General features: G+C 35.1%; 11 protein-coding genes and 2 long non-coding RNA genes across 14 annotated transcripts; 10 read left to right on the top strand and 3 right to left on the bottom strand.

Moving 5' to 3' along the window:
* Positions 1-9,637: 9,637 nt before the first annotated feature.
* Positions 9,638-12,346, top strand: LOC145614566 (patellin-3-like). The gene is made up of 4 exons (XM_081669623.1): positions 9,638-11,003; positions 11,219-11,343; positions 11,453-11,594; positions 11,783-12,346. Exons 1-4 carry the CDS (start codon positions 9,732-9,734, stop codon positions 12,032-12,034), a joined length of 1,791 nt encoding a protein of 596 aa, XP_081525749.1. The 5' UTR covers positions 9,638-9,731; the 3' UTR covers positions 12,035-12,346.
* A 4,803-nt stretch (positions 12,347-17,149) lies between these two features.
* On the top strand, positions 17,150-18,789 carry LOC145613039 (patellin-3-like). The gene is made up of 4 exons (XM_081668105.1): positions 17,150-17,821; positions 17,930-18,054; positions 18,141-18,291; positions 18,466-18,789. The coding sequence occupies exons 1-4, from the start codon at positions 17,150-17,152 to the stop codon at positions 18,787-18,789; spliced, it is 1,272 nt and encodes a 423-aa protein (XP_081524231.1).
* An 806-nt stretch (positions 18,790-19,595) lies between these two features.
* LOC145614567 (patellin-3-like) lies at positions 19,596-22,312 on the bottom strand. The gene is made up of 4 exons (XM_081669624.1): positions 21,165-22,312; positions 20,527-20,651; positions 20,285-20,435; positions 19,596-20,191 (listed from the first exon to the last, which is right to left on the bottom strand). Exons 1-4 carry the CDS (start codon positions 22,179-22,181, stop codon positions 19,934-19,936), a joined length of 1,551 nt encoding a protein of 516 aa, XP_081525750.1. The 5' UTR covers positions 22,182-22,312; the 3' UTR covers positions 19,596-19,933.
* Positions 22,313-24,121: 1,809 nt separating this feature from the next.
* LOC145614944 (MICOS complex subunit MIC10-like) lies at positions 24,122-27,502 on the top strand. The gene is made up of 3 exons (XM_081670021.1): positions 24,122-24,399; positions 25,114-25,256; positions 27,252-27,502. Exons 1-3 carry the CDS (start codon positions 24,279-24,281, stop codon positions 27,264-27,266), a joined length of 279 nt encoding a protein of 92 aa, XP_081526147.1. The 5' UTR covers positions 24,122-24,278; the 3' UTR covers positions 27,267-27,502.
* A 16-nt stretch (positions 27,503-27,518) lies between these two features.
* On the bottom strand, positions 27,519-29,630 carry LOC145614943 (uncharacterized). The gene is made up of 3 exons (XM_081670020.1): positions 29,463-29,630; positions 28,530-28,834; positions 27,519-28,211 (listed from the first exon to the last, which is right to left on the bottom strand). The coding sequence occupies exons 1-3, from the start codon at positions 29,598-29,600 to the stop codon at positions 27,689-27,691; spliced, it is 966 nt and encodes a 321-aa protein (XP_081526146.1). The 5' UTR covers positions 29,601-29,630; the 3' UTR covers positions 27,519-27,688.
* Positions 29,631-30,448: 818 nt separating this feature from the next.
* On the top strand, positions 30,449-36,086 carry LOC145613443 (uncharacterized). 2 transcript variants are annotated; one of them, XM_081668545.1, is made up of 5 exons: positions 30,449-30,702; positions 31,986-32,185; positions 35,429-35,530; positions 35,616-35,667; positions 35,760-36,086. In XM_081668545.1, the coding sequence occupies exons 1-5, from the start codon at positions 30,606-30,608 to the stop codon at positions 35,876-35,878; spliced, it is 570 nt and encodes a 189-aa protein (XP_081524671.1). In that variant the 5' UTR covers positions 30,449-30,605; the 3' UTR covers positions 35,879-36,086. The 2 variants fall into 2 exon arrangements, 1 of the variants encoding a protein (XP_081524671.1); XR_014106950.1 differs by lacking the exons at positions 30,449-30,702; positions 31,986-32,185; positions 35,616-35,667; positions 35,760-36,086 and adding an exon at positions 33,038-35,076 and having other exon boundaries at positions 35,429-35,487.
* Positions 36,087-36,383: 297 nt separating this feature from the next.
* LOC145613442 (uncharacterized) lies at positions 36,384-44,370 on the bottom strand. The gene is made up of 11 exons (XM_081668544.1): positions 43,626-44,370; positions 42,355-42,479; positions 41,281-41,725; positions 40,869-40,984; positions 39,674-40,433; positions 39,113-39,577; positions 38,790-38,978; positions 37,975-38,202; positions 37,563-37,890; positions 37,143-37,326; positions 36,384-37,060 (listed from the first exon to the last, which is right to left on the bottom strand). Exons 1-11 carry the CDS (start codon positions 43,836-43,838, stop codon positions 36,577-36,579), a joined length of 3,537 nt encoding a protein of 1,178 aa, XP_081524670.1. The 5' UTR covers positions 43,839-44,370; the 3' UTR covers positions 36,384-36,576.
* Positions 44,371-49,721: 5,351 nt separating this feature from the next.
* LOC145613153 (uncharacterized) lies at positions 49,722-51,993 on the top strand. The gene is made up of 3 exons (XR_014106877.1): positions 49,722-49,920; positions 50,301-50,374; positions 51,617-51,993. It is a non-coding gene; the product is annotated as an uncharacterized LOC145613153 (long non-coding RNA).
* Positions 51,994-54,444: 2,451 nt separating this feature from the next.
* On the top strand, positions 54,445-58,525 carry LOC145613417 (3beta,22alpha-dihydroxysteroid 3-dehydrogenase-like). The gene is made up of 8 exons (XM_081668516.1): positions 54,445-55,122; positions 55,341-55,490; positions 55,736-55,987; positions 56,720-56,806; positions 57,014-57,092; positions 57,363-57,469; positions 57,885-58,012; positions 58,103-58,525. The coding sequence occupies exons 1-8, from the start codon at positions 54,601-54,603 to the stop codon at positions 58,200-58,202; spliced, it is 1,425 nt and encodes a 474-aa protein (XP_081524642.1). The 5' UTR covers positions 54,445-54,600; the 3' UTR covers positions 58,203-58,525.
* Positions 58,526-58,995: 470 nt separating this feature from the next.
* Positions 58,996-67,911, top strand: LOC145614534 (DNA mismatch repair protein MLH1-like). Its single transcript, XM_081669593.1, has 16 exons — positions 58,996-59,439; positions 59,524-59,696; positions 59,811-59,883; positions 60,334-60,468; positions 60,560-60,770; positions 61,004-61,152; positions 61,583-61,681; positions 63,230-63,299; positions 63,723-63,858; positions 65,138-65,235; positions 65,382-65,490; positions 65,907-66,072; positions 66,409-66,570; positions 66,748-66,919; positions 67,035-67,198; positions 67,591-67,911. Exons 1-16 carry the CDS (start codon positions 59,170-59,172, stop codon positions 67,633-67,635), a joined length of 2,232 nt encoding a protein of 743 aa, XP_081525719.1. The 5' UTR covers positions 58,996-59,169; the 3' UTR covers positions 67,636-67,911.
* Positions 67,912-71,098: 3,187 nt separating this feature from the next.
* LOC145614862 (transcription factor MYB58-like) lies at positions 71,099-74,962 on the top strand. The gene is made up of 3 exons (XM_081669926.1): positions 71,099-71,333; positions 73,847-73,976; positions 74,078-74,962. Exons 1-3 carry the CDS (start codon positions 71,195-71,197, stop codon positions 74,739-74,741), a joined length of 933 nt encoding a protein of 310 aa, XP_081526052.1. The 5' UTR covers positions 71,099-71,194; the 3' UTR covers positions 74,742-74,962.
* Positions 74,963-77,257: 2,295 nt separating this feature from the next.
* Positions 77,258-79,249, top strand: LOC145613147 (uncharacterized). The gene is made up of 2 exons (XR_014106876.1): positions 77,258-77,543; positions 79,076-79,249. It is a non-coding gene; the product is annotated as an uncharacterized LOC145613147 (long non-coding RNA).
* Positions 79,250-85,957: 6,708 nt separating this feature from the next.
* LOC145614246 (protein NRT1/ PTR FAMILY 1.2-like) lies at positions 85,958-92,894 on the top strand. The gene is made up of 4 exons (XM_081669267.1): positions 85,958-86,226; positions 86,363-86,580; positions 91,178-91,731; positions 91,905-92,894. The coding sequence occupies exons 1-4, from the start codon at positions 86,112-86,114 to the stop codon at positions 92,788-92,790; spliced, it is 1,773 nt and encodes a 590-aa protein (XP_081525393.1). The 5' UTR covers positions 85,958-86,111; the 3' UTR covers positions 92,791-92,894.
* The last annotated feature ends 35,422 nt before the right edge of the window (positions 92,895-128,316 follow it).

The raw sequence follows: 128,316 nt of genomic DNA, 5'->3' as shown, positions 1-128,316 counted from the left end.
CTTAATTGGCACTTGCCAGCAACCTTTGATCTGTAAATTACAAGGAGCAACTCCAACACCTGGATAGCCCCTGGCCTATATATACAGACCAGGTCTACATTTATATAATTATATAATTTAATTAAATATTAGACCATCTAATTATTCAATATTGGAGTATTATATACGGAGTGTTTATGTTGGTAATTGAACTTGAATGATGTATCAAATTAAGTAGGAAAATAAGAGAAAAAAGAATACATGTCGGCACACATAAATTCCCCTAATTCATGCAACTTTGTACAAGATTTAGGAGCTACAAATTGAAGAAAATATTATTTAATGGAAAAATATATATAATTGAAGAAATGAACTAGTATATAGGTTTTTTTTTTTTTGGACATCCTTCAATTCAATTATACTAAGCTAGCATATACTTTGATACAAAGAAACCACAATTATTTCCATTGACAGCCAAAGTTGATTAGCATTTTTTCATTATTTGTCAACTATAATAAAAATTAAAACATACGGAGTATTAAAAAAGGGACATTAATTTATTTGCACAAATAAAGAATGAGAGATATAATTGAATTTACAGCCAATTTAATATTTGAATTGGATTGTGTTACGTCATAAGATTAGGTACCATATAATAATTATAGATGTAATAGGCTAGGGAGGAATCAATTAATTCATCATATATCATAGGGTGATGAAGGTATATAATATATTTTATTTAGGCACTCAAATTTTCTTATCTTTTATAGTTTTCTAAGGAGATGAGATTTGTCTTATGATTTTAGCTTAATTAGGTAGAGAATTAGAATAATTATGAATTTTCAAAGGTTTGTAATTTCTAAAAATGAATAATTTATAGAAGTTTGTTCTAATTATATTTCTTCAAAAGTTCAACTTTGTTGAAACCATGATATACTTGGTATAAAATAAATAAGAAATTGGAATAAGGCAAGACAAGAGATATCGTTCTATTTCTATGGAATTAGTGGACCAAGAGAGGGATACAGTAACATGTTAGCATGTCCAATTAAGTCTTAATGCTCCTCATTATGTCTCTTACAGCAGCCTACATTACATCATATTAAGAAGAAGAGTAGTACGCAGTGTATATTTTGACACCAAAAGGTTTTGTGTGAGACCGGACTCACGTGAGACCGGGCTCAATAACAAAAATCCAATAAAAAGGTGCGGGCTAACTAAATCCGATCGCGAGGCTCGCAACACCAAAAACATGATAGTGGACTCACGTGAGTCCGTCTCACCCAAAACTTTACCTTTTGACACATATCTAGGCGAGGGTTATATTATTTCCTTCGCCTAATTAAGTTGAGATAAACTTACAATAACTTGTTGCATAATATTAAGCAGTGTTCTAGCTCTCTTAAAGAGGGGGGAGGGAGGGATCCGGATCTATGTATAAATCAATTAAGTTATCTGTGGTTTTTAATAAATTGTTGTACTTATTTTATGTACAAATAACAAAATTTAATTTTCTAGCTATAATTGTGCGTAAGTTGAAGTAAGGATAGATAATGTACATTATTGTACAAAGTGTACCGTCTCTCTTAATTTTGATTTAACTCCAAGCCATGATCCATGTGTAGTAGAGTACTAGAGTAAAATAATGAGGGGTCCCTTTCATTATAGGTTCATCCTTCGTAGATTTTTCGCAATTAAGGACGTACATTGCGTGTGGATATATTTATCTTAGCTTACTAATTAGCTATTCAAGAAATCGTGCATAATGTTATAATCTAACGTAATTTAACCTATTATTAACTACAACTACTACTTCGTATATTTGTAGTAAGTATGGTTAAACTATCACAAAAGTAGTGAGAAAGTTGCTTGCTTTTTAACCACTAAACTAGTGATATCATAGTGACAGTCATAGTTATCTTAAACACTTCTGCTGTTTTTTATGTTGACGCACTTTTATCTCTGCACTATTTATAAATAACACTTTGATTACCTTTTATGATTTATAGCTACAATAAAATATAGTATTGTGAGGATTTACTTGAATTGTCTCAATGTAAATTGTGTATTGGGAAACATGATAAAAAAAAATGTGTCAACTAAAAAACCGATGGTAGTATCTTTTAAGCATAACTATTATTATAAATATAACTGTATCAACTTCTAGTTTTCAAACATTCAATGTGATGTACGTGTGATTTTTGACAATTGTGAGTGCTACCAAATATTTTGTATTGCGAATTCTGTAATTGAAAGTGACCATTACATTATTTTAAGATTTAGCAAGAATGAAAGGGAATGATTTGATGTATGTGTGGAAATAATTACACATTTCGATATTAAAAATGTTATCTATTTACCAAAAAAAAAAAAGAGAAGATAGGTGATACTTTTACAAATCGTGCATCTCTTAAAAAAAAATTAAAAAGTTGACATAATGTTCCATTAACATCAGTAATAACTCAGAGCTAATAAACTTTAGTGATTAGTACGTGTCTAAAATAATTATTTGGAATTTCTAAAGAGATTCTAATAACTTAAATGTAAATTATTTTAGAGCAACAAAATTCTCTATCAAATTGTTTCTTTTTGTTTGTTTGTTTTGCTATATTGCCTACTGCCCTACTGGTGAGTTGGGGTCTGGTTGATTGGAAACCTCCAAAGAAAGGGACCAACTTCGGGTCAAGTACACTACCATATCACATATTGTCACCCCTTCTACAAAATTCAACATTGTTATTAAAAGGTTACGTAGGTCATGGAATAAGACATTGATTTTAATCTGATCCTTAAATTTTACCGAGGACAAGTAGTTAACAACACTCGCCGATGGATAATAATAAATATAATTTCAATGCTAATTCTTAAGTACGTACTTAGATGTATTCATATATTAAAACATATTGCGGGCTCTTAATAGTTAATTATTTGTTAAGACACTAAGCTAACATGTCACGTTTACTGTGTAACAAATATGTATAATTTACATGTTGTTTAAGCTAGCGTCGCTATAACATCCGTGTTACTCTAGGAGTCATTTTATTTAGATTTCGAAGGGTATTTCTTGTTCCAATACATCAAGAATGCAAGATATATAGTTGACATGTTCTGCCTGCCTCTTCTAGTATGAAAATATGACATTCCATAATGATCAAATGAGCATCTCATGCATAGACATATCCATATGACAAAAGCTAAGATAAAAGCGGGAGCCTCATCTTTGTATAAAGACTATTAATAGATATTATACTTTAAAATTGACATATTGTACAAGCTAAAAAGTCGTTTATATGAGGTATTTGTAACTGCCGCACGTATGTCACAACCATAAGGCCATGCACCGAACATCTTACACTGTTATACTTCAGTCAATATGTGACAATGCATACGCAAAAAAAAAAAAAAAAAAAAAAAAAAAAAAAAAATTGCATAAATTTAAGGAAAATTTGTCGAAAATAAGCCAACCTTTGCTCGGTTAGCTCAAAATAAGTCAACCTTTTAATTAACTAAAAATAAGCCGACCTTTATAGAGTATCTTCTCAAAATGAGTCATGACCTGTTAAATTTTTGGGTAACCGGTTGTTTCAGTAAATTTTGCCACATGTCATTACTTGGTTGGTCCTTTTTAAAAAAATTAACTAATATTTATTTATGGTTAATTGTTATTAAAAAAATAGCTTTTTATTTCAATTAACAAATATATCAAAACATAAAAAATTTCAACCAGGTTTAAAAAAAAAAGAAAAAAATTTCAACCCTTAGCCACTGCCACGCTACCAGCCCCCTCCCCACCATCCCCTGCCACCCACCGCCGGTCGGAGACCATCCCCTCCCCCGGCACCGGCGAATCCACCCTATCCCTTTATCCCACTCACGACATCAACAATCCCTCCCTTTCCCGCTTCCCCACATCTCCACCCCGATACCCACCCCTCTCTCTAGTCATCGCTATGTAGTTAGCCGGGTTCAATTATATCATGCTCAGCTCATCTCGCAAATCTCGTCTGAGTTTTGAGGCTGAAACCCTAGATCTAAGAATTGGAAGTTGAATAGATGATTTGAGGAAAGGAGAAATTGGGGGTTTAGTCTCGAAAGAGTTTGCGAATTTGCATTTTTGCAAGTAGAATGGTGGGATACTAACCGTCAAAGCTGCTACAATTTTTTTTTTTTTTTTTTTTTTTTTTTTGAGGGAACAAAGCTGCTACAATTAATGAACTAGGAATCAAATTCCCGGCGAATTCGCGGCAAACTACGAGCGAAAGAGGATAGAGAGGTTGATATCGGGGTGGGGATGTGGGAAAGCGGGAAAAGGGAAAGGGAGGGGTTAGGGTCGCCGGGGGAGGGGGAGGGGGAGTGGATTATCTCCGACCGGCCGTCGGTGTCAGGGGAGCTGGTGGGGAGGGGGGCTAGCAGGGGGTGGCTAAGATTTTTTTTTTAAGTCTTGAATTTGTTTATAAATGTAATTAGATTTAATATTTATAAATTATTTTTAAGTTTTAATTAAAAAAATTACTTATTTAGTAGGTTGTAGGTCATTAAACCTATTAAAAGAAAACACCCTTTAAAAGATGACTTATTTTGAGTTAATCTAAAAGTTGACTTATTTTGAGCTAACCAAGTAAAGGTTGGCTTATTCTTGACAAATTTTCCTAAATTTAATATCATTTGAGGGTTAGCTAGGAAAGAGCATAAATTCAATCAGCAGCTATCCATTTTTGGTCCAAAGCAAAGAAACAAGTAGGGAATATTGAATGTGTAGTAGTTAGTCTACACATTAAATTTCCTTTCACTTTCTTTTGTTAGAAATTCTAGGGTTACAAGGAAAATAAAGATATTTTATGAAGCATTGAGAGGCCAGGGAAAGAATTGAAGTCTCAAGTCTGCCCACTTTAATTAATTGCGGGTGTCTCTAACAAGTACTGTTTACTTAGATGTTACTTATGTACAAGTAGCTCACTAGTCACTACATATAACGGTTTCATTATATTGTATTGAAGATGTACAAGCTAGCACTTATGAAGAGTAAATTAAACTTTGCTTTTATTTATGTACATAACTAGAAAATGAAAGCTATCTATATTGAATCTACCTTGTTATTGACTCCATGCATGCAATGGGAAAACGAGAAAGTACAGGTTGATGATCTCCCGACATCAATAAATTGTGTCAATTTCACTCTTCGATTGAATATAATGTCTAAATATTCATGGATATTATGAATAGTGATTTTTTTCAGTGAACATCTCAAACATAATTAGTCAATCATATTTTGTGAGGAAGCATCACCATGGAATGCAATGGACCTCAACTTGCATTGACATTTAATACACTGAAAGTGCTAAATACGGAGAATTGGTTAATAATTCAATCATGGAAAAAAAGAAAATGATCATTTTTTTTTTCAATGAAAGCAAGATTTCGAAATATCTCATTGTTGAAAGTGTCATTGCACCACCTCAATCAATAGGTAATTCAATTTTGCATTTGTGCAAGTATGTACACAAATTACGTACCATAGATTATACTAAATTTTCTTAAACTTAAGGTCAAGTTTTGATAAGGATTCAATTTTAATTTTTGAGAGTATAAATTCAAAGGATAACGTAATTTAACATGTAACTACATTTTTGAAACTAAAATTAGTATAATGGTTTAGGAGTTAGGACTCATAATAGAATTTGAATACAACTTATATGACACCAAACCTTTTTGTTTAATTTATTTCTTTCTTTCGAGTTTCAATTCAACGTATATATGAATTGAAAAAAATACAAAAATAAATTTTAAAATAAAAAAATGGAATTTTTAACAATAAAGAAGAAAAAGACATCCAAGAAAAAACCAGGCCTCAGCTTTGCACACACCTTTAGTCTTTTACCACCTTTGGTCGCATGAACGATTAAAGCATTCTGACACCTCGTTGCAAATCTTTTGTACAGGTCAAATTTAATATTCTCGTATTGTATAAACTTTATTATATACACTCCGTATTTCACAAAAATAAATAAATTTGTAGTACTAAAATTACTCTTAAATAAATCCTAATCTTAATTAAAATGACAGCCTGGTGTGGAAAATTTGAAGACGGAGGTATCAAAAATTGACACGTATCCACCGCCTGAGGTAGTATCTTGGAGGTCGTGGTCAGCACGAAGTGGTCCTTATCTTTTTCTGTGTGACAGGCATGTTACTCTGTACATCAGATTTTGTCACTAGGAATAAAATCGTTTTTCTCTCTTTCTTTTTTATTTTAAACAAGAAGGAGAATAAAATCTACCGATGTGGAGTAATTACCTGCAAGGCAAAATGGCTAATTTAAGAATTATTATAGGGACTTAGGAGTACTAAACATATAATCTATTTGTTTCCTATTACAAGACAATAATGTTTTCTACCATCTCAAGCTTTAACCGCAAGTCGCAACTTATTAGTGAAAGGCGATGGTACACTCTTATACGTACTCTCAAATGAAAAACGGTACAATTTAAATTAAAGTATGTGTGACATTACGGATCTGTTCATATTTACTGAACTGATTGGAGCTGAACTGAATTGAATTGAACTGAACTGAAATAAATATTTTATGAGATAAGGAAATTGAGAGCTGAACTGAAACTGAACTGAACTAAACTAATTAGAGCTAACTGAACTAAACTGAATTGATTGGAGCTGAACTGAACTGAAGTGAACTGAACTGAAATTAAGCTGAAGTGAACGGGCTCTACTTCGTAATTATGAGAGATATAAGAGATGTGGGCATCGCATCTCTAGTGTTTCATCTAGCAGGCTAGCCACACTAAAAAATGCTTTGTATGTACTATAACAAATAAAAAGATACTCCCTGCGTATTAATGATATATTGATATCGAATTTGATTATTGTCATGCATAGAGTACAAACCAATAGGAGGACGACTCCTCCCTTTAATTAGTTTGTTTGGTAAATGGATTTCAAACGTGAGTCGAATACCGCATGCTACAACACATTTGTGAGTCATGATGATAGAAGGATGAAGCAAAATCAACGAGAATACTATTGAATAGAATCCTCATTAGATGCGTGATTAAAAAGTCAAATAATCTAATTATAATATCTGTTGAAGAAACGAATAGAATGTACTGTACCATGATCAATAATCTTATCGGTCATTCATTGGTACTTGGTAGTATAGTTAATTTATTTAATTGTTAGTATAATATATTTAACTAAAAAAGGTAAATGTTTAAATGTGTCATTACCTCATTGATTCTAGACATATTATATAATTAGAGGATAACAACAAGAATTAACAAAAGTTAGGGAAGCATTGAGTAAAGAGTAGGTTCAAGAATCAAGTTTTGATTAAACATAAAGTAAATGTTATAGGTCATTTGGTGTACGTAAATACGTAAATATATTTTATACAAGTATATAAATATATAATTATAGACTTTAGATTAAAATTATACGAAGTATAATAAAATTCTTGTATAAACTAGTCATCAATTGTGGCTTGAGTGATGATTATCTTTGGAATAAGTAGTTTAACTGGATAAATCTCGAAATTTTAATTTTCAATATTTTAGATAATGCTAGTTTAATTAGTCATATTTCTTGTAATTGTTACTGATAAGACTTTCTTCACATGCTACTAGTAAATTGAGTATAGTATCAGGTTAATAAAAGATGTCAAAACTATTGTAAAGATTTTTTTATTTTTTATTTTTTTAATAGGAAAAACACGACATACTCAATTAATTATGTGGTGTATCATCAAGCAGATAGCATATATATTAATTATACCCCTTATAATTTTTTTAACAATGTGTGTAAAAGAAGAGGGAAACATAGATTTGTAAAAGGTACGATTAAATGATTAATGAAGTCAGCTATCGACCAATATTAGTTGTATACGTAAGGCACTTCTAAGGTTTTAAATTTTTTTTTTAATAATAATTATTGTATTTTTGACTAATAGTGATTGGTTATTTAATTTTGTCATGCCAAGGGTATTAGTTCAACAAAGATTTTAATTTAGGTTCCCACAAGAACTAATGCTAATTAAAGATTTACTAATTAAACAGCTATGATCGAACCACAATAAGATTATATCATGCTAAAAGTATCCAAGTTTAGCTAGGGCCAACGATATTTTTCATTTCCACATCATTTAGTGTAATGTATTTATCATGTCACATTCATATGATAAGCCCAAATTAGCTATTTAACAAATGTTTTTACAAAGTATAAATATTTCTAAACAGATTCCAGTTTTGGAACAAAACATCCAAAATATTGATTTGACACAACACTATAGAAAAAAGTCAAACAAACACATTGTAGGTTTGACCCAATTTAAAGTATCAAGGTCCAACCATTCAAGGATAGGATAGGGCTTGTTAGATAACTAGAATTGTATGTACTATAAAAATTGTTCCAAGTATAAAGAAAAAAGACATTGCATATCATACAATGGTCTTTCTTCATGGTCTCAAACTTATCATAGATTTCAAAGTATGAAATGTATAGAGGATTTATCTTAACAACTTGTTCATCACTATCTTCATCGAGGATTCGAGGTTGCATGCAATGTGTGAGTGTGAATAGACTAATAACATTGTATAGGAGATTAGGAGTAGTATATTATGTGATTAAATATTAGCGTGAAAATTGTGTACAAAATAGTTGTAAAATAGTAAATAAATCAACAAAAAAAAAAAAAAGGGGGTTTAAATAACATGACATATAGTAATTATATTAACAATTGTAAGAGTTATTTTGAATTTAAATAATATAAGTATACAACCAAGGTGATAAATGTATATTGTGTTTTTGGTCTTAAGATATCTTTTTTTTTTTTTTTTTTTTTTTTTCCCCCCGCATCTTATGGATTAGTTCTTGGCTCATTTTAATCAATACTCCTATATTCATGACAATGAAAATTTATCTGTGTTAATATTAAATGAGCAAAATTAATCTTAGATACACGTTGCACCCGGATGTATATAAAAATTTCCACTACAACTTAATTTTGTAATATTTAATTTGTTACCATAACAATGTTTATGCAATTCCATTTCCAACATCTTACAAAAAATTAAGGGGCCAATGGGACTATGGGAGTACAATTCAAAGTATTACATTAGTCATTTAACAGCTACAATGTATACCGGTTCGCTCTTTATTTAAAACCCAGCAAAATAAACGCGGAAGATTGATATTTTACCTGACAGCTAAATTTCAAGAGAATTATATGTTATTCAAGGCAACAACTAAATGAAGAAGGTAAGAAAAATGGTTAAGATACAAAATTCATTGTATGAGCAACAATTTTATATACAAATACAAACACATTTAATTTGCTTTCTTTTAAACCGTGTAAAAAATTGAAAGACACCTAATAGCATTGATTTCTTTCCTCTCAAAAAATCAGTTATTTTCCAAATTAAATTCACTAATTGCCAAATTAGATTAGTCTTAAATAAATTAGTAACATAAAAAAAAATGTTTAAGGTAAGTAAGAATAGTGTAAATAGGCTGGAAGAGAAAAAGTGGGTCCAAGTTGTTAGCTGGCAATCCGTTTCTGACAGTCTGTTTTTCTTCTCCTCCAACGGTCACAACCCTTTTCGGACTTCCTCTTTACTATTAAACCCCTTTTCTCCCTTTCTCTTCTTCTTCATTTTCTCTCTTCATCTTCTCTTTCTCTCTCTAAATTTTAACATCTTTTTCTTTTTCTCTCTCTAAAAAACAACAAGAAAATATCAGAATTATCAATGGCGGCTGAAACCAAGAAGCCGGAGGAAGTGGTGGTGCCGGAAGCCGAGAAGCCGGTTGAGAAGGAAACCCCACCACCTCCACCACCTGCTGCGGTTGCTGTAGCCGAAGCTGAAGCCGAGAAGCCGGTTGTTGAATCGGCTGAGCCCGAGAAGGCGGTTGATGATTCGACAACCGAGGCTGAGCCTGAGAAGATCGCTAAACAGGACTCTTTTAAGGAAGAGACTAATGTTGCCAGCGAGCTTCCTGAGGCTCAGAGGAAGGCTCTCGAGGATTTGAAGAAGCTTATTCAGGAATCCCTCGAGAAGCACGAGTTCTCTTCCCCTCCACCCCCGCCACCCGCTAAGGTGGTTGAGGAGAAGAAGGAGGAGGAGCAAACTACTGCCGCCGCTTCTACGGAAGAGAAGCCCGCGGAAGAGGTTGCTCCTGCTCCCGCTGTTGAAGAGGCCTCTTCTAAAACCGAAGAGGCCCCAGCAACAGCAGCAGCACCTACAACAGAGGAGCCTGCTAAAAAGGAGGAAACCCCCAAAACAGAGGAACCTAAAAAAACAGAGGAACCCAAGAAAACAGAGGAGGTTCCAGTCTCTGTTCCTGCACCCGAGGCGGCGAAGAAAGAGGAGGAAGAGAAAACAACTGAAGACATCAAGGAAACAATTGTGGTTGAAGTAGCAACAACATCAGCACCCGAACCAACCGCGGTACCGGTGGAGGAGGCACCCAAGGAGGAAGCCGAAACCGCGGCACCCGAACCACCAAAGGAGCCAGAAGAGGTCTCAATTTGGGGAATTCCTCTGCTAGCCGATGAAAGAACTGATGTAATTCTCCTGAAATTTCTCCGAGCAAGGGATTTCAGAGTAAAAGATGCATTCACCATGATCAGAAACACTGTTCGTTGGAGGAAGGAATTTGAGGTTGATACTCTGTTGGATGAAGACCTTGGAAATGATTATGAGAAAGTTGTGTTTACTCATGGAGTTGATAAACATAATCGTCCTGTTTGTTACAATGTGTTTGGTGAGTTTCAGAACAAGGAACTTTACCAGAATACTTTCTCTGATGCTGAAAAGAGGAAGAAGTTCTTGAGATGGTTGATTCAATTCCTTGAAAAAACCATCAGAACTCTTGATTTTAGTCCTCAAGGAATTAATTCTTTTGTTCTTGTTAATGATTTAAAGAATTCTCCTGGGTATGGTAAGAGAGATCTTTACAAGGTTATTGACAAATTTCTTGAGATTCTTCAGGATAACTACCCAGAATTTGCTGCTAAACAGGTATAATTTTTTATTCTTTTCTGCATTTATTTTGATTTTCATGTGATTTTTTTTATCTGGGTTTGAGTAAAGGTGGAAACTTTATCTTAAATTTAATGTCTTTTCATTGATTTTTGACACGGGTATTGCTCAAAATGGAATTTCCTAAATTAATAGTCATAATTCATTGATTGTGTTATTCTGATTTTATTTATTTGATTATTTTGATTTTATAGTTGTGCATCAATGTTTCATGGTGGTATTTGGCATACAACTGGATTTACTTGACTGTGTTTACACCAAGGAGCAAGAGCAAGTTTGTGTTTGCTAGTCCATCAAAAACTCCTGAAACCCTTTTCAAGTCAGTAAACTTGTCTCCTTTGTTAATGTTTTTTTCTCTCTCCTCAAATTATTAAACTATTTATTGATGAATATGTTGTTTGTATGTTCTGCAAAAATTTAAAAAACAGGTACATAGCTCCTGAGCAGGTGCCTGTTCAATTTGGTGGGCACAGTAAGTTTGGTGAACATGAATTTTCACCTGCTGATTCTGTTACTGAGGTTACCATCAAGCCTGGCACTAAACACCCAATTGAGTTTGCATTTACTGAGGTATATTTGCACCCCTCCCTTACTTTTTGTCCGTTTCATAATGTTCTTAACATTTACTGTTACCATACCGTGACATATATAAACGTTCTTAATATTTATTGTTAGCATACCATGACATATATTAGAGCGATTGATTTTGTTAGATTCGTTTCAAATTGAACTAACGTGTGTAATGTGTGACGGTGTAGGAAACCGAGTTGGTATGGGAGCTAAGAGTAATTGGATGGGATGTGACCTATGGCGCGGAATTCTTGCCAGCAAAGGAAGGAGGATACACACTAAATATTACAAAGCCAAAGAAAGTAACAGCAGCAGATGAGCCAGTAATTTGTGACACATTCAAGGTGACTGAGCCAGGAAAGGTGGTCATAACCATTGACAACCAAAGTTCAAAGAAGAAGAAGCTCCTTTACAGGTCTAAAGTCAAGGGTTCTCAGTGATTTTAATCAGAAATATTTCCATTATTCATTCAAAAAATCATAGTGACTTTTAATAAGTTCTTTATTTTAAATTTTTGGGGGTTAAATTTACTTTTTATATAAGGAGTTTTGGGATTTATTATTTATTTATTTGTTTCTTTTTTTTTTCTTGGATTTTTAATTTTAATTTTCATGGTGTGTGTCCTTGGTCCTTGTGTTTCTCATGTTTGGAGGACATATACAGAGGAAGAAAGGGGTGCAAAAACTGTGTATTGATACTCTTTTTTGTCTGTATATTCTATTTCTATGTAAATTTTAAATTATTATGGTTGATGAGTTGTGCTAAAATTCCAAATTTTATGATTTTTTTGGTTTTTATTTTGTATTTTTTGCAAATTGTTTGTTGTTGTTTCATATTTTAGGACTTTTTGTAATCTTTTGCTCCTTTAACTGATCAAACCTTTGGCATGTGGCCAACCTATATGTGGGGGCTGCATGTCTGAATGATTGGATCATGTGTTTGGTGAATATTTATTACTACTCCCACTATTTTAGGGCTATTTTGACAATTATTCTTTTGGGATTTTTAAACCAAAACATGTTTTGGGCAATTATGTTTATGAATCTAATCTAACTTTGAATCCTTGAAACTTTTGGTATATGATATATTGACTAGCTAGCTTTAGGGGTTCAAAATATTGGGGAGGGAAACACTAGTTTTGATCTTTAAGGTAGGGTACAACATATGAACATAGTAATATACTACAACTATAAGTATATAAGGAAAAAAATTAGCATGACCAAGTTTTGAAATATTAAGACTATATTGTAACTCGTACGTACGTAATAAAAAATAATTAAAAGAAATAATCATTTAACAAAGAAATTTGAATATAACTAAAATTTCAAAAGATACATGACAACTCTCTATTAGGATGCAAAAAATTTGATCCAAAGGGAAGAAGATATTTTGTAAATCTTGCAAAAATGAAGGGCATTACATCTTCAATTCAAATATCACCTTTTCATCAATCTAGAAATGAATCAAATACCTATAAATTTACAAAGGAAATGATAACAAGGTGTAAATGTCAAAATGAAAGTGAAAAGAATAAACTTTAGCAACTTCAACATATGAACATGAACATTATGATTATAGGTGTTGTGTAGATAACATGATATGAGGGACCAAAAGGGTCCTAATGCAATAACTAAAGTCCAAATTTTCCACTCAAAAAACAAAAAAAAAAAAATCCAAATTCTAAAGGATAATTATCATTTAGTAGCAGTATGCTCTCTAGAATTTTCTTATGAATTAATTATAAGTAGGTTTGATTTAGAAGCTTTAGAATTGATGGTTTTGATCAACTACTTTTTTGAAAGATGAGACTAATTGGTACTAATAATTTGTTGACATATTATAAGTTATCATGTAGGGACAAATTATTTCATGTAATTTTCACTGATGTTTCAATCTGATGGGGATGGCAGCTCGTGCAAGCTTATCTTCTTAATCTTATATACTTGTATTGTTAAAATTTAATATTTTTTCAAACTTTCTTCTAACCTCACTTAGGTAAGATTTATGTATTTAGTGACATACATCGGAAAATTTTCAATACTCAAGCTATAGATTACATAAGGATAGATACGTGTTATTGTTGAACTATAAATCATATAATTGATTCTATCAAAGTCATTATAATCACAGCTTTTTAACAATTTTTAAAAATAGATTATACTCGTATATATTTCGAGGAATGGTCGAAATATAAAAGCTTGTGGATTGACACAGAGCACAACCTAAGTTAGATTGAAATTAAGACATCTTGATCTTGGTGGTTGTGCTTGGCCAAGGCATAACATGTGGGCACAAGACGTAAGACATGTTCTTTTCAGCTTATATTCAGTTCAGTTCAGTTAAGCTTCAATAAATTCAGCTTAGTTTAACTCCAATATGTTCAATTTAGTTTAGCTCCAATATGTTCAATTCAATTCAGTTCTTATCTTAATTTCCTTCTCTCATAAAATATCCAGTTCAGTTTAGGCGTTTAGCTCAACTCGATCAGTTCGGTTCAGTTCAGCTCTAATATGTTCAGTTTAATTCAGCTCAGCAGTCAATCAGAACAGGGCTGTAGTCAAGTATGTCGGGTTAGCATGGCAATTACCATGGATAAATCCACTAAGATCAATTCGTTTGATTTACCAAAATATCTTTAAAAGCAAATATTTTCAGAAAATGAAATGTTGTTTGTACACAAACCATAATCGGATAAAGAGCACTAATTTAAGTAGGTTGCTTTTAATTATCTTGATTCATACTAAATGTGGATTTGTCAAAGGTAATACATAGTCAGTCCATCTGTCAAGCATACTTGAAAACAAAAGATAAATCAAAGTATCAAACACTTTTATTTTCCTTATCAGATCAAAATCATACACTTGTGCTTTATATTTGGGTCCTATCTCCAATTTATGCTTAGCTTTTGAATATACAAAGTATTTAATTAGTTTAGGTTTAGCCTAATTTGAGTGATTAATTGCTTTTATGACATGAAATACGCTACTGATGTATGCCTCATCCTAGAGGACGACTATTAGGGAATCCGAATAATATAGTGTCTCATCATGTCCTAAATCTTATTGATTGGCTAATCCCTATATTAATCTATTCGTGTTTTGTCGTTACCCTTAATCAAATGATACTCCCCACACTTTGATGATTTTTAATATGTAGAGGGGTGTCCCACGTTTCACAGCATGTATATTCCCCTCGTCTTTTTTGTTTGCATCATTTGAAGTTTTATGATAACTATTTATCTAATACTTGTATACGAAGTATAACTTTGACAATAGTGAATAAATTTAACTACTTGATCTTTAAAATGCTTATTATTACAAATATTTATATATTTGAAATATATATATGTATAAAATAATAAATTTAATTAATGGAACCAGATATAATTTTGATGATGAATAAACTACGGAGTATTTAAATAGTTGGAATGATTTGACAATAAATTGAATCCTATTTAATGATCAAGTAGTTTGCAACTTCCCCTAAAAACAATAAAGAAAGAAAAATACAGAGAGAAATTGTGCAACAACACGAATTAATTGAGTTAATCTTGCTTTTGACAGCTTAAATTCAGACCAAAAACATGAGTAAGGCTGATGGAGTTATGATTATAAAGCCACACTTGTTATAATTTTCTGTTACAACAACAGACATCCAATCCACTTTTTCACAATTATTTTACACATGCTCACTTTTTTTGCATAAAATTTGTTAATGTACTTTCAAATTCATGCATTTGTATTCTAATCATAACCCCGTGCTAATTAACCACCTTCAAATTAATGGATTAGTATCTCATAATTATATTTTGGGTGCCTTCAAGAATGTCTTTTAAAAGTAATAACATATCTCTAATTTCAATTTTAGCTCAATATTGTGTCAAAAATATTATGAGTAATAAATGTGAAGTGATAAAATATCGTAAATAAAGTGATAAAAATAATATACGTCGTATTTGAAATTAATATACGTAGTAGATATATACTTCGTATATAATTTATAAATAATAACTCAAAAAATACACTAGAAAAAAAGCTTAAAAGTACATACATAACCCAACATACTCTCGTAAAATAATGTGGAGTACATAGTAGTAGCTTAGTACTAAAATTTAAGACATTCCAAATTTCCAATTAAACAGCAAAATACATGCAAAAAGGACAAAGTCCAACACAATGAGACACACTAGTGACACTACAATAGCAAACTTGTAGCAAAAACATAAATTCTTTCAATCTTAATCCAATTTTAAAGAAACTTTGTCTACGAGTTGAAGATTCTTCCAAATTTGTCTTAAACTCTATAAGTTCATGTCAAAAAATAAAAGGTTCTTCCAAACATTGTACCCAAAAACTTGATAGTTTATTTGGTTACACTCTGAATATAGCTAAAGATCCATATGTTGTGAATTAGTATAAATTAGGACCATTTTGGGGCCGTTTGGAGTATACTCCACAAATTAGGCCAGATATTTTATAGTCGAAGGTACAATTTGAGTATCATTTTCAAGCTGTGTGACACATGCATAACTGCACAACCATAACAAGTTGATGAAGAATCCAAAGATTTATGTCTTGGACGTAACTAAAGATTTATGTTATTCTTTGTGCATGATTTATGGTCAGTCCAATTGCCCATGTTCATGTAATAGCGGCGCTCAACTACTTTTCGAATAAAGGCGCAACGTTTTTATTTCAGTGTATTTTTGCTTAATAATATGGTCCAATCTCAAACTGAGGTAAAATGTTTTTATACAGAGCCTGTTCACATTTGCTGAACTGAACTAAATTGAACCGAACTGATTGGAGCTGAGCTGAACTGAACTGAACTAAGCTGAACTGAACTAAATGAATATTTTACGAAAGAAGGAAATTAGGAGCTGAACTGACTGAACTGAACTGAATAGATCAGTGAATTACTCCGTATTATTTTAAACACAATTGGTCCACTAGCTAATATATACAGAAAGAGATCACGAAGATAACTGCCTTTCTTCACTTGTTTAGAATATAATTATACTAAATTGAAGTGTATTGTAATATCAGTACTTGTATAACTTGTGATGCGTGTGAATGTTCTTTTAGAGATGAGGGTTGAGTTGAAACCTTATTTATTGACATCAAGGTGTTGAAAACTTGAAATTAAGGAATATTTATACTAGTAAGCTAATTAAGATGTGGATTAGACTCATAAAAAATGGGTACTTCAGTCATTTCGCATATTAATTGGGCCCAACTATGAACTAGATTGATTCTAAACACAAAGCAATAAACATGTTATTCAGACTAATTCAGCCTCCACTTTTCTTGGGAGAAGACCAGTATGTAAGTCTTAAAAAAAAAAAAAAAAAAATTAAGATTATGGGAGGCCTGCTTTAGCTTTATACCAAGTCTTTACTGTGTGCACAAATCAACAAGATTTGGAGTTGTGGATCCCACCAGCTAGCATTGGTAGTAAGTTTGACAAAAAAAATTTGAAACATCTACAATTTTCCCTAAAATGTGGAGTAGAATCCATGCACAAGTGCACATAGCATGATTTAAGCTGAAGAATCTATGGAGGATGTTTGTGAGAAATCGGGCGAAACATCCTCCTTCTCCAGGGAAGAGTTTGGGGTGGCAAGTAAACTTACAGAATACCAAAAGAAAGCTTTACATGATCTGAAAAGCCTCATCCAAAATGGCCCCGGAAATGATCAGGTTTCCTCCTTTGAAGGGTATCATGCTACAGTTTGGGGAGTCCCTCTTCTTGGTGATAATAAAAGTGATACTATGATCTTAAAGTTCTTGAAAGCAAGGAATTTTGAGGTTTTTGATGCATATGCTATGATCACAAACACGCTTCTCTGGCGCAATGAAGTAGGTATTGAATTACTCTTAAGAAACGACGTTGGAACTCATGATGACAAGAGTGTAATGTTCACTCATGGTTATGACAAAGAAGGGTGCCCTGTATGGTACTTGGTTTTGGAGGATGTCTTGGTCAATAATCGTAGCCAGATTACATCGTACGATGACCAAGAAGGGCGGAAATTTTTTCGTTGGCTAATCTTGTTCACAGAGAGGAATATCAGGAAGATTGTTTGTAGCACAAGAGGTGAAACTTCAATTTTGTTAGTTATTGATCTTAAAAGCTTAACAAGGTACGGCAACAGAGACCTGTACAAGGTCATTTACAAGTATCTCCAAATGCTGAGCGATTATTATCCAGAATTTGTGGTAAAACAGGTATCTAACAAACTCGATTTGCTATATGAGTTCATGATTTTGCTGCATCATTGACAATTGACAAATTCTTTCTGGTTCTGGGTTTGAATTTTTTGTGTTGTCTTACAGTTGTGGATCAATGTTGCTTGGTGGTATCGAAATTATTGCCGGGTTTATTCAATGGTGTTTGATGTATGGAGCACAAACCAAGTAGTATTTTCAGGTCAAACAAAATCCATGGAGACCCTTTTCACGTCAGTAACACCTCTTGTTCCTAAGCTAGTTACCTTTTTGTTCAGTTTTTATCCTTGCTCTATCTTATGATCCCTGTATTTAACAGATACATATCTCCTGCACAAGTGCCAGTGAAATACGGCGGTCTAAGCAGAGACAGCGAGCAAGATTTTCACCAATCTAGCACTGATGACGTTAGTCCTGATGTTACCATCAATCCTTCTGGCACACAGAGACTAGAGTTCCATTTCACCAAGGTAAATGCCTGTTGTATCTAGAAGTGACAAAGGAGTCGTTTGAATCTGGTCATATCCGAACCTATTTTATACTGTACCTGCTAGGTTTAATTTCTTAGACCTTCTATAAGAAACTGTTTCCTACAAGAATTCCATATTCTGATTGTTTACATTATTTGCTGCTGCAACCTGCAGCCCTGTAATGTACTCTGGGATCTTAGGATGATATGTTGGGACGCTGTATATGAAGCAAAGTTTGAACCTGACTCCAAGGGAAGTTACATGACAGCTATATCAAGGCCAAGGAAGCTTACAATGAATGATGAACCAGTAATTTCTGAAGGTTTCAGTGTGGATGAGCCTGGAAAACTGGTACTTACCATTCGTAATACAAGTTCAAAGAAAAAGAAGCTGCTTACTAGGGTTCGAGTTGTGTCATCTGACCTGAATACAGAGCCAGAGGCTTCTCTACGCGGTTGGTTAGTTCAGTCAGATGATGAAAGTAGTATGATTTGTTGATTGGGAAAAATTTTTGTTCTGGAATTTTTCAAACATAACTTTACAACAATTGTCATAAAATACCTAAATTTGGCTATTCTACATTTCTATAATTCTATTGACCTTATGTTCCTTTTTCCATATCTACTTCCATTTTCCTCCCCATCTCTTGTACTCAAACTTGCAAGCCAAATAAGTTTACATAGGCTTCGTCGCGGAATAACGAGTTTAGATAAGGGATATTCAAGCGAAAAACAAGCCAAAGGTACTTATACAGTTTTACTCTAAAAGTAGAGTGCATCTTGCATCAGCAACAATTATTTCAGCTTAACTTTATTGCAGAAAACAAGCTTAGAATACTCCATAATAAATAATGTGTGTGTAGACTAGAAAGTTGGTGGCTTGGCATCATTTGATTCCTTCAAAAGACACTGGTTGTCTAATAATTCTATAATTGTCAAGGGTATCATAATTTCCAGGAAAAGTTTTCAAATGACATAAATTGAAAGTGCCAGTACACCTAATTGAGATGTGGTTCATATCAGAGACTAACCCTTGTGATATAAATGGTATTTGAAGTACAAAAAAAATGTGACAGAATTACAGAAATTTAAATCGAAAATCATGTCAGAAAGAACTACTCAGATATAATAACCTGAAAGTGACTTAGCACCAAGGTTTTGAAGGACCATCTAATGGCAGAGATATAACATATGTAATTCTCACTACGTATTTATTTATTACCAAGATATTCCCGGAAATTAGCCCCGTAATGAAATGGATTTCTAGTTGGGCAATTACACTTCCAATAATTAAATAAACATCCATAAAACAAGTATACAGATAAATTAAAACATCAAAGTTTCACGAGTTTTTACAATCATTATTCACTCAACACAAATCCTATGGTTCTATTTTCCTAATGGATCAACAAGCCAAAACCAATCAAGCGCTCTAATCAGTTAGCACTTAACATATGGTCCAAAAGGAAAGAAAATGGGTCAAAAAGTTCCAGAATGTTGAAAAAAGAAACAAAATTATAAAACAAAGATATGAACCAATGAAATTTGAAGTGGAAATTCATCTACATATTGAACAAGGAAATCAACACTCATTTATATCAATGTTGGCAATTGTCTTGAACTAGCTTAGAGCAAGATCATCATCATTCATCAGAGAAAGGCAATACTTTGTACCTGTAGAGGAGTTTCTTTCTCTTGAAAGTTGGGTTGTCAACTGTGAGGACTATCTTACCAATTTCACCAACTTTGAAGCTTCCGGATATCACAGGATCATCACTTGAGGTCATCTTGGTCGACTTTTGTATAACCACGATGTAACTATTTTCAGCGCTAGGCACAAACTCGGCACTGTAAGTGACGTCCCATCCCACTACTCGAAGCTCCCAAACGATGATACATTTCTACAAAATCCAATAATAGCAATGAAACTTAGAATTAAATCATTAAAACAGGAAAGTAATGTCACTAATTGAGTAATTGGAGCAAAAACCTACCTCAGAACATATGATTTCCACAAACTGCTTCGTTGCAGTTTTTAAGTTTAGGACAGTTGCAGGATCGTCCACAGTGAAATCCGGATTGCAATCACAATAATCAACACTAAGGCCACCATACTGAATAGGAACTTGCTCAGGAGATACATACCTGTCGCACCCAAAATACAAATTTTACTTTAGTATAACCATCAAATTTACTGGAGTCTGGAGATCAAAGGGAAGAGGTGAATGGTACTGACTTGAAAAGGGTTTCAGCAGTTTTTGAGGGTCCAGCAAACACAAACTTGCTCTTTGTTCTTTGGGTCATGAATGGGCTCATCATAGTGTAGAAGGCCAAATACCACCAAGGCACATTGATGAACACCTACGAATTAATTTCGTAAAACATAATCTATTAGGAACCAATAATTCCTTAAAGTTATACTTCCTACATCCTTAAGAAGTCTATATATGTTTGAATTTTTCAAAAGGGGAAACTTGGTAAATGAAAGTTAAGAAGAGTATTTCTAATTCAAGTAAGTGTCACCTCCTAAACTTAGGATGCAATTTATGATATTAAGCCAACTAGCAGGCTGCCACACACTGACACACCCAAAGGTAGACTCAAAGTTCTAATGCAATTAACATGAACATCAACTAGCTTGTTCGAATTATAATACAAATTCAAGCTATCTTCATCCCAATAATAAGCATCACCAACATCAATCAACATATATTAGACAACATCAATCAACATATATTGGACAACATCCAATTACTAACAACATTGTTACAATACTAACAACCATTTCAGAGTGTAGGCAGCAACTCAACAACAATAAAAGCAACAGAGGATTAATGATGCTAATATATCATCTATACATTCAAGAAATTATACCTGTTTGGCAACAAACTCAGGATAATTGTCTTGCAGCAAATGAAGAGCTTGTCTAGTAGCCAACCTAAGGTCTCTTTTACCAGGACCAGGAGCATTCTTCAAATCATTAACCTGAAAAATAGTATTAACACCACCAGCATCGAAATCGAGCTTTCGAATACTCTTCTCTAAGAACTGAATCCTCCATTTCAAAAACTTCTCCCTCTTCTCCTCACTTGAAAAAGTCTTGGTATACAAATCCTTATTCTGAAACTCCCCATAAACATTATAACAAACTGGGTGACCTTCCCTATCATGTCCATGCATAAACACAACTTTTTCCAAAGCATCCCCTAAATCTTCATCCACTAATTTATCAATCCCAAAATTTTCCCTCCAAACTAGGGTATTCTTAAGCATTGAAAAAGCATCATTAACCCTAAAATCTCTTGCTCTTAAAAACTTCAATAAAATTACATCAGTTCTATCATCTTTCAACAAGGGTATTCCCCAAATTGAAACTTCCCCATCATTTTCATCTGGGTTTTTCTCATCTTCCTCTTTTAAAGCAGATTCAATAGTATTTGTAGCTGAACTTGTACCTGATCTCTCTGATTTGGGTAAAAGGGTTTTATCAGATAGAGATTGACTGAGCTGGGTTTTAAAATCTTCAAGGGATTTTCTCTCAAAATCTGAAAGATCAGAAAGAAGATTACTTTCCACTTTAAAAGAAACAGCTGATTGAATAAAGCTGCTTTTTTTAGGTTCCTTAATCTGGGTATCCTCAGATTCAGTAATTGTTTGTGATTCTGTGTGTTCTTCAACCTGAACAACAGGTGCTGCAACTGGTGGTTCTGGGGTTGTTTCAGATTCTACTTTCGCCGGAGATTCTTCTTCCGGCACCGGAGATTCTTCTTCCTTAGGTACTACAGGAGTCTCTGTTTCAGCTACTTTCACCGGAGATTCTGATTCTGGTATTGCCGGAGATGGGTTTTCCGGCGGAGGAGCAGTGGTGGAAGAAGGAGTTGATTCTGCCATTTTAGGAGAGAGAAAGTGGAGTGAATGAGGAGAGAGAAAGAGGAAAGATAGTGAGTGAGAGGTAGTGAGTGAAACGGCGGCGTTTAGGGAGGAGAAAGGAGAATCCAAAGTGCAGAAAAAAGGGGAAAAATTATGAGAAGACAGGACAAAAGGAGGAAGAAGAAGGGGAAATTAACACGTGGAGGACAAATTAATTGTGATTGAAATCTTTATTCTATTTTAATGATTTTTAAAAAAGGAAAAAAAGTGAGGGTATTTTAGATTTTTTAAGTATTTTTATAGTAAGGGAGTAAAAATAAGGAAATTAAAGATGGGAATGTTGACTACAAGTCAAACTGAAAATATCATCGGATTCTTTTTGGTTTTTACTGTCTGAACATCGTTTTTGGCCTTTTTGAACTTTTTCTGTTTTTTTTTACAGTGTAGAAAAAGAAGTTGTTTACTTGGTGTAGTAGACGATAAAAGTCATATGAGTACAATATGTTGTGCAATGTGACCAACTAATCCTTGATTTTTATTGCAGATTGACAGTTACAACTTACAAGTATACAACAAAATCGGGTATACTGAGTTGGCCATAACAAAATAGGGTACACATAAAAATATCATACTGAGATGAGGATTGAGGTGTTGATTCGGTCCATTCGGATGTTTATGTCTGGTTTGGTAAAGTTGGGTCGAGTCAATTTCAAATCCAAATAATGTTAAATAATTGTGTTCATATAAGTTAAAATCTAAATTGGTTATTTTTCAAGCCAATTTCGGAATAGGTTGGTTTTGACTCCACTAGGCTAATCAGGAAACCTCGTGTGGTTAGAGTTTTTCTATTGGTTTCAGAACATTTTGGGATCAATCATTATCACCCGTCCTTATGGCTCTTTAAAAACCCCCACCAAAAAAAGTGTAATATGCGAATCAGCAAGAGATAGTTGCATGACTTGCACCTTCGTATAAATAAGTAAATGGCAACAATGTTTTACGGAGTATAAGAAGAAAAAAAAAATGCTCTATAGGGAGTTAGGGGATGGATAAAAGCCTAAATGCCTAATGGAATCCCCGCGGGATTGATACTACAAGTTTAAGGTTGTACTCCGTAAGAAATAAATTTTACCATTAGATCAAGTTATGTGGTAAATAACAACATTACTTATTGATATAAATCATATGTAGTGTTACTAGATTTATAATGAGTATTTACATGACTCTCCAAAAGAGAGATTAGGTTTGGTGTTTTTTATTTTATTTTATTTTATTTATTAATTTTTTTAAAGCATTTTACAAGTGTGTTGTTAATACTATTATGTATTTAAATCTTGCTATGTGATGGTTCACTCTCATTCAATACGAATAATGCACTTTGCTAAATTGAAAACCCTATTCTAAATAGAATGCTTCATTAGTGAATGTATTATACCAATAAACCATGCACTCAAGAGATGATATCATGAGATTTATGACATACACATTCCCTTTCAGATGTCCAAATATAGAATGTTTGAACTATATACTACATGGTAAAAATATTGTTATGCTCAATTTCCATCTAGCTCACTTTGAGCTATATAAATAATAAAATGACCAAGAAATTTGAATATCATCCTAATATTTCAACCAATTATGTTAGTTAGCATTCACTACAATTATACGTGATAATTGATAAAAGATCCTTTATATCATTTTTCGTTGTGGTTATATTATCGTTAGTTAGATAAATCACACTTTTAGGTCATAATATCGGATCAATTTAGCGGTTTTTATAATCAGGTACAATAGTGATCCAAGTTGGGTAATCAAATTTGAACCATGAATCATGAATCATTTTTGGCAAGTTCATCAAATATCATGACCCAAGCAACTTGGGCCATAAACCATGAAGACAAAAACCACAAAAGGCCCGAAATCACAAAAACATTCAAAATCATCTGGGTACCCTTGTTTACTCTATCAATCACCCAGAAAATCCGAAGAATCATCTCAAATTCTCTTTACAAGAAGAAGAAGACGACGACGAAAGCAAAGGGGTAGCAAAATCGGCAACATCTAGAATACAATCTGCAAATTAAGACCAAAAAAAAAAAGCAAAGTTGAAGAACAAAAATGGCGGAAAACAGAAAAGATTACAACTTGGATGCCAAATGGGATGCTTGTCTTGATCTCTCTCTTCGCCGCTTTGTTTACTCCTCCGTCGCCGGCGCTTTTTCTGGCCTTCTTCTCTTCCGTCAGTCTCTTTTTCCTTTGATTTCCTGCCCCTTATTTATATCCATTTCAATTATACTTTTATTTTGAACAAATTGTGCTAATGATGCTAATGTGCTGCATATATTTATGTTTTTGATGATACTTTCTTAGATTTGTTCTTGTTGATGTTGGTTTTTTGTTGGGTGATGTGGAAATTTGGTTATGGGTTAATGGGTTTTTCTGGGATTTCGATTTTAGGGCATTTTGTGGGGTTGCAACTAATTTTTAGGGCTTTGAAGTTGAAATTGTGTTGAAGTTTACTGTTTGCTGCGGTGAAGGTGGTATTATATCAACATTGATGTGCAATAATCAATTGTATTAATGGGAAAGTGAAAAATGCTTCATGTATGCAAAATGATAAATTAACAGATATAGAGGAATTGGAGATTTATGAATATGCTGTTATGGTATAGTAGTCCAATATACTTACTAGTGCTGGTGCTTCCTAATATATCGGCAGGCGTTGAGAGGGGTTTGTTTGTGCTGTATAGCTACTTACCAATGGAAGAATTGACTTTTTAAAGTAGATAGCAAGTTATGAATGAAGTTGTGGCATCAATTCAATTAAAGTATCATATGTTTGTTAGTTTTTGTGTTGTTTCTGAAGGCATTATGCACAACTGCTTTCTCCATTTATGTGATGTTGAGTGACTATTAGACATTGATATTAGATTGTTCTGTGTTTTTCTATCAGGGAGTCCTGTGACTCGTTGGGCTTCCGTGGCTTTTGGTGCTGGAGTGGGTCTTGGATCTGCATACTCGGACTGCTCTAGATTGTTTGACAGCCCCACAGCAAATTTGAGGTCTTCAAACATATCTGACTCCCCTGTTTCTCAGGTAAGTTAATCTCCTTTGTTTGTATACTATTGTATTGAAAGCATTTACTTTGTATCTGATTGGGTAATTGGAGGCAATATAGCAATAGTAGCTTGATCATTATGAGGACATGGAATCAATACTTTATTGTTAATGAAAAAATTCTAGTTGCTAAATAAACCTTTTAAATCAATTATGTGAGATTTTGGGAGAGAGAGTGACTTTGATTTTCATGAGACTGGATTATGCTTAGTATATGGGGTACACACAATATGGTTTAAAGTTTCAACAGATAGACTAAGTTTGATGGATGAGAATATATTGTTCTTGGCGACGATGGCTTTGGTACTTTCCATGGTATGGCCTTGATTGAAGAGATTAAAAGCATGCATCATTTATCATAGGGGGTTGGCTCTCATTTGATTGGACTTACATAATGTTATGAATGAGCTGTTAGAGACCACTTTAGTTACAAAGTGTTTGTTTATGGTATACAAGTATGTCACAAAGGAGCTGATGGAATCAACTAAACCTAGTACAATTTTTAGTGTCAAATTCAGGAATCTATAGCGTAGCTATAATTGGAAAGGATTTTAGCGGATATGGGCCCTTGAACACTCAATTTCTAGCCAGTTTTAATATGGACAGATATGTTCTAACTTCATAAGTTCATAGTGATATCAACTTTAAGCTTACTAGAGTGTTGTTGGCAAAGGAATGATTCTGCTAGTTGTCTAGTTGACTCTAAGTGGGTGAGCTTTTATCTTGAGTTGTACCTTTTTCAATATTTTCTGAAGTAAACTTTGAATTGTGCACTATGATGTGCATGGATATATGAGATCAACGATGTAGGAAACTAGTATCATTAGTGTGCTAACTTGGAGCAGTAGGATTGTGTGATCTTAGTCATAGCCTCTCTTCCTGCTTGATCTGTTTCTACCTGGGTTAACGAGGTATGAGTGGTCTCATCAAATTTTGGAAGTGTCATTGCATATGAAAGCTGTGCTAGTCATATTTCTCCCTCTTTCATTGGTAATCTGATATGTGCTGGCTCTGAAATTTGGCTTTCTGCTATTTAGTCTGATGTAGATTAGACCATTAGCGTTAGGGCGATGTAGATGTGTGAGACTCCCATTAGTCCAATGTTTCTCTTTTTCATTGTCTTGTCTTCAGCTATTTGATCTTAGATTATTTAAGTAACGGCTATGTAGATGTGTGAGGTTCCCAATGTTTCAGAGTTGGTTATACCTGTTTGGAGGCCAGTGAAGAGAGAAGTTCATTATATAAGTAAAAGAAGGCTCAGTGCTTCTCATGCTTGGGTTTCATCTTATGAGATGCTAGTGCAGAGAGTGATATGTTTGGGACTATAGACTAAAGATTTAGAATATACACTCAAGAGGGCGACTGGAAGAACTCTGGAGTTGATTGGAGTGATTGAAGATCTTCACTTTAAAAATCTGCTCCTTAGAAAACCTTGGCCCATGATTTATCATGCTGCTCTTGACTCTTACTTTTGAGCAGATGCAGTTTTCAAGCTGCTCATCTGCTTCACGATGTTAGTTTTTCACTTTTTTGGTTCCTTGTTTGCCTGTTTTTTAATGTTCAATTTTTCTAAATAGAAATTCGATGAAGGCTTTTGATCTAATGTTTTTTTTTAGTTTTACCCATGTCCTATTCCTTTATCTCTTTTTTTTTAGTTAATCATTTAAGTGATTTAACGGTAGTAATATAAGGTCATCGTAGTCTCATTGCTTTGGACATGTAATTTGAACTCCCGAAGTAACAAAAATTCTAATTATGTTTTTGGGCAATGTTTTTACTTTGGTGTCTTTAATAGATACAAAGTAAAAGTATACAATAGGATTTTCTCTCATAACAAGCAGCCTTCTTTATACATCACTATGCCAATCTAAAATCTGCTTAGTTTTTCTCTCATAAGATCTTTGTTTTGTGAATTGATTTCAGATTTTTTGGAGTTTTTTAGTACACATTTTAATTAATATCTTCTTTTTACAGGATGTGCAAGAGTGACTTTGAGTTGAGTTACATATGTCCGAGGAACAAGTGAGAAGGGCTTCTTACTTAAGTTCACTTTACATAACTCTTATCCTATTGTAGTGCCGAAAATTGTTTTGATGGGTCATTGTACCCTTAATGTACTGCAAAATTTTCATGAAACAATTCCTTTTTGTCTTGTAATGTTACCATGATTTGGAGTTCCAATCAGGAGAATGGAAATTGAAAAGAAAGAAAAATAAAATTCTATAGCTATGCGCTCAGCACTTGAAATAAAATCTTTCTAGTTGACAGCATTTCATTTAGTTCGTTTGGAGATTCAAGTACATGGTGCTGCCTTTTAGGGTTCATAGAACCCTTGGGTTGATGTATTCTTTTACTCCATTGATACCGTCAGATACTTCAACGCAACTATTTAAACAATAGACAACTCAGACCTATTCTAACAACTGATTTTGTAGCCAATTTCTCATGATCATGAAAGCTTCCTCTGCATCTGCATCTTCTTCTGGAGTTTCAGGTCTATGGACAAATCCATGTCCTCTACCTTCGAAAATAACTACCTTTGAGTTGTTCCCAATTACGCTCCCAAATTCATTGAGGATATTAACCTGACAAAGAGGGTCATTATCCCCTGTTACAAACAGAACTGGTACCTTCACATTCGAAGCAGTAGATAAATTCATTCGTGTTCCATAGAAAGAAACACCAGTGACAAAAACAGAGTCTTGGTCTCTGGCTAGCACGTCTAGCACTCGGCCACCTCCATAGCAGAATCCTATTATGCCAAGCTTTCTAGAAGATTCAGCTGCCATAAACTCATCGACCATCCATTTTGTTGATGTTGCAATGTCTGTTGCCATCCTGCTGGGATCATGTTTGGCTAGCCACTGCTCCAATTGAGCTTGTGATTGGTCCTTGGACCATGGATCGCCACGGAAAAGATCAGGCACTAATACACTGCAGTTTCAAATATACTCAAAAGTCATGACATTTATGGTGGTGTTCTGAAATCTGAAATTAATAATAGAGTCCATAATCTATCAATTTGATACTGCAGTTTCAAACATGGTCATTTCCTCCGGTGTTTATGTTAGCATAGGCGCATAGCTAGCGAACTCTCCTAGTTTCACCGTCTTATTAGTTAAGACCACAGACAAAACTACGACTCTGCACCACATATGCTCCTATGTCATCTATGTACATGCTATATTCAGCAATGTTGTATTGCTTAGTTTCAATCAGACAGGAAAACCAGCAATAGGGAAACATACGTACTTGTAGCCATTGCAAGCAACGCGATAGGCAAAATCTCTGGTGTAAGAATCCTCGAAACCAAATATGTCTGTCAAGAGTAGAATGCCAGCTCCATTGTTGTTCTTGACGGCCTGGAAAAGAGAGGCACGAATTGTATCGTTGCCATCTCCTATTTCAAGTTCTGCTCCATTCACCAACTCACAAGCCTCTGCATTATCTATGTCATCTTCCAACTTAAGTTGGCTGCAACATACTACTGAGCGTGATGTCTTCTTTTGTATGAAAGATGGTACAATGCATCTCTTGGATGCCGAATTGCATCTTTTCTGTAATCAAACTGAAGCATCACAGTTAAGAAACTGATGTTGCATACTTGGTTAACCAATGTTAAAAACAAAGTTTACCCTTTTTTTTTTGGGAATTTTCTACAAAAGTGATCTACTAACCAATATTTCACCAAGTAAACATCTTCCACCATACTTTTATTATCATTCTTGCAAAGTTTTAAGTATATCATTAAGTGTAATACGGGAAAGTTTAAATTTTAACTTACTAAATTTAGAAAGTGACCTATTATTTATAAAAGTGCGCAAGATAAAAGCCTAATTCAGCATGTAATCCTACTCTAAAAACACAAATAATGCTATATCAAGCAACTAAATTCACAAATTACAAGTGAAAAATGCAGCAAATCTAGCAAAACACATAACACATAATTCAAAAACTCGTAAAAATGATCAAATTGCCATTATGTTATGCTATAAGTGAACAAGTCACATATGAATGCCGTTGTTTATTCAACTTCAAATTTTGTTGTATAGTGTATAAGATAGACATGAATTTCAACAACAAAATCCCAGTAAACAATTTAATTTTTTTCTCAATAACATAAAACACAAAATTAAAATAAAATAAATTTAATACAGAGCAAATATTGGGGTCATAGAAACATACAGAGCTTAGAAACAATGAAGAAGAAGATGATGAAGGCAAGCTTAGACGACAATACAACGAGCTTAATAGCGAGAACTTGGATTTGTTGATGCTAATTATTGAAGGAAAATTAGAACAACATGGTGAAGCTAGCTCCATTTTTTTTATTGCTGAACTTCAAAGTTTGTGTTTTTCAGAAATAAAAGGAGCCTTTCATTTTGTGTACTTACAATTTGTATTTTCTCAAAAAAAAAAAAAAAAAAAAAAAAAAAAATTATAATAATATCTTGTGTTAAATATCAGATATTTGTTGCTCTCATGAATTGATGTCAACATCTAATGGACCAAAGTATGTATACTTGCTTTTGACCTCATTCTTTGTTGAGAAGCTTTGAGTTATTCAAAATGATTAAATTAAGAGGAATGCTAAACCTCATAGATAGTGACCATAATGATTGATGAGTGTCTAGAGATTGAAGTTGAAAACAAATACTTACTTCGTATATCATAACGATCTTGAGAGTTATTTCTTGTAGGGATCAATAATGTATCGATTAATCTTTTTTTAGATTTAAATTTATAATTTTATTGTTAACTTACCAAAGTATATATTGACTAATGGTGTATGACACTTTAGGAGTCGAAAATCAAAGTGTTACTAGTAGGAAAGCTAACTCGGGCAAAATATTGTAAAATAATATTAGCAAATAAAAGTGAAATCAGACTATATTATTTTCACCTTATTTTTTCTTATTCCAAGAAAATTATGTGTACATGACCAATAAGCTAGTTAAACAAGTTTAAAAATATTCCATGAGACCATGATAATATGACCGTGTACCCGAATCCGCCCAATGCTTACCTCTAATTGGGCTAACCAGCTCTCCCAAAAAAAGAAAAGAAAAAAAAAAAACAAACAAAAAAAAAAAGACAATTTAAAGAGAAGAACACTTAAATTGGGCCACCGCCCATAAATCAGTATTTTAATTAATTGGATTTAGACTTCAAATCACAGGACGCATTAAATTGATGATTGTGATTTTACTTAGCAATGAAGGAGAGAAACCCAGAATCAGATAACAAGAAATAATCAAGAAAAACATAAAATTTTCATTTTTAAGAGAAAAAATTGATTGACAAGAGAAAAGAAAGCAAAAAAAAAAAATGGAGGGAGATGGTCCACCTGTGAACGATTGTTGTACGATTTGCCATGACAACTTCAACATTCCTTGCCAGGCTAATTGTTCTCACTGGTTTTGCGGTTACTTCTTCTCTCTTCTCTTTTTATTTATTTATAATCCTGCATTTTTATTTAGCTTAAGCAATTGATGAATTTATAATGTGTATGATGAATTTATGTTGTTGATTATTGAAATCGGAAGGCAGGTTTTTTGTTCTGGGTATTTTCTGAATTTATGAATTAGAAAGATGGACACTTTTCTGGGTTGCTATGTATGTGTGTGTATGAATTAATCAAAGCATAATTAAAGTTTACATCTTGCGATCTTAGGGGGTTTTAATTTATGGTAAAATGAATTGTTGAACTTGGGTGTGATTAATTTTTACAAATATAGTAATATTATTATCCTTGTGATGAAGGAAAATGTGAGAATTGATGACGGTGTTATAATGTGATTTAGCATGATCATTTTGATCATAATTGATGCACTGGGTTTGCTGATGAGCTTCATCTTTTGATAAATTGATGTTTGAGTGGTAATTTGCTTACTCGAATTCGACTATTTAATGCTTGTTGTAGAATTGTTGAAGGTGATTTGTCTGATTGAGCAACTACAATTCTACAAAACTACAATAATGATTAGCTTGTTAAGATTGGTTGATGCATTGGGTTTGCTAATGAGATTTGTAATTTTGGTAACTTGATGTTTGGGCGGAAATTTGCTCGCCCAAATTGGCCTATTTTAGGGTGATTGTGGAATTGACTGATGCTTATGCTATTTTCGTGCCATGATGTTAACTTATTGGAGTAAAATCCTAACCAAGGAGTGGAACTGCTTTTATGATATAACTTAGCTTGCTTATTCATCCCATATTTGTTGAAATCTTTGCTTGAGTTTGTGGATAGTGGTGGTACATTTTTTATTTGCTTAGTTCCTTGATGCAAATTGGATGTGTTTGTTGGTTATCTAGAATCTAGATTGTGTCGCTGACTCCAGTCTCACCACTTTTGGTTGAGAATTTCATTGAAGCTAATTATTGTTAAGAACAATTTTACCTTACAGCCAACAATTTGAGGATATGTGTATATAATGTGTTTGTTGGTTATCTAGAATCTAGATTGTGTCGCTGACTCCAGGCTCACCACTTTTGGTTGAGAATTTCATTGAAGCAAATTATTGTTCAGAACAATTTTACCTTACAGCCAACAATTTGAGGATATGTGTATATCACACGGAAATGCTGAAATTTTTGTTATTGTTGAAATGGTAGAAGACTAAGAAATTTCCTTTGTTATCATTGTTTGGCATGTTTGCAACTAAGTGCTATTATTGTTGACTGATTCATGTTTTATTAACTATACAGGGGGGTGTATTTTACGAGTTTGGGATCATGCATCAGCACTGCGACCATGCTTATGTCCTTTGTGTCGCCGTCCCATTAGTTTGTTAATACCTACTGAATCTTCCCGAGAACAACGGGCTAATCCAGAAGTTGCAAATATTATAGGGAGGATTGAATTATATAACCGTCAATATGGTGAACGCTCCAGTGATCTCATGCAGGTACTTATTTTTATAAAGGTTACATTAGATTAATTAGTGAACATATAGTGAATCTTTAATTATGAGGGAGTATAATATATAAATTGACATTTTGGACTCATTAGACTATCTTTAGGTTGGTTTGTTCATAATTTTGTATAGTATAGAGCAGGGGCCGTAGGTATCATTGAGATAGTAGGACCTGGGTTGGTATCATAGATGGAGATTTTCTGGTTCATATATCATTTTACATGTTTCGTTGCTTCTTTATAAGTTTGCTGCAGATATAGTTTATTTGTCCAGTTTAAGACCTTATACCCTGAATTTTGAATTGAATCTCATGTTATTTCCTGTTGAGTTGCATAATTAAAGTTTATTGCTTTGCACTTAAGGATGCTGCAATTTTGAGTTTAAAAACTGCTAAATGTAGTCATAGAACATGATTAATACTGTATGTTTTTGCAATTGGTATTCCCTTGTTGGCCCTCAATAATACTAGAATACCTGACTCTGATACCGTATGTATAAGCTTGCATGCTAATCTCAAATTCTTGTTCCCTTCTTAAACCACAACTGCATACAAAGGAAAAAAAAAAAATTACTCCCTGCATGAATCAATTCTACGAGCAATGCCAACAATGATCATTTTTTTCCTCATGAGGAAATTTGATCATTATGGACATCACAACAATGAGGAACTTGGGGCCTGTTCTCATTGACTGAGTTGAGCTGAGCTGAGCTGAGGTGAGCTGAATTTCAATGTATGAGAACAGGCCCTTGGTTTTTACTTGCTAGCTATTCTTTTATTATTATGGAATAAAAAAGAATATGGTGATTTGTGGGAGAGAAAATGTTTGTAGGATATTGATAGAAAGAGAGAGTGGTGAGGTCTTTTTTTTTTTTTTTTTAATCATTGGTGGGATAAAATTTCCTCACCAAATTTCATCGTGAGAAAAATAAGGATTTTAGAGAGAGAAAGTGGGTAGAGAGAGAATGAGGAAACCATAATTTCCTCTTTGTTGAGAGTGCTCTTCTACTTTTGTGTTATATAGTTTTGAGATGCCTATGATTTCCTTGTTCAACTAATCTCTTGCAAGGAATCAATATTTGAGGGAGGGGCAAATTAGTCATAGCCTATTAGGAATGTCTTGGGGAATAAGTTAGAGTTAGTTATGAGACTTTTTCTATAAATAGGACTCATTAGGAGGGTTAATAATCATCCAGAAAATTGTATAATAAAGAGTAATTGTATTGTTAGATTACATTGATCTTCAATACAAATATCCGTTACTTAGCTTAAATTCTGCTTAATCATCTTCTTAAACTCCCCTAATCTTTCTGACCTGAGCTAATTCCTAGCAAATGGTATCAGAGCAGTTCTGTCCCGGTAGAATCACCCTCTGAAAATTCTGTTTTCTGCCATTATAAAAAAAAAAAAAAAAAACCGAGAATGGAGGTCGCCGGAGCTCCGATTTGGTCACTTGAGCAAGTTTCCGAAAGGATGGAGGAATCAACGAAGAGGATTGTTGATAACCTTCAAAGAAATCTGGAGAAAATCTTTGATGATGTATTTTCTCCAATTTTCTCTTCCATGAAATTGGAGTTGAAGGAAATGGAAGAAGAGCTTGAGGATGAAGAGAACCAAGCAGATTTAATGGAGGAGGAGGAAGTTCCAGAGAACATCTTCACCGGCGAGGAGTTGCAGTCAGCCACCATTTCCATAGGTGAGGAAATTTCCAGATGTGAGCAAAACTTTTGTTCCATCATTAGCAGCTTCTCTGGTGGCGTGATGGTGGAGAAATTGGGTGGAGGATGTCGTGGAGGTGCTGGTGGAAGCCGTGGTAAATTTGCAGGTGGATTTACTAGTGGTGGTGTGCCTTTTGCGAGTGGTCTTAGCAGTGATTTTGAGAGCAGTGGGTTGGTAAATAAGGCAGGTGGTTTTGTTGGTGGTTTGTATGGTGGAATATTTGAGAGAGGTGGCGCCGGATGTTGTGGTTCGGGTGGTGGTCCAGGAGGTTGTGTCGAAAATTGTAGTGGTGGTGGGATGTTTGGCTTTCGGTCGAAGAGCTCAAATCAGGGCCCGAGATTGACGGTGAGTGGTTGTAGAGGGAACGGCAGATCTGGTGGCAGTGGTAACATCGAGTTTACTGGTGGAGGTGGTTTTACCACTAGAGCATCTGGTGGCCAGGAAAGCAGTGGTCAAGGTGTCGCCGGTGAGAAACCGAGTATAGGATGTAATGGTCTCGCAAGAAATTCACCAGGGGGTGTGTTCGAGCGTGGTGGGGCCGGAGGGTGTGGATCTAGTGGTGGCCCGGGTGTGTGCACTGGTGGTGCGGATTTTTTGGGTGGCTTGGCACCATGGAATTCGTTACAGATTCTTCCAGTAACAATGGAGTATGAGAGAAGCTTGGGGTCCTTTGTTGGCTTGGAGAGGAAGTGAAAAATGATTTATGCTAGTAAGGGTAATTTTGTCAATTACCAAGCTCATGATATCATGGCTGAGGAAAATCCTTGGGGGCCCTTCTCATACCATAACGTTGAATGGGTTTCTGAAAAGGGTAAAAGGGAGGAAATGGGTTCATCTTTCACAAGGCCCATTACTAAAACATTTAGCTCACAACCCATTCCCTCACAACCAGATTACTTATCCCACTCCTCTCATTTGATTTTTCAGCCCATTCCTATCTCTATCAACCCCACCCACTCAAACTTTTTCCAACCAGATCCAAGGACCAAGCTATACTTTATTTCTCAGCAACTTGCACAAGTCAAGTCAACGAAGACCAACTCTACCCAAAATTCAATGATCTCTCATTACATGCTGGTGCATTATTCAGATTTTTCTGCCACTAGTGACCACTGTTGCCAAGGCCGGGAATCCAGTTCCGATTATAAACCACCTTGAGGACAAGGTGAATGTTTGGGCGGCGGGTAATGCAAGGAATCAATATTTGAGGGAGGGGCAAATTAGTCATAGCCTATTAGGAGTGTCTTGGGGAATAAGTTAGAGTTAGTTATGAGACTTTTTCTATAAATAGGACTCATTAGGAGGGTTAATAATCATCCAGAAAATTATTGTTAAGCTTGGCTTAGTTTTGGGAGAGCTACTCTTCCTCTCGAATGAAGAGTAATTGTATTGTTAGATTACATTGATCTTCAATACAAATATCCGTTACTTAGCTTAAATTCTGCTTAATCATCTTCTTAAACTCCCCTAATCTTTCTGACCTGAGCTAATTCCTAGCATCTCTTTTGTTTTCTCAGAGATTGCGAGACCTTCCCTTTCTTCTTCGAAGATTATTGCGTGATTTGATGGATCCTCAGAGATCTCTGCCATTTATAATCAGAGCTCGAATTTATTTGGCAGTTAAGTGAACTTGTCTATTTACACTCTATTTTTTGTTCTGTAGTGAATTGTGCATAGAGTAACCTTCCGCCATTGTAATTTCAGGTGTTTTGCAGTGCCATATATGTATTGAGTCCAGTGGACATTATTCCTGAAGGTAAAATACTTCAATTATTATGCAAACTGCTAAAATTGTATGCATTGGCCGTAAAGGAGCAATTTTTCATATGCAATTTTTTCCTTTTTCAGGAGTACTTGGAATCATTGGCCTTGTGGATGATTTGATCCTGGTACTTATCTGCTTCTTGCATGTAGCTGCCCTATATCGATCTGTTCTTGTTTTTCGTCATGGTACTCATGGAGGTTAAAGAGTTTTTCCATTAACCTGACTGCTCAAGCGACAAAAATACAGCTGATGCCATCCATTTATGATTTGTAGCTTAGGGCTCTTTTTATTCTATCTGTGTAGTTTGTTAGGTTTATACCGTGGTTTTGAAATTGTATCAGCATCGGCTTTGCCCCTAAACGTTCATATAACAAGTTCCCATTAATCCCATAGTTTCAGTTTTCAACTTATCAGACACAGTTCCCATTAATCCCATAGTTTCAGTTTTCAACTTATCAGATGTGTCAGTGTAGTCTGTGTCTGGCTCGTTTGTATGATTGTATCATTGTACTCCCTTACAGGAAGGAACACGACAATTATCTTGGTAGATACAATTCAGGTGACAAATTAGAACAATGTGACTTCCAAACAACAATTATCTTGGTAGTTTTACAGTCTTGACACTCTATGCCGTACACAAACAAATGCAATACAATATCAGATGATCAAACTTTATCCATACAGCAACGGTCTAGAAGCATAAAAGGTACAGCAGGAACAATATTTATTAAGAATTCCAAATGCCAAATGTTATTTACATCATAATTTACTGAGCATTGATCGAATGACTAAATTGCCACGCCCTACTTTCTTGCTACACATAATTACATTTACAATATATACACATGATTTTGGGGTATGTTTAAAAAGCAATCCCCCACTACGATTTATTTTAACAAATTAAACATTCTTCAGCAGCTGCTCATACCATGGTCCATGTACACTGGCAGACACAACTGCCATACCAATAAGAACTTCTGCAATTTCTACTACCTTATCAGTGAGCAAAGTAGCTCCCACACGCCGAAGTGCCATCTCCACCAATTGCCTACCCTTGCTTCCGGTGCCACCGAGCATGGCAGCTCTTAAAGCCAAGTAAACAGCTCGAGAAACATGCGTAAAGATCGCATCCCCAGATTTCAAGCTCTTTGAGAGCATGTTCTCCACCACACCCCTCTTTTCTCGCAGCTTTTCCAAGTTGATAACGTGGTTAACATCATCTGAGAGCTCAATAATTGCTTTGACAATATCAGCAATACCAACATCTTCGACCTTATCGAGCAACTCCGAAAGCTGTTTGGCAGCTTGAGAGATAATGTTCTCCATGTCTGATGGGTTAGTTACCAAGTGTTCACTAAGAAGGGCTTGTCGAAGAACCAGCATACTGCAAAGAAAGAAAGTAAATATTTACAAACATCCATGTTACATGCAAGCAGAAGGGAAGATAGGAGAGAAGTTACACAAACCTTGTGGAAATAACAATGATCTTCTGCAGTTGAGACTGAACTCCTCTTAGTCTAGATACGTTAAGTTTCAAAGTTTCAGGCAGAGATTCTTGAACCAGACCTTCAATCTCACTCACTAACTTTAATAAACCAACCCTCAGAAACAAATCTTTCCTATCTCCTCTGCACTCCGGTTGCTCTTTACCTGAAAGTATGTAAGATCAAAGAGTTTAAAAGGAAGCCCACCATAATTTGGACCTAATTATCTACATGTTGCTTCTCAACAATTGTGAAAGAATTTCTTAAATAATGCAGTATGATTTAGTAATTGATTTTAAGAGAACTCATTGTGGATGCCATATAATCTCTAAATAATGGACTCCTTATAAATTTGTCCGAAATTAAATGAATGAGATGCTCATCAAATTTCCAGCATCATACCAGTGGCGGTTGGTCCCATTGAGCGTATCCTTGACAACACTGAAACACTTCCCCCTGTGCGAAGAGTAGTTGGAGGTATCCCCTGAGGAGATGTCACCTGGATATCTGGCAACGTTGACAGTGAATCCAAGTATTCATCCCACTCCCGCTCCAAATTAGTGCTCGCTGAAGTCATCCAACTCATTGTCAATGGTAATGAAGTAAAAGCATCAGAAGGTGATCCATATCGATTTGAAAAAGCTTTTTGTAAATAGTCCAATCCAGCAGGCCCTTGTATCATTGGCTCAATGATTCTGATACGTGCTCTGCTTATCTCTTTCTTCAGTTTCTACATAATAAAATAAAATGAATTAATTAAAATTGTATTGCAAGGAGATAAAGAACCTAAACAAAGACACAAAGAGCAACAAACCTGAATCTCATTTAGGACAAAACGAAGACCCTTGACAATTGATATGGCAAAAGAAGATTTTGTATTATCTCCAGAATGCGAAGCCTCATTCAGTTCTTTCAACATGTTCAGGTGAGCAGCCTTCCTCTCATCATCATTTACTGGGGCTGACAGCTTTTGCAGAGTCGTCAGTGCATACTCCAGTAGTTTTCCCAGGTAAGTTATGTCCAATGTTCCAGCACTCAAAACCTAAAAAGACAAAGGACAGTCATCAACATGCATATAATAATACAGCTATGATGAAGAGGCTCTAATCCTATAAAAAAAAATTAAATGACTACAAATAAGGCTATGTATTCTGTAAACTTATTACTTATCATTATTATGATTAGACTTCATCATATCAGACCACAAAAACATATAGCAAACCAGATCAAAACAAAATAGATAATCTTATCTTTTTAAATTATTGACAAATATCTTTAATCCTGTACTTATCAAAAATATGAAAATTGGAATTCTATATTATACAAAACACAGTAGAACACCAAAACAAAATAGATAATCTTATCTTTTTAAATTATTGACAAATATCTTTAATCCTGTATTAATCAAATATATGAAAATTGGAATTCTATATTATACAAAACACAGTAGGTCAAATCAAACAAGATACCAAATAAAATGAATCTAACGAAATATGAAAGCAGACCAGACCTTAGACAATTCAGACTTATTTCAATTACAGAAAACATGGTCAATCTATGATGTCTGTGGAGAGGGGGGGGGGGGGGGGGGGGGGGGAGGGGGGGAGGTGCTAGAAACAATCAAACTACCTGTGAAAGGATATCTATATCGATCGTATCAGTAATCTCTTGTCGCCAGGCATTGGGAGACATTTCGCACAGTTCATCCCTAACTTCTGTCATGAGTTTAAGAACCCAGCTGAAGTCTGGCAGCTCCTGCTGCATAGATTCCATGATGCCATCCCAAAATGCTTTCTCCATCGCCTCTTTAATTTGAGCCTGCATGGACATATGACAGGTTAAAGACTTCACATGTGTAACAGTGTAAGCCAATACAAGCACAAAAAAAATGCATCCATCAAATATTTCAAAAAGATAAAAGAAAAAAAGGCACCAATGCAACATGAACACACCTTAATACCACTGTCATCTTGATCATCCATGTAAAGCTTATCGGCGAAACCATGACGATGTTCATGGACTATCTCATTTACCAAGAGTTCATTCTCAGTGACTGGCTCTTTGTCACTGCTTAGTTGGACATCTGCACCGCGTTCTTCTGGTACAGATGAAATCACTGCTTGGCTTGCAGTTGTATCATCTTCCTTGAACAACGACCGTACCACAGCGCTTGGTCTTGCACTTCCACCAGCCATGCTGCTTGCTTCACCAGAGACTGAAGATGGTGAGCTGTCTGATGAACTAGAATACCCAGGAGATGATATATGAGCTACAGGGGATGCAAATGGACTTCCAGACTCCCTTGATGCAAAGAATTTGGATCGAACATCAGAAATAGCATTCTCCATGCGTTCAATGCCAGCATCACCACCCAAATCCTGCACTTTTGCCTTAAGAAGTGTCTGATCTTCCATCACCTAGCATCATCCAAATTATTCAAGGGGACCATCAAATTATGAAATTAACATAGAGTTGTATGAAACGTAAACAATAAAGTTCTGCTAATTCCTTACCTGCTTCTGAATAGCTTTCATGTCATGAGTAAGACCACTGTTGTCTCCCTCAGGTGTCAGCTTACAGGTATGCATCATAGATAGCTCCATCTGGCAAGCAGCCCTCACCAAATCCTCCTCTAGTAGTCTAGCATCCTTGACCTTCCATACCACAAAGCAATACAGATACGAGCACCATGCTCTATCAAATGTCTCCAGCTGCGACCTGAAACTTGCAAGATTTTCCCCTGATGTAGATTTGACACAGGAACCTTCTAATATTATCCTGATCAATAACTCAAACTCCTGAATAAACTTCACAGCAGCCTCAGTAAGGGCTGTCTCATGCCCACCTTTACCGCTTAGAACGGCATCTGGGTGACCCAGTATCATATAGGCACAAAGAACAATCCTCACAGCATATCTTGACAATTTACGGGGGCCATGAGTTCCTTCTCCCCTAGATACAGCTCTCTTTTGTCCCCTGGTCCTGGATGCATGGCTTCCATTGCGCCTGCGCACTGGACTGCTAACACGCTTCAGCAGGTGATCAATATTTTCCAACCCAAAGGAACCACTAGTTCCCTGTCGGACCCTGAGACGGACTTCAAGCCGATCAACCAAAGATTTCACAACCTTCAAAGTCGTATCTGACTCTATAAGAACTGCAAGCTGTTCAAAGGGCATTGTCTTGACTGATTTAACATTGATATTCAAATCCTCAAAACCTTTTGCTAAAGAAAAAGTAGTTCCTCTCAATTTCACAAACCGTCTCCAGCACCTGCAACCAATGCCATGGCAAAACAATAGTCAGAAATTGGAAGTAGAGGAGTAACATGTCCAGCAAAATCTAAATCAATTGCCAATGAAAACAAGGAATTGCCATTGCATCAACAATTCACAGCATACAACCACACTAAGGAGAAAAATAAAATAATTATGTGCCCACACTGATTGCCAAGGAAAACTTGTCCAAAAAAAAGTTTCAAAAAAATTTAGAGGACAAAAAAATGCTTCTACAATTGCTTATGCAGCAGACAATAACTCCATCCAGCTTTTAAAGTGAGTTAGCATGATTGAGCTTCACCATTGTGTTTTTAATATACAAACATAACTAACCCTCAAGTTACACAATGCAGACAATTGAATATATAAGATAGAAATTGGCATCACGAATAAGCATATATATACATAACCAACAATATAAATTCTTCACCTTGATAATTTTCTTGCAAGATTTAAAGCCTGGTCATCTGTGACATTACAATTTACACGAGGAGAACCAGTTATACTCTTTTTCTGCCTCAAAAGTTCTGCTCGTTGTCTTCTGGCCTGTCACCAGCCACATCAATTAGTTACAATTCTTACAAATTGTAAAAGGACATCATAAACTACCAATTATAATGAATTTATGGTGGGTCAAGAGATCAGCAAAAGTCAGGTCTAAACAAAATGTCTCAAAAATTATACTCCATACATCCCAAAATCATTGATGTTAAACCACATTTGGATTCAGTTGCACAAAGTTTTAAATAATTAATTGGATTCATAAAATCCAACATCTGACAAACTACATTGAATGGTTGACAAAAGACAAGCATATAATACGAAGTAGATAATATACATACCCTTTGCAGCCGATCTTCCAGTTGTTCCCTCTTTTTTTTTCTCTCCATTTCCCGCTGACTGTAAACAGAATTAGCTGCTCTCTGTACTCGTACCAACCTTGCATGTGCCTTTGACCTCTCAGCTTCCAGCAATCCTAGTCTCTTTCTCTCTGCAGCAGCACGCTTATGGTGGATAGCAGCACGCACACACTCCTTATATTTACTTTCCTGCATCGTCCTCCGCATTAAAGATTGAGCAGTCCGCTCTTTCCTTGCAGCTCTCCGCTGCCTACGAGATTTCTGGATAAGCATTCTGTTTGCCTCTGCTTGCTGAACCCGTGATTCAACTTTCATACCCAATTCATCACGCTCTTTCTCAACACGCATTTTCACCTCACTTTTAGCTGCTTGTCGTAACTCATCCAATCTAGCCAAGCGCATCTGAGCCTTTGAAAGAATGCTCAACCTGCAACATCATGAATCTTAAAACATGCCACATAATTTCCACTATAGATGACATTGTTGCAGTAAAATGTCATCCAACATTTTCAGAACATTTATTAAAAAAAAAAAAAAAAAGAACATATTTATAACAGGTTCAAGGAAAGAAAAAATCTGGTAAAATTAAAAATAAAAATTTGAAAATTATACTTCATATTAAAGAAAAAACATACACACAGTTCCACCCCCCAAACAAAAAAAAAAAAAAAAAAAACAAAACAAAAAAAAAAAAAAAAAACAAAAATCAGCAAAAAGGGCCTTTTTCTAACATTAGAGGAGAGTCAAACAGTTGTATACAGTAAAAATCAAGCAGCAGTACTGACTTTAAGCACCAAGGAAACATCTTTTCTCCTCCTAAAAAAGAAAAAAGAATGTTCTTAAACATACAAGTGATCTTGCTCATAAAGCGCACTAGAAGTAGAGCACATATTGTTTTGAATAACAAGAAAATCCATTAACATACAAGAACAGCCATGTAATCAACTCATCAGAATCCCTTGATACATAGATAAAAAGAAAGAACAACTCTATGTTGAAGTAATTTATAATTGTTTTTTCAATAGGAAGACAACAACAGACCAAGCAAACACAAACCTTTTCTGCTCGGCTGCATTAAGCTTAGCTTCAAGTCTCTGACCAAGATCCAATTCTTGTGAAGATGACCATGATGGGCTCCTCTGCTTAGGCCTTGCCTTGCTTGACAAAAATTCATGGAATTGCTGCCATCACCAAAACCATAAAGATCATCAGTAAATTGAGACTTTCGGAAACAATATCGTATCCATGACATATGTAAAAGCAATTGCACGACAGTTACATTGCAATTATGCAAAACAAACTGACTAATGGAGATGGAACTTCAGTTCAAACAGTACTGTTGGTTCAGTGAGGAGGCTTCAAAGCATATTAGTCCGTATCTCTTCAAAAAACTACCAAAATCAACCCGATCTTCTGATCAAATCATAAAATTCCTAATAATAAACTACTTGTATTAACAACAAACACAATACTTATCCACGTTATTTGCCACCAAAAAAAAAAAATGCATATCCAACCCGACCTTCTGATCAAATCATAAAATTCCTATATTAAACTACTTGTATTAACAACAAACACAATACTTATCCACATTATTTGCCACAAAAAAAAAATGCATATCCAACACAAATGAACGGTGTAGTAGTCTCTTAGACATAGAATTATGAGACAAAGCAAATAGGAGTACTTTGACGGAAAATACTTCGTAATTAAAACTTCCAATATTAGTAAGAAGATTAAACTTTAATTAACCAAAATCAATCATTCAACGCCTTAATCCCATAAGTGGGGAATTTAACAATTTTTTTAAAAAAAACAACTATACATAAAAATTCCGAAACAAATTTCCAACAATTTTATACCTTCTAATGATCTGTGATTCAGTGTCCAAAATCAACTACGAAATTATTTCCGTTCAGTTCATGTCCCATCAAACAATTAAACACCAAATTAACCCAAAAGAAGAAAAAAAAATCTAAATTTTACGAGTAGAAAATATGAATAACAATAAAATCACACTAATATTCAACGAACTACAAAAGTCTGCAATCAACATAAAAACAGAGAAAAACACTATGAACTAAAACCTCGTTGATTAACCCCTAATTATTCCCATCAATTAACAAAAGAAATTAACAAAATCACACTAAATTTAACTGAAATTCAAAAAATTGCACATTGAACGTAAAAATAAGAGAAATTTCACACTATACAACAAAAAGGCATAAATTAAAACCCTAATATAACATCAATTCAACAATTACACACTAATTCAAACTTAAATTCAACAATTCAAACACAAATAATGAAAAAAGTAAGACTAAAACCTGACGACGAAGATCGGCTTCTTTAAGTTTAGCATCGATTTCTTCAGCAGTCGGAGTATTCCGACACTCAGAAAGTCGGCGACGAAGTCTCCGAGGAAGTTTCGCCGGAGAAGTCGGAGAAGAAGAAGAATCATTGATCGGAAAACTCATCGCAACGCCGGAAACTGCCATATTTTCCGACGATGATTCCTTGGTATCTGACATCGACGCCATACATTCAACTAATAATTTTTAACCAACTTTTTTTTTTATATTCACTTTCTAATTATGTACTTATTACAATCAAATAAAATAGATTATGATTTATACACACCTAAATAAAGAAAGATATTAACAGATGATGAACAATTCAACAGATAATATGATCACACCGAAATTTTGATGATATAATTTGGAGAGAGTTTGAGAGAAAATGAAAGTTGCGTGAAAGCAAACGTTGTAATTTTTTATTTTTTTTCTTTTTTTTGGGCTGAAAGTTTGGTGGGCTTTGTTTTATGATGGAAGAATTTTTTGCAGTGGAAAGAGAGTCGTGTAATTAAAGGATTTTTTTTATTAATTGTTAGAATTTTTATTTTTTATTTTTTTTATTTTGACCATGTATTTAAATTAATACTCGTATATTAAAGTACTACGTAAAAAAAAAAAAATCGACTATTACTCTTATAATGTAAAAATATTACGAGTACTATATTATTTTAATGTGTGTATCTTAACTGTGTCAATTTTTTTTTTTTGACAGAATTGTGTCAATTATTTTAAAGTAGGCGTTAATTCGAATCGGGTTTAGGGGTAAAGGTATTTAAGAGTCGTGTAATGAAGGGATTTGTGAGTTGGTTACTCAAATTTCTAGATAGGTCTAAAAAAGAAAAATAAAGTGGGGATAGATGACGTGGAAGTATGAAAAGGGGTTTAATCTGAGTAAGATACTTGGTTGCAACAGGAGAGGAAGTCAGCGTCTTAAGACAAGTACAAGTTTAAAGTTTTGGACGATTCCTTGGGCTTTATACCTTTATATTTTCTTCTTATCCGTTGAATTTGGATCTTAGGCTATAGATTAGGCTTTCATTATTCATGCCACATTTGTTGGAGTTTGGTGAGTTCACTTCATTGCCACATATTATTCACGCTCTCATTATACTGTTTTTTTTTAACAAGATAAGAATAAAAAAAATATATTTGTACTCCGTATTAGGAAGTCCTCCTCATGAGATGAACGGATTATATATTGCGGAGTATTGTATACAAGTGAGTAAGCATTTATTACTTATATACTCTAATTCATTAGCAAAAATGTGATAAAATCTTGTATTTAATTTATGTAATTAATATATGATTAGTAACTTTTTTTAAGGATAATTAGTGACTTTTAGTATAGAGTTTTTTTTTTTTTTTAGTATAGAGTTTTTTTTTTTTTTTTTTTATTATAGAGTTATTTGTTCATGATATTATTTACTCTGTTACTCATTACATTATAGTCAATACAGTAATATTATAAATTTGTACCAATTACAATTGATTTATATACTTGGTATTATACTAATCTTTGATAATTAATGGAGTAAAAATTAAATCGAATGGTAGAGTAGCTAACTCATTATACGGTTTAAAGTAGCTGAAAAGAGATTCTAGCCGTAGTGGATTAAAGATTCCCAAATGTGTGCATCAAGGAAAGCTCTGAATCTGCGAGAAACACACACTTGTGCACCTCTCAACATGACACTGCTGTCACATTCTAAGCCTTGTTGTTTACTCAGGAGTTACTTTAAGCCACCTACTTCCCAGATTTATTTTTATTTTATTTTTTTAAAAAAAAATAGAAACTTTGAAAATTCAAACCTTTTTGATTGCTTCGTTAGTAATATTTTTTTAATTTGCTGTTTATACACGATTACACCACTTTGTAAAAATAATCTAGTTGTTAAACTTAGCTGACCAAAGATAACGTTGAAATTTACGTCAGATTTATTAATACCAATTAAATTGCTAATTTGCTGTTGTTTTCCCTTGATTAAGAAAGTTCTTGAGCCTTTGACTTCATTATCTTCCTTATTCTAGCATTTTACAGAATTTTATATATTTTTGCTATTTTAACATAAATGATTTGTATAAATGAAAATTTATATGACGTATGTACACGAGAACCTCTAAAATTATGTCATAATATACCCAAGAACCTCTAAAATAATACCGCAATAGTACACAAATTTATATATTAGTCGCATTATATTGCGCATCGTATTGACATATTTAAGTAATAAAGAAAAAGAGTAATTTGAGTTTTTCCCTTGACAAAAGAAAGAATATATCCCTAGAGTGATGGGTGGGTAATACACTACTAATACGAATTTGAATTGCTATATTGTTACGTTGCCTATGTATGTGATGTAATCACCAAGTTCGATTGATATAATTATGATATTGATAATGTAATTTACGTTATTAATTATAATATCAAAAGAAACTTGCTGTCAATTATTGTACAATTCACCACCCCCTCTTTACGTGATATTATTGATCGATAATTTAAACATAAATATATATATGCAAGGTAGGGCCTGTTCATATTTACTAAACTGAGCTGAACTGAACTGAACTGATTGGAGCTGAACTGAACTGAATTGATCTGAAATGAATATTTTATGTGAGAGGGAAATTAAGAGCTGAACTGAACTGAACTGAACAGATTGGAGCTGAACTGAACTGAAATTAAGTAAATGTGAACAGGCCCGTAGTATGCATTTACGTACCTCATATAAATGTGTTCATACATAAACCTTTTTTTTAATATTAAAAATAGTGATTAATGGATTACATGAATTGATGAAGTAATCCTGTTCAACATACATATACATATATATATATATACATATATATATATATATATATATTTTTTTTTCTAACACGAGTGAGTAGCAATAAATTTATAATTAATCACCTACTAGGATTTAGTATTTAGTAAGCCATTCATCATCATGTGGCGCTCCGTCATTATTTAATCGGGTATTTCAATTCATATGTTTAAAAATATGTATCTTACAATAATTGAGCTAACAACTTCAAGTTTAAACACTAGTGTGTTAGCCATTAAGCTATTACCATATTACATGCTATGTAAAATTAAATACTAATAAGCCACAAAAAAATTATCATATTACATGTCATTCAATCAATTAAATAATAATACTAATGATTAAATTACTCATTTACTCCAGACAGGATAAGTAAATAACACATGATATATATTACAATCAAGTTAAATTAAGTTCATACAATAATAATCATAATAATAATAATAATAATAATAATAATAATAATATATAGTAACTCGAGGCATCGCTAGCTCCAACCCAAAAACTAGTTATCATATTGTAAATTGTGGTACTCGTCAAATAACAAATTGTCAATTCAGCGCTCTAACCTGATTGTATTATTGTATGTTAGTGTGATCGAGTAAATGTTAGTTATTACTCGTTAGCAATTGTCAAAACAATTATTTATATATAGCCAGCCAGGTGCAAAAGTGTATCAAGGCTATTTTCTAATCCTTTTTATTTGTTGCTCATTTTAAAATCTTAATTTAAAGAGAGCAAATAAATACTCCATCAAATGAGCAAAAGAGCACCATTTTTTATTTTTGATCCTTTGATGCACCTACATTTATGTGCACGATGCAACCCGTGTATGTAAAAGGTGTTTGATAATGGAAGGTAAAGTTTGTCTATTTTGACAAACACTAGGCAAATGCAAATACAAACTCTAAAAAGTTAATTTTGCTAGCTTTTGCGTAAAACAATTTCAAAATTAAAAAACTACCATCCTCCAATATTTTGTCAAACATCATTAACCGAGGATCTATTTTTCATTTTTTTGTCAAATAAATTGATAGGAATATTTTGTCAAACATCAGTATTTCAAAATCAATAATTGCATTAATTAACCATAATCAATGCCCAACTACATTACCCCTAGAAATTTACTACTCCCTCCGTCCCTAAATTACATTCCTCTTTCTAGCATTTATTCCTCACACAATAGAGAGAAAGAGGAATGTAATTTAGGGACGGAGGGAGTAGTCTTTTAGAATATTGAAAAATAAAACATAGGATCACATTATGTTTTGTAGTTTTGTACATAGCAAAATGCCAAAATACTTCTTAGTATATTGTAATTACATACATTAACCTTAATCGTTGGCCAACTTTTCTTAATAAATTATGTGACTAATATGATAACCTTTATATAAGAAATTGTTATGGTTTTATTTCATAACGATACATAGGGATCCATTGAAATTGTAATTCTAAATTAAGCGCTAGATCAGTGTTACTCTATTGTTCAGTGCAAGAAATAAAAATTTAGGGAAAATATAATGCTTTAACTTAATTGTGCTACATACAAAATTTGATACTTAAACGCAAGTATATATGCAACAATTATTTTAATAAAATTAAAATCTTATAACATTATAAATTGATAGGAGTATTATCGATCAAAAATATTTTCTAATACATCCGACTCTTGTGCAACAAGCACAAGCTAAGACAAACATAATAACGAAACATCAAACAACTAACAATAAATTATAGATGTTTTTTTTTAAAGGTAATAGAATAACATAAATATTGATAGATGGCTGGATTAATTAACCCCTTTGTTTAACTTAAACAATGATCAATGTAAACTCGTCACATAGAAACGTTGTCATTCTTCTTTTCTCTACACTTCTTGCACCAAAGACTCTTCCGATCAACAAAATATTGTATCTCCTCCTTATTTTGCAACACTATCCATACACCTGAACGTCGGTAAAACAATATTTTACCAAACAGGGGAAACCTACGAGCAGGGTCGTAGTGTATGTATATTTTTTCTACAGATAATCCAAGTCCCCTGAGTGAAAAAAAAAAAAAGAGAGAGATTAGATCGTAAATTTTGTCAAGTTAGTATTTCAAAGAAGTTTATCAACTTAGTATGAATATATATATATATATATATATATATATATATATATATATATATATATATATATATATATATATATTATGCACACAAAGTATAACAAGGTGTCAAGTTAGTATTTCAAAGAAGTTTATCAACTTAGTATAACATTGATTGACGGATATATATAATTGAATACTCCTATAACAAGATCTTGATGAAATGAATTGAAATAGTGTATATATATAGTATAGAAAATTTATATATACCAGGTGAAAAAATTATAAAGCTCCATTTCAGTGAGGGGATATCCATCTGAAAAGGTAACATAGATTGTCCTTTCCATCACTGGACCTCGGTCAATTGTTGGGCTCCAAGGCATTGCTTGTGGATTCAAAGCATGACGCCTTTGGTTTTGAGCCATAATGAGTTGAGTGGATGAGATCTTGTGAAGAGAATGCACCCAAATTTAGGGGACGATAGTAAAATTGTTATATTGTTTTCTTTTTAATTTTCTATAATGAATGTGAGACAAGGGTGGTATCTTGCTAGCATATTTATACTAATTAAGATAAAGAAGGTAAAAGACTTTAATAACAGTCAGTGAAGGGTATTACATCCATAAGTGGGGTATGTTACATACCTTAGCTAGCAAAATCAAAACAAGTTCCACACTTTGATCCATTTCCATCTTTGCTTTTTTTACTTAGAATTTCCATCCCTTTAATGTAGGTTTATTATTACCTAATATAAAAGATTACTAAAGATTATTACCTTAAATTAATGATTATTATAATTTATTACCTTATGTAAATGATAATTTATCAATAATGCAATTAGTTTTTCTCAAAAAAAATAAAATAAAATAATGCAATTAATTCATCTCACAGCCCAAATAGCTAGGATAACAAATAAAAGAAAATGTGCTAGACACTTTGACTTTATTACTTGTGAAGACAAAGTCAACAAAATTGTGGGGAGAGTCAAACGAAAATGATCATGTAAATAAAATTTAGGCCTGATCTGATTGACTGAACTGAACTAAATATTTCATGAAAGAAGAAAATTAAGATATGAAGAAAAGACCCTTAGTATGACGTAGGATATTGATCTCAAAAACTTTGACCAATTTAAAAAAAAAAAAAAATCAACCCCAATTTCACTCTAAGAATACTTGGCGGGAAAAATGCACAAACAGAACCACCATCGAATCTTCTGAGCTATTCACTTCGCTTCACATGTTTGATTTTCTCTCTCCTCTGATCAACAACAACAATTATGGAGAAGAGAGACGAATTCATACCCATTCAAGGATTTTATGATGATCACTGCATTTCAAGTTTCCGACGAAATTCCGGTATGAGGAACTTTTGTTAAAAAAAATCCAGAAAAAATTTATGATCTTTGAATTTTTAATAGATTTACCCTGAATTTTTGTTTGTTTATATTGTTAATTCATGGGTTTTGATACTTATTGAAAGGCATACGATGTTGAAATTGTCGAAACTGGAGGGTTTACATTTTGCAGTCGATTACATTGACTGGGTTTGTGGGTGAGGATTTGGAAGCATGAATTGTGTGACTAATGTGATTTGGTTATTATTGTTTTTGGTTAATTGCATGCTTATAAGGTGAATTTGGTGGGTTTTGATTTTGATCACCAAGTGTTTGATGAAATGCCTCAAAGAGAGATACTGTTGTGTTTTGTTTGTAATGGAGTTCTGCTGTTTGTTCCAGGGTTTCTTATAGAGATTGTTTTACAGAGAATGAGCCTACAGGTCTGTGCTGCTGTAATTGGGACTTGGATTATGGTACGAACCGTTATTACTCGAATGAAATGATATTTCTTTTTTTGTTTGATTTGTTGATAACAATGATAAGATATGTTGTGTTACCATTGAAAGAGGATTGTTGCTTTAAGAAAGAATAATTTTTAACTTGCTCTTGGGTTTAACAAATGATCATGCCTATTTTTTGCCATTTGAAGAGAGTAATACAAGGAACTGACTGAATTAAATTGATCTAGTACTCCTTGAATATTGTATTTCTTGGTTAATATGTAGACAATTATTATCTTACTCCCGTTATCCTAATTTTCTTAACAACCAAATAGAGGGCAGGTGAAAAAATAGTTGCTGAGATATGATATATATTGTAAATTTGTTTTCGAAATCTAGTAGTGAAGAAGTTAAAGATGTCGATTTATAAGCTTTCATCTACAATTCCAATTACGTGCCCATCAAGATAACTATGGTGCTGTATTTTGACATGTATGTGCTGTGCATATAATGCCTGTAACGGTATATTGATTTTGTCATTGGTTCAGATAATCCCCTTATTTGTTCTAGATATTGTGGAAAAGGTAAACAATGTTCATTAATTGTGTCAATCTTATCATTGTGTCATTGCTTGATTTTTTTTTTTGCTAGCAGTAGGGATTTATTTGTTATAATTTTACAACATAATCTATTTATTGGATTTTCTTCTAGATTGGTCTTCCGAGTGCTATGCTTTGAAAAGGGCTACTGAAATTTTTTATACTGCAACTCTACGTTGCCATCAGAGTATGTTGATAGAACATATATTCAACAAGAAGAAAGATGAGAAAGACATTTTAGGTAGCTCATAATTTCACTTGCATTAATTTGTAGTTCGGCCCTTTGATATTTAGGATTGCAGATTGCTCAACCATTTTAGTGGCCTTCTTCAGTTTCCAATTTTTTTGCTTTTGTTCCTCATGTTATGTCATCTGTGTTTTACAACTAGATTCATCATAATATTCTCATAACATGTGCTCTGTTCTCTTTCACTAGAAAGAACAACTTATGATAGATGATCAGTTCCTCTGCCCATCATTAAAAAGATACATTTAAGCTTCTGAATGTACGCTGTACATAATCTTTCAAAGTGGCTGCAACTGGATTATATGATTCGGCTTTTTCCTTCTATTGATCTCCTGGATATATTTTAGATTTCTGTCTAATATCTAAGATCCCTGTTGGTTCTGTTTCCGTCAGTGGTAGATGTCATTTTCTTGATTGGTTTTTTGACAGGTAAGCCTTTTGAGTTTTGATTCAGGAAGTTAAAGTTGATAAGATACATTTAAAGCAAAACCTCAATTATCAAATTCCAATGAGGCAAGATTCGCGAGAATGTTTGAAGAGTAGGTACATATATGTTACCAGGAGCTGCAAACCTTTCATTACATTAAGGATTACAGCAGTTGTTTGTGCTTGCTTACTAAGTTACTAAACACAAACTCCAAAGCAAAATCTTCCCATTTATATGCTCCATGCCATTTGACTCAAATTCAATGTTTTTATACAAGAAAAATTTGTGAAACTTAACCTTTTACATATTTATTTTTATATAAATGACAAGTGCCTTTTATGTATTTTTAAGAAATCTATCTTAACAGACAAGTTGACTAATACACACAACTGATTGATGGTTTTCTTGACCTTCAAACATTAAGTATGGTTCACAAACCCAGTTCTCTTCTAGTGCCTGGCTCAGTGAGCCACAATAAAGTGTTACATATAAAAAAAAGGAGTTTACATATAAAATTGGTGAAATTTGTGAAATGGTAGTGTGCATTGGACACTTAATTTTTGTTAGGTATTGTTTTAAACAAACTTTTTATAAGTTTGTTGTTTGTAATAAAAGTGGTATTTAGAAGGTAATTTTCTTACTAATTATATCCTTTACGTTTCTTAATGAAGACGCAAAATATGATTTTCTTATTGCTGTACAATGCATGGTTTGGCTTTAGTATTGAGGATCCTCTATTAATAACATGCATGTATTCTTGGTTTGTAATCTTGAATGATGGCATTATTTGCCAAGATGAAAAGTTCATAAACATGGAGTTTTATTGATGATAATGTACATTGTATACAGTATCATTCTTCTGGCCTTAGGAACTTTAATTGGAATAGGCTTTTTTGATTTGATCAGAATTTCGGCTAATGTTTATGATTTACTCTGTTCAGGCATCGTGTTCCTTCTGTGTTGTCCTCATTTTCATCTTCCCTTATAAAGAAAAAAGAATTGATCATTTATTCCCTCAATTTATATATACTTCTCATTTTTTAATGCATGAAGCAAGTGGTGCAAAGATTTCCATTCTGCTCCTTCAGCTTTGGGTATGAGATATAATCTTGCAAACTTGTCTCAGCTTTCCTCAAAATTTGTTTTTGTCACCACTTGATATTCATCTAATGAATTATAGAAATGACAAATGATTTAATAGTGTATTTTCAGCCTTTCACCAACTGTTGTATAAGTTCTTATATTCTTAGGGCTATTTTTTGTTTGTTTTTATATTTTATAGTTTGTCTGGAAAAAAAAGGGTAGGAAAGAAAAAAGCATTTGCCGAAATTTCATCTTATAAGTTTTAGGAGAAATGATACATAAAATTTGGAACAAGCATAAAATGGGAAACATGCATCAGGAGACTTAATCTAGGATGTTTCTATTGAATTGAGAAGCTCAAGTTGATAGATTTTCTTCTTCCCTAGAGCAAGCCTTATCAAATGCTCTGTAACAGTTATTTACTGACAGACGCTCAAGTGATGCTTATAGACATATAGTTACTGGAATTCTGTATGGCATGGACAAACACTGATAGAGTTATATAAGCTATAGTTGCACACATATGTATCAGTCACATATTTTTTTTTCCCCTGCAATAATTCTTTTACATTTTGGTACTCTTCATCACATGACATGCAATCACAGCATCAAAGTTGCAGAATTACAGAAAGCTCCAGTGCTTGGATTCTGCAGACGATATGTGCTTAAGCCCTCTATAGTCAGCTCAAGGAAATGCTGCCTTGCGTTCTTTAAGGTAGGACATTTTGTTGATGCAACATTGTTATTCGTGCTTATTAATGTGATTCTGTGAAGGTAACAATCCATCTTTCTGAGAAGTGAGATTCTTAAGTCAGTATCCAAATTAATTATTTTTGGGTAGGAAATCTTGTTATTGTTGCTGTTAAGTAGGACTTTGATTTTTTTTTATTTTTTTATTTTAAGAAAAAAAAAATAAGAAAGTTTATTTCTATTTTCTCATATCAAGAATCCTCTTCAAAATTTTCCTAAAAAAAAAAAGTTCCTCTTTAAAAATAGTTTTAAAAGTTGTGAAGACTGTGACCTCACTCTGACTAATAAACCTTTTAATGTTTGTTATTTTAATTAATAAATCTGTGACAGTTTATTTATTTTTCTCAATGTTTAAATTTAATTTGAGAAATTGAGATATTTTACATAAATTCTTGGATCAGATAGAAAACAGCAGATAATTTATACAATATAATTTTAATTAAGGAGATAGACGATATTGACAGTAAGAAAAGTTAACAATAGAATATGACTCGTGAGATAAAGCTATCCAATCATAGTAATCAAGATAGCTTAGCATATATTGTTTTATATGCAGCTTGATGTGATGCGTGCATAGTGATTTATGAGAGCTTGTATTGTAGTGTTACATTAAATTATTGTTTTTTTTTAAAAAATTTTTATTTTATTTTTTTTAAATTTTTTGCGCTTACAAAGCCAAGGGCGAGGGACATGGTGATGAGAATCGATCCCAGGGTCTATTGTAATTGAGAGGAAAGCTCTAACGACTTGAGCTATCCCTCACTCTCATATTAAATTATTGTGATACTTATATAGTTATATTTTCATATGTTGGATTATTTTTTGGATCATATATAATTTTTTAGCTCATTTTTAGGCAGCAAAAATATTAGCTCACAAGTGCTCAAAATACAATGGAAATTTTTGTTTATTGAAAATATATTTCGGTATATGTTTTATTTTATTTTTGTATGAAAATTATTTTTATATTTCGGTAAGTGCACCACATATATTCTGCAATGATTAAATGGATATTTTATTTTATTTTTAATTTTTTATTTATTTATTTAATTTTTTTTGTTAAGGTAGAGTATATTAATATCCTAACCGAGGAATCTGTAATTGCTCCTGTCTAGCACTCTAGCTCAGCTACTACACACTAGTTTGCTCTCCTATGGAGTTCTCATTAAATGTCACGATCACCTTGTTCATCTCTCTTCTCTCCCTCCCCTTCCTACTCTCCACTCTGTATCGCCGACGGCCCAACACTCTCCCTCCTGGCAAAATGGGTCTCCCCTTTATCGGGGAGACCCTCCAACTGATATCGGCCTTCAAGTCCGATAACCCTGAGCCTTTCACAGATGAACGTGTGGGCCGTTTTGGGCCCATCTTCTTGACCCACCTGTTTGGTGAGCCTACAATCTACAGTGTTGATCCTGAGGTCAATCGTTTTATTCTTAACAATGAAGGCAAATTATTTAACAGTGATTACCCAAGTATGATTGCATATTTGCATGGGAAATACTCACTGCTTTTAATGAAGGGAAATTTGCATAAGAAAATGCACTCTCTTACTATCAATTTTACTAAATCTGCTCTTACTCGTGGCCGTCTTTTGCTTGATATGGATCGTTTGATGCTGTTTTATATGGATTCCTGGTCTCCCAAACTTTTACTTCTGGAGGAAACTAAGAAGGCAAGTTTTTCCATCTTTTTTAACACTTAGTAACTTTGTGCATACGTTGCAATTTTAAAATAACATAGAAATTACACAACTGTACATGTTTAATTAAGGAGATACAAACTATGCTACTCAGTTAGCGTTTAATTCGTTATATCTTTGCAGTTTCTGTATCCCTGAGGTTCAAAACTAGTGTATACTAAATTCCATCATTTTCTTTTGTATGAATGCAGGTTGCATTCGCATTAACAATAAAGCTTTTATTGAGCTATGACCCTTGTGAATGGACAGAGAACCTTAGAAAAGAATTCCTTCTTATTGTTGAAGGCTTCTGGAGCATTCCCTTGCCTTTCTTCTCCATCTCTTATAAACGAGCAGTTAAAGTACTAACCCTAATTTTCTGATCTTAAAATCAATATTTTGCATATGATCTTCAATTGAATTTGATTTAATTCCTTGTTTGATGAATATAAGTTAATTTATGTCGATCTATGAAAAATTGTATAGAAACTTATATTTATGAGTAGGTATATATCATCAATCATGACTTGGAAATTACTTTTCTAGCTACATCTCTAAAATTTGGACAATATCATATGTTAATTGGATGGTCACTATGTGGTTGAAGGCTAAGACAAAAGTGGTAGAAGCCTTGAGGTTGGTGGTAAAGGAGAGAAGAAGTGCTAGGGAGGAAGGGGAGAGAAAGAGCGACATATTGGGGGCTATTCTGGACGAGAAGGCTGATGATGAATATTCTGATGAGATGATAGTAGATTTGCTGGTGTCTTTGATATTGGCAGGCTTTGAGACCACCTCCTCAGCAATGACTTTAGCAGTTAAATTTTTAACTGAATCTCCACTTGCTCTTGCCCAACTCAAGGTAATCGATCTCTCTTTTTTTTTTCCTCCCCCATTAACTTAAGACTATTTGTAGTATACTTTGTACTCATATTGTATTGACTTGAGAAAGGTATAGGAAACTTATTAAAGCTAACTACTTCCATTTATCTTAACCCTGTTGATTTTTTTTTTTTTTTTTTTAATGTACTGATTGTAGCTTTAGCACCACTGTTAGTGAAGCAATTTTACCATTTTACAGCCACTTTTACAACTTATGTTTCAAAAATTTTAAGATAGGCATTAGCATTAAGCCGAAATCACCACTGTTAGGAAAAGGCTACTGGAAATTGTAGCAGATATCACTATGTATTCAACAGCCTTCAATTAGGACTATATCGAACAAGAGTGTTGCCACATACAAGGCCAATTGGGGTTTTTGCTGAGATGCTACACGCCTAGTTATGAATTAGAGTACATACTCTGGTCTTTAGCATGAATTATATATGCACAAAGGCTATATTTCATAGATAAATAACATATGCTGTTCTTAAGGCACTCCAATATGACTTTGTTTTTCTCTGTACAATCATGTCTTATTCTACCTCACTTGTGAGATTAAGGATTGATTGATTGATTGAATTATGTCTTCTTCTAGTGAATTTACCCCTTATGCATGTTTAAAGTCTTTGATGGTTTTCCCTGGTATGCTCTAGGCTGTTGGCAATTAATACTACATTGCATAAGAAATTAATACATTGTAATTATACAACAGGAAGAACAAGAGAAGATCAGAGATCAGAAGGGTGATAGTGAGCCGTTGGTTTGGAATGATTACAAATCAATGTCATTCACTCAATGTGTAAGTCGTCTTATTTATATATGGTACTTAGTCTAATAACCTACTTCAAACTTGCATAAATTTGCAATACTGTATTTAATCCTCTCTTTATTTCTATAATTTTGATAGAGTGAAGTTTTCTAACAATCTAATATTCCTAGAAACTTTAAGCTGTGCAGTATTAGGCTAGCAATATTCTAATTCCTGTATATATGATTATATCTCCAGGTTATTAGTGAAACTTTGCGGATTTCTAATATCGTTGGTGGCATATTTAGGCGAACACTATCAGATATCCAAATGAACGGTATTTCTACAAGTTTATATGTTTACTTGATCCTTATCTTTCTAGTGAAATTCCAAATATTATGTTTTGTTTAAGATGAATATTAAATACTATGCATAAGGGTGACTTTTATTTTAACTTGTTGATTATGGAGAGACTGAAAAAGGGGTGGCATATTCAGTCTTATGTTATGTTACATCTCATACTATAATTTATGAAATTTATAGGCAATTATCTTAAATCATAGTAGTTGAGTAATATATTTCTGCCTCTGGGTCAATATGGTAACAGGCTATACAATACCAAAGGGATGGAAAGTATTCGCAGCAATTAGGGGCGCACATATGAATGATGAATACTTTAAGGATGCTCGATCATTCAACCCTTGGAGATGGCAGGTTATTCATCAAAAATCCTCTGCTCTAATTGTGACCTAGATTTTCCTGTTTTTGGTTAGAATTTGATTATTTTGGTCATTTTATTTTTATTTGCAATCTCCTTATTTCCTTTAATAAGATAAAAATGTATACTCTGTAGCTTATATGACTTCTAGTATGCTATATCAATAGTTTCAATACACTTGGAGCGAATGTATTATTACTTTTCAACCATATATAATGTGGAGGCCTTATATTTTGCGATATAGTTGTACCTGCTTGTAGTAAGTAATGATGTAGCTTGTAAGTTGTAATTATTAGATTAGCTGTATTCATTGCATTGATATGTAAATCTTTGTTTACTATGCAGTAGATCATTAATACGAAGTATATCTTTTTCCCTGGATTGATGACGTGTTTTTTGTCATATGAACAGGGTGATGCAGAAATGACACCTGCTAATGTTTTCATTCCATTCGGGGGAGGCCCAAGGTTGTGCCCTGGCTATGAGTTTTCTAGGGTATCAATCTCCATCTTCCTTCACCGCCTCATTACAAAATACAGGTAACATTGTGTTCATCTATAAATTGGCATTGGCATATATGTATTAATATCATCACCCTTGATGTCTTACATGGTTTGGTTTCTCAACAGTTGGGAGGCTGCAGAGGAGGATAAGCTAGTCTTTTTCCCCTTCACTGGCACACAGAAGCGTTATCCCATTAATGTACACCCACGAAATCCATCTGTGTGAAGAGGAAGACAGGAGAAACAAAGTATCAAAGTTAAGATGGTTTTTTTTTATTAAGTGCAACAAGGGAAACCTTGCCTGTTATGTCTAGATTGTAAGAAGTCACAAAGGTCTAGCAATGCTTGACAATCAACTCTTGATTTGATTGGGAAATAAACTTAGATTGTATTACTCATATATCGGCTCCATAAGTAAACATACAAGGTCCAAGTACACAATATGTTTCTACTTTGTAATATGTATAATGGGTGTATGCTGTTTATGTATATTCACTCTATGCAGGCTATATAAATGTCAGGGATGGGGTAAATCCTGTTGTTTGTCAAGGGCTTTTCAAAGGGCTCAACATGCTGCAAAGTGCAAACTTAACCGCGCATGTTGCTATGCCAGCGACTAATTTGAACAGATTGAGGATTGACAATCCTCAATGTATATAGTTTGTCTTGGATCATCCTCTAGTGTTCCTTACAAGGAGGGTTGAAGATTGTATTCGATTTGCAGCTCAAACAATCACAATTTAAATAATTAATGTTCATCTTATATAACGCCCCACAACAACAGTTGAGAGGGGACTGAAATCTAACCACCCAGAACTGATCCCGTAATTCTAAGAGAACTTGGGATTGATTCCCATCCCGCCCTTGTGGCTCTCTTAACACCAAAAAAAAGAACTGATCCCCGCATTCAAATTAACCCAAAGACTATACCGAGTGGAACACCAAAAAAAAATCTTACTACGTATATAACGTCCGGGGATATCCGTTAAGTTTTGCCAATTAATCAATTACTAGTACTACTTCCTCGGTTTACTCTATAGTTTTAGTGAAACAATAGCCACTTATGTAACGGGGAAGGGAGAAATTATGTTAAGTTAACTTGGCGGGAAAATCGAAAGCAGCCATTAAAACAACCATTGCATAAAGTTGAAGCTTGAACTACTTGCTCATTCTCTCTCCTCAAACCAACAACAATGGAGAAAAGAGACGAACCAACACCCATTGAACTAGATGAAGATGATGAAATCACTCCTACAACAACCAAAGAACCCCCTAAAATCCATCGTTTAGATGAATCTGTAATCAACCGCATCGCCGCCGGCGAAGTCATCCAACGCCCAGTTTCCGCCATTAAAGAGCTCGTCGAGAATAGCCTCGATGCTCATTCTTCCTCCATTAATGTCGTTGTTAAAGATGGTGGTCTCAAACTCATTCAAGTCTCCGATGATGGTCACGGAATTAGGGTTAATTTATACTTATCCAGAAATTTTATAATTTTGTAGCGTAATTTATGTGTTGATGATTAACCCTAATTTTGGTTTGTTTAGTTTGAGGATTTGCCGATACTCTGTGAACGACATACGACGTCGAAATTGTCGAAATTTGAGGATTTGCAGTCGATTACATCGATGGGGTTTAGGGGTGAGGCTTTGGCAAGCATGACTTATGTTGGTCATGTGACGGTGACTACTATAACCCCAGGCCAATTGCATGGATTCAGGTAATTTTAGTGGGAATTTATATTGAGCACAAAGTGTTTGATGAAATGCCTATGAGAGAGACAAAGTTACTAAGGTAGGAATTGGTTATAATGCAGTTTTACTATGTGTTTCAGGGTGTCTTATAGAGATGGTGTTATGGAGAATGAGCCTAAACCTTGTGCTGCTGTGAAAGGAACTCAGATCATGGTACGAGCCGTAGTTACTTGGATGAAATGGGACTTTTTTGTTTGTTTGATTTGTTGGTCAGATTGATTGGTGCCATGCCATTGAAAGTGAGTTGTTGGTATTAAGGAAAGATTGAATTAATTTGCTCTTTAGTATATAAATTGAAGTATGTCCCAGTGAATTTAAACCTGCCTTTCGATGTAATCTTTTGATGCAACTTGCAAATAACTATTGAGTAAATGATGAAGCATAAATTTGGCCTTTTCAAGTAAGTACTTCAAGGAACTAACAGAATTGAATTCAACTATATAATATGAGTAGTACTGAATTTTTGGTGTGCTTACTTTTTCTATTTTATCCTTATTTTATAATCATCTTAAAAAAGAGGCTAAATGGAGAAATACGTTACTGAGACCTAATGTTTTTGTTGAGTTTGGATTTTGAATAGATACTTCTTTCTGTTGAATGTAGATAGAGAATCTTTTCTATAATATGACAGCACGGAAGAAAACACTTCAGAACTCTAATGATGATTATCCAAAGATTGTTGACTTGCTAAGTCGGTTTGCAATTCATCACATAAATGTGGGCTTTTCTTGTAGAAAGGTTAGTCTTTGTGGTTTCCATTTCATCAACTTTCTTTCTTCAGTAGCCAACCTGATCTAAGACTCATTATTTGTGCTCCTTTTATATGTAGCATGGGGCTGCAAGAGCTGATGTTCATAGTGTTGCCACATCTTCTAGAACTGATGCAATCAGAGCTGTTTATGGTGTATCTGTTGCTCGTAATCTAATAAAGATAGAAGCCTCAGATGATGATCCATCTAGCTCAGTGTTTAAGATGAAAGGTTTCATCTCCAATTCCAATTACGTGGCCAAGAAGATAACTATGGTGCTTTTTATTAATGGTATGTTCCATGTAAATAACACCTATAATTGCGTAATGATCTTTAAGTGGTCGAGATACATCCCTCACTTCCTATCTCCCTAAATATTGTGGAAAAGGAAATATTTTCAATTATATATTCATCTATTAACTTGCTTTTACTAAAGTGTCAATGGTTGAAGTTAATGCTGGCAGCATGGTTGCATTTGTTTTAGTTTCAAAACATCATTGACCATTTATTGAAATATCTTCCAGATCGATTGGTCGAATGCTCTGCTTTGAAAAGGGCTATCGAAATTGTTTATGCTGCAACTCTGCCCAGAGCATCAAAACCTTTTGTATACATGTCAATTACATTACCACCTGAGCATGTTGATGTGAACATTCATCCAACAAAACGTGAGGTGAGAAATAATTTTAGGTAGCATGTAGTCTTCAAATGCTTTGATATGTTGTTGAGCCCTTCGAAGTTCGTGATTGCAACCTTTTGTTTTTTTATGCCTGAAGTTTTCAGTTTAGACTCTATTGCTTGAGTTGCCTGTAGTTCACTATTAGAATTATTTATTACTTTCATAAGATGTGCTTTGTTCTCCTCTAAAATGAGATAAACTTTTGATAGATAATTAATGTCTCTGATTGTCATATTACTCTTATATGTGATGTATGAAAACTTCTTAATATATACGTTTCAATGTTGCTGCAATTGGATTACTATTTGGCATTGTCCATCTGTTGACCTTTAGTATTTTATTTCAGATATCTGTCTCACGAGACCCTTATTAGTTCTGTTACCATTTTTGATAGATAATATTTTCTTGGTTGATTAATTGGCAGGTAAGCCTTTTGAATCAGGAAGTTATAATCGAGAAGATACAGTCAGAAGTGGAACTGCAATTGACAAACTCCAATGAGACAAGAGTATTTGAAGAACAGGTAAAATATTTTGAATCTACTACAAGAGCTTCAAATCTTTTATTAATAGGGCATTTAACAGTTCTTTTTTGTGTCTGTTTTACTTTGAAAATATGCACAATGTTGAGTTTTGTTCATGATTACTACCCCTAATGTCTCTTAGCTTGCATCTTACCTTCTTGGGATCCTTTTATCCTGATTTCACAATATCTGATTCTCTCTAGAATTTCCATTGAATTTCAAGGGAAGTTATCTTACTTATCTACATAACCTGCAATATAGGGTTGCTTGCATTTGTTTGCAATCTCTAGTTCATGTTGAAACCTTGGGATCTCAACTGTCCTTGCTTTCAGAGTTCTATGAGTGGATATGCTAATGGTGTGTTTTCCTTAACTTATTTTAACTTATTCTAATTTCCATTAAGTTGAAATAAGTGTTTTTTTTTTTTTTTTTTTTTTAAAACCAAGTTGAAATAAGTTAAAATAAGCCAAATTAAGCTGAAAGTTGTCCAAAGGACATGTTGCTTCATGTTAAGTTGTTTTAATGGCAAGTGTTAACTAACTGGAAAGAGGAGGTTTGGGTGTTTACCTTACAGAAATTAGGGTTTCCTTATATGGAGTTACTATGATGTCTTGGAGAAGCTGATGACCTGGTGTCAATGCTTTTCGGAGTAAGACCTTCAAAGTGATATTTTTCAACTTTTGTTCACAGGATAGGAAAAATGTTGTTGCATTAAAGAAATAATATAGGAACTTGAAACATGTTTTTGAAGTTATTCTTAAAATTTAATTCTGCTTAAGCAAATACCGTGGAAAACTACCATTTATGTATCACATGTTAGTATATTACAAACAATTTCCTTTTAAAGGAATTTTATTTAATAACTATCTTGGGAGACAATTTGCTTAATAAGCACTCCTATGTGAGTATATGACAGTTAGACTTTTATTATGATTTTCAAACGTTAAGTATGGCTCACAAAACCAGTAGTCTCCTGTTTTAATCTTGTTTCCACGCATAGGGTCTGGTTTAGTAAGCCATATTTAGATTTGAAATTGTCAAATTTGTGAAATGGCAGTGTTCATTGACCATACATTCTTATTAGGTACTTGGATGTTGTTTGTAAAAATCGTTATATAAAAGGTATTCCTCTTTATATAATCCTTCACTAATTCTTAATGAAGTCGTAACAGTTACGTTATAACATAGCTTTTCAAGTGTAATGTGCTTGCATGCATGGCTTGAATGGCATCAATTGGCAAGATGGAAATTTCATAAATAATAAATGGATATGGTTCTTCTGACCTGCTGCTGTGCTTTTTCCAATGAGATTTAACTGGAACAGAGGTATATAAATTTAGTATTGATCATAAGAAGACCATGCTCTCGAGAAAGGCTTTATAATAGGACTCAAATTTCTTAGCCTCTTTTTTTCGTTATGTGAAGGCACCTTATTCCTTCTGTGTTGTCCTTGATTATAGTTTATAAAATTTTCTCCTTCAACTAAAAGAAACAATTACTATACTCTTAATTTTTTCTCTCGCTTTTTTTTTTGGATGTGTGAAGCAGGTGATGCAGCCCTCCCCTTCAATTCCTGTAGGAACAAGCAAAGATTCCTTTTCTAGTCCTCCAGCTTCTGGTATGGATAAATTATCATGATCTAATCTCGGCTTTCCTTAAAAATTACACTTGACACAGCTTATGCATCCTAGAACTGAAAGTTGTTCAACTTCACCAGATTTAAAAAAAAAAAATTCCTTGCCTTCAGCAATCTTTGGTTTGTTGGAATAATTGAATTTTTATTAAAGAAAAATAGAGAAAAGTGAGGATAATGAAGTGGTCAAGATGCATCCAAAAAGAATGTAATAGCAACATAGCATAATCTGTAATGCCTTTATTGATTGAGGAAGCTGAAGCAAACAGATCTTTTTCATTGTTGGAGCAATAAGAGATGATAACAGACACTCAAATGATGCAATTGTGCGTCAAGTAGTAACAACATTTTGTCTTTATTTATTTACTTGTGACGTTTTGATGCCCTACCCCCCTGGTGCAACTGCAGTATCGAAGTCACAGAAGGTTCCTGTGCAAAAGATGGTTAGAACTGATGCATTAGATCCAGCAGGAAGGTTGCATGCATATATGCAAGTTAAGCCTTCTACTCAGCTTGAAAGAAATGCTAGCTTGAATTCTGTAAGGTGGGACTTTCATAGACGCAACATTGTTATAATTATTAATCATCATTCTCCTTTTTAAGTGTGATTCTTAAGTCATCATCTTTTTGTTTTTTCTTGGTTGGTGGGTGTCTGTGGTTTCAAAAACCACACCGCAATTCCTACTCTAAGCAGTTATAGCTTGCTCTTTGAGCTGGTTATTGCTTCCACTAGCTAGGATATTTGCTTCATTCAAAATTTGTCTAGTTGGTAATGTTGAGAAAAGAGCAAATTATATTCTAATAATGGCGTATATCTTGCTGACCTGCGTGCAAGGGATAGATTCAGTTTTGGAATTGATAGGAAAGTGAGATTAGGAGGATGCTAGTGTCCAAAGCATTTAAATTTCATGGTGAAGGAAGTAGAACTCAGTATAATACTATAATTAATGTGATCTACTGAATAATTTAGTGAGTTTATTTGTATGCTGTAAAATCCAGTGGATAAAAGGGCACCCGAGCTGCAGAGTGAATTGGGCCGTACGTCTTTTGTGGTCTAGGCAAGTCGGTTTTGGCGAGGCATAATAAGGCGCGCCTAGTTGCACAACCTTTATTCCCCCATTTAATTTGTACTTTTTATTAAGTGCACCCCATTAATGCTCTCACTTCAATGAGGTGCAGAGAAACCCCCATCTCCTTTACACAAACTTAAATTGTTAGCCAACTGAGAGAATAAAATTGGAACCGAGTGGCAGTTTGCGCTTATGAGATAAATACAATTCATTTGTGATATTTTCCCTCTAAGCTTCCGTTTTGTAAAGTGAATTATATGGTTATTAATGTCTTGCTCTTTAATGCTGTCTTTGCTACTGCTGTTCAGATACCGCACCTTGTAGCTTAGTAGTCGTAAGTCCTTTTTCTTTACTGAATTATTGCACCTTATAAGTCCTTTTTTTTTTCCCTCTCTTTTTTTCAACTGATTTATCGCACCTCATAAGTCGTTAATTGCATGTTCGCCATTTAGAACAGGTTTGTTATTTTGTCATGGTTTTTGTGACTGTTATGTTGCTGCCTTGTGTGAGTTGTGTCATCAAGCTTTGTTCTAAGTGTTACAATCCTCAGCATGACATCTTTTGTTTTCTAGTTAATTCTATTTTTTCAGATCATACCCAAGACCGGATTGTTTACCTCTGTTGCAAGATATTTAATTTGGTGTAAGCAAGCATTTGTTTGAGTGCAGTACCTGGTGAAAAATAAAAAGAATATCTTAGATTTGCTGTGGTTGTAATATATTTAATGATATAGAAGCAAATTGAATATTGTAGGTCGTCAATTATTAGACAAAGGAGAAATCCCAAGGAGAGTGCAGATCTTACCAGCATTCAGGAGCTTGTTGAGGAAATTGATAATAGCTCTCATTCTGGTGAGTTCTTACACCCCCCCCCCCCCCCCAACACACACACACCTACTATATATACTGTAATAACTTTGAAGCAATTTTCAATTTAGCCTTAGGTTTTCTTTTCATATTTATAATCTGTTTAGCTCATTAATTTGCATTTCTTCCAGGCTTGCTTGAAATTGTCAGAGGCTGCACTTATGTTGGAATGGCAGATGATGTTTTTGCATTGTTTCAGTACAAGACTCATCTTTATCTGGCAAATGTAGTAAACTTGAGGTATCAATATTGGCTCTTTTACGCTCTTAACACTAAATCTTTTGAATTTATGGTAAGAATAAGCAGCTGTCTGATTGGCAATTGGCCATTAGTCTCTACATTTATCTTATACTTCTAACGTTCTGGACGCTGGTCTACCTTGTAAAGAGAATTAGTAAAATAAGGATAGTACTTTAAGTCTACTGCTGGTCCATCATAGGGTTCATAGAATCATTGAATTGAAAATCCTGCAATATCTGGAGTTTAAATTGCAGCATGCATTTTGGATGGAATAACGACTATTGTTGGTTTTGTCATCCTCCTTGCTGTCAGTTGGCCTGTTCTATAGTTTGTGTGAGTATTATATAACTCTAAGCATCAATTTTTACTGATCTCATCTGACATTGCTTGCTACTTTTACCCCTTTTTCTACACAGCAAAGAACTCATGTATCAGCAAGTCCTGCGTCGGTTTGCTCATTTCAATGCTATACAATTGAGTGACCCTGCTCCTCTTCCTGAGTTAATAATGCTGGGACTCAAAGAGGAAGATATGGATGCAGATGACGCTGAGGATGATGATTTGAAGAAGAAAATTGCTGAGGTTATTACTTCTCCTTTGTCCACTTCTTCAAAGAAAGTCCTGTACTCTTGCTCCCCCTACTTGAGACCTAGGCTAGTGTTAGCTACTTTACTTAACTGCAAATTAACCTAATCAGATATCTTCACGTCCTTGATTTTTCCACCTTTACATTTATGTTGCTTATATTTATTACATCATCATCTCTGAACAAATCCATACTTTAGGTGTCTCTTGCTCAGTAATAAAGATTCATGTGGCTTTAAAACCATAGGTCTTGTTTTATAGTTACGGGCGGTCCACTTACACCATTTGATAAACTGCTTTTGATGTGACTTATTTTGAATTATTGATCTACAGATGAACACTGAGCTACTCAAGGGAAAATCCGAAATGCTGGAGGAGTATTTCTGCATTTACATAGATCCTCAAGGGAATTTGTCCAGGCTTCCTGTCATACTTGATCAGTACACACCTGACATGGATCGTGTTCCTGAATTTGTTCTTTGTCTTGGCAATGATGTAATTCTCTTGCTCTTTATTACCAGCTGCAATCCTCAATTTTTTCATTTAATTTCTTATTCCACTCTCATCCTATGTGATGGCATTACCCTACTAATTTCTGTCCCTTTTCCTTTTCCCTAATGATTGTTAGCCAATGAGAGTATTTAGTTCTCTGATTTTTCCTCCTCTTCATAGGTTGACTGGGAGGATGAGAAAGTTTGCTTTCAAACAATCTCAGCTGCTCTTGCAAATTTCTATGCCATGCATCCGCCTATTTTGCCAAATCCAGCAGGTGATGGCTTACAACAATATAGAAGAAAATCTCAACCTACCGTGATATCTATTGATGAAGATATGAACAGATCTGGTATTCATTTTCTTATTAATCTTGTCTCAGTTGATAAAAGTTAAATTAATACCTTCTTGAACAAGCTCAACTATATGCAGAGTTTTTCGCTGAATTTAATTTCTGTTTTTTACAGCTCCTGATGAGGTTAAGGACAATGATTTTGAACATGAACTTCTGGCAGAAGCAGAGACAGCTTGGGCACAACGTGAGTGGTCTGTGCAGCACATCCTAGTTCCTGCTATGAGACTCTTTCTTAAACCCCCCAATTCAATGGCTAAAGATGGGACCTTTGTACAGGTAACAAGTGCATCCAAACTCATGTAAAATCTTTCCCTTACCATAGACTAGATTTCATTACTCCCTCGTCCTCAAATAATTGGCCACATTTAATTTGGGATTTTTTTTAAGAAACAAAATAAAAAACCATTACTATCTAGATTCATTCTATTAATGTCAAGCCAAAATTGGCTCTTGATTGTTATAGTTAATGGTATCAGTAAGGCCTATAAGGGTGATCTACTGATCTTGGAAACTTCAAATTTTGACTTAACATCAGTAAGTGCCCTATTATTGTGGAATGGTTGAAGATAGAAATGTGGCATATTGTTTAGGGACGAAAGAGATATTATTGTTTTTTTTTTTCGTGCAATAAATTTCTACAAAAATCTACATCGTTCCTGAAATTACAGGTGGCCTCACTAGAGAAGCTTTACAGAATATTTGAAAGATGCTAACAGGTCAGACTTGAAACTCTTGGCAAAGATGAGGAAAAATGAGTCTGTTTGAAATATAGGTATGTATATAAGTATGAATGAATGATAACTTTAATTAGGTGTCACCTGTTCCTGTGTACATACAATTTGTCTGATGTCATCTGCAGTATGTATAAATTGCAGATTCAACAAATACTTTTAGACTTTCAATGTGAAAATGTTATAAACTTCTGCTCGACTGCTCCACTAATTAATCATGCTTTTTGGCCAAATACAAATTTGTCCTGGAAATTCCGATCTAACCTTGAGGGTAAAGTGACTAAGTTTATGTCAAGTCGTACAATTTTTTAATGTCACCTCAATATCAGCTAAGACTATGATATTCTAATTTTTGTGTTGTGTGAAGAAATTAAATTAGTTTGTTTGCTTCAAGGAAATTCTATGATGCGTCTTTAGAAAATTGCATTGGTTGAGATGTATGCTGTTGTACCTTAGATTAGTATGGAAGTATATACCTGTACTCTGTATATGGTGACTTTGATGGTCCAAATCTTAGTCACAAAAACGCATCTCTTGGCCTGGGATTATTAGGTTTGTAGGTATGTTGGGTGTGTAGGAGATGTTATAGTAGAAGCATTTTTGGAGGCCATTTTTGAGAGATTTATCAAATGTTAAACATAACATTTTCGTAGATATTTAAGAAGCTAAATACAGATTCCTTACGAGGTCAAAAAGTATCATTGAGTAGTGTAATGAATTATACGAAGGATCTTTTAACGGATTATAAAATAATTGAAATGGTACTAACGTGTTGTGGTTTCAACCAACTTTTTACGTGTTTTTCTAGTCAGGATCATGTGAAATATCAGGGCTACAACTATGTTATTTAGACTTTGCCTGCCAATGAATCACTTGAACAAAAATCGACAAATAGGAGAGTTTGGACTACATCTAAGTATTAAACAAAATTGGAGTGTTTGGCAACAAGTAATAACAATGTCAATTAACTAACAAAATAATAATAATTTGGTGATCTAGTGTAACATTTATTTTGTTTTATTGTAAGATACTTATAATTTTTAATCCAACTTTTTGTAACCACTTTATAGATTATGGAAAAATACCTACTTATATATATATCCAATATCCATAGTAGACATTCATTATTAGAAAAAAAAATTCTGTTGGAAAATTGGTACAAAATTGTTGACGAATGAAAAAATCCAATATGTTAACCACTTTCTAATTCTGTGTGGGAGAAGACTATGCTTTTGTTTGAGAAGACTGAATTATAAGCATGCAGTTGATAAATAGTCAACATCTTCAGTCACTGTTACATTTACATTTTACAGTTGAGATTTCAAACAAGTAATTGACCTCGCAAACCTAATTTTTTTAAATAATGAGTACATATTGTACTATTCTCTCCTACATGGCTACATGTTTCTATATCAATATATTCTTTGAAATCGAAGTTTTAACCTTCATTGCTTTATTTTAAATATATCAATAAAATTATAATTACAACTTAACATAATTTAATATTTATGACAAAATCTACTTTACATCATATAAGTAAATTTATTGTATGAAATTATTATTTTTTCATGATCATAAAGATATTGCTTGAAATTGTCATACGATGATATATGATGATGTACTATGTATGTAATCCATTCAAAAAAAAAATGTACTATGTATGAAATGTAAGAAAAGAAAATTACTACGTAAAACAACCCTAAAGGTTAAGAAAAACAAAAAAAAGTACAAAAAAAAAAAAAAAAACTAATAATTAACAGTGCCTTTTTGGTGCAGTAGGCCACATGGTGTGGCCTTCTGCCAAGTCAGCAAAAATAATGGGAGTTACTGGTATTGTCAAGGTTACTTGTATTTTTCAGGTGTTACTTGTTTTTTTTTTCCCAGGAGTTACTTGTATGATTACTTATTTAGGGGTTACTTATAATTTTTTTTTTCAAGAGTTATTTGTATGGATTACTTATTCAGGGGTTACTTGTTTTATTTTTTTTCAGGAGTTACTGATTACTTGTATTTTTTAGGGGTTACTTGTTTTTTTTAAGGGGTTATTTGTATGGATTACTTATTCAGGGGTTACTTGTATGAGTTAATTCAAGAGTTATTTGTATGATTAATTATTCAAGGGTTACTTATATGAGTTACTAGCTTATTTAAGGGTTACTTGTATGCATGGGTTACTTGTATGAGTTACTTATTCAAGGTTACTTGTTCAAGGGTTGCTTGTACGTATGCCCTATACCAAACCAGTAACACCCTACAAGTAACCCCAACCAAAATCAGTAACACCCTACAAGTAACCCCTGACCAAAACCAGTAACATCGTACAAGTAACTCTTGAAGAAAAAAAATTGTATTCTGGGTTACTTGTTTCAATTCTGGAGTTACTTGTATTCTGGGGTTACTTGTATGGAACACTTGAATGGGTTGGGTAACCCCAGATCAAAATCTCGTACCAAACCAATAACACCCTACAAGTAACCCCTGACCAAAATTAGTAACACTTATACAAGTAACCCCATAATACAAGTAATACCTACAAGTAACCCCTTACCAAAACCGGTAACACCCATACAAGTAACCCCAGAATACAGGTAACACCTACAAGTAACCCCAGACAAAACCAGTAACACCCATACAAGTAACCCCAGAAACAAGTAACACCTATAGTAATACCATATAAGTAACCCCTGCCGCACCATGTGGCCAGCCGCATACAAAAATTTGTGAATAATTAATACCTAGTAATTTAAACATGATATAATTGTATCATTTTCTTATTTGGTAGATACGAAGTACACATGACAAAAAGATAATATTGTTCTTTAAAATTTTCTTTTCCCTTTCTTAAAGAATGTATTATCTAAAAATGGTGTAATTATATTGAAACGGGAGAAACTTATGATCCGTACCCCATTACTCCTTAGGTTATCGGCCACAATAATCAAAATGGCAAAATCCTTTGAAAAGAAAAATTAAAATCTAGTGCTACTGTAATAACTTATTTTCATCTACATTTACATCAGCACACACATCAATTTTGATAAGCATGACGTAAGAACAACTTGCAGATGATGAAGTAGTAAACTACTAACCTCGCCTGTATATCTAAAATAAAGTTTCAATTAAGAAAATCATTACGTATCATACCAATAATTAATTAATCAAATAATTGATCACCAATAGTCTAATTAAAATGGACTAATAGTTACCCTCTAATTAAATAACAAAAAAGTTAAAATAACATAAATTCAAAGGAAAAGTATGTAAAGTCCAAAAAGTTTGGTAAGAGTGAATAATGTTACTACTACGTTAGCCGTAAGCAAATGCATATTATGCCATCATCTTCTCTCACTCTTCTTCCCCCTATAAATACTTGCACATCATTTTTCTCATCACTTCCTACTTAATCCACATATTCCACTCTTTCAACAATAAACAAATAAAATAGTATATTACTCTTTCATTAATTTTTGGTACAATAATAAATAGTTAAAATTGTTATTTAGGAAACAATAAAATTTAAGGCTAGGGTTTCATAATTCATATGGGTAAAGGAAGAAAGCCGTGTTGTGACAAAGCGGGTGTAAAAAAGGGACCGTGGTCTCAAGCCGAGGATTTTAAGCTCATCTCCTTCATTCAGAAACATGGTCATAATAATTGGCGAGCTCTTCCTAAACTTGCAGGTTTTTTTTCTTCTCAATCATTCTCTTTTTATTGAATTTTATGAATTGGTTTAATACAAGTAGATTTTAAGACATAAAATAGTGCATGGTGTGACAAACAAATGACAATAGCATTTGTACGTGATTGTAATTGCTTTGTTACAATATGATCATCTTCAAAAGCTAACAATCAAGCAATACTCCTTAGTAGATTACAAAATTTAAATTTTTTTAAAGGCCGATTACCAAAGCTTAAATGATTAATTTTTCATACATACATCAGGTAAGGAGAAGGGGATGTCACAATATATATGAACAATTAGTGAAGTTTATGATTATGAAACATCATCATAACTAAAATATTGTCTTAGATTCATCAAATCTTGGCGATTATTATCTTGGCGATCATTTTTTTGTCATTTTGGAAATCAAAAACTTCTCGTAATGATAATTCAGATCTTTAGAATGATTAATTTACCATAGAATCTTAGATTATAATTAATACCAATCATTATATCATACTTCGTATGTTTTAAAGTTACTTTTATTGACTTTTTGCTCAATGCTTTACAGTATATTAACGCATGAATATATAATATAGAAGTAGTGTGTCTCAGATTCTCAGTTATGTCGCATTTCAAAACCTTATAATTAACTATAAATCGGAATACGTAGTACATTATCTTAATTTAAAAGGAAAATAGATACAGTATACATACACTAAGCTAGAAAATTACGTAGTATTAATTTTGTATATGTACTTATAATTTAATGATGTTCTTATTAAATTATTTGTGACATGAATCATGATCATAATAAATACTCCAAACAGTGTATCCTGTAATGAAATAATGATAGACTTTTAAGAAAGTTGAATTTGTCTACAAACTACTTCCTCTGTTTTTTTTACTTGCAACACTTCTCTTTTCACGCTTGCCAACGCATTATTACAATCGTTTATATCTTTGATTAGCAATATGTAAAAATTATAAACGTTAGATATTAAAATAGTATAAAACGAGACGAATCTAACAAGATCACACATGACTTTATTTTTCTTAGCTATAAATCGTCAAAGCTAGTCAAAGTGAAATACATGAATAGTGTAAAAGTCAAACTGTTGCAAGTATAAGAAAACGGAGGAAATATGACATTGTGATTTGTCTATTTCTAATTATAAAGGTAAGGTATATATATTCTATTAGCTAGGGTGTAGGGGAGAAAGATAAATAGATAATTAGTTATTTAACATGTCTATATATTATTGCATTTATTTTACAGTTAGTCTTTTTATGCACTACTCTTATGACTTATCATTTTTTAATTTCATTTTGAAATTTTCCATTTATAATTTTATATCCCTATTTATTTATAATAAAAAATAATAATTAATGTTGATATATATTTAAAAATATATATTGTACATGTCCAATATCTTAGCTTGTTACATAATAATGCTAATATTATGTATACCTTTACCTTTAAAAAGTTTAAGATACTCTTATTAATAGTATGCAAACATTTAATAATGTTAATTGCCTCTTTTTTTAGCTCTTAAGAATAGTGTGTGAACATTTATACCCCTAAAATATCTATAATTGTGACATAAGGCCAAAACGAAATAACTTCCCGGACATTACTAGCTATGGCACGCTTATCATGCACATTAGCCACCCCAGTAAGTATATAATTCTGAGATTTATGAACAAAATTTTATGTATAGTATAGAAGTCCTATTTTTATCGATCTAATCATTATTAAAAAAGAATAAAAATAAAGTAAGAGTTCGAATATAAACACTCGTTCATTTCAAATGAGTTACAAGACGAACATGCGTGCATTACAAATTCGAACATGTGACATATCGTACATATGCATTTAGTCTTTGCCATTACTTCAAATAAGAATTAAAGGCGGGATAGGGTACATTTGACTTGAAACAAAGAAGATCTGTTTTTCAAAATAATACTACTTAAGTAGTGATCATATTTATTTTGATTCTTTCTACTTTTTATTGCCGTAAAATATCTCTCACAAAATTAATATGTAGTCAATTAAATTTTTTTTCACACGTGAGAACCGGCCTTATAATAATAAATTTATGGTGGTGGGTTGATGATAAGTTGCTTGGTCACTTAGTCAAAGAACTTAACCAACCAATAAAATGATTGTCTTCAAAGGGACAAATACTTTTATAGGTAAACGAAGTCAAAGAAATTTACGAAGCAATACATTTTAAGTGGTGGAGTAAAACATTCCAACCCTAAGGTCTTTGTCAAGGTTGTTGAGTGATTTCCCCACCCAAACTAATATAGAAAATAACTCTTCCACATACTAATTAATTAGTTAATCATTCAATTAATGACATCCTAAGCATAAAATAAAGAGTATGAGTTGGACCTAATTTCATTAATGTTGTTATGATAGTTTTAAAAGTAATTGATTCTGTAATCATCTCATTTAAGTTAACTAGTTTGCTTGTCTAATAATAATAATATGCCATAAATGATAATCATCTCATGTTTGTTTTTTAGGATTAGCGCGATGTGGAAAAAGTTGTCGTTTAAGATGGGTTAATTACCTTCGACCAGATCTAAAGCGCGGTGATTTCACTCTCCAAGAAGAAGAAGTCATAATTAAGCTACATGAAGCGCTAGGAAACAAGTAATTATTCAAATCAATCCATAATTTGAACCATTTTTCGTGAGAATTGCATGCTAATCTGAATTTATTTCTAAATGATTATTGATGTTTATATTATTCAGATGGTCGAAGATAGCATCTCATTTTCCAGGAAGAACTGACAATGAGATAAAAAATGTATGGAACACTCACTTAAAGAAACGCCTCAAAGAGAAACGTTCTAGCTATGATTCTCCAACATCATGTAACGCATCATCCTCGACAAATACTCCTAATGAAATTACTATTGATGGAAGCGACAACCAATATTGCTATAAACAAGTGTTCACGCAACAAACTGTCACAAACAACGACACAATCGAGTATTCAAGCTCATCATCTACCTCTTCTAACTCACAAGCCTCATGTTCGGACCATCAAAATGTGGAGCACCCTACTAAGGATGAAACAAGCGCGTGTGTGGGCAAGAACATCGACAATAATAATTCACTAGACGAGCTAATTGAAATTCCTTATGAGCCTAACTTGGACTTATGGGACTTGTTACATGGAGACAATAATGAAGTCGAATTCAAAGATGTTGACACACCAATAATATACGAGAATGACAACAAGAATGAAAATGTAAAGCAAGGTGATGGAAGTTGGTGGTGGTTAGTATACTTGGAAAATGAACTTGGACTTGATCATCTAAATCAGTCTACACCACTACAATCTACCAACAATACTACTTCAAGTTCAAACCATGACTTAGATTTTAATTTCCTTCTAAATTCACCTAATTAATTAGTTAGTTCAACATCTTCAAGTTGATAGTATATAATATGTATATGTATATGTATATGTATAACTAATATCAGTCAAATGTAGCTCGATGACAAATTAAAAGTTAGTTTGTCAAGGATTTATACTTCGTACTAAGAGTGGACCAAAATTGTTCAACTCCTCCTAATTAATGGTGTTAAATTTTTATGGTTTACACCGCCCATTTGAATGTATTAGAGCATGACCACACATATGCTAAATGAATTTGTAAAACATTTTTAGTCAAATATTATTATGTCTTTTTCATGCTTTGCAATTACATACCCCTTACTATATAATTAAGTTAATGTCCCCTCTTGTTAAAAATTATTTTAGTTATTAAGAGGGAAAAACGTATTTTCGTAGCGTATATAGGTAGCTAATTGTTGCCTAAAATTATTGACTTAACCCAAGATTGTGGTGCTCTAAAAATTATATTGATAGAGGAATTCTTCTACATCTAAATATTGTATATGTCGTAGAGTTCAATAATCGATCTACATTTTTGTAACAATAAATTTGAAGTTACAATGAAGTTAAAATTGTCGCGCAAATAGTATTCCTTCCAATGACTATATCACTTTACTTTAAATTTAGTGATTGCACATATGTAGATTAAACCACACATAGATACATAATCATATTGTAACATAAAACAAGTGTTAAATTTAAATAAAGTAATTATCTTAAAATTAGTCTTTAGGTTATATTTATAAACTCCGATATGATATTAAGTAGTACGGAGTATTTTCTATTCATGAATTTATCGTTATCTATTTTCTAAAATTATTCAATTTTCCATAACCAAATTCTGCCTGCGTATTTGAAGTTGAGATATTTTATTAATTTATTTTCCTACTAAATACCAAGGCCGGCTAAGGCCCTGTGCAAGCCGGTCCTCAGCACAGGGCCCCAATGGCCCATTATATTTCAAGGGCCCCAAATTGTAATACATTGTATAACAATAACTTTGTAGCAAATATTGAATAGACTATCTTGATGGCTTAGGGCCTGTTCACATTTACTTAATTTCAGTTCAGTTCAGTTCAGTTCAGTTCCAATCAGTTCAGTTCAGTTCAGCTCTTAATTTCCCTCTCACATAAAATATTCATTTCAGCTCAATTCAGTTCAGTTCAGTTCCAATCAGTTCAGTTCAGCTCCAATCAGTTCAGTTCAGTTCAGTAAATATGAACATGCCCTTAGTGGTGGAATAGATAGACATAGTTGTTTTGTTACACTTGGTTGTGAGGTTTGAACCTTAAAGCAAACAACCTTTTTTTTTTTTGGCTAATGCACTCTCATTTTTCTATCTTTTTCCTTCATTTCTACCGTAATTGTTTTCACTCTTTCTATCTAATAAAATATAAAAAAAAATTATCATGTATCTTTTGCCATTTTTCGCATAATTTATCGAAAAAAAATTGTTAGCTTGATGATTTTTTTTCATTACAATATAAAACATATGACAGTACTTATGTCTTACTTGTATATCACTTACATAATTACATAGTATATGATCATATGCCATGAAATCCTCTATTTAGAAAAACTTATGTTTATATCATTTTCGTTTTACAATTACCGATTTACTGATATGTTAAACTCTAAAACATTATTGTAAAACATTGTAATGAAGAAAGCACAGGGCCCTCAATTTGTATAAGACGGCCTTGCTAAATACCATAAAAATCTTGAAGATTTGTCTTACATGATAACATATATAGATTAAGATAGATATATATGATTACATATACATATGAAATTGGCAAAAAAAATAAATAAAAAATAAATAAATAAATAAATAAAATAGAAAAAATAGTTTAAGAGGAGAAAAACTTCATGAAGAAATAACACGTGTCATCTTTAGTGTTTATTTTGGCTATTTACTTTTAAAAAATCATTTTGAGTTTCAAAATTTTTGAATACATAACTGCCTTTTTTTTTTTTTTTTTTTTAATTCTACTCATTTACTATTGCTTCTTGTTTTTTGCTCTTTTATTGTTGCTTTGATATAGAGTCAAAGTTTTTTTTTTTTTTTTTTTTTTTTTCCTTGTCATTTTCTCAAAAGTCAAAATTATCATCTGTGGTACCAAGTACCAAATAGGCAACTACTACCAAGTAGAGTTGATTATGGACAAGCCTAGCGGCCAACAAAGTTTGCACATTTTGGGCCCAAAAAATGTGGACAGATTCGCTATTTTAAGCAAAATATCCATAGTGTCATTAGTGTGTCCAAAACTCCAAATCCACTTTCTCAGACCAAATTTAAATCAGGCTAAAATTTAGATATCTATTTCACCCGCTTTGTATCAATGGCAATATAAGGGTGTTCATAAAGTTTAAGAAAATTTATAAAATGGGCCCAAAAGAGAATTCTTTTTTTTTAATATTATATTGTTTGCAGGAAAGAAAAATATTAAAAGAGTAGTATAAATATGTTAGTAGGAAAGAGAGATAATAATAATATATTTGTGAAAATAGAGTTAGTAGGAGAAAGAAATTATAAAATAATAATGAGCCCTTTTTAAATATAAAAACGTTGCAATTAATATGCAATCGAGCTAAGAAACAGATAGAATACGAAACAGATAGAATACCTGTGATGAAATAACTAATTTGAGTTAGATGTTCATTTTTCTGGAAGATTCTCGATGATGGGCGCTGCTGGTGGTGATGAGTTCGTTGTTGATTAAACAGCACCCTTCTACTCTTCTTCCCTCCATTGTCCGAGTTCTCTGCTCTGGATTCTCCATTGACTAGCCTTCTTAGCTTTCTCGTTGCAAGGTTAGCTTTCACATTTTTCTTTCAATTTTACTGTATGATTGTTTTAGAAATTTCTATTTTTTTATTGAGTTTTGATTTTGTAATGGTTTTCCCATTTTTGGGGTGAAATTATACTACCTCCGTTTTCACCTCCGTTTTTTTTATTAGTTGACACGTTTTGACTAATGTTTTATAATTATCACTATTATCACTATTCACACACTCCCCTTTGACCATGTTTTGTGATTTATACTTAATGAAAAATATAGTCATGTGGGATCTTGTTAGATTCGTCACAATATGTATTTTTAAAATATCAATGTTTTATAATTTTTACTTATTGGTAACTAAAGATATTAACATTTTGATTTGTGCATTGGCAAACATGACTATAAAACGTGTCAACTAAAAAGAAACGGGGGAAGTATAAATGATACTGTAGTTGGCAAATTAGATTGGCTCTTCTTTAAGACTACTTGGTTTGATTTTCTTTAATTATCAATTATTGGTTGTGAGTGAGCTTTGCTTGCCCCTTATTTTGTTGCTTGGCTCAATGTTGGTGTTTGATTTATGTAAGATGATTATGCTATAAAGGCTAGTGAAGTGTGTTAAAGTTTTGGTAATTAGCTAATTGAAGCATAATTTGATTACCAATTCAATCATGATACAAGATAGGTTAATTGTTCTAGCACAAGTGGTAGAACTGTAGAAGCATTGAGATACATTCATTTACCCAAATTTTACATAACAAGCTCAACTTTAATCAAATGACTAAATGTCTAAATGGTGGTGTAAATGATTAAAAATTTGGACTAGATAAGGCCAAAACTTGATGAATTGGGCACTACTTTGGTCTTTGGCAATGTAGAACAGTAGAACACATGTACTCCAATATTGGCTAAAAAGTTGACAAATATGGGTCAATGCACTAGTAGAATATTAAGTTGTGACATTTGTACAGTATAACATTCGCACATTATTCGATAGCCTTTTGATTTGTGAGGAGTTTTAGAAACTAAAATAGTTTGGATAAAGAATGAGGAAGGAAAAGCAGGAGAAGAATCCCATACAGAATTTTATGTGCACATACCTTCATTGATCTGATGTGGCAAAATTGACATCTAGGCAACTTATCAGCAAAATATTGACAATATATTTACGAAATCGCCTTAAATGCCTTAATATCGATCTATTACAGTTGTGACTACTATCTAAGTGCCTATGATTGCATTTATTAGCATATAGTCAATGTGTGTTTTTCATTATAGCGTTCTAAGTATCTTCTGCAAGTTGCTAGATTTGGAGTTACTAATATACTACCTCCGTTACATATTATTTGCAACGATTTGACATAAAATCGTTGCAATTAATATGTAACGGAGGTAGTATGTGATTTTTTTTTCCTTTGATGAACCTTGGACAAGTTGAGGTATGCACTTGACATGAGCTCTGCTACATCTACTGCATGTTAATGTTGCTGTCGCTATAACGAATTAATAATGCTGCTGCCACTCCTGTCGCTATAACTAATACTGCTGCTGCTGCCGCTGCAGCCCACTGCTACAGATGTTCCTGCTGCCATCATTAAAGAATTAAATTATACTTCCTCCGTTTTCTTTTACTTGCAACACAGCATTGTGGCACGTGTTTTGAGGTCGGGTTTATGTAATGTAAACGGACAAATTTTTCATTATAATTTTTACAAATGATACTTAACCCTATTCTAATTTTCGTGTAAAAATTATATTGATAAAATCGCTCGTTTACCCTCACTAATCATCTCCTAAAACTGCGTGCTTAAAAGGTGTGTTGCAAGTAAAAGAAAACGGAGGAAGTATTTTTTTGGGGTGAAATGTAATACAGTACTTTTGAAGAAATTGTTTTATTTTCTTTTGGGATGAAATTGTTGTATTATGGAGTACAATAATTTATTTATGAAACTATTTAAGCTTATACTAGTATATAAATGCTAACTTTTCTATGCACGTGATGTGAGCATTACACCAAAATGATTTATATCATTAGTTTGTAACAATATTAATATGCCAAAATCTAATGAGTCAAGAACAAAGATGTATAGTCCAATATGTTGAAAAGTTTAAACTAAAATACTAAATAAAAACAACCAATCAATTGAATGAAAGTTTTATATATATATAGGGGAAGGCTCTCGTGAGAATTTTTCTTATGTGAGAACACTCTTTATGTTCTAAATTTTTACTCGTATATTCTAAATTTTTCCTTAGGTGTTCTAAATTAAATCAAATGTTCTAATTTAGTACTCACATGTTCTAAACCATGAATTAGTTAAGTTTGATGTCATAAATTTTAAATAACTTGTTCCAAATTTTAACTTATATGCTCTAAATTTTAAAACGTGTGTTCAATGATTTTTAATTATATGTTCCAGATTTTAAAGCGTATGTTCTATTTTTTTTAACTCATATGTTCTAAACTCTTTACTCACACTTTCTATATTCTACATCAATTTGTTCTAAATTTTTATTCACATGATCATAATCTTAAATCAGATGTTCTAAATTTTACTCATATATCTAAAATTTCATAAAACAAATTTTATAAAATTTTTAATCACCTGTTCTAATTCTTAAATCAGATGTTCTAAACATATTACTCAAACAAATGTTCAAAATTATTACTCATATGTTCAAAATTTTAATTTGAGTCACATGTTCTAAATTTTAATTCGCATGTTCTACATTTTAACTTAAATGTTCTAAAATTTAGATCAGTTTTCATATAAGTATGAATTCTCACATATGGACCTATTCTCACCGGATCCCTCCCTTATATATATATATCAAAAAGAGGGAATTTAAAAATGACAAAGCTAATAATATCCTAACATATGCCATTATCAAAATATGAGAAAGTTAAGAATAAAAAGAGGAGGGAATTTGAATTTTAATACAAGTATATATATATTGTACAAAGCGAAGAACGATATTATTAATCTGAGCAAATATTGATGGGAACGGAGCAACAGATTAACACAATATCGGAAGAATAATAAAATATGGAACAACAAGATAAACAACACACAAGATTTTTACGTGGAAAACCCCTTCTCAATAAGGGGAAAAACCACGGTCCGGATCTCCACGGACGAAAACAACTTTACTAGCAATAATATCGGAAGTACAATGACCACTACTACAATTACAATATTAGATATAATGTATTTTAGAATAGTCTACACTAAGTACCCTTTAACGTTAGTACTTATACTAATCCTAAAATACCCCTCACACTAACATTGTATATGTCTCTCCGTCACTACTACAGCTTTTACTCTCCTTCTCTTAGAGGTATTTTGCTGCTTACTTTCTTGCTAGTATCTCACTTTGGTGGCCTATCTTCTCACACACCTCCTTCACAGGGCAATATGCTACAAAATATATAGCAAAAGCCAAATCAACTTCCCTAGCAAGCTTCAAGCAATTCCCACCTACTTGGGAGTAAATGCTAAGAAGCAAAGTTAATAAGCTTATAAGCTCTCTGTCAAGTTGGACTTTTAAGTCCACTAAAGTTACTATTACTACTACTATTCCACCGTCCAACTACAACTACATGCATTCACCTTTTTTTTTCATTTTTCTCACACCATCATTATTAATACTACTAATAATACTTACTTAGGGCTTGTTTGGCATCATTTTTGGTTTTCAGTTTTCTGTTTTTTTTGAAAACCAAAAAACAAAAACAGAAAACAAGAAAAAGGTTCCACTATTCTGTTGTCAGTTTTCAAAATTATCATGATTTTAATAAGTCTATATAATTTTTGTTTCATTATGTGACATATATAATAAACTTTTAAAAAACAAAAAACCAAAAAACAGAAAACCACAACGATGCCAAACGAACCCTTAATTGTGTGATTTGGGGAGATTAACCCAACAAATATCAGCCAGTACAAAGTTTGAAACTGCAAAGGGGGGCTATTTTACCCAATATAAGTATATAACCAACAATAAATTCGATCAATTAGTTAATGTAGTACATGGTTATATATAAGAGAAAGATAAAAAGAATACGCGAGATAGTGTAAGGCCCTGTTCTCTTACGTTGAAATTCATTTCCGTTCAGTTCAGTTTAGTTCAATTCAGTTCAGCTTATCTCTTAATTTCCTTCTCTTATAAAATATTTAGTTCAGTTCAGCTGAATTCAGTCAATGAGAACAGACCCTAAGTAAAAAATTTAAAGATAGTGAGGTATTTTTAACACTAAATGATTAAAGTGATTGATAATGCTACGATTACAACACTTAAAATTGAATTCCGTTTACAAAACTGTCTTGAAAAATACTGCCAACAGTCGAATTCTCTGATTTAAAAAAGGTAATGAAAAATCGTGAATCTGATCCTCATCATAATTTGACAAGCACCACAAACTGAATTTTCAACCGATTCTCATGGTGTTAGGTTGGATTCTTATTTAGATTTTTGGAGCACTTTTCTAATTTTTTAATTTTCTTAACTAAACATGTGCATTCGAAATACAATCAAAATGTAATGAATACCTTTACAACAAGTCAACAACTGTTAAAGTTATCGGAATTTTTTTCTATTAATTTTTTACTTAATGATTGAAGTTCACAACCCTACTCTACTGATGGCAAAAAAGGCTTTTAAAAAAACACGTGGGAAGAGGCCCATCACAGTATCTCTGGCCAACTGACCAAATTGGTAAATAAAAAGCATCCATAGTGACAATTTGATAAAAAAAACTTACTCCGGTGATAATTTGGTAAAAAACCTAATTATATGCAACAATTTGGTAAAAACAATAAACTCTGGCGACATTTACACCAAAAATCTATTTTCTTTTTTTCCGACAAGCTCTTTGAAAATCATAATTAAATTTATTTCCGTATTTTTAAATTTATTTTTCCTTTTAAAAATTTTGAATTACTATTTCACATTCTTTTTATTTTGCTAAATCCCGATACCAAATTTATTTCCTACCCCTTTTTAAAAACATTTCGTTAATAGGGGGTATAAGCTTAAGTGAAAAATGATACTTAACATGTTATTTTTCTTGAAATTGTTATTTCCATAAAAAAAGGTTGGTAAAAAACCACAAAAAACAAACTAAGGGTCTGTTCACATTAACTGAACTAAGCTGAACTAAACTGATTGGAGCTGAATTGAGCTGAAATGAATATTTTATGAGAGAGGGAAATTAGAAGCTAAACTGAACTGAAATTAAGTAAATGTGAACAGGCTTCCTTCAAAAAAAAAAAAAAAAAAAAAAGTAAATGTGGACAGACCCTAAATTAAGTGTTTGCGGGTAATTTATTGAAAATTTTTGTACATACATTTTGGGTTAAATGTCGCCTGAGATAATTTTATTTACCAAATTGTCGCTTAGGGTTAAGTTTTTTACCAAATTGTCGCCGGAGTTAATTTTTTACCAAATTGTCACTAAGGGTGTTTTCTATGTACCAATTTGGTCAATTGGCTGAGCATTTATGTTGGTTAGAAATTTAGCTCCCTATTTGACAAAAAGTAAAAGTGGGGACTTTCTCACCATTGATATTGGATCCTCATCCATCACTTTAATTTATGAAGGTTTATAATATTGGAACCCTCTTAAAAGTAAAGTGGTCCCATTTTACGCTATAAATTATTTTGTTAATATTATTGGGGTATGGAATGTAGGAGGAAGAAAGGGTGGCGGGGTATGGAAAATATGAGAGAGAAAGTAAATGGGGAGGTTAATAAATGTATGTATGGAATTGTGAAATGAAAGGGGTATGTGATATAGTTAGTGAAAAGTAATGTAGACTAATAAGGTGAGGAGCGAGAAATTATGGAGAGCCTAATGGATGTGGATGCTCTTTTATATGAGACACAATTTTTCACTACAACTAAAAATTAACGTAGGTAATACATGAAATAACAACATCGTTATAAACACCTTGACTTACCTTTTGTATTAGAAAATTTTGTCCAGAACTACCCTAAAGATAGGATCATTTGTAAACAGTACAACTACCCATTTTTTTAAAAAATTTGTTTAGATTTACTTGAAAGCTACAAAACGTTTGGGTAGCACTACCCATTAAAGTTTTCCGTCCAATTAAGACGTTATTGTGCCCACTTTTTACTTTTCCGGTTAATGAACTCCCCTAATTACCTTATCTCTCCTCCCTAATTAACTTCTCCTCCATACTCACTCAAAAAATCCAAGAGAACATACTCAATCAATTGAACACAAATTCTCAATTATTCAAGTAATGTTTCACACTTTCCTTATAATTCATTGTTTGTTGTATTTGATTACAAGTTTTAATTGAACACAATTAACATAATTAGGGTGTAAGTTAGTGATTAGGATTAGGGTTTATGGGTTCAAAAATTTTGGGGGTTTTGATTTTTAGGGTTTAGGGATTCAATTGAGTTCTAGGTTCTGGTTATATTGACTTTCAGATTGAATTCAATTGCATTTTAATTACTAATTGGCCATTGTAATTGGTAGGATGTCTAAATTTAGGGGTTTAGATTTCTAAGGTTTATAGGAAGTTAATAGGGAGGAGAGAGAAGGTATTAGGGGAGTTGATTAAGTAGGAAAAGTGAAAAAGTGGGCCCCATTAACATTTTGTTGGACGGAAAATGTTAATGGGTAGTGCTACCCAAACTTTTTTTTAACTTCTGGGTAGTTCTTAACAAATAATAATTAAAAAAAAAAAAAAAAGGATAGTTGTTCACAAATGACCTTATCTTTAGAGTAGTTCTAGACAAAATTTCCTTTATAATGGCATTATAGATTGTTCAAAATTATACATGTTAGAGTATGAATTTGTCTTTTTTTTTTTTTTTTCCTAAGTTTGTCTTAATAATTAATAGTTTACCTGTATTTATATTACGAGTACTACCACACTTATAAAGTAGAAAGTTTTATAAGTATTTGTTTAGGACGTATTCAAACTAAGTTATTATTTTGTCCTTCTCCAACTGATTAGTTTATCTTTTTTTACTCCGTATTCATTTCCACTTTTCTAATTACTACTAAAGATTTTCGGCGTGTTCAGCAGTAGCTTTTAGTAGTTTGATTTGGTTAAACGGTTAAACCGTTACTTAATAAAAAAAATATGAGTGTTTAACAATGTAGAACATGTTCTCATTTATTGAACTGAAATGAATTGTTTATGAGAGAAGGAAATTAGGAACTGAACTGAACTGAACTAAATTGAACTGAAGTGGATTGAAATTAAGCTGAAGAGAACAGGCTCGTAGTTGCTGAAGTTGTATTTAGTGATGGAGGCAGCAATTATAAAAAATTCGAAATATTAGTTATTAAAGTTAGAGCGAGGTAGCTATTGGAAAAATTTAATCTATAGTTTTAGGGAAAAAAATATTAATTTTGTATTTAACAACGAACTAGTCAACCGTTAATTTACCGAACACTTATATCTTAATTATATATTTTCACATCTAACAACTTAGGGCCTGTTCTCATTGACTGAACTCAACTGAACTGAACTGAACTCAGCTGAACTGAACTGAACTGAACTCAGCTAAACTGAACTGAACTGAACTGAAATGAATATTTTATAAGAGAAGGAAATTAGGAGCTGAACTGAACTGAACTGAGCTGAACTGAACTGAACTCTGCTGAACTAAACTGAACTGAAAATGTTGAACCAATCTTAATAGCTACTTGGTACTACCTATTAACAACTAATAGCAACTTGGTACTACCTATTCCAAACTCTTTTTTTCTTAAATTTTGCTATTCCCAATCTTAATAAAAAGTAAAGTTGTTTTTATTCCCTAAAATGTTGAACCATGAGGCTTTCAATTCATATACTAGTATCAGTGTCTTATAGTCGTAAAATGTAAGCAGAGACGAATCTTTGTCGGGGCTTGCAAATTAAACACTTCCCCTCTCTTGACGATTTTTATACTCTATCAAAAATAATTGGAGAGATTGAAAGAAAATGTTGAAAATCGATGTTAAAAAAAAAAAATGACAACTCATCAAAAAGATGGTAATAATAATGTCAAATAGTACAATCTTAAATAAAAAGAGGCATTATATATTAATTTAACAAAAAAAAAGGCGTTATAATATGAGACAGTAGAGTTGATCACACTAAGCCCGGCCTGATTTTGGGCATAATTTTTTAAAAAGGTTTGGGTGGATTTGGTAAATAATTTTTATGCAGTTTTAGTTGATTTTTTTGACCCAATCTGAAATTGGCTCGAAAAGCCCTCACAGCCCCACTAGTTTGGGCGGATCTGACATGTGAGCACATATTTTTCTGGCCCGAAGCTTGGCTCAACCCGAAAAATAGACAAATTTTTTTGACCTCAGCTCGAGCCGAATCTGATCCGGCCCGTCCAATAATCACCTCTAAGACAGAGGTAATTAAGTAAGCAATTTATAATCTTTCTATTTTTATATTTTTGCTCTGACTTTTTATGGTCTAACGTGTCTTAGCACGTGTTTTATGATTTTTGTTTTTTTTATTATTTTTGGCTATTATTATATAGGTGGCTCGATTCCCTTCCCAAACAATCATATTCAACTCAGTTTAATTTATTCCTTCTCTTTCTCTCAAAAATGGAGGCAGGTGATGAAGAAAGAAACCTCAAAGGGCATTATGATGATCACCAAGAACAACCACCACTTTCCAAATGGAAAAAGGGTAGCTTCATTACCATGCCATTTATCATAGGTAATATTTGTTGCATGCGTTTTTTTTTTTTTTTAATGACTGATTATACTTAACTCATCACGGATTACACTTTCATCGTGACTATTAATTTAATTTTGATAACTAATACACTTAAAATATTGGAATTATGACACAGCAAACGAGTCATTTGAAAAGGTAGCAAGTTATGGATTATTACCAAACATGATCGTATATTTGATGAAGGATTACAAGATGAGTTTAGCAAAAGGCCAAAATTTGATTTACTTTTGGTCAGCTGCTACCAATTTTTTCCCTCTTATTGGTGCTTTTGTGGCTGATTCTTTTCTGGGTCGATTCCTTACCATTGCTCTTGGTTCCGTCTTCAGTCTCTTGGTAATTCTTTTTTTTTTTTTTTATGAAAGAAAGTCTCTTGGTAATTCTATTAATCTTTAACATCGAATTCCTTACAAAAATTTGATTTTAGATATTGATATTCATGGATATATCCGCTACATATCTATATTCCATAAGTCAAATAATTGTTCTATTTTCATTTTAAACTATTGCTAAGGCTTTGTTTGGTAAATGGATGTTGTCGGTTGGCTAGTTCACTTGCTTGATTGATCACTTGAAATGTTTGATTGTTATTATGGCTTTTGAATTGTAATTGGCTGTTTAAAAAAGTGTTTGGTAAATTTAGTTGTTAGTTGTTGGCTGTTTTATTAGATAATTCGTGGGCCAACAAGTCAAAAGCCAACAAAAAAAGCTACTCATAGAGTCATAACAGTATTTTCATTTTGGCTTAAAATTAAAACTAGCTTTTTCGCTAACTGAAAAGTCAATTACCAAACACTCTTTTTAGCTGTTTGATCACATAAAAAAGACAAAAATCAAAAGCTAACTAAAAAACCATTTACCATACATGGCCTAAAAGATCTTAGACATTTAAGAACATAAAATTATTTAATGGTATTCACTTAATAAGACTCTTATTGATTGACAAAGGGAAAAAGAGAAATCACTCAATTGAACAATTCTTAAAAAATGGAAGAAATCCCTATCTTATAAAAAGTATAAGATTACTCTTATAAATAGTGTGATGCCAATTATACTCTTTAAAATGTGTATTTACATAAATACCCTCATAAAAATGTACAAATTTTTTTCAATGAATAATATTTGGACAATTGGCGTTAGCTGCCCTGGTACTCTGGTAGTAATAAAATTGAAGATGAAGTTGTTTGCAAATAACAATGATTTAAGTGTAGTGGACTAGTGGTTGTCTTATTTTTTGAGCCAGGGAGTAGGGAGGGTTAGGTTGTTTGGTTTAGACGACCCACTTGAGAGGTGTCATGACTCATATCACATTAACTTTTTTTTTTTTTTTTTTTTTTATTTAAATGCAATTTTTGAGTCATATAATGTACAAAACTAACAAAAGCACTTTGTATTGTATTATTTAAGCCTAATATAGTAATATGGTATGTACGATGCAGTCTCATCTTGCTATTTATGATTGTTTCTCAGCTTTTGTATTGTACTTCGTATTATTTAAGCCTAATATAGTAATATGGTATGTACTATGCAGTCTCATCCTGCTATTTATGATTGTTTCTCAGCTTATCTATATGATCTTGCTAAGACCATCATCACTCATGGTGAAAAAATTTATACCACTCCCTCGATCTTTCTCTACCACTTTCTCACTCCTCCACATCATCTATACCACAAAGTCCACAATACAATATACTTTCTCCAAAAATCACCCCACCCATGGTATAAAAAAAAGTTTACCAACACACTTTCTCTCTCCTATATGTATGAATTATACACTTAATTAAATTATAATAATATTTTTGTTTTATGTTGAAAATAACTAATTACTATTTATAAAGTTAATTAAATAAAAATAAGCAATTTAGGTAGAAAAAAGTGAATTTCAAAAATATATAAAACTATACCAATATGGGTGTCTATGTCTGTGTCTTGAAAAATTATAAACAATGGTAATTTTTTTATAATTTTTTACTTAATAATTTTTTCTTAAAATGCAATTGAAAATAAATAAATAAAAGATGTATTACAACCAGGCCACATGGCATGACCTGGTTGGTTCATGTTTCACGTAGAACGAAGCAAAAGTTTACCATGGGATGGTATATACCATTTGATGGTATGTTTTATGCCACCAAGGTAGTAAAAATTTGCAACTTTTGGATGAATATTTACACCGTGGTATAAAATTATACCACGAGTGTTGATGCTCTAACGAACGCCCCTAGGACGTTGGATAAACATTTAAATATTACCTAAAGCGCTAGTAATTTGGGAAAACAAGACAAAATCACGCATCGATCGGTGTAATTTATGTTAAACTTTAATTCAATATTTCTATTTTTAGCTAGCTCATTCAACGCCCTTGGGCCGTTCATTAGCATTTGCTTATCTATATTACTGATTAGTCTCTCTCTGTTTATTAACATTATTTTAATATGCTAAATACATTTAGTGTTTTTTTTTTCTTTTGTCATCTTATCAAGTAACATAATAGTCCATTATTGATTTCATCCTCTCCCTTCCACTCTTAATAAGCTTAATTCTTGGTATTTGGTTTTTTTTGAACAGTATTATATACTTCGTACTTCGTATAAAGACATTTTTTTAACCAATACTCTCTCCTTTTCATAATGTTAGTCTCAATTCAATTAGAATATTTTGACTATTAAAATTTAGAGGGAATCTAAGCTTATTTATGAAATTTAATTTTTTTTTTTTTTTTTTGGAGGGATTATGAGATTTAAATTGATTTAACTTGGTGAGTACATTATTAGGGTTTGTTCTCTTCAACTTAATTTCAGTTTAATTCAATTTAGCTCTTGATTTCCTTCTCTCATAAACAATTCATTTCATCTCTATTCAGTTCAGTTTAGCTCCAATAAGTTTGATTTAGTTCAATTTAGTAAATCAGAACAGACCCTTAGTCAGATGGTCTTTTAGCAATTTCAAACATGCCTACTTTTTCTTTTTTTTTTCTTTTTTTTTTTAAATTACATGCCTATTTCTATTTAAAGAATATACGTATATACTTTTTGACAATATTCTTTCTTTTTGATGAGCTGTCATTTTTTTTCTTTTATTTTTTTTGTACTCTTGACATCGTTTTCCAACAATTTTTCTATCTATCTCTTCAATAATTACCAACTACTTTTCTTTTTCTATATCTCTCTCTAACCCCAACATGCATATCCCAATTATAAATTTAAGGAATCTCTATGTTCTTAAATTCTTATGAAAATAGGGAAATAGACATGTAGATAAGGGACGAAGGGTATATTAATAATAGGAAAGGGTGTTGATATTGCCAAGGCAAAAAAACCATTTTCAAGGCAAATTATCTACCCGCTGCCCGTAATATTTGAGAATCTAAATATGTCAAACTTATTAATTCAATAATATACTTTGTAATATTTTATTGCCTATAATGTTGCCAATAACAATTAAATCACTTTATTCTGGCACATACCGAATCGGCATATGATCTTCACCTCATATGTTTATAGCCCCAAGTATAAAGTGATTTGGTATATTATTGATTTGGTATATTTTATTGCCTATATGGCCCATGATTGCTTTTGATAAACATAGCCCCAAGTATAAACATAGCCCCAAATGATAAACATAGCCCCAAGGGCTAGGTATAAGAAGCTAAAAAAGGAAATATTTATGATAAAATAACATTAACTACACTGATATTGGCGAAATTTTGTTATAAATACCCAACTTAATTCCATTTTAAGAAGTATATTTAAAGCTTATATATAACATTACCCTTAATAATATATTCACCAATAATGCTCATATATCTAATTCAGTAATACTGACTTAATTTACATAACTATACGAGTAATAATTACAGAAAAAGGTTTATAACTATACGAGTAATTATACAAACGAATGAAGTAATTACTGTAACTAAATTAATGCTAACCACTTGGTTAACAACCTAAAACAGGCATTTTGCTTTCTTTAAGAAAACAAAAGGTGTTTAAACAAGTCAAGTAAATTAAACTAGCCAACAATTAATGGTTACAAAATAGGCCTAAAGTCAAAGTTAGTTGCTTTCTTTGTATGTAAAAAAGCAAGTTTATCTGACAACAATTATGCTATATATGAGCAGTTTATTCGCATAATTTTGGCAAAATATATGCTCATTTTTATTCAAAAAAGAAAATTTTATTTAATTTTCAAACGTATTCCCCCTACCATTTTAAGGTTACATCTAACATAATTGATACAAAATTGATTGCCCCATCAAATTTGACTACGGGGTACTTAAGATACAACATGTGAACTCAGATCAATACGAACCTAGATAGCATCACATAGGTTTATAGCTTAATAGCACCTTTATAATCTGATTGTATAATACCATGCAAAGGGAGAAACAGAGAAGGAATAATACAAGTTTATCATCGTTATAAATAATAATAATAAAAAAAAAAAAACATTTAAATAGTGACATTTTCGTAAATAAATTAATAAATGTTGGTTGTGCTGATTGAAATTTATTTACAGAAATACCATTAATTAAGCGATTTTGTCTATTAAGATGACAAATTGGGGTTTTCTCGAAAATGAATGTGGATTGTAGCTATATATTTGATTCTGAAGTACTTTGTAAATGTCATTGGGGAAACAAGCTGCTGCAATGCAAAACATAAATATGTAAAATTAGGCCTAAGTTGTGGCACATGAATCAACATTTTTGGTAAATATAAAGTATGTCAATAAATCAAAAGCAATCATGGGCCATATAATCATGGGCCTTGAATTATCAGTATAATTTTTTAGTTCAATTGGTGATCATTTAAAATAGTATCAAAACCAACATGACAAGAAGGTTAAATTTCATACCCCTTATTGTATATAGTGTATCTAAGCATATGTGATGTGTTAATTGGAATTGTAAGAAATTTCCTTAATAATGCAGGGGATGACTCTACTCTGGCTAACAACAATGATCCCAAATGCAAAGCCTCCGCCATGCGATCCCTTAGCCCATGACTGCAAATCCCCAACATCAGGGCAATATGCCATCCTAGTGTTCGCCTTTCTCATCATGTCGATTGGTGCCGGTGGTGTAAGGCCTTGCTCACTAGCTTTCGGCGCTGATCAAGTAGACCGAAGAGATAATCCTAAGAATAAAAAGATTTTGGAACTCTTTTTCAGCTGGTACTATGCTTGTGGTTGCTTTTCTGTAGTAATTGCTATGACAGTAATAGTGTACATTCAAGATCACTTGGGTTGGAAAACTGGCTTCGGCATACCAATTATTCTTATGCTCTTATCGACCATCTGCCTCTTGCTTGCTACTCCTCTTTATGTGATTAATAAGGTTAAGAGTAATCTCTTTATTAGCCTTGTTAGAGTTGCAATTGTTGCTTTTCGAAACAGAAAAATCACTCTGCCACCTCCAGGATCAGATGTGAATTACTATTATGTAAGGGAAAATTCGACAAAAACTTGCCCAAGCGATAGATTAAGGTATGTTTCCATGTGTTTGATTTCTGTTTAATATTGTTTCGATTTCTATATGTTAACCTAGGTGCATAACTAGTACTAGTAGTTAGGCCAATGACTTTTAATGTGTGCTATACATGGAATAAACTAACAACTAAACATGCTTCGTTCTATCTAATACTTGTATCTGTTGATAGGTGCTTGAATAAGGCTTGTATCATTCAAGATGTCCACCGCGACATTGGGTCTGATGGGATAGCGAAAAAATCATGCACGGTAGAGGAAGTTGAAGAGCTAAAGGCTCTTATAAGAGTCCTCCCAATATGGTCGACTGGGGTCTTAATGTCCATACACGCGAACCAGAGTTCATTTGGTGTGGTGCAAGCTTTATCCATGGATAGGCACCTAGGCTCAAAGTTTGAAGTTCCAGCGGCTTCTTTTATTACATTTCAAATCATGGTCATAGTGCTATGGATTCCTATCTATGATCGCGTACTCATTCCCCTGGCATCAAGGATCAATGGCAAACCTATTAACCTTAGTGTAAAGTTGAGGATGGGGATCGGACTCTTTTGTGCATTCATGTCAATGTTTGTAGCCGGAGTTGTGGAAAACATACGAAGAAATCGAGCCATTAATAATAATGGGGATGCAATCCTTATGTCTGCCTTTTGGCTAGTGCCCCAAAATTGCTTTAGTGGCTTAGCTGAGGCCTTTAACGCGATAGGGCAAAACGAGTTTTATTACACTGAAATGCCCAAGAGCATGTCAAGCATAGCAACATGCCTCTTCGGAGTTGGGATGGGTGTTGCAGGGCTATTATCGAGTGTAATATTGAACTTGGTGAATGAATTTACAGCAAGAGGAGGCAAGGAAAGTTGGGTTTCAAGCAACATCAACAAAGGTCGATATGACTATTTTTATTGGCTTATTGCTGCAATATGCTTCTTCAATGTCTTGCTGTATATGTTTTGTAGTTGGTGTTATGAACCTGTTGATGATCATGCTGTCAATGCAACACCAACATTGGCAAGACTGGAGAATGACAGCCTGCCGGCGAACCAAGAATTGAAAGAGGGCTAGATTTGTCGATGTCATATTACTACGTATATGTAACCAAGATAATACTTGTACAAGTTAATAAGACTACAATTTAGAAAAATAATTTTGGCACACCCATTATTACACCACAATTTTCTATGTACCTTACGTCCTCAATATCACATAGAGGTGTGTCAACACAAAAGTTTAAAAAAGGCCGGTTTACAATAAGTTATTGAATGGCCAATGGTTATGGCCAATATACACCTTTTCCTCTCTTATTTTTTTCTCTCTCCTCCTGTTTTTTCCTCCTGCCTTCAAATCAATACCCATAGTTTCGTTGTGATGATATGATGTAGTAGGAAATTCGTTACCTTCTTACCTCCCTTTATTTTCTTTTAATTTTGTTTTTTCTCTCTCCTCTTGCTCTTCATTATCCCTCTTTCAATTCTATCTCCTTTGTTTTTCAATTTCACTCTCGATTCTTTTTCCTCTTTATTTCTCAGTTCTCACCCAACTTTCTCTCTCTTCTGCTCTCAATTACTCTCCTTTGCTCCCAATTTCTCTTGTTTTGGGCTCAAGATTAGTACAAATCCACCAGATGCAATATGTTTTTTGAATTGCTTTACGGTATATCAATATAATTTATGTGATTTTGCTATTGTTGAACTTTGATTTCAATTTTTAATTGTGTTTCTTTCGTCGTTTTTTTAGTACATTTTTACTTGTAAATTGTGGAATGAAGAAGCCTAGTAATATAGCTTCAAATAACTGATGGGGATCTATCGTGTATAAAGTTTTGTGAAAATAAAAAGGGTTACTTTTGTGGAAAAAAAAGTCACTTTTGTAAAAAAAAAAAGGGTTACTTTTGTGAAAATATGAGTCACTCTTATTAAAAAAAGGGTCATTTTTGTGAAAATATAGGTCACTTTTGTGAAGAAAAAGGGTCACTTTTGTGAAAAAAGGGTCAATTTTGTAAAAATATTACCGTTCACACGCGTAAAATGTTCGATGTACAATAAAGTTATTGTAAACGCGGGGCATGCAAAATTTTTTGGGTGTGTCAATATCAATATTAGATTTGCCAAAATCTATCTAGCTATCTATCATCTAACTATCTATCAATAAAATAAAATAAAATTATACTAAAACAGACACCAATCAGAATGACACGTGTCATTTCCTAGTGCTGTATTTTCCCTCCATTTTTTTTTGTCAAATCTTCTCAAACAATCTTCTATTATACCGGCCAACAAGATATTTTTTCTATATTTAGTTAACATATATATTTCAATTTTTCATTTTATATCTTTTATACCTTTTATTATTTAAGGTAATTCATTATTATTGCTTTTAAAAAAAAATCATTATTATTGCCCAAATCATGTGTCGATCAAAGTTTGTCAACTAATTAAAGTGGTAACGGGAGAGTATTGTATTAGTAACTTGGATGTCTTTGTTCTAAGGTATAACTTTGGTTAAAAAAAAATCAAGTTATTTTATGCATATTATAAATATTATGATTCTCTCTAATTTATTTATTTTTGAAATAATTGTAGAACTGACTAAAGGTTGTAATTAAGAGAGTATTGCATGGTACTAACCTTGGTGTCTTTGTTAATTAAATTAATAATTGATATATATATATATATATTATTATTATTATTATTATTATTATTATATATTATTATTATTATTATTATTATTATTATTATTATATATATATATATATATATATATATATATATATATATATATATATATATATATATATATATATATATATATATATATATAAAATATATAGGCTTTCTTATATAACTAAATATGGTATCATAAACACTAAAAATATTTTTATCAAATAAAATGATACGAATAACATATAGTTTAAATTAGTTAACAAAATAAGACATTTGAGCTATACAAAACTTATACAGATTCCGACTAGCGATCTTAATAGCAAATAATATATATGTTAAATATGTAAACAAGTATCATTATGTGAATTTTGCCGACTTTTGATTTTAGTAAAATTTTACAGAGTATTCATTATTTGATTCGTCTAATATTTTATTTTGCCTATTTTAGATTTGAATTTAATAGTAATAATATTCATGAAAATAATACATATGTTAATGTAAAAATTTCCATCTAAACGAGGTAGATTACATGAGTCTTAATATATACTTCCTCTATTTTTTGACAGTTGCAATACTTCTCTTTTCACGCTTATCGATGCACGTTTTCAATTGTTGATATCTTTGATTATCAATATGTAAAAATCATAAATTTTAGATACTAAAATTGTCCAAATCGAGACAAATTTAACAAGATCACACATGACTATATTTTTACTTATGTATAAATCGTCAAAACTAGTCAAAGTGAAACACATGAATAGTGTAATTGTCAAATTGTTGCAACTTTAAAAAATGAAGTAGTAAGTAAATAATAAACAAAAGATCCACTAACTTTAAAATTAAAGTTTTATTATAATGTAAAAATAAATGAAAAATAGAAGCATTATAATTTATAATCGCTCATATTATAGTACGTAGCCTCTAAGTCTACAAATTTATCCTTTGATTCTACTCTTCAAGCTTAAGTACCTGATTCAAAATTTTGTAACCACATTATGGGACGAAAATAGAGTTTTATTCTGTTGATTGAACCAAAAGTATACATAGGAGTCAGATAATATTAGAAATGACAATGTGTCAAATCTAGGCCGGCTCTGACAAAACCCAAACCTAGATTATTTTTGGAGGTTAACCTAGATGCGACTTTGGATCTGTTGAAGAATAAACCTTCCAAGTAATCACCACATATAAGTGTCCCACATTGGTTGAAGTAGAGAGCCTTAAACACTTTATAAGGCTAAGGGGCTACTCCTCTTATAGCCATATGGTTTTGAGGTGGAACCTCCTTGGACTTGTAAATTAAAGTGGATACTTGTGACGGGTGTGGCCCAAGCCCGTTTATCAGGATCTTATGGGTCTAAATAAAATTAGCCCTAAACAAAGATATGATGGGTTTAGCGAGTCTCAAGCCTAAAATGGGTTTAAAATGAGTCTAAAATTGATTTTTTTAATCACTTAAATTTTTTTTTTTATATATTATAACTATCATATCACTTGTGTGACTATACATACAAATATGTTAAACAATTTGGCTGCATAGTGCATATCAAATAAACTTATTAATAATAATAATAATAATAATAATAATAATAATAATAATAATAATAATAATAATAATATACCACTAAACATACGACAATCGACTTGATGAGAGTATGAGCTACGAGCCGTAGACTTGGAGCCCTTGGAGAAATGGCAGCTATAGTTTGGACTTAGGTTTTTTAGGTTTTTCTTTCATCTAGTTCTTATAGTAGGTAACTTTATAATTTATGTAATTATTTATAAAAAAAATATTTACAAGTCTATAGGTCGAATCTGAGTCGGGTTTTGGGTCTAAACTTTTTAAACCTGGACCATTGCACTTAGGTTTAGATTTTACCCAAATCCAATTAAGACCCATACCCTAAAATATGGGTCAAGTGACTCGGGTCAAACCGGGTTTAGGTCGGGCCCTAAACCCATTGCCATCCCAAGGTAATGATGAGATATATGAATGGGCCTGACTTGCATGAGTCATTCTTATTTAAAAGGTAAAATATGTTAAGGCCATAAACCCTTATATCTGTAAATGTAAATTTAAACATTTAATTAAAATTATGATATACAATATTATGATACACATTATGTAAATGAATAATTAAATAAAGTAAAAAAAAAAAAATCAATATTGTTAGAGGTGATCATCATTGTCGCGGCCCGCTAGCCCGGCCCAATCCAGCCCAAAACTAAAACGAGTTTGGGCAAGCCTAAAAATGTTTTTTAAGTTAAAATCCGAACCCAGCCCAAAAAAGCCCGCTATTTTTTTACATAATTGGGCATTAGATACTATGTTAAGGCTCGGTCCAGACCGAAATTTTGATCACCTCTAACTATTATGCATTAAGCTAACTTTGGTTTCAATCTTGTGAGATTAAATATATGAACTATTAAAACTGTGCAATAGCATGGGTACTATACTAGTTAGCTTCTGTAATTTATGAGGGATTGTTTTGGAGCTTTAGATAATACATACGGAGTACGAATTATTTTATTTTTTTCCCCACAAAATTTCTTAGTTCATGGTCTTACATTTTTTGTGACCTTTGGAGGTAATTTCTAGCAGCTAACCGTTGGGCATTTATGGACTAGTACAGTAGTACTTATATGGTAAATATTGAGAAATTTAAAGTAGATGCCTTTTATTTAATTAAATATTCACGTGCAGCTGAATTGGATTACATAAACGACATTGTTGTTCATGGTCCATAACGTTGTTGTTCTGGTTCATAAAAAGCTAGATGTCCATAAAATGCTAAATGGGCCAGGTAAGATGTCCATAAAGGCCTGATGGCCATCACTATTAGAAATTTAGAATCCTCTTAAATGGGAAAAAAAAAAAACTTAACCAAGTAAGATATCCCTTGCTCTCTCTATGTATGTTATATACGAAGTATATTTAAAAAAAAAACTTAAAATAATATAATATCAAACTCTTTTCGTTTCACAATAATCGCAACAATTTAACTTTTTGTACTATTCATGTGTTTACTTTGACTATACTTAAATATATTTTTTGTATATTGGTTATATGTACATCTTGATTATACAATATTAACTTTTTATACTTCCTAATAATATATAATCACAAATATTAATGGCCAAAGTTATTTATTGACTTGTGTATCAGTCAAAGTTATGGATTGATTTTTGATTTTTTTTTGTGTGTGTGTGTGTGTGGGGGGGGGGGGGGGGGTGGCTGCTGTAATATAAATTTTCATCATGCACAAAATGGTAGAAAAAAGTCTAAACGTGGAAAAGGAAAGAGGAAATACTGAAATACTCCCTTCGTTTTTTTATATGTATCACTTTGACAATTGCACTATTCACATATTATGGCTGACTTAATTTTTTCACTTCTAAAAAATGAATAAATGTTATTACATACTTCCTCCGTTCTTTTTTACATGACCCGCTTTGACTTTTACACTATTCATCACCCCTCCTTTGACCGTCTTTTGTGAATAATATATAAGGAAAAACATATTCATGTAAGATCTTTTTGAATTCGTCTATGTAAATTTTTATAATTTTACTTATGGAGAATTAAAGTTATTGTTCGTTAAAGTTTTGCATTGGCAAGCGTGATAAAAGAAACAGGTCAAGTAAAAAAGAACAGAGGAAGTATATATCATTAGATTCGTCATAATGTCTAGTTCATAATATAATTTTGTTACAATTTTTACTAATCAATTACATATTACTAAAGGCGAATCTAAAAAGACACTTGGCAACATCATACTAAAAATTTTCCCGCCAAAAGTATTTGCTTAAAAAATTCTTACCATAACTAACAATTATTGTATCGAAATAATGTCATTTTCTTTACATAATAAAATCTAAACTAAACTTTCTATATTATTAAAATGTCCATTATAACTATTATTATGTGTTTTTATATTTTTCAATATCAATTTATCTATAATTATAATATTATAATTGTTATGGTTAATTTTTAGACTCGTCTCGACGCACGACAAGACGCATGACCATAGAGACAGTGAAGCAGCGAAGGGCAGTATATCTCCCTGGAAAATCGGTTTGACTAAGTCCTGGAATATATTCACTTCAGCAGTTTGTTCCTCCTATTTTTGTGGGATTTTTCCCCAGATAATTCAAAGGCAACAAGAAGATAGTCTCGAGACTAGGTCAAGCAACGGTCTCCTATTTTTGCGGAGGACGTTTGAAGCATCTTCAACGGATATCTCCAGCCTAGCTACCCTAGCATGATTATAGTATAAATAGGACGATATTTGTATCATTGAGGATCATCTCACTCATACTGCTTAGTACTTACATTCAAAAGTTCTCACAACATTGTAATCATCTATTTTTCATAGTGAATCGGTGGTCTTGCACCCACCCGCAGTTTTTCCCGCATTTGGGTTTTCTGCGTCATCAAAACACCTTATCTTTTATTGTTTCAATTCACGATTATTTAGCTAATCACTCTAGCCGTCGTACGTCCCAGCCTTAGGACGCCCTTTGGAGAAATTTGGCATAAACAATTTGGCGCCCACCGTGGGGCCGACGACTAGATAAACTTCGAAAATCTCCAGAAACAACCGATTCCCCTATCGAAACATCCCGCTAACATGGTGTCATCCGAAGAGAACATGACGATTGAGCAACTCATGGAGCAGGTCCGCAAGGCACGAGAGGAGCTCGAACAGCAGAAGGCAGAGAACGCCAGGATCGCCGAAGAAAGTCAAAGGACCACAGAGACGCTCAGAAAGGAACTGGATTCTGTCCGCAGCAACAAGCCCCGTCACCGCCACAACACCGATAACATCTCCACTATGATGGACTTGGACTCCGATGAAGAAAATGAAGATGAAGGTGAAGAAGAGGATGATCTCAGCGGTCGAGAAGCGGAAGACAGACCAAATTCGACGTCCCAGAGGTTGAGCAAGATAGAGGCCCAGAACGCCAAGCTGCTTCGACTGCTGAAAAGGCTGCCAGGAGCGCCCGTGCCTACAATCACTGAAGACACAGATGGCTTCGCCGCATCGCCGTTCGTGGAAGAGATCGCGATGGCCGACATCCCCCGAAGGCTCAACATCCCTCCTCCAACGTCGCTCTATGATGGAAGCACCTGTCCGTTGGAGCATGTCAACCATTACAAGCAGCGGATGTGGCAGTACTCCATCCCCCGCAACCTGCTCGAGCCAGTCCAGTGCAAATCTTTCGGAGCTACCCTTACAGGACCTGCCCTTGAATGGATGTGTGATATTAAGCGTGGTTCCATTGCTAACTTTCAAACTTTGTGGAACAGGTTCTATAGTAAATTCAACAACAGTTGCAAGGTTGAAAAGCAGACCAGCGACCTCTACCGCGTCGTGCAAACGAGCGGCGAGTCTATCCAATCTTATTTTAGCAGGTTCAATAAGGAGATGATCGGCATCAAAGGCTACGACGTCCGTACCGCCATAGAAGCTTTCAAGAGAGGACTGACGGACGACTCAGAGCTATACAAAGAGCTGACCAAGTATCCATGCACAACCTTTGAAGAAGTCCGGACTCGCGCCCTAGCACAGATGCGACTGGAGGACGACCTCGCCATCAGAAAGGGTTTCCGACCTTCGCCACTCCCCAGCAGCGACATAGTCTCGAGGAGACCCGACGACAAGAAAAACTGGCGTCGTAGACCCTATGACAGGCTAGGTCAGGTAAACTCAGTGAATAATGTTAAGACTAACGTTGATCAAAGTTCTGGTGACAGGTCTCAGAAGCAAGATGCCGACGCACACCCCGACATTGCTGAGTATGGCTTCTACGTCGACATCGGGGGCGTGGTGAATGCCCTGCATTCTCTAGGAAATGTCGCTCGTTGGCCAAGGAAAAGCGACAGGCCGGACGAGGGAAAGGACAAATCCAAATGGTGCAATTATCATGGCGATCATGGCCACCGCACCGAAGACTGCAACGCCCTAAGGAAAGAAATCGTCTTCCTCTTGAAGAAAGGTCACCTCAAAGAGCTGTTGGGAAAGGGCAAATCGAACAACAAAACAACGTCGCAGCAGCAGCAAGAAACTCAACAACCTCCAAAAGGACCAACGGTCACTAAGGTAGTTCATGTTATTACTGGTGGATCTGATATATGTGGACTAACCTATTCCGCAGCAAAGAAAATAGCAAGAACAGGTAATCCAGAGGAAGCCGTCCCCATGGACGCCCAGTCGAGCAAAGACAGAGCACTAGAAGCAATGGTCCTAGCCTTCGACGACTGCGACTTGGGAGACTACCGAGAAGAACATCATGACTCCCTAGTGATATCCCTGACCATCGGCAACTGCTTGCTAAAGAGAGTACTGGTCGACGGAGGAAGTTCAGCCAATGTTCTGTTCAAAAGCACCCTGGAAGACATGGGGATCGACGACAGAGACGTCATCAGAAAATCGACTGTCCTCGTAGGTTTCAGCGGAAAAACTCTCAGCACGAGCGGAGAAATCGTATTGCCAACCTTTGCTGGGGGCGTCAACCTCTCAACGAACTTCAAAGCCATTATCAACATTCAATCCCCTAGGAACGTCAAGGAAGTACAAAAGCTGACAGGGCGCGTCGCAGCACTCAACAGATTCATAAGCAAATCGTCCGACAAATGTCGCCCTTTCTACGACGTTCTAAGGAAGAACAAAGAATTCACGTGGACAGAGAAACATGAAGAGGCACTACAAGAACTCAAAAAGTACATGACATCACCACCCCTGCTATCCAAACCAAAGGAGCACGAAGTCCTGCAACTGTATTTAGCCATCAGCACGACGTCAGTCAGCGCAGTACTGGCAAGAGAGGACGACAACCAACAACTGCATGTATACTACGTCAGTAAGTCTCTGCTAGACGCAGAGACCAGGTATTCCGCCCTCGAAAAATTAGTGCTTGCTTTAACTACTGCTGTTAAAAAACTGCGACATTATTTTGAAACCCACCCAGTGGTGGTACGCACTAATTTCCCACTTAAGTCTGTGTTGCGCAGCCCAGATTTGACAGGCAGGTTGGGCAAGTGGAGCGTCGCTCTAAGCGGGTACGACATTAAGTACCAGCCAAGGACGGCCATAAAGTCCCAAGCACTTGCAGATTTTGTGGCAGATTTCAGCCCGGAATTGGAGCCCTTAGCAGCTCAAGAACTGGAAGAAATCAACAGCGCTCAGAAAGAGGCAGTCTGGACAATGTTCTGTGATGGTTCGTCAAACCAAAGAGGCGTCGTGCTAAAATCACCACAAGGGGACATGATAGTACAATCCATCAGCTGTGACTTCAAGGCAACTAACAACGAGGCGGAGTACGAAGCACTGATTACAGGCATGACCATCGCACTAGATTTGAAAGCAACAGGCCTAAATGTCTACAGCAACTCGTTACTAATCGTCAGCCAATTGAACGGAGAGTTTGCGGCCAAAGATTCAAAGATGATGGCCTACCTAGAAGCCGCCAAAAGAAAAGCCAAACAATTCAACCCGTTCACAATCAAACAAGTTCCAAGAGATAAGAACACCCAAGCTGACGCCCTAGCCAACCTGGGTTCCGCACTCAGGAAGTCGCCCTTCAGCACCATCCCGCTGGTCCATCTCCAGAAGCCGTCAATCGACACCTCCCAAATACCAGACGTTATGGCGATAGACGTAACCACGAATTGGACAACCCCAATCATCAAGTACTTGAAGGACGACGTCCTCCCAAACGATCCATTAGAAGCAAGGAAAGTCAGGTATAAAGCTTCTAGATATGCAATTAAACATGATGTGCTGTTCAAAATATCATCCACAGGTCTTTGGCAAAGATGCCTCGTCGGCGACGAACAGCAGGATGTCCTGCAGGAACAGCACGTCGGAGAGTGCGGCAACCATTCAGGAGGTCGCAGTTTAGCAAACAAAGTCCTCCGAGTAGGCTATTTCTGGCCAACTCTGAAGAAAGACGCCGAAGCATACGTAGAAAAGTGTGACAACTGCCAAAGATTCGGAGGACTAACGCATGATGTGTTCATTTTATATATATATTTATCCCCGTCCCTTGGTCGTAATTAGTAGTGTTTTTGGCTCCTACGAGCCACTTTTATTACTAATTTGTGTTTTCCAGTGCTTTGGTAGTTTTGCTTGAGTTTTGTAGGAATTTGCGTACTTGGAGCATTTTCCCGGGTTTTTCGAGGAGCATCTACAAGTATTGAAAGATCGCGACCACGTTCGATAGCCCAAGACCGATTGGAGGTAGCAAATCGGTGACTAAGGGCTTAGTTTTGGAGATATGAGGCGTTTGGGCCAAGTTGGAGAGCCCAAGGAAGAGCCTCGAGGCCCAAGAAGCCTCGCCCGGACCACCAGAGCACCGCCCGAAGGCGCGCCCGGCCGGGCGGGGCGGAGCAACACCTTGAAGGGTCCCGCGCCTGGAGCACGCGCCCGACCGGGCGCGAGAAGACATCTGAGGAAAAAAAGGCGGACCCGGTCGGGCGAGCCACTGCCCGGCCGGGCGCGAGAAGGCATTTGAAGAGAAAAAGGCGGGCCCGGTCGGGCGAGCCACTGCCCGACCGGGCGCGTGTTGGCTTTAGGGAGTTTAGTTTTCCGTTTTGCTTTTGTTTTAGCGGAAATTTTCTTGCTTAGTATTAATGCAATTTTAGGAGACAAAATTGGAGACTTCTTCATAATTCTCTTACTCTAGTTTTTATTCTCCTTCCCTCTACTTAGACTTTCTCTCTCTAGACTTTTATTCTCTCTTGTTCCTTAACTCAATTGTAATTCCGCCGTCTTGGTACGATTTCTCTCTTATTTAATCTCAGTATTTTCTTCTTTCAATTTCTTCATGTCTTGTTTAATTATTATGTTTTGCTTAGTTTTAATTATGTCTGAGTAGTTTTCCTTCTAGGGTTTTTGGGGATCTAATAAATAATATGTAAGGGTTATTTTATGATTGTTGATTATTAATGCTTAATTGATTTCCTATTGATTGTTTTAATGCTATGCAATTAGATTTGGCCAGGTTTAATTGTATGAGTTTAGCAATATTGATTCGAGATTCGAGAGATGAGAATTGATGTTTAGGCTTAGTTTCAATAGGCAGATTAATTTATAAATGGTTAGGTCGAGATTCGAGAGATGAGATTTAATACCGGTAAATTAATTCTGTGATTGTAATACGTAGCGAAAGCCCTTTATGATCTGATTAATTAATGCATTGATGATTGATTATTGTGTTTTACCCTGGAATATTGTTTATTAGTGAACCTATGCCCTAGGCTATATTATTATTGATTTCTTCATTAATTGTTCTTTTTACTCATAATCTTCGTAGTATAGCTAATTAACACAACTCTTGGTTAATTTAATAATTTAGATTACAATAATTAATTAGGAATAGAAAGACTTGTTTCCCTGTGGATTCGACCCTACTTCCCTATCTACATTAGTTAGAGGACTTAGGTAATTACTTTTGATTAGGTGATACGACTTTAGCCTGTCAAAATTTGGCGCCGTTGCCGGGGAAACGGTTTTATTTTTATTTCTAATTGTTTTTGTAGTTTAGATTATTTTTCCCTTTTGCCTCAAAGGACATTAGTTCTTTGAGGTAGTTCTAATATCTGTCTTTTTAGTTCTTTGTTTATGCCTAGGTGTTCCAGATCAGGTTATATTCCATTCGATCCTGAGATCGAACGCTCGTTTCATAGACAGGAGAATTTTTACAGGCAGATCCTAGCAGGTTCTGGGAGTAATAATATTCCTAGAAATCCATTACCTACTTCTAGTGATTCGGAACATTCTACTGATTCAGAACTAGAGATGGGTACACCACCACCACCTCCACCTCGCAAGCTTAGCGATTATTCGCAACCATCGCTGACGGATTTTCCACATCTTTCTCCTACGCCCGATCTCGAGGGAGTCCAGTTCGAGATCAAGCCCCAGTTCATAACGATGATAGAAAGAAAGCAATTCAGTGGAGCAAAGGGTGAAGATCCTAATCTTCACATTGCAGATTTCTGTCAATACTGCAATACTATTAGGCAGAATGGGGTAACGCAGGATCAAATCAGGGAGATTCTTTTTCCCTTTTCTTTATGTGGAAAAGCTAAATTATGGTTTAATGGTTTGAATAGAGCTGCACTTGGTAATACTAACTGGGAGACTCTTGCGTTGAATTTTTATAATAAATATTACCCTGCAGAGAAAACAGCTTTATTGAGAAGCGCTATCCAGAATTTTGCCCAAGAAACAGATGAAGCATTATATGAAGCTTGGGAAAGATTCAAGGATCTGCAGAGGGAGTGTCCCCACCACAATTTGGCGAAGTGGCAGTTGATTCAAGCTTTTTACAATGGTTTAGGAAATGCATCTAGGACAATTTTAGATTCCGCAGCTAGCGGTAGATTTATGAATTTAAATGTTGATGATGCAGGTCAGGTTATTGAAGATATGGCAATCCATAATTCCCAATATGGGAATGCTAGAGGTTTTGCTAACAAGGGCAAACATCATGTTGATTCAGTCACTTTATTGCAAGCCCAGCTTACTTCTATTTGTCAGAAACTAGATAATCTTACTACTAACAATCCTAATTCTGTTGCTAATGTTTCTGCTGTTTCTAATAATGCTAATGATGCTTTCTGTGAAAATTGTGGAAGCGTAGGTCATTATGAACAAGATTGCAGGAGTTCAATGGAGCAAGTTAATGCTTTTCAAACCTACAAGCAAAATAACCCATACTCCAATTCCTACAATCCTGGCTACCGGAACCATCCCTACCTATCTTACCGTAGCACCAATGTTCAAAATCCTCCACCTCCACAACAACCACAACAAGCACCGCCTCCACAGCAGAAATATTACCATCCTCATGCTAACCAGAAACCCCCATCACAGCCCCCTACTACATCTTCTGACCCTGCTTTATCAGAAATTAGGGCAATGCTGACCAGTATGCAAAAACATATGGAGAGTAGAGACCAACAGATTGACTCTATTATAGCCCATAATAAAGTCATGGACACCCAAATTGCCCAATTGTCCTCTACCCTTCAATCTCGTCAGCAGGGAGCTTTACCAGCGCAGGGAATTCAACCTACGGATCATGCTAATGCAATCACCCTAAGGAGTGGTTCACACTACGATGGGCCCCTGATGCCCAAAGAGGATGAACCTGAATTAACTAATATTGCTAATCCTGATTCCGTTGTACCAATTTCCCCTGCAGGGCTGCAGGGTAAAATTCCTGATGCTAATATTTTTGATGATTCATTGCAGGGTACAACCTCAGGGAAGGATGCACCCCTGGGGGAGAGTAGGGAAGCACCACCAGTTATCAAATTACCATTCCCTAATCGCCAACTAAAGACTAAGTTGGACAAGCAGTTTGGTAAGTTTCTAGAGGTTGTTAAAAATTTGCAGGTAACGGTTCCTTTTACTGAACTTATTACACAGGTTCCTGCATATGCTAAATTTATGAAAGATATTTTGACCAGGAAGAGGGCCTTTAATGAGGTAGAAACTGTAGCTTTTACTGAGGAGTGTAGTGCATTGTTACAAAATAAATCTCCCCCTAAATTAAAGGATCCTGGTAGTTTTTCTATCCCTTGTCATATTGGTAATGTCTTCATAGATAAAGCATTATGTGATTTGGGTGCTTCTGTTAGTGTAATGCCATCGTCTATTTGTTCTAAATTGAATATGGGTGAATTAAAAATTACTAATATTACTTTGCAAATGGCAGACCGTTCTGTTAAATATCCCCTAGGTATTTTAGAGGACGTCCCTGTTAGAGTTGGTAAATTTTTCATCCCTGTTGATTTTGTGGTTTTAGACATGGCTGAGGATACACAAATACCCATTATATTAGGTAGGCCTTTTCTCCATACTGCAGGAGCCATTATAGATGTTAAAAATGGTAAACTAACCCTATATGTTGGTGATGATAATATTACTTTTAATTTAGGGAAGGTTTTAAAAGGTCCTATGCTTGAGGAAAATTGTTGTTTGATCGATGTTATCGATATAATGGATGATATTTGTGATGATAGCTTGACACAGATTCTTGCAAGGGATCCCTTGGAAGAAATACTTTGTGGTAATTTGTCTGCAGGTGATGCGAGTGTCTGGAGCAAGGAAGTGGACATTATTGAGAAAGCTCTTGCCATAGAAGAACTTGATGACAAAGAAAATAAGAAGGTAGTAAAATTAGTTCAGGAATCGAAACCTGTAGAGGTAAAGAAACCTGAACTAAAATCTCTCCCTTCTCATTTAAAATATGTTTTTCTTGATGAGCAGGAAATGCACCCTGTGATCATTAGTACTGCACTTGATGACCCACAAACTTCCCAACTTCTAGAGGTTCTCAGAACCCATAAAAGGGCAATAGGGTACAGTATTGATGATCTCAAGGGTATAAGCCCAGATTTTTGTATGCACAGGATACATTTAGAGGACAACTACAAACCCTGCATTCAACCCCAGAGGAGGTTGAATCCCAATATGCAAGAGGTAGTCAAGAAAAAGGTTATGAAATTACTTGATGCAGGTATTATCTATCCTATTTCTGACTCTAAATGGGTAAGTCCTGTTCAGGTGGTTCCTAAGAAGGGTGGGATTACCGTGGTTAAAAATGAAAAAAATGAATTAATTCCCACTAGAACTGTTACAGGGTGGCGTATGTGCATTGATTATCGTAGATTAAATGTCGCCACTAAAAATGACCATTTCCCCCTCCCCTTTATTGATCAAATGCTTGAAAGGTTAGCTAACCATAAGTTCTTTTGCTATTTGGATGGGTATTCGGGATTTTTCCAAATTCCGATCCACCCTGACGATCAGGAAAAGACTACATTTACATGCCCTTATGGCACTTTTGCATATCGTAGAATGCCTTTTGGTTTATGTAATGCACCTGCGACTTTTCAACGTTGCATGATGAGCATATTTTCTGATTTCATAGAGTCTATCATGGAAGTCTTTATGGATGATTTTAGTGTCTATGGTTCTTCATTTGATTCATGTTTAATTAATTTAGCTAAAATCCTTAAAAGATGTGAAGAATGCAACCTGGTCTTAAATTGGGAGAAGTGTCACTTTATGGTGACAGAGGGAGTAGTCTTGGGTCATATTGTTTCTGATAAGGGCATACAGGTAGACAAAGCTAAGATTTCAGTGATTGAGCAATTACCTCCCCCAGTTAATGTTAAGGGAGTTAGGAGTTTCTTAGGTCATGCGGGGTTTTATCGCCGTTTTATCAAAGATTTTTCTAAAATTGCTAAACCACTGACTCAGCTTTTGCTTAAGGATGCCCCTTTTGTTTTTACTGACAAGTGTCTTGAGTCTTTCAACAGGATTAAGCAGGCTTTGATATCGGCACCCATCATATGTGCTCCCGATTGGAATCTTCCTTTCGAGATCATGTGTGATGCAAGCGACTTTGCTCTAGGAGCCGTGCTTGGACAGAGGAAGGACAAAGTTTTACATGCTATCTACTATGCTAGTAAAACTTTGGATGAGGCTCAAGTCAACTATGCCACCACGGAGAAGGAGTTTTTAGCTGTCATTTATGCTTTAGAAAAATTTAGATCATATCTAGTTGGTTCTAAGGTTATTGTTTTTACTGACCATGCAGCTCTAAAGTACTTGATAGCCAAAGCTGAATCAAAGCCTAGGCTACTCCGGTGGGTTCTCTTACTCCAGGACTTCAACATTGAAATAAGGGACAAAAAGGGTGCAGAGAACGTAGTGGCAGATCACTTGTCACGAATCAGGTATGATGAAGGTAAGGATTTTCTCCCTATAGATGATTCATTCCCTGATGACAACCTGTATGCAGTTGTAGAGCAACACCCCTGGTACGCCGATTTTGCAAATTATTTAGTGGGTGGTACTCTACCTCTTGACTTGTCCTACCAACAAAAAAAGAAATTCCTGTATGATGTTAAACATTATTTTTGGGATGATCCCTTTTTGTTTCGTGAGTGTGCAGATGGATTATTTCGCAGGTGTGTCCCCGAATGGGAGGTACATGGTATTCTCACTAGCTGCCACACTTCACCTTATGGAGGACATCATGGTCCCTCTAAAACAGTGGCCAAGATAAACGAGTCAGGATTCTATTGGCCCACCATGTTCAAGGATGCTAACATTTTTGTGCAGGCTTGTGACTCTTGCCAGAGGACTGGCAACATCTCGCGGCGGCATGAGATGCCTCAAACTGGGATTTTGGAAGTTGAAATTTTTGATGTTTGGGGTGTTGATTACATGGGACCGTTCCCTTCTTCTAGAGGGAACCGTTATATACTAGTCGCCGTAGATTATGTATCCAAGTGGGTAGAAGCCATTGCCACTCCTACCAATGATGCCAAGGTGGTCCATAGGCTTTTCAAGAAAACTATTTTTCCTAGATTTGGAGTGCCTAGAGCCATAATCAGTGACGGAGGATCCCACTTTCATGAGCGGAAGTTAGATACCCTCCTAAAGAAGTATGGTGTTTACCATAGGACAGGGCTAGCCTACCATCCCCAAACTAGTGGGCAAGTCGAAGTGTCTAATCGCGAGATTAAGGTCATCTTAGAGAAGGTGGTAGCAAAATCTAGGAAAGATTGGAGCGATAAGTTGGATGACACCCTTTGGGCATATAGAACCGCATTTAAGACCCCTATAGGTACCACTCCCTATAGACTTGTGTATGGTAAAGCATGTCATCTTCCGGTGGAGTTAGAGTACAAGGCATATTGGGCTATTAAAGAGCTCAATTTGGACGCTAAGCTAGCGGGAGAAAAGAGGCTTCTACAACTTAACCAGCTTGATGAGTTTAGGTTGATGGCCTATGATAGTGCGCGAGTATACAAGGAGAAGACTAAGAGATGGCACGACAAGATGATCCTTCCGAGAGAATTCAAAGAGGGTGAAAAGGTGTTGTTGTTCAACTCTAGGCTTAAACTGTTCCCAGGAAAGTTGAAGTCAAGGTGGTCGGGTCCTTTCATTGTAAAAAGGGCCAACAAGTTCGGTTCTGTAGAGTTGTTTGATGAGCATGGTAATGAGTTCAAGGTAAATGGTCAGAGGCTTAAGATATATCACGAAGGGGCTACAATTGGTGCAGTTGAACTACTACACCTGACTAGTTCCAGTTCACCTTGAGAATACTATGGTAAGAAGGTCGTGCAGGACCTAGATAAACCAGCGCTTTGCGGGAGGCAACCCGTATTTTACTTGTTTTTATTTTTCTTTTTCTTCCTTTTCTTATGAGAGGAGAGAGGAGGGAATTTAATGAGTTTTATGAGTTTTTGGTACAGATCTAAGGAAAAGAGTTAGCCAAAATTTGAAGAAAGTTGAACGTCCAAACGTGTTCTCGGGCCCGGACGGGCGGAGCTTCGCCCGACCGGGCGCGAGAGTTGACGTATACGGACATTTATTTGGCCCGGCCGGGCGGAGCTTCGCCCGACCGGGCGCGAGAGTTGGCTTAGAATTTGTTTAAAAATCGCCCGACCGGGCGAAGGAACGCCCGACCGGGCGCAAGAAGAAATTTTGGAAAAGAATTGGTTGCCCGACCGGGCGGTATTGGCGCCCGACTGGGCGCGAGTGGAAAAAAAGAACGGCTCAATCAGATCGCCCGACCGGGCGCGACCATCTTCCCCGTTGCACCGTCTTTCTTTTCTTTCTTCTTCTCCTTTCTTCTTCTTCTTTCCTTCATTTTCTTTCCTTTCCTCCATTCTTTCTCTCTCTAAAACCTTAAACTCTCTAACTTCTCTCTAAGATTTCTCCTCCATTCCTCATCCAAATCCAAAACTTTTTACATATTTATACTCCTCCCTTCATCCTCTACATTCCTATTCAAAAAATTTCACTTTCCACAACAATTATTTTTTGATAACCACTTCCAATGGCGGCTAAGAGGGGCAGGAACTTGCTCGGGGGTAGTTCAAGCGGGTCATCTCAACAATATGACCCGGCTCTTCAACTTGCTCAGTGGCCAACGATCAGGATCGCAACACCGGAGCAACGAGAAAAGCTTGAGGTACTCTACGGACGCGAGGTAATCCCCTCACGGTGGTTACACCGTCCCACTTTAGAAGCTTTAGGTATTTATGGCTTTGTGAAGAGATTTTTGAATGATATTGGTATGCGTAAATTTGTAGATATGCATTATTCGACATACCGTGAATTAACCTGTGAATTCTTGTCTTCTCTTGTTATTCAAGGTCATAAAAGTGGACCAAAACTAATTTTTAGGCTTAATAATAAAAACATCACTCTCTCTTTTGTGGAATTTTGTAAATTGTTTGAACTGGAACCGGAATTAAATAGACAATGGAATGCTGAGTTTAAAATGGAGGATGTGTATTTAGCTTTGACTGGTATTCCTCATGTTTCTGCACAACATGCTAGTGCTAGGCCTATCCACCACCCCGTCCCTAAAATGTGGCAAAGATTTGCCGGTGTATGTTTCCTAGGTAGGAATGAACCCCATAACTGTCAGACCAATGAACTAGCTGTAATTGGCCATTACATGTTTGGGTATGAGAAATTGAACATAGCCCGGTATATCATCCACCACCTAGGTAGGCATGCTACGGCCAGCAACCACCACACTACCCCCATCCGTCTTGGTGGCCTTATCACTAGGATAGCCATCAAGAAGGCCGGTTTTATAGAGAGTGGACCCCACCGGATGACTAACATCGGACCCGACACCTACATGACCTCTAGGTACCTTGAGGAGCTTGGGTGGTTGCGGGTAGACGAGAACCAGGTCACCCATTGGTGCATCAGGACAGGGACTGAACAACCCTTGCCCATTTTTCCTTTGCCCAACCCAGACCTGACCGCCTTTCCCCCAGGGCAAGAGTCCTACACTTATGCCCTGTTAGTTCCCACTTAAGTCTGTGTTGCGCAGCCCAGATTTGACAGGCAGGTTGGGCAAGTGGAGCGTCGCTCTAAGCGGGTACGACATCAAGTACCAGCCAAGGATGGCCATAAAGTCCCAAGCACTTGCAGATTTTGTGGCAGATTTCAGCCCGGAATTGGAGCCCTTAGCAGCTCAAGAATTGGAAGAAATCAACAGCGCTCAGAAAGAGGCAGTCTGGACAATGTTCTGTGATGGTTCGTCAAACCAAAGAGGCGTCGGCCTAGGCGTCGTGCTAAAATCACCACAAGGGGACATGATAGTACAATCCATCAGCTGTGACTTCAAGGCAACTAACAACGAGGCGGAGTACGAAGCACTGATTACAGGCATGACCATCGCACTAGATTTGAAAGCAACAGGCCTAAATGTCTACAGCAACTCGTTACTAATCGTCAGCCAATTGAACGGAGAGTTTGCGGCCAAAGATTCAAAGATGATGGCCTACCTAGAAGCCGCCAAAAGAAAAGCCAAACAATTCAACCCGTTCACAATCAAACAGTTCCAAGAGATAAGAACACCCAAGCTGACGCCCTAGCCAACCTGGGTTCCGCACTCAGGAAGTCGCCCTTCAGCACCATCCCGCTGGTCCATCTCCAGAAGCCGTCAATCGACACCTCCCAAATACCAGACGTTATGGCGATAGACGTAACCACGAATTGGACAACCCCAATCATCAAGTACTTGAAGGACGACGTCCTCCCAAACGATCCATTAGAAGCAAGGAAAGTCAGGTATAAAGCTTCTAGATATGCAATTAAACATGATGTGCTGTTCAAAATATCATCCACAGGTCTTTGGCAAAGATGCCTCGTCGGCGACGAACAGCAGGATGTCCTGCAGGAACAGCACGTCGGAGAGTGCGGCAACCATTCAGGAGGTCGCAGTTTAGCAAACAAAGTCCTCCGAGTAGGCTATTTCTGGCCAACTCTGAAGAAAGACGCCGAAGCATACGTAGCAAAGTGTGACAGCTGCCAAAGATTCGGAGGACTAACGCATGATGTGTTCATTTTATATATATATTTATCCCCGTCCCTTGGTCGTAATTAGTAGTGTTTTTGGCTCCTACGAGCCACTTTTATTACTAATTTGTGTTTTCCAGTGCTTTGGTAGTTTTGCTTGAGTTTTGTAGGAATTTGCGTACTTGGAGCATTTTCCCGGGTTTTTCGAGGAGCATCTACAAGTATTGAAAGATCGCGACCACGTTCGATAGCCCAAGACCGATTGGAGGTAGCAAATCGGTGACTAAGGGCTTAGTTTTGGAGATATGAGGCGTTTGGGCCAAGTTGGAGAGCCCAAGGAAGAGCCTCGAGGCCCAAGAAGCCTCGCCCGGACCACCAGAGCACCGCCCGAAGGCGCGCCCGGCCGGGCGGGGCGGAGCAACACCTTGAAGGGTCCCGCGCCCGGAGCACGCGCCCGACCGGGCGCGAGAAGACATCTGAGGCAAAAAAGGCGGACCCGGTCGGGCGAGCCACTGCCCGGCCGGGCGCGAGAAGGCATTTGAAGAGAAAAAGGCGGGCCCGGTCGGGCGAGCCACTGCCCGACCGGGCGCGTGTTGGCTTTAGGGAGTTTAGTTTTCCGTTTTGCTTTTGTTTTAGCGGAAATTTTCTTGCTTAGTATTAATGCAATTTTAGGAGACAAAATTGGAGACTTCTTCATAATTCTCTTACTCTAGTTTTTATTCTCCTTCCCTCTACTTAGACTTTCTCTCTCTAGACTTTTATTCTCTCTTGTTCCTTAACTCAATTGTAATTCCGCCGTCTTGGTACGATTTCTCTCTTATTTAATCTCAGTATTTTCTTCTTTCAATTTCTTCATGTCTTGTTTAATTATTATGTTTTGCTTAGTTTTAATTATGTCTGAGTAGTTTTCCTTCTAGGGTTTTTGGGGATCTAATAAATAATATGTAAGGGTAATTTTATGATTGTTGATTATTAATGCTTAATTGATTTCCTATTGATTGTTTTAATGCTATGCAATTAGATTTGGCCAGGTTTAATTGTATGAGTTTAGCAATATTGATTCGAGATTCGAGAGATGAGAATTGATGTTTAGGCTTAGTTTCAATAGGCAGATTAATTTATAAATGGTTAGGTCGAGATTCGAGAGATGAGATTTAATACCGGTAAATTAATTCTGTGATTGTAATACGTAGCGAAAGCCCTTTATGATCTGATTAATTAATGCATTGATGATTGATTATTGTGTTTTACCCTGGAATATTGTTTATTAGTGAACCTATGCCCTAGGCTATATTATTATTGATTTCTTCATTAATTGTTCTTTTTACTCATAATCTTCGTAGTATAGCTAATTAACACAACTCTTGGTTACTTTAATAATTTAGATTACAATAATTAATTAGGAATAGAAAGACTTGTTTCCCTGTGGATTCGACCCTACTTCCCTATCTACATTAGTTAGAGGACTTAGGTAATTACTTTTGATTAGGTGATACGACTTTAGCCTGTCAAAATTTGGCGCCGTTGCCGGGGAAACGGTTTTATTTTTATTTCTAATTGTTTTTGTAGTTTAGATTATTTTTCCCTTTTGCCTCAAAGGACATTAGTTCTTTGAGGTAGTTCTAATATCTGTCTTTTTAGTTCTTTGTTTATGCCCAGGTGTTCCAGATCAGGTTATATTCCATTCGATCCTGAGATCGAACGCTCGTTTCATAGACAGGAGAATTTTTACAGGCAGATCCTAGCAGGTTCTGGGAGTAATAATATTCCTAGAAATCCATTACCTACTTCTAGTGATTCGGAACATTCTACTGATTCAGAACTAGAGATGGGTACACCACCACCACCTCCACCTCGCAAGCTTAGCGATTATTCGCAACCATCGCTGACGGATTTTCCACATCTTTCTCCTACGCCCGATCTCGAGGGAGTCCAGTTCGAGATCAAGCCCCAGTTCATAACGATGATAGAAAGAAAGCAATTCAGTGGAGCAAAGGGTGAAGATCCTAATCTTCACATTGCAGATTTCTGTCAATACTGCAATACTATTAGGCAGAATGGGGTAACGCAGGATCAAATCAGGGAGATTCTTTTTCCCTTTTCTTTATGTGGAAAAGCTAAATTATGGTTTAATGGTTTGAATAGAGCTGCACTTGGTAATACTAACTGGGAGACTCTTGCGTTGAATTTTTATAATAAATATTACCCTGCAGAGAAAACAGCTTTATTGAGAAGCGCTATCCAGAATTTTGCCCAAGAAACAGATGAAGCATTATATGAAGCTTGGGAAAGATTCAAGGATCTGCAGAGGGAGTGTCCCCACCACAATTTGGCGAAGTGGCAGTTGATTCAAGCTTTTTACAATGGTTTAGGAAATGCATCTAGGACAATTTTAGATTCCGCAGCTAGCGGTAGATTTATGAATTTAAATGTTGATGATGCAGGTCAGGTTATTGAAGATATGGCAATCCATAATTCCCAATATGGGAATGCTAGAGGTTTTGCTAACAAGGGCAAACATCATGTTGATTCAGTCACTTTATTGCAAGCCCAGCTTACTTCTATTTGTCAGAAACTAGATAATCTTACTACTAACAATCCTAATTCTGTTGCTAATGTTTCTGCTGTTTCTAATAATGCTAATGATGCTTTCTGTGAAAATTGTGGAAGCGTAGGTCATTATGAACAAGATTGCAGGAGTTCAATGGAGCAAGTTAATGCTTTTCAAACCTACAAGCAAAATAACCCATACTCCAATTCCTACAATCCTGGCTACCGGAACCATCCCTACCTATCTTACCGTAGCACCAATGTTCAAAATCCTCCACCTCCACAACAACCACAACAAGCACCGCCTCCACAGCAGAAATATTACCATCCTCATGCTAACCAGAAACCCCCATCACAGCCCCCTACTACATCTTCTGACCCTGCTTTATCAGAAATTAGGGCAATGCTGACCAGTATGCAAAAACATATGGAGAGTAGAGACCAACAGATTGACTCTATTATAGCCCATAATAAAGTCATGGACACCCAAATTGCCCAATTGTCCTCTACCCTTCAATCTCGTCAGCAGGGAGCTTTACCAGCGCAGGGAATTCAACCTACGGATCATGCTAATGCAATCACCCTAAGGAGTGGTTCACACTACGATGGGCCCCTGATGCCCAAAGAGGATGAACCTGAATTAACTAATATTGCTAATCCTGATTCCGTTGTACCAATTTCCCCTGCAGGGCTGCAGGGTAAAATTCCTGATGCTAATATTTTTGATGATTCATTGCAGGGTACAACCTCAGGGAAGGATGCACCCCTGGGGGAGAGTAGGGAAGCACCACCAGTTATCAAATTACCATTCCCTAATCGCCAACTAAAGACTAAGTTGGACAAGCAGTTTGGTAAGTTTCTGGAGGTTGTTAAAAATTTGCAGGTAACGGTTCCTTTTACTGAACTTATTACACAGGTTCCTGCATATGCTAAATTTATGAAAGATATTTTGACCAAGAAGAGGGCCTTTAATGAGGTAGAAACTGTAGCTTTTACTGAGGAGTGTAGTGCATTGTTACAAAATAAATCTCCCCCTAAATTAAAGGATCCTGGTAGTTTTTCTATCCCTTGTCATATTGGTAATGTCTTCATAGATAAAGCATTATGTGATTTGGGTGCTTCTGTTAGTGTAATGCCATCGTCTATTTGTTCTAAATTGAATATGTGTGAATTAAAAATTACTAATATTACTTTGCAAATGGCAGACCGTTCTGTTAAATATCCCCTAGGTATTTTAGAGGACGTCCCTGTTAGAGTTGGTAAATTTTTCATCCCTGTTGATTTTGTGATTTTAGACATGGCTGAGGATACACAAATACCCATTATATTAGGTAGGCCTTTTCTCCATACTGCAGGAGCCATTATAGATGTTAAAAATGGTAAACTAACCCTATATGTTGGTGATGATAATATTACTTTTAATTTAGGGAAGGTTTTAAAAGGTCCTATGCTTGAGGAAAATTGTTGTTTGATCGATGTTATCGATATAATGGATGATATTTGTGATGATAGCTTGACACAGATTCTTGCAAGGGATCCCTTGGAAGAAATACTTTGTGGTAATTTGTCTGCAGGTGATGCGAGTGTCTGGAGCAAGGAAGTGGACATTATTGAGAAAGCTCTTGCCATAGAAGAACTTGATGACAAAGAAAATAAGAAGGTAGTAAAATTAGTTCAGGAATCGAAACCTGTAGAGGTAAAGAAACCTGAACTAAAATCTCTCCCTTCTCATTTAAAATATGTTTTTCTTGATGAGCAGGAAATGCACCCTGTGATCATTAGTACTGCACTTGATGACCCACAAACTTCCCAACTTCTAGAGGTTCTCATAACCCATAAAAGGGCAATAGGGTACAGTATTGATGATCTCAAGGGTATAAGCCCAGATTTTTGTATGCACAGGATACATTTAGAGGACAACTACAAACCCTGCATTCAACCCCAGAGGAGGTTGAATCCCAATATGCAAGAGGTAGTCAAGAAAGAGGTTATGAAATTACTTGATGCAGGTATTATCTATCCTATTTCTGACTCTAAATGGGTAAGTCCTGTTCAGGTGGTTCCTAAGAAGGGTGGGATGACCGTGGTTAAAAATGAAAAAAATGAATTAATTCCCACTAGAACTGTTACAGGGTGGCGTATGTGCATTGATTATCGTAGATTAAATGTCGCCACTAAAAATGACCATTTCCCCCTCCCCTTTATTGATCAAATGCTTGAAAGGTTAGCTAACCATAAGTTCTTTTGCTATTTGGATGGGTATTCGGGATTTTTCCAAATTCCGATCCACCCTGACGATCAGGAAAAGACTACATTTACATGCCCTTATGGCACTTTTGCATATCGTAGAATGCCTTTTGGTTTATGTAATGCACCTGCGACTTTTCAACGTTGCATGATGAGCATATTTTCTGATTTCATAGAGTCTATCATGGAAGTCTTTATGGATGATTTTAGTGTCTATGGTTCTTCATTTGATTCATGTTTAATTAATTTAGCTAAAATCCTTAAAAGATGTGAAGAATGCAACCTGGTCTTAAATTGGGAGAAGTGTCACTTTATGGTGACAGAGGGAGTAGTCTTGGGTCATATTGTTTCTGATAAGGGCATACAGGTAGACAAAGCTAAGATTTCAGTGATTGAGCAATTACCTCCCCCAGTTAATGTTAAGGGAGTTAGGAGTTTCTTAGGTCATGCGGGGTTTTATCGCCGTTTTATCAAAGATTTTTCTAAAATTGCTAAACCACTGACTCAGCTTTTGCTTAAGGATGCCCCTTTTGTTTTTACTGACAAGTGTCTTGAGTCTTTCAACAGGATTAAGCAGGCTTTGATATCGGCACCCATCATATGTGCTCCCGATTGGAATCTTCCTTTCGAGATCATGTGTGATGCAAGCGACTTTGCTCTAGGAGCCGTGCTTGGACAGAGGAAGGACAAAGTTTTACATGCTATCTACTATGCTAGTAAAACTTTGGATGAGGCTCAAGTCAACTATGCCACCACGGAGAAGGAGTTTTTAGCTGTCATTTATGCTTTAGAAAAATTTAGATCATATCTAGTTGGTTCTAAGGTTATTGTTTTTACTGACCATGCAGCTCTAAAGTACTTGATAGCCAAAGCTGAATCAAAGCCTAGGCTACTCCGGTGGGTTCTCTTACTCCAGGACTTCAACATTGAAATAAGGGACAAAAAGGGTGCAGAGAACGTAGTGGCAGATCACTTGTCACGAATCAGGTATGATGAAGGTAAGGATTTTCTCCCTATAGATGATTCATTCCCTGATGACAACCTGTATGCAGTTGTAGAGCAACACCCCTGGTACGCCGATTTTGCAAATTATTTAGTGGGTGGTACTCTACCTCTTGACTTGTCCTACCAACAAAAAAAGAAATTCCTGTATGATGTTAAACATTATTTTTGGGATGATCCCTTTTTGTTTCGTGAGTGTGCAGATGGATTATTTCGCAGGTGTGTCCCCGAATGGGAGGTACATGGTATTCTCACTAGCTGCCACACTTCACCTTATGGAGGACATCATGGTCCCTCTAAAACAGTGGCCAAGATAAACGAGTCAGGATTCTATTGGCCCACCATGTTCAAGGATGCTAACATTTTTGTGCAGGCTTGTGACTCTTGCCAGAGGACTGGCAACATCTCGCGGCGGCATGAGATGCCTCAAACTGGGATTTTGGAAGTTGAAATTTTTGATGTTTGGGGTGTTGATTACATGGGACCGTTCCCTTCTTCTAGAGGGAACCGTTATATACTAGTCGCCGTAGATTATGTATCCAAGTGGGTAGAAGCCATTGCCACTCCTACCAATGATGCCAAGGTGGTCCATAGGCTTTTTAAGAAAACTATTTTTCCTAGATTTGGAGTGCCTAGAGCCATAATCAGTGACGGAGGATCCCACTTTCATGAGCGGAAGTTAGATACCCTCCTAAAGAAGTATGGTGTTTACCATAGGACAGGGCTAGCCTACCATCCCCAAACTAGTGGGCAAGTCGAAGTGTCTAATCGCGAGATTAAGGTCATCTTAGAGAAGGTGGTAGCAAAATCTAGGAAAGATTGGAGCGATAAGTTGGATGACACCCTTTGGGCATATAGAACCGCATTTAAGACCCCTATAGGTACCACTCCCTATAGACTTGTGTATGGTAAAGCATGTCATCTTCCGGTGGAGTTAGAGTACAAGGCATATTGGGCTATTAAAGAGCTCAATTTGGACGCTAAGCTAGCGGGAGAAAAGAGGCTTCTACAACTTAACCAGCTTGATGAGTTTAGGTTGATGGCCTATGATAGTGCGCGAGTATACAAGGAGAAGACTAAGAGATGACACGACAAGATGATCCTTTCGAGAGAATTAAAAGAGGGTGAAAAGGTGTTGTTGTTCAACTCTAGGCTTAAACTGTTCCCAGGAAAGTTGAAGTCAAGGTGGTCGGGTCCTTTCATTGTAAAAAGGGCCAACAAGTTCGGTTCTGTAGAGTTGTTTGATGAGCATGGTAATGAGTTCAAGGTAAATGGTCAGAGGCTTAAGATATATCACGAAGGGGCTACAATTGGTGCAGTTGAACTACTACACCTGACTAGTTCCAGTTCACCTTGAGAATACTATGGTAAGAAGGTCGTGCGGGACCTAGATAAACCAGCGCTTTGCGGGAGGCAACTCGTATTTTACTTGTTTTTATTTTTCTTTTTCTTCCTTTTCTTATGAGAGGAGAGAGGAGGGAATTTAATGAGTTTTATGAGTTTTTGGTACAGATCTAAGGAAAAGAGTTAGCCAAAATTTGAAGAAAGTTGAACGTCCAAACGTGTTCTCGGGCCCGGCCGGGCGGAGCTTCGCCCGACCGGGCGCGAGAGTTGACGTATACGGACATTTATTTGGCCCGGCCGGGCGGAGCTTCGCCCGACCGGGCGCGAGAAGAAATTTTGGAAAAGAATTGGTCGCCCGACCGGGCGGTATTGGCGCTCGACCGGGCGCGAGTGGAAAAAAAGAACGGCTCAATCAGATCGCCCGACCGGGCGAATGTCCGCCCGACCGGGCGCGACCATCTTCCCCGTTGCACCGTCTTTCTTTTCTTTCTTCTTCTCCTTTCTTCTTCTTCTTTCCTTCATTTTCTTTCCTTTCCTTCATTCTTTCTCTCTCTAAAACCTTAAACTCTCTAACTTCTCTCTAAGATTTCTCCTCCATTCCTCATCCAAATCCAAAATTTTTTACATATTTATACTCCTCCCTTCATCCTCTACATTCCTATTCAAAAAATTTCACTTTCCACAACAATTAATTTTTGATAACCACTTCCAATGGCGGCTAAGAGGGGCAGGAACTTGCTCGGGGGTAGTTCAAGCGGGTCATCTCAACAATATGACCCGGCTCTTCAACTTGCTCAGTGGCCAACGATCAGGATCGCAACACCGGAGCAACGAGAAAAGCTTGAGGTACTCTACGGACGCGAGGTAATCCCCTCACGGTGGTTACACCGTCCCACTTTAGAAGCTTTAGGTATTTATGGCTTTGTTAAGAGATTTTTGAATGATATTGGTATGCGTAAATTTGTAGATATGCATTATTCGACATACCGTGAATTAACCTGTGAATTCTTGTCTTCTCTTGTTATTCAAGGTCATAAAAGTGGACCAAAACTAATTTTTAGGCTTAATAATAAAAACATCACTCTCTCTTTTGTGGAATTTTGTAAATTGTTTGAACTGGAACCGGAATTAAATAGACAATGGAATGCTGAGTTTAAAATGGAGGATGTGTATTTAGCTTTGACTGGTATTCCTCATGTTTCTGCACAACATGCTAGTGCTAGGCCTATCCACCACCCCGTCCCTAAAATGTGGCAAAGATTTGCCGGTGTATGTTTCCTAGGTAGGAATGAACCCCATAACTGTCAGACCAATGAACTAGCTGTAATTGGCCATTACATGTTTGGGTATGAGAAATTGAACATAGCCCGGTATATCATCCACCACCTAGGTAGGCATGCTACGGCCAGCAACCACCACACTACCCCCATCCGTCTTGGTGGCCTTATCACTAGGATAGCCATCAAGAAGGTCGGTTTTGTAGAGAGTGGACCCCACCGGATGACTAACATGGGACCCGACACCTACATGACCTCTAGGTACCTTGAGGAGCTTGGGTGGTTGCGGGTAGACGAGAACCAGGTCACCCATTGGTGCATCAGGACAGGGACTGAACAACCCTTGCCCATTTTTCCTTTGCCCAACCCAGACCTGACCGCCTTTCCCCCAGGGCAAGAGTCCTACACTTATGCCCTGTTAGTTGCCCATGCTAGGGGTGAGGATCCACAGCAGGCCCAGGCCCAACCACAGCTTGTAGTTCAACCCATTCCACAGCCACCATCACCACCCCGACAGTCCCATTCCGTCCCTCACGGTGACTCTGACCCAGTTTGGGACTTGCAGAGTATTGGCCAGGCCATAGGTCGCATAGAGCAGACCCAGACCGAGTTCAGACAGATGATTGGCTCTGTCGACCATAGGCTAGGCTACCTAGAGAGGAACCAGGGTAGGGGGCTCTACCCTATTTATGATGATTATGCTCGTCGGGGCAACATTCCCGACGATGCTGTTTACCCAGACTGGTTCCAGCCCCCACCTCAGGGATACGATAGGGATCCCACTGCCCATGGTATTTACACATACTATTCTTCGTTCCATGGGTACGGTCAGGACATTCCTTTTGGGGGACCGCCGGGGGGGACTTTTCATGCTAACTATTTTGGTGGTAGCTCCTTTGGTGCAGATGGTGCAGGTTCCAGTGGTGGAGCAGGTGGGTCCTCTCGGATGGACCAGGATGAGGAAGAGTAGCCAGCTGGGCTACTTTCGAGCCAATGAGGACATTGTCCGATCTTGGCTTGGGGAGATTTTTGGATTTGGTATATATTTTTCTTCTTCCTTTTTCTTTATTTTTGTTTATTTTTGGTGTGTTTTGTTAGTTTAGATTTATTGCTTTTTAGATTAGTTTATTGCTTTCCTTATATGAAAAGTACAAAAAAATTGAAAAAACAAAGAATACAAAAAATACGAACCAATGAACTGTAAATCATGCTTCCCAGTGCCCCATACTTGAGAAAAATTGTTTTGATTCTTGGTATTTGATTTTGAGCATTGTGGATTAGTTGATCATGATTTGAAGTTTAGTTACTTGGATTCCTAAACATGCGTCAATTTTGTCCAACTACTTGTGAATATAGTGCTTGACTGGTTGATTTGGTAGGAATGTGTGTTAGTTCCTGGTTTGTCAATGAATTTGAGTATTGATTTGCAACGATGAGTAGTGTTTCATGACTCAATATTATGCACATGTGGAGGACGAAGGCATTTGTTCTTTAGGTAGCCTTCAGATGATTTTAGATACATTTGTTCCCTTCTTGCTACCCATGTTGTTGCTTGTGCCCATTTATTGTTTTTAGCCACATTACAAGCCATATTTGCCCCATTGGTTACTAGTCCCAAGCTTGACTTGGGGGAGCTATTAGTGAGTGAGGTGAGGGAGTTTGTAGTGTGCACTTTATTTGCACAATTTGGGTGGGTTTGAGAAGTTATTTGTTCTTGATCATATTTTTGTTTTAATGAGTTTTATTGTGTATATATTTGAAAAAAATAAAAGTGTGATAGGAAAAAAAGAAAAAAAGAAGTTCAAGAAAAAAAGTGAGAAAATAAAAAAAAAGAAAGTGAACTTCTAGAAAAAAAAAAAGAAAAAAATGAGAAGAAAGAGCAAAAGAAAAAAAAAAGTGTTCAATGTTCAAATTGTCTAAGTGAAGGTTTATCAAAAGAAAAGAAAGAAAGAAGTTGAGTTTCAGTGTAAATAATTGAGTTTTGAGTTCAAAGTTTGTTTATTCACTCTAGTTCCATATTATCATATTTTTATGAGTGAAATTGTGAGTGTTGGGATTGTTTATTTTGTTTGGAGTATATTTGGTGGATTTGTGTTGGAGTTAGTTTTGTTGGAGATGTGTATGATCATTATATTTGGTCATGGGTTTATTAGGATATGGCTCCCTTTTAGCAAGGCTTTTCTCTCACATATTCCCAAATTTATCCTACCCTTTTACCCTAGCCTTACATTACAAGCTTTAAAAGACCTTTTGACCTTGTGCATAGAGTTGTGTAAATGTGAAAGTGTTGTTTATCAATGCAAGTTATGACTTGACATATTCCGAGTCGACTATAGGGTTGAGTGTATGTCTTTTCAAACACACGAGTGTTGTGAGTTTGGGAGGGCATTGTTCACATTAAAGGGGTTGGGATGGAGAGCGATCGAGTACATCTTTTACTCGCCACATAAATGAGAGTTGAGTGTGTGAGCACTAGTCTTGAATTCTATATGCTCTTGTGGTTTGCTCTATTTGACAATTGTTGGGGAGGAAGGGTGATTAGATGGATAGGATTGGTTGGTTTTGAAGCATGCTCACTTGATTTGCCTTGAATCGTTTGTGCTTGATTTTTATATTGGGGTGAGGCATGTTTTATTGTTCATTGAGGAGCCCTTTGCTTAGGGACAAGCAAAGGTTTGGCTTGGGGGAGTTTGATGTGTTCATTTTATATATATATTTATCCCCGTCCCTTGGTCGTAATTAGTAGTGTTTTTGGCTCCTACGAGCCACTTTTATTACTAATTTGTGTTTTCCAGTGCTTTGGTAGTTTTGCTTGAGTTTTGTAGGAATTTGCGTACTTGGAGCATTTTCCCGGGTTTTTCGAGGAGCATCTACAAGTATTGAAAGACCGCGACCACGTTCGATAGCCCAAGACCGATTGGAGGTAGCAAATCGGTGACTAAGGGCTTAGTTTTGGAGATATGAGGCGTTTGGGCCAAGTTGGAGAGCCCAAGGAAGAGCCTCGAGGCCCAAGAAGCCTCGCCCGGACCACCAGAGCACCGCCCGAAGGCGCGCCCGGCCGGGCGGGGCGGAGCAACACCTTGAAGGGTCCCGCGCCCGGAGCACGCGCCCGACCGGGCGCGAGAAGACATCTGAGGCAAAAAAGGCGGACCCGGTCGAGCGAGCCACTGCCCGGCCGGGCGCGAGAAGGCATTTGAAGAGAAAAAGGCGGGCCCGGTCGGGCGAGCCACTGCCCGACCGGGCGCGTGTTGGCTTTAGGGAGTTTAGTTTTCCGTTTTGCTTTTGTTTTAGCGGAAATTTTCTTGCTTAGTATTAATGCAATTTTAGGAGACAAAATTGGAGACTTCTTCATAATTCTCTTACTCTAGTTTTTATTCTCCTTCCCTCTACTTAGACTTTCTCTCTCTAGACTTTTATTCTCTCTTGTTCCTTAACTCAATTGTAATTCCGCCGTCTTGGTACGATTTCTCTCTTATTTAATCTCAGTATTTTCTTCTTTCAATTTCTTCATGTCTTGTTTAATTATTATGTTTTGCTTAGTTTTAATTATGTCTGAGTAGTTTTCCTTCTAGGGTTTTTGGGGATCTAATAAATAATATGTAAGGGTAATTTTATGATTGTTGATTATTAATGCTTAATTGATTTCCTATTGATTGTTTTAATGCTATGCAATTAGATTTGGCCAGGTTTAATTGTATGAGTTTAGCAATATTGATTCGAGATTCGAGAGATGAGAATTGATGTTTAGGCTTAGTTTCAATAGGCAGATTAATTTATAAATGGTTAGGTCGAGATTCGAGAGATGAGATTTAATACCGGTAAATTAATTCTGTGATTGTAATACGTAGCGAAAGCCCTTTATGATCTGATTAATTAATGCATTGATGATTGATTATTGTGTTTTACCCTGGAATATTGTTTATTAGTGAACCTATGCCCTAGGCTTTATTATTATTGATTTCTTCATTAATTATTCTTTTTACTCATAATCTTCGTAGTATAGCTAATTATCACAACTCTTGGTTACTTTAATAATTTAGATTACAATAATTAATTAGGAATAGAAAGACTTGTTTCCCTGTGGATTCGACCCTACTTCCCTATCTACATTAGTTAGAGGACTTAGGTAATTACTTTTGATTAGGTGATACGACTTTAGCCTGTCAAAATTTGGCGCCGTTGCCGGGGAAACGGTTTTATTTTTATTTCTAATTGTTTTTGTAGTTTAGATTATTTTTCCCTTTTGCCTCAAAGGACATTAGTTCTTTGAGGTAGTTCTAATATCTGTCTTTTTAGTTCTTTGTTTATGCCCAGGTGTTCCAGATCAGGTTATATTCCATTCGATCCTGAGATCGAACGCTCGTTTCATAGACAGGAGAATTTTTACAGGCAGATCCTAGCAGGTTCTGGGAGTAATAATATTCCTAGAAATCCATTACCTACTTCTAGTGATTCGGAACATTCTACTGATTCAGAACTAGAGATGGGTACACCACCACCACCTCCACCTCGCAAGCTTAGCGATTATTCGCAACCATCGCTGACGGATTTTCCACATCTTTCTCCTACGCCCGATCTCGAGGGAGTCCAGTTCGAGATCAAGCCCCAGTTCATAACGATGATAGAAAGAAAGCAATTCAGTGGAGCAAAGGGTGAAGATCCTAATCTTCACATTGCAGATTTCTGTCAATACTGCAATACTATTAGGCAGAATGGGGTAACGCAGGATCAAATCAGGGAGATTCTTTTTCCCTTTTCTTTATGTGGAAAAGCTAAATTATGGTTTAATGGTTTGAATAGAGCTGCACTTGGTAATACTAACTGGGAGACTCTTGCGTTGAATTTTTATAATAAATATTACCCTGCAGAGAAAACAGCTTTATTGAGAAGCGCTATCCAGAATTTTGCCCAAGAAACAGATGAAGCATTATATGAAGCTTGGGAAAGATTCAAGGATCTGCAGAGGGAGTGTCCCCACCACAATTTGGCGAAGTGGCAGTTGATTCAAGCTTTTTACAATGGTTTAGGAAATGCATCTAGGACAATTTTAGATTCCGCAGCTAGCGGTAGATTTATGAATTTAAATGTTGATGATGCAGGTCAGGTTATTGAAGATATGGCAATCCATAATTCCCAATATGGGAATGCTAGAGGTTTTGCTAACAAGGGCAAACATCATGTTGATTCAGTCACTTTATTGCAAGCCCAGCTTACTTCTATTTGTCAGAAACTAGATAATCTTACTACTAACAATCCTAATTCTGTTGCTAATGTTTCTGCTGTTTCTAATAATGCTAATGATGCTTTCTGTGAAAATTGTGGAAGCGTAGGTCATTATGAACAAGATTGCAGGAGTTCAATGGAGCAAGTTAATGCTTTTCAAACCTACAAGCAAAATAACCCATACTCCAATTCCTACAATCCTGGCTACCGGAACCATCCCTACCTATCTTACCGTAGCACCAATGTTCAAAATCCTCCACCTCCACAACAACCACAACAAGCACCGCCTCCACAGCAGAAATATTACCATCCTCATGCTAACCAGAAACCCCCATCACAGCCCCCTACTACATCTTCTGACCCTGCTTTATCAGAAATTAGGGCAATGCTGACCAGTATGCAAAAACATATGGAGAGTAGAGACCAACAGATTGACTCTATTATAGCCCATAATAAAGTCATGGACACCCAAATTGCCCAATTGTCCTCTACCCTTCAATCTCGTCAGCAGGGAGCTTTACCAGCGCAGGGAATTCAACCTACGGATCATGCTAATGCAATCACCCTAAGGAGTGGTTCACACTACGATGGGCCCCTGATGCCCAAAGAGGATGAACCTGAATTAACTAATATTGCTAATCCTGATTCCGTTGTACCAATTTCCCCTGCAGGGCTGCAGGGTAAAATTCCTGATGCTAATATTTTTGATGATTCATTGCAGGGTACAACCTCAGGGAAGGATGCACCCCTGGGGGAGAGTAGGGAAGCACCACCAGTTATCAAATTACCATTCCCTAATCGCCAACTAAAGACTAAGTTGGACAAGCAGTTTGGTAAGTTTCTGGAGGTTGTTAAAAATTTGCAGGTAACGGTTCCTTTTACTGAACTTATTACACAGGTTCCTGCATATGCTAAATTTATGAAAGATATTTTGACCAAGAAGAGGGCCTTTAATGAGGTAGAAACTGTAGCTTTTACTGAGGAGTGTAGTGCATTGTTACAAAATAAATCTCCCCCTAAATTAAAGGATCCTGGTAGTTTTTCTATCCCTTGTCATATTGGTAATGTCTTCATAGATAAAGCATTATGTGATTTGGGTGCTTCTGTTAGTGTAATGCCATCGTCTATTTGTTCTAAATTGAATATGTGTGAATTAAAAATTACTAATATTACTTTGCAAATGGCAGACCGTTCTGTTAAATATCCCCTAGGTATTTTAGAGGACGTCCCTGTTAGAGTTGGTAAATTTTTCATCCCTGTTGATTTTGTGATTTTAGACATGGCTGAGGATACACAAATACCCATTATATTAGGTAGGCCTTTTCTCCATACTGCAGGAGCCATTATAGATGTTAAAAATGGTAAACTAACCCTATATGTTGGTGATGATAATATTACTTTTAATTTAGGGAAGGTTTTAAAAGGTCCTATGCTTGAGGAAAATTGTTGTTTGATCGATGTTATCGATATAATGGATGATATTTGTGATGATAGCTTGACACAGATTCTTGCAAGGGATCCCTTGGAAGAAATACTTTGTGGTAATTTGTCTGCAGGTGATGCGAGTGTCTGGAGCAAGGAAGTGGACATTATTGAGAAAGCTCTTGCCATAGAAGAACTTGATGACAAAGAAAATAAGAAGGTAGTAAAATTAGTTCAGGAATCGAAACCTGTAGAGGTAAAGAAACCTGAACTAAAATCTCTCCCTTCTCATTTAAAATATGTTTTTCTTGATGAGCAGGAAATGCACCCTGTGATCATTAGTACTGCACTTGATGACCCACAAACTTCCCAACTTCTAGAGGTTCTCATAACCCATAAAAGGGCAATAGGGTACAGTATTGATGATCTCAAGGGTATAAGCCCAGATTTTTGTATGCACAGGATACATTTAGAGGACAACTACAAACCCTGCATTCAACCCCAGAGGAGGTTGAATCCCAATATGCAAGAGGTAGTCAAGAAAGAGGTTATGAAATTACTTGATGCAGGTATTATCTATCCTATTTCTGACTCTAAATGGGTAAGTCCTGTTCAGGTGGTTCCTAAGAAGGGTGGGATGACCGTGGTTAAAAATGAAAAAAATGAATTAATTCCCACTAGAACTGTTACAGGGTGGCGTATGTACATTGATTATCGTAGATTAAATGTCGCCACTAAAAATGACCATTTCCCCCTCCCCTTTATTGATCAAATGCTTGAAAGGTTAGCTAACCATAAGTTCTTTTGCTATTTGGATGGGTATTCGGGATTTTTCCAAATTCCGATCCACCCTGACGATCAGGAAAAGACTACATTTACATGCCCTTATGGCACTTTTGCATATCGTAGAATGCCTTTTGGTTTATGTAATGCACCTGCGACTTTTCAACGTTGCATGATGAGCATATTTTCTGATTTCATAGAGTCTATCATGGAAGTCTTTAT

The sequence above is a fragment of the Chenopodium album genome, chromosome 25 (assembly GCF_948465745.1).
Source record: "Chenopodium album chromosome 25, dcCheAlbu1.1, whole genome shotgun sequence".
Taxonomy (NCBI): Eukaryota; Viridiplantae; Streptophyta; class Magnoliopsida; order Caryophyllales; family Amaranthaceae; genus Chenopodium; species Chenopodium album.
Note: the sequence above shows the minus strand (reverse complement) of the source record. Positions and strands in the feature narration are given on the sequence as shown.

Coding starts and splice junctions, on each gene's coding strand:
- LOC145613443 (XM_081668545.1), top strand. CDS start 30,606: ATGGAGGGAGATGGTCCACCTGTGAACGATTGTTGTACGATTTGCCAT. Junction 32,186..35,428: donor GCTCCAGTGATCTCATGCAG/GTACTTATTTTT, acceptor TTGTTTTCTCAG/AGATTGCGAGACCTTCCCTT. Junction 35,531..35,615: donor GAGCTCGAATTTATTTGGCA/GTTAAGTGAACT, acceptor TTGTAATTTCAG/GTGTTTTGCAGTGCCATATA.
- LOC145614567 (XM_081669624.1), bottom strand. CDS start 22,181: ATGGCAGAATCAACTCCTTCTTCCACCACTGCTCCTCCGCCGGAAAAC. Junction 20,652..21,164: donor CTGAGTTTGTTGCCAAACAG/GTATAATTTCTT, acceptor ATTAATTCGTAG/GTGTTCATCAATGTGCCTTG. Junction 20,436..20,526: donor ACTGCTGAAACCCTTTTCAA/GTCAGTACCATT, acceptor TGGGTGCGACAG/GTATGTATCTCCTGAGCAAG.
- LOC145614566 (XM_081669623.1), top strand. CDS start 9,732: ATGGCGGCTGAAACCAAGAAGCCGGAGGAAGTGGTGGTGCCGGAAGCC. Junction 11,004..11,218: donor CAGAATTTGCTGCTAAACAG/GTATAATTTTTT, acceptor TTGATTTTATAG/TTGTGCATCAATGTTTCATG. Junction 11,344..11,452: donor ACTCCTGAAACCCTTTTCAA/GTCAGTAAACTT, acceptor TTTAAAAAACAG/GTACATAGCTCCTGAGCAGG.
- LOC145614246 (XM_081669267.1), top strand. CDS start 86,112: ATGGAGGCAGGTGATGAAGAAAGAAACCTCAAAGGGCATTATGATGAT. Junction 86,227..86,362: donor TACCATGCCATTTATCATAG/GTAATATTTGTT, acceptor ATTATGACACAG/CAAACGAGTCATTTGAAAAG. Junction 91,732..91,904: donor TGCCCAAGCGATAGATTAAG/GTATGTTTCCAT, acceptor ATCTGTTGATAG/GTGCTTGAATAAGGCTTGTA.
- LOC145614534 (XM_081669593.1), top strand. CDS start 59,170: ATGGAGAAAAGAGACGAACCAACACCCATTGAACTAGATGAAGATGAT. Junction 59,697..59,810: donor GGCCAATTGCATGGATTCAG/GTAATTTTAGTG, acceptor TATGTGTTTCAG/GGTGTCTTATAGAGATGGTG. Junction 65,491..65,906: donor GCAAATGTAGTAAACTTGAG/GTATCAATATTG, acceptor TTTTCTACACAG/CAAAGAACTCATGTATCAGC.
- LOC145614862 (XM_081669926.1), top strand. CDS start 71,195: ATGGGTAAAGGAAGAAAGCCGTGTTGTGACAAAGCGGGTGTAAAAAAG. Junction 71,334..73,846: donor AGCTCTTCCTAAACTTGCAG/GTTTTTTTTCTT, acceptor TTTGTTTTTTAG/GATTAGCGCGATGTGGAAAA. Junction 73,977..74,077: donor CATGAAGCGCTAGGAAACAA/GTAATTATTCAA, acceptor TATATTATTCAG/ATGGTCGAAGATAGCATCTC.
- LOC145613442 (XM_081668544.1), bottom strand. CDS start 43,838: ATGGCGTCGATGTCAGATACCAAGGAATCATCGTCGGAAAATATGGCA. Junction 41,726..42,354: donor AATGCAGCCGAGCAGAAAAG/GTTTGTGTTTGC, acceptor ATGATGTTGCAG/GTTGAGCATTCTTTCAAAGG. Junction 37,891..37,974: donor TTGTCCTAAATGAGATTCAG/GTTTGTTGCTCT, acceptor TTTATTATGTAG/AAACTGAAGAAAGAGATAAG.
- LOC145613039 (XM_081668105.1), top strand. CDS start 17,150: ATGGAGGATGTTTGTGAGAAATCGGGCGAAACATCCTCCTTCTCCAGG. Junction 17,822..17,929: donor CAGAATTTGTGGTAAAACAG/GTATCTAACAAA, acceptor GTTGTCTTACAG/TTGTGGATCAATGTTGCTTG. Junction 18,055..18,140: donor TCCATGGAGACCCTTTTCAC/GTCAGTAACACC, acceptor TGTATTTAACAG/ATACATATCTCCTGCACAAG.
- LOC145613417 (XM_081668516.1), top strand. CDS start 54,601: ATGGAGTTCTCATTAAATGTCACGATCACCTTGTTCATCTCTCTTCTC. Junction 55,491..55,735: donor CTTATAAACGAGCAGTTAAA/GTACTAACCCTA, acceptor ATGTGGTTGAAG/GCTAAGACAAAAGTGGTAGA. Junction 57,093..57,362: donor ATCAGATATCCAAATGAACG/GTATTTCTACAA, acceptor ATATGGTAACAG/GCTATACAATACCAAAGGGA.
- LOC145614944 (XM_081670021.1), top strand. CDS start 24,279: ATGGCGGAAAACAGAAAAGATTACAACTTGGATGCCAAATGGGATGCT. Junction 24,400..25,113: donor TTCTGGCCTTCTTCTCTTCC/GTCAGTCTCTTT, acceptor TTTTTCTATCAG/GGAGTCCTGTGACTCGTTGG.
- LOC145614943 (XM_081670020.1), bottom strand. CDS start 29,600: ATGGAGCTAGCTTCACCATGTTGTTCTAATTTTCCTTCAATAATTAGC. Junction 28,835..29,462: donor CTTCATTGTTTCTAAGCTCT/GTATGTTTCTAT, acceptor GTTTGATTACAG/AAAAGATGCAATTCGGCATC. Junction 28,212..28,529: donor GTTGCTTGCAATGGCTACAA/GTACGTATGTTT, acceptor TTGAAACTGCAG/TGTATTAGTGCCTGATCTTT.